The 126,143-nt window shown below is 31.3% G+C and overlaps 5 protein-coding genes across 7 annotated transcripts; 2 read left to right on the top strand and 3 right to left on the bottom strand.

Moving 5' to 3' along the window:
* Positions 1-26,016: 26,016 nt before the first annotated feature.
* Positions 26,017-36,235, bottom strand: LOC136990461 (vesicle-associated membrane protein 3-like). Its single transcript, XM_067288846.1, has 8 exons — positions 36,144-36,235; positions 35,813-35,949; positions 35,027-35,093; positions 34,065-34,143; positions 31,433-31,512; positions 30,417-30,468; positions 26,466-26,503; positions 26,017-26,392 (listed from the first exon to the last, which is right to left on the bottom strand). Exons 2-7 carry the CDS (start codon positions 35,815-35,817, stop codon positions 26,478-26,480), a joined length of 309 nt encoding a protein of 102 aa, XP_067144947.1. The 5' UTR covers positions 35,818-35,949; positions 36,144-36,235; the 3' UTR covers positions 26,017-26,392; positions 26,466-26,477.
* An 8,723-nt stretch (positions 36,236-44,958) lies between these two features.
* LOC136990452 (vesicle-associated membrane protein 3-like) lies at positions 44,959-65,954 on the bottom strand. 2 transcript variants are annotated; one of them, XM_067288838.1, is made up of 7 exons: positions 65,801-65,954; positions 61,340-61,412; positions 55,869-55,947; positions 52,569-52,648; positions 50,279-50,330; positions 45,642-45,671; positions 44,959-45,564 (listed from the first exon to the last, which is right to left on the bottom strand). In XM_067288838.1, the coding sequence occupies exons 1-6, from the start codon at positions 65,803-65,805 to the stop codon at positions 45,646-45,648; spliced, it is 315 nt and encodes a 104-aa protein (XP_067144939.1). In that variant the 5' UTR covers positions 65,806-65,954; the 3' UTR covers positions 44,959-45,564; positions 45,642-45,645. The 2 variants fall into 2 exon arrangements, with proteins under 2 accessions (XP_067144939.1, XP_067144937.1); XM_067288836.1 differs by lacking the exon at positions 50,279-50,330.
* A 5,349-nt stretch (positions 65,955-71,303) lies between these two features.
* On the bottom strand, positions 71,304-72,086 carry LOC136990430 (uncharacterized). Its single transcript, XM_067288818.1, has one exon. The coding sequence runs from the start codon at positions 72,084-72,086 to the stop codon at positions 71,304-71,306; it is 783 nt and encodes a 260-aa protein (XP_067144919.1).
* Positions 72,087-72,441: 355 nt separating this feature from the next.
* On the top strand, positions 72,442-73,224 carry LOC136990429 (uncharacterized). The gene has a single exon (XM_067288816.1). It carries the CDS (start codon positions 72,442-72,444, stop codon positions 73,222-73,224), a length of 783 nt encoding a protein of 260 aa, XP_067144917.1.
* Positions 73,225-75,740: 2,516 nt separating this feature from the next.
* LOC136990456 (nuclear envelope pore membrane protein POM 121-like) lies at positions 75,741-123,940 on the top strand. 2 transcript variants are annotated; one of them, XM_067288842.1, is made up of 10 exons: positions 75,741-76,330; positions 86,397-86,618; positions 101,215-101,307; positions 108,811-109,087; positions 111,889-111,980; positions 113,526-113,616; positions 115,190-115,297; positions 115,372-115,492; positions 119,914-121,545; positions 121,862-123,940. In XM_067288842.1, the coding sequence occupies exons 1-10, from the start codon at positions 75,963-75,965 to the stop codon at positions 121,993-121,995; spliced, it is 3,138 nt and encodes a 1,045-aa protein (XP_067144943.1). In that variant the 5' UTR covers positions 75,741-75,962; the 3' UTR covers positions 121,996-123,940. The 2 variants fall into 2 exon arrangements, with proteins under 2 accessions (XP_067144943.1, XP_067144942.1); XM_067288841.1 differs by having other exon boundaries at positions 75,742-76,330; positions 113,523-113,616.
* The last annotated feature ends 2,203 nt before the right edge of the window (positions 123,941-126,143 follow it).

Here is a 126,143-nt window from a genome sequence, read left to right as displayed (position 1 = left end):
ACAGGTAAAGCCAGCTTCCGGGCAGTTTCGCGGAAAGAAGACGAAGAAAATTATTTAAGCAACTGTCGTTCTGTTCAGAGGTGAGTGGGCATTCAATCATATACAGATGTAAATGTTTAAAAAGATTTTCGTCTAAATATATATGTTTCCGGACAGGTAAAGCCAGCTTCTGGGCAGTTTCGCGAAAAGAAGACGAAGAAAATTATTTAAGCAACTGTCGTTCTGTTCAGAGGTGAGTGGGCATTCAATCATATACAGATGTAAATGTTTAAAAAAGATTTTCGTCTAAATATATATGTTTCCGGACAGGTAAAGCCAGCTTCTGGGCAGTTTCGCGAAAAGAAGACGAAGAAAATTATTTAAGCAACTGTCGTTCTGTTCAGAGGTGAGTGGGCATTCAATCATATACAGATGTAAATGTTTAAAAAAGATTTTCGTCTAAATATATATGTTTCCGGACAGGTAAAGCCAGCTTCTGGGCAGTTTCGCGAAAAGAAGACGAAGAAAATTATTTAAGCAACTGTCGTTCTGTTCAGAGGTGAGTGGGCATTCAATCATATACAGATGTAAATGTTTAAAAAAGATTTTCGTCTAAATATATATGTTTCCGGACAGGTAAAGCCAGCTTCTGGGCAGTTTCGCGAAAAGAAGACGAAGAAAATTATTTAAGCAACTGTCGTTCTGTTCAGAGGTGAGTGGGCATTCAATCATATACAGATGTAAATGTTTAAAAAAGATTTTCGTCTAAATATATATGTTTCCGGACAGGTAAAGCCAGCTTCTGGGCAGTTTCGCGAAAAGAAGACGAAGAAAATTATTTAAGCAACTGTCGTTCTGTTCAGAGGTGAGTGGGCATTCAATCATATACAGATGTAAATGTTTAAAAAAGATTTTCGTCTAAATATATATGTTTCCGGACAGGTAAAGCCAGCTTCTGGGCAGTTTCGCGAAAAGAAGACGAAGAAAATTATTTAAGCAACTGTCGTTCTGTTCAGAGGTGAGTGGGCATTCAATCATATACAGATGTAAATGTTTAAAAAAGATTTTCGTCTAAATATATATGTTTCCGGACAGGTAAAGCCAGCTTCTGGGCAGTTTCGCGAAAAGAAGACGAAGAAAATTATTTAAGCAACTGTCGTTCTGTTCAGAGGTGAGTGGGCATTCAATCATATACAGATGTAAATGTTTAAAAAAGATTTTCGTCTAAATATATATGTTTCCGGACAGGTAAAGCCAGCTTCTGGGCAGTTTCGCGAAAAGAAGACGAAGAAAATTATTTAAGCAACTGTCGTTCTGTTCAGAGGTGAGTGGGCATTCAATCATATACAGATGTAAATGTTTAAAAAAGATTTTCGTCTAAATATATATGTTTCCGGACAGGTAAAGCCAGCTTCTGGGCAGTTTCGCGAAAAGAAGACGAAGAAAATTATTTAAGCAACTGTCGTTCTGTTCAGAGGTGAGTGGGCATTCAATCATATACAGATGTAAATGTTTAAAAAAGATTTTCGTCTAAATATATATGTTTCCGGACAGGTAAAGCCAGCTTCTGGGCAGTTTCGCGAAAAGAAGACGAAGAAAATTATTTAAGCAACTGTCGTTCTGTTCAGAGGTGAGTGGGCATTCAATCATATACAGATGTAAATGTTTAAAAAAGATTTTCGTCTAAATATATATGTTTCCGGACAGGTAAAGCCAGCTTCTGGGCAGTTTCGCGAAAAGAAGACGAAGAAAATTATTTAAGCAACTGTCGTTCTGTTCAGAGGTGAGTGGGCATTCAATCATATACAGATGTAAATGTTTAAAAAAGATTTTCGTCTAAATATATATGTTTCCGGACAGGTAAAGCCAGCTTCTGGGCAGTTTCGCGAAAAGAAGACGAAGAAAATTATTTAAGCAACTGTCGTTCTGTTCAGAGGTGAGTGGGCATTCAATCATATACAGATGTAAATGTTTAAAAAAGATTTTCGTCTAAATATATATGTTTCCGGACAGGTAAAGCCAGCTTCTGGGCAGTTTCGCGAAAAGAAGACGAAGAAAATTATTTAAGCAACTGTCGTTCTGTTCAGAGGTGAGTGGGCATTCAATCATATACAGATGTAAATGTTTAAAAAAGATTTTCGTCTAAATATATATGTTTCCGGACAGGTAAAGCCAGCTTCTGGGCAGTTTCGCGAAAAGAAGACGAAGAAAATTATTTAAGCAACTGTCGTTCTGTTCAGAGGTGAGTGGGCATTCAATCATATACAGATGTAAATGTTTAAAAAAGATTTTCGTCTAAATATATATGTTTCCGGACAGGTAAAGCCAGCTTCTGGGCAGTTTCGCGAAAAGAAGACGAAGAAAATTATTTAAGCAACTGTCGTTCTGTTCAGAGGTGAGTGGGCATTCAATCATATACAGATGTAAATGTTTAAAAAAGATTTTCGTCTAAATATATATGTTTCCGGACAGGTAAAGCCAGCTTCTGGGCAGTTTCGCGAAAAGAAGACGAAGAAAATTATTTAAGCAACTGTCGTTCTGTTCAGAGGTGAGTGGGCATTCAATCATATACAGATGTAAATGTTTAAAAAAGATTTTCGTCTAAATATATATGTTTCCGGACAGGTAAAGCCAGCTTCTGGGCAGTTTCGCGAAAAGAAGACGAAGAAAATTATTTAAGCAACTGTCGTTCTGTTCAGAGGTGAGTGGGCATTCAATCATATACAGATGTAAATGTTTAAAAAAGATTTTCGTTCAAATATATATGTTTCCGGACAGGTAAAGCCAGCTTCTGGGCAGTTTCGCGAAAAGAAGACGAAGAAAATTATTTAAGCAACTGTCGTTCTGTTCAGAGGTGAGTGGGCATTCAATCATATACAGATGTAAATGTTTAAAAAAGATTTTCGTCTAAATATATATGTTTCCGGACAGGTAAAGCCAGCTTCTGGGCAGTTTCGCGAAAAGAAGACGAAGAAAATTATTTAAGCAACTGTCGTTCTGTTCAGAGGTGAGTGGGCATTCAATCATATACAGATGTAAATGTTTAAAAAAGATTTTCGTCTAAATATATATGTTTCCGGACAGGTAAAGCCAGCTTCTGGGCAGTTTCGCGAAAAGAAGACGAAGAAAATTATTTAAGCAACTGTCGTTCTGTTCAGAGGTGAGTGGGCATTCAATCATATACAGATGTAAATGTTTAAAAAAGATTTTCGTCTAAATATATATGTTTCCGGACAGGTAAAGCCAGCTTCTGGGCAGTTTCGCGAAAAGAAGACGAAGAAAATTATTTAAGCAACTGTCGTTCTGTTCAGAGGTGAGTGGGCATTCAATCATATACAGATGTAAATGTTTAAAAAAGATTTTCGTCTCAAATATATATGTTTCCGGACAGGTAAAGCCAGCTTCTGGGCAGTTTCGCGAAAAGAAGACGAAGAAAATTATTTAAGCAACTGTCGTTCTGTTCAGAGGTGAGTGGGCATTCAATCATATACAGATGTAAATGTTTAAAAAAGATTTTCGTCTAAATATATATGTTTCCGGACAGGTAAAGCCAGCTTCTGGGCAGTTTCGCGAAAAGAAGACGAAGAAAATTATTTAAGCAACTGTCGTTCTGTTCAGAGGTGAGTGGGCATTCAATCATATACAGATGTAAATGTTTAAAAAAGATTTTCGTTCAAATATATATGTTTCCGGACAGGTAAAGCCAGCTTCTGGGCAGTTTCGCGAAAAGAAGACGAAGAAAATTATTTAAGCAACTGTCGTTCTGTTCAGAGGTGAGTGGGCATTCAATCATATACAGATGTAAATGTTTAAAAAAGATTTTCGTTCAAATATATATGTTTCCGGACAGGTAAAGCCAGCTTCTGGGCAGTTTCGCGAAAAGAAGACGAAGAAAATTATTTAAGCAACTGTCGTTCTGTTCAGAGGTGAGTGGGCATTCAATCATATACAGATGTAAATGTTTAAAAAAGATTTTCGTTCAAATATATATGTTTCCGGACAGGTAAAGCCAGCTTCTGGGCAGTTTCGCGAAAAGAAGACGAAGAAAATTATTTAAGCAACTGTCGTTCTGTTCAGAGGTGAGTGGGCATTCAATCATATACAGATGTAAATGTTTAAAAAAGATTTTCGTCTAAATATATATGTTTCCGGACAGGTAAAGCCAGCTTCTGGGCAGTTTCGCGAAAAGAAGACGAAGAAAATTATTTAAGCAACTGTCGTTCTGTTCAGAGGTGAGTGGGCATTCAATCATATACAGATGTAAATGTTTAAAAAAGATTTTCGTTCAAATATATATGTTTCCGGACAGGTAAAGCCAGCTTCTGGGCAGTTTCGCGAAAAGAAGACGAAGAAAATTATTTAAGCAACTGTCGTTCTGTTCAGAGGTGAGTGGGCATTCAATCATATACAGATGTAAATGTTTAAAAAAGATTTTCGTCTAAATATATATGTTTCCGGACAGGTAAAGCCAGCTTCTGGGCAGTTTCGCGAAAAGAAGACGAAGAAAATTATTTAAGCAACTGTCGTTCTGTTCAGAGGTGAGTGGGCATTCAATCATATACAGATGTAAATGTTTAAAAAAGATTTTCGTCTAAATATATATGTTTCCGGACAGGTAAAGCCAGCTTCTGGGCAGTTTCGCGAAAAGAAGACGAAGAAAATTATTTAAGCAACTGTCGTTCTGTTCAGAGGTGAGTGGGCATTCAATCATATACAGATGTAAATGTTTAAAAAAGATTTTCGTCTAAATATATATGTTTCCGGACAGGTAAAGCCAGCTTCTGGGCAGTTTCGCGAAAAGAAGACGAAGAAAATTATTTAAGCAACTGTCGTTCTGTTCAGAGGTGAGTGGGCATTCAATCATATACAGATGTAAATGTTTAAAAAAGATTTTCGTCTAAATATATATGTTTCCGGACAGGTAAAGCCAGCTTCTGGGCAGTTTCGCGAAAAGAAGACGAAGAAAATTATTTAAGCAACTGTCGTTCTGTTCAGAGGTGAGTGGGCATTCAATCATATACAGATGTAAATGTTTAAAAAAGATTTTCGTCTAAATATATATGTTTCCGGACAGGTAAAGCCAGCTTCTGGGCAGTTTCGCGAAAAGAAGACGAAGAAAATTATTTAAGCAACTGTCGTTCTGTTCAGAGGTGAGTGGGCATTCAATCATATACAGATGTAAATGTTTAAAAAAGATTTTCGTCTAAATATATATGTTTCCGGACAGGTAAAGCCAGCTTCTGGGCAGTTTCGCGAAAAGAAGACGAAGAAAATTATTTAAGCAACTGTCGTTCTGTTCAGAGGTGAGTGGGCATTCAATCATATACAGATGTAAATGTTTAAAAAAGATTTTCGTCTAAATATATATGTTTCCGGACAGGTAAAGCCAGCTTCTGGGCAGTTTCGCGAAAAGAAGACGAAGAAAATTATTTAAGCAACTGTCGTTCTGTTCAGAGGTGAGTGGGCATTCAATCATATACAGATGTAAATGTTTAAAAAAGATTTTCGTTCAAATATATATGTTTCCGGACAGGTAAAGCCAGCTTCTGGGCAGTTTCGCGAAAAGAAGACGAAGAAAATTATTTAAGCAACTGTCGTTCTGTTCAGAGGTGAGTGGGCATTCAATCATATACAGATGTAAATGTTTAAAAAAGATTTTCGTCTAAATATATATGTTTCCGGACAGGTAAAGCCAGCTTCTGGGCAGTTTCGCGAAAAGAAGACGAAGAAAATTATTTAAGCAACTGTCGTTCTGTTCAGAGGTGAGTGGGCATTCAATCATATACAGATGTAAATGTTTAAAAAAGATTTTCGTCTAAATATATATGTTTCCGGACAGGTAAAGCCAGCTTCTGGGCAGTTTCGCGAAAAGAAGACGAAGAAAATTATTTAAGCAACTGTCGTTCTGTTCAGAGGTGAGTGGGCATTCAATCATATACAGATGTAAATGTTTAAAAAAGATTTTCGTCTAAATATATATGTTTCCGGACAGGTAAAGCCAGCTTCTGGGCAGTTTCGCGAAAAGAAGACGAAGAAAATTATTTAAGCAACTGTCGTTCTGTTCAGAGGTGAGTGGGCATTCAATCATATACAGATGTAAATGTTTAAAAAAGATTTTCGTCTAAATATATATGTTTCCGGACAGGTAAAGCCAGCTTCTGGGCAGTTTCGCGAAAAGAAGACGAAGAAAATTATTTAAGCAACTGTCGTTCTGTTCAGAGGTGAGTGGGCATTCAATCATATACAGATGTAAATGTTTAAAAAAGATTTTCGTCTAAATATATATGTTTCCGGACAGGTAAAGCCAGCTTCTGGGCAGTTTCGCGAAAAGAAGACGAAGAAAATTATTTAAGCAACTGTCGTTCTGTTCAGAGGTGAGTGGGCATTCAATCATATACAGATGTAAATGTTTAAAAAAGATTTTCGTCTAAATATATATGTTTCCGGACAGGTAAAGCCAGCTTCTGGGCAGTTTCGCGAAAAGAAGACGAAGAAAATTATTTAAGCAACTGTCGTTCTGTTCAGAGGTGAGTGGGCATTCAATCATATACAGATGTAAATGTTTAAAAAAGATTTTCGTCTAAATATATATGTTTCCGGACAGGTAAAGCCAGCTTCTGGGCAGTTTCGCGAAAAGAAGACGAAGAAAATTATTTAAGCAACTGTCGTTCTGTTCAGAGGTGAGTGGGCATTCAATCATATACAGATGTAAATGTTTAAAAAAGATTTTCGTCTAAATATATATGTTTCCGGACAGGTAAAGCCAGCTTCTGGGCAGTTTCGCGAAAAGAAGACGAAGAAAATTATTTAAGCAACTGTCGTTCTGTTCAGAGGTGAGTGGGCATTCAATCATATACAGATGTAAATGTTTAAAAAAGATTTTCGTCTAAATATATATGTTTCCGGACAGGTAAAGCCAGCTTCTGGGCAGTTTCGCGAAAAGAAGACGAAGAAAATTATTTAAGCAACTGTCGTTCTGTTCAGAGGTGAGTGGGCATTCAATCATATACAGATGTAAATGTTTAAAAAAGATTTTCGTCTAAATATATATGTTTCCGGACAGGTAAAGCCAGCTTCTGGGCAGTTTCGCGAAAAGAAGACGAAGAAAATTATTTAAGCAACTGTCGTTCTGTTCAGAGGTGAGTGGGCATTCAATCATATACAGATGTAAATGTTTAAAAAAGATTTTCGTCTAAATATATATGTTTCCGGACAGGTAAAGCCAGCTTCTGGGCAGTTTCGCGAAAAGAAGACGAAGAAAATTATTTAAGCAACTGTCGTTCTGTTCAGAGGTGAGTGGGCATTCAATCATATACAGATGTAAATGTTTAAAAAAGATTTTCGTCTAAATATATATGTTTCCGGACAGGTAAAGCCAGCTTCTGGGCAGTTTCGCGAAAAGAAGACGAAGAAAATTATTTAAGCAACTGTCGTTCTGTTCAGAGGTGAGTGGGCATTCAATCATATACAGATGTAAATGTTTAAAAAAGATTTTCGTCTAAATATATATGTTTCCGGACAGGTAAAGCCAGCTTCTGGGCAGTTTCGCGAAAAGAAGACGAAGAAAATTATTTAAGCAACTGTCGTTCTGTTCAGAGGTGAGTGGGCATTCAATCATATACAGATGTAAATGTTTAAAAAAGATTTTCGTCTAAATATATATGTTTCCGGACAGGTAAAGCCAGCTTCTGGGCAGTTTCGCGAAAAGAAGACGAAGAAAATTATTTAAGCAACTGTCGTTCTGTTCAGAGGTGAGTGGGCATTCAATCATATACAGATGTAAATGTTTAAAAAAGATTTTCGTCTAAATATATATGTTTCCGGACAGGTAAAGCCAGCTTCTGGGCAGTTTCGCGAAAAGAAGACGAAGAAAATTATTTAAGCAACTGTCGTTCTGTTCAGAGGTGAGTGGGCATTCAATCATATACAGATGTAAATGTTTAAAAAAGATTTTCGTCTAAATATATATGTTTCCGGACAGGTAAAGCCAGCTTCTGGGCAGTTTCGCGAAAAGAAGACGAAGAAAATTATTTAAGCAACTGTCGTTCTGTTCAGAGGTGAGTGGGCATTCAATCATATACAGATGTAAATGTTTAAAAAAGATTTTCGTCTAAATATATATGTTTCCGGACAGGTAAAGCCAGCTTCTGGGCAGTTTCGCGAAAAGAAGACGAAGAAAATTATTTAAGCAACTGTCGTTCTGTTCAGAGGTGAGTGGGCATTCAATCATATACAGATGTAAATGTTTAAAAAAGATTTTCGTCTAAATATATATGTTTCCGGACAGGTAAAGCCAGCTTCTGGGCAGTTTCGCGAAAAGAAGACGAAGAAAATTATTTAAGCAACTGTCGTTCTGTTCAGAGGTGAGTGGGCATTCAATCATATACAGATGTAAATGTTTAAAAAAGATTTTCGTCTAAATATATATGTTTCCGGACAGGTAAAGCCAGCTTCTGGGCAGTTTCGCGAAAAGAAGACGAAGAAAATTATTTAAGCAACTGTCGTTCTGTTCAGAGGTGAGTGGGCATTCAATCATATACAGATGTAAATGTTTAAAAAAGATTTTCGTCTAAATATATATGTTTCCGGACAGGTAAAGCCAGCTTCTGGGCAGTTTCGCGAAAAGAAGACGAAGAAAATTATTTAAGCAACTGTCGTTCTGTTCAGAGGTGAGTGGGCATTCAATCATATACAGATGTAAATGTTTAAAAAAGATTTTCGTCTAAATATATATGTTTCCGGACAGGTAAAGCCAGCTTCTGGGCAGTTTCGCGAAAAGAAGACGAAGAAAATTATTTAAGCAACTGTCGTTCTGTTCAGAGGTGAGTGGGCATTCAATCATATACAGATGTAAATGTTTAAAAAAGATTTTCGTCTAAATATATATGTTTCCGGACAGGTAAAGCCAGCTTCTGGGCAGTTTCGCGAAAAGAAGACGAAGAAAATTATTTAAGCAACTGTCGTTCTGTTCAGAGGTGAGTGGGCATTCAATCATATACAGATGTAAATGTTTAAAAAAGATTTTCGTCTAAATATATATGTTTCCGGACAGGTAAAGCCAGCTTCTGGGCAGTTTCGCGAAAAGAAGACGAAGAAAATTATTTAAGCAACTGTCGTTCTGTTCAGAGGTGAGTGGGCATTCAATCATATACAGATGTAAATGTTTAAAAAAGATTTTCGTCTAAATATATATGTTTCCGGACAGGTAAAGCCAGCTTCTGGGCAGTTTCGCGAAAAAGAAGACCGAAGAAAATTATTTAATTAAGCAACTGTCGTTCTGTTCAGAGGTGAGTGGGCATTCAATCATATACAGATGTAAATATTTAAAAAAGATTTTCGTCTAAATATATATGTCTGCCGGACAGGTAAAGCCAGCTTCTGGGCAGTTTCGCGGAAAGAAGACGAAGAAAATTATTTAAGCAACTGTCGTTTTGTTCAGAGGTGAGTGGGCATTCAATCATATACAGATGGTAAATGTTTAAAACCGATGTTTTTCGTCTAAAGTATATAATGTCTCCGGACAGGTAAAGCCAGCTTCTGGGCAGGTTCGCGAAAAGAAGACGAAGAAAATTATTTAATTAAGACAACTGTCGTTCTGTTCAGAGGTGAATGGGCATTCAATCATATACAGATGTAATGTATTTAAAAAGATTTTCGTCTAAATATATATGTCTCCGGACAGGTAAAGCCAGCTTCTCTGGGCAGTTTCGCGAAAAGAAGACGAAGAAAATTATTTAAGCAACTGTCGTTCTGTTCAGAGGTGAGTGGGCATTCAATCATATACAGATGTAAATATTTAATAAGATTTTCGTCTAAATATATATGTTTCCGGACAGGTACAGCCAGCTTCTGGGCAGTTTCGCGAAAAGAAGACGAAGAAAATTATTTAAGCAACTGTCGTTTTGTTCAGAGGTGAATGGGCATTCAATCATATACAGATGTAAATATTTAAAAAGATTTTCGTCTAAATATATATGTCTCCGGACAGGTAAAGCCAGCTTCTGGGCAGTTTCGCGAAAAGAAGACGAAGAAAATTATTTAAGCAACTGTCGTTTTGTTCAGAGGTGAGTTGGGCATTCAATCATATACAGATGTAAATATTTAAAAAGATTTTCGTCTAAATATATATGTTCTCCTATCGCCGACAGGTAAGACAGGCTCACGGCTTCTGGGCAGTTTCGGCGAAAAGAAGTCGACAGAAAAATTATTTAACACGCACACTACGCATCGTTTGTTCTAGTTCTAGCACGTGAACTGGAAAGTGATTATGTGAGCTAAGGTTATCAATCAGTATACAGTATGTGAGATATTTTAAAAAAAAGATTTTCCGTACTAAAATATTGACATATGTCTCGCGGAACAGGTAAATGCCAGCTTCTGCGTGTCAGTGTTCGCGAAAAGAAGACGACGAAAATTAAGTTCTCACCAGCAACTGTCGTATCTTTGTTTCAGAGGTGAGATGGGCCATAGAGTTACAATCATATACGCAGAATGCTTAATTGAGTGTAAAAAGATTTTCGTCTAAATATCTATGTTGCCGGACAGGTAAAGCCAGCTTCTGGGCAGTTTCGCGAAAAGAAGACGAAGAAAATTATTTAAGCAACTGTCGTTCTGTTCAGAGGTGAGTGGGCATTCAATCATATACAGATGTAAATATTTAAAAAGATTTTCGTCTAAATATATATGTTTCCGGACAGGTAAAGCCAGCTTCTGGGCAGTTTCGCGAAAAGAAGACGAAGAAAATTATTTAAGCAACTGTCGTTCTGTTCAGAGGTGAATGGGCATTCAATCATATACAGATGTAAATATTTAAAAAGATTTTCGTCTAAATATATATGTCTCCGGACAGGTAAAGCCAGCTTCTGGGCAGTTTCGCGAAAAGAAGACGAAGAAAATTATTTAAGCAACTGTCGTTCTGTTCAGAGGTGAATGGGCATTCAATCATATACAGATGTAAATATTTAAAAAGATTTTCGTCTAAATATATATGTCTCCGGACAGGTAAAGCCAGCTTCTGGGCAGTTTCGCGAAAAGAAGACGAAGAAAATTATTTAAGCAACTGTCGTTCTGTTCAGAGGTGAGTGGGCATTCAATCATATACAGATGTAAATATTTAAAAAGATTTTCGTCTAAATATATATGTCTCCGGACAGGTAAAGCCAGCTTCTGGGCAGTTTCGCGAAAAGAAGACGAAGAAAATTATTTAAGCAACTGTCGTTTTGTTCAGAGGTGAATGGGCATTCAATCATATACAGATGTAAATATTTAAAAAGATTTTCGTCTAAATATATATGTCTCCGGACAGGTAAAGCCAGCTTCTGGGCAGTTTCGCGAAAAGAAGACGAAGAAAATTATTTAAGCAACTGTCGTTCTGTTCAGAGGTGAGTGGGCATTCAATCATATACAGATGTAAATATTTAAAAAGATTTTCGTCTAAATATATATGTTTCCGGACAGGTAAAGCCAGCTTCTGGGCAGTTTCGCGAAAAGAAGACGAAGAAAATTATTTAAGCAACTGTCGTTTTGTTCAGAGGTGAGTGGGCATTCAATCATATACAGATGTAAATATTTAAAAAGATTTTCGTCTAAATATATATGTCTCCGGACAGGTAAAGCCAGCTTCTGGGCAGTTTCGCGAAAAGAAGACGAAGAAAATTATTTAAGCAACTGTCGTTCTGTTCAGAGGTGAGTGGGCATTCAATCATATACAGATGTAAATATTTAAAAAGATTTTCGTCTAAATATATATGTTTCCGGACAGGTAAAGCCAGCTTCTGGGCAGTTTCGCGAAAAGAAGACGAAGAAAATTATTTAAGCAACTGTCGTTCTGTTCAGAGGTGAGTGGGCATTCAATCATATACAGATGTAAATATTTAAAAAGATTTTCGTCTAAATATATATGTTTCCGGACAGGTAAAGCCAGCTTCTGGGCAGTTTCGCGAAAAGAAGACGAAGAAAATTATTTAAGCAACTGTCGTTCTGTTCAGAGGTGAGTGGGCATTCAATCATATACAGATGTAAATATTTAAAAAGATTTTCGTCTAAATATATATGTTTCCGGACAGGTAAAGCCAGCTTCTGGGCAGTTTCGCGAAAAGAAGACGAAGAAAATTATTTAAGCAACTGTCGTTCTGTTCAGAGGTGAGTGGGCATTCAATCATATACAGATGTAAATATTTAAAAAGATTTTCGTCTAAATATATATGTTTCCGGACAGGTAAAGCCAGCTTCTGGGCAGTTTCGCGAAAAGAAGACGAAGAAAATTATTTAAGCAACTGTCGTTCTGTTCAGAGGTGAGTGGGCATTCAATCATATACAGATGTAAATATTTAAAAAGATTTTCGTCTAAATATATATGTTTCCGGACAGGTAAAGCCAGCTTCTGGGCAGTTTCGCGAAAAGAAGACGAAGAAAATTATTTAAGCAACTGTCGTTCTGTTCAGAGGTGAGTGGGCATTCAATCATATACAGATGTAAATATTTAAAAAGATTTTCGTCTAAATATATATGTTTCCGGACAGGTAAAGCCAGCTTCTGGGCAGTTTCGCGAAAAGAAGACGAAGAAAATTATTTAAGCAACTGTCGTTCTGTTCAGAGGTGAGTGGGCATTCAATCATATACAGATGTAAATATTTAAAAAGATTTTCGTCTAAATATATATGTTTCCGGACAGGTAAAGCCAGCTTCTGGGCAGTTTCGCGAAAAGAAGACGAAGAAAATTATTTAAGCAACTGTCGTTCTGTTCAGAGGTGAGTGGGCATTCAATCATATACAGATGTAAATATTTAAAAAGATTTTCGTCTAAATATATATGTTTCCGGACAGGTAAAGCCAGCTTCTGGGCAGTTTCGCGAAAAGAAGACGAAGAAAATTATTTAAGCAACTGTCGTTCTGTTCAGAGGTGAGTGGGCATTCAATCATATACAGATGTAAATATTTAAAAAGATTTTCGTCTAAATATATATGTTTCCGGACAGGTAAAGCCAGCTTCTGGGCAGTTTCGCGAAAAGAAGACGAAGAAAATTATTTAAGCAACTGTCGTTCTGTTCAGAGGTGAGTGGGCATTCAATCATATACAGATGTAAATATTTAAAAAGATTTTCGTCTAAATATATATGTTTCCGGACAGGTAAAGCCAGCTTCTGGGCAGTTTCGCGAAAAGAAGACGAAGAAAATTATTTAAGCAACTGTCGTTCTGTTCAGAGGTGAGTGGGCATTCAATCATATACAGATGTAAATATTTAAAAAGATTTTCGTCTAAATATATATGTTTCCGGACAGGTAAAGCCAGCTTCTGGGCAGTTTCGCGAAAAGAAGACGAAGAAAATTATTTAAGCAACTGTCGTTCTGTTCAGAGGTGAGTGGGCATTCAATCATATACAGATGTAAATATTTAAAAAGATTTTCGTCTAAATATATATGTTTCCGGACAGGTAAAGCCAGCTTCTGGGCAGTTTCGCGAAAAGAAGACGAAGAAAATTATTTAAGCAACTGTCGTTCTGTTCAGAGGTGAGTGGGCATTCAATCATATACAGATGTAAATATTTAAAAAGATTTTCGTCTAAATATATATGTTTCCGGACAGGTAAAGCCAGCTTCTGGGCAGTTTCGCGAAAAGAAGACGAAGAAAATTATTTAAGCAACTGTCGTTCTGTTCAGAGGTGAGTGGGCATTCAATCATATACAGATGTAAATATTTAAAAAGATTTTCGTCTAAATATATATGTTTCCGGACAGGTAAAGCCAGCTTCTGGGCAGTTTCGCGAAAAGAAGACGAAGAAAATTATTTAAGCAACTGTCGTTCTGTTCAGAGGTGAGTGGGCATTCAATCATATACAGATGTAAATATTTAAAAAGATTTTCGTCTAAATATATATGTTTCCGGACAGGTAAAGCCAGCTTCTGGGCAGTTTCGCGAAAAGAAGACGAAGAAAATTATTTAAGCAACTGTCGTTCTGTTCAGAGGTGAGTGGGCATTCAATCATATACAGATGTAAATATTTAAAAAGATTTTCGTCTAAATATATATGTTTCCGGACAGGTAAAGCCAGCTTCTGGGCAGTTTCGCGAAAAGAAGACGAAGAAAATTATTTAAGCAACTGTCGTTCTGTTCAGAGGTGAGTGGGCATTCAATCATATACAGATGTAAATATTTAAAAAGATTTTCGTCTAAATATATATGTTTCCGGACAGGTAAAGCCAGCTTCTGGGCAGTTTCGCGAAAAGAAGACGAAGAAAATTATTTAAGCAACTGTCGTTCTGTTCAGAGGTGAGTGGGCATTCAATCATATACAGATGTAAATATTTAAAAAGATTTTCGTCTAAATATATATGTTTCCGGACAGGTAAAGCCAGCTTCTGGGCAGTTTCGCGAAAAGAAGACGAAGAAAATTATTTAAGCAACTGTCGTTCTGTTCAGAGGTGAGTGGGCATTCAATCATATACAGATGTAAATATTTAAAAAGATTTTCGTCTAAATATATATGTTTCCGGACAGGTAAAGCCAGCTTCTGGGCAGTTTCGCGAAAAGAAGACGAAGAAAATTATTTAAGCAACTGTCGTTCTGTTCAGAGGTGAGTGGGCATTCAATCATATACAGATGTAAATATTTAAAAAGATTTTCGTCTAAATATATATGTTTCCGGACAGGTAAAGCCAGCTTCTGGGCAGTTTCGCGAAAAGAAGACGAAGAAAATTATTTAAGCAACTGTCGTTCTGTTCAGAGGTGAGTGGGCATTCAATCATATACAGATGTAAATATTTAAAAAGATTTTCGTCTAAATATATATGTTTCCGGACAGGTAAAGCCAGCTTCTGGGCAGTTTCGCGAAAAGAAGACGAAGAAAATTATTTAAGCAACTGTCGTTCTGTTCAGAGGTGAATGGGCATTCAATCATATACAGATGTAAATATTTAAAAAGATTTTCGTCTAAATATATATGTCTCCGGACAGGTAAAGCCAGCTTCTGGGCAGTTTCGCGAAAAGAAGACGAAGAAAATTATTTAAGCAACTGTCGTTCTGTTCAGAGGTGAATGGGCATTCAATCATATACAGATGTAAATATTTAAAAAGATTTTCGTCTAAATATATATGTCTCCGGACAGGTAAAGCCAGCTTCTGGGCAGTTTCGCGAAAAGAAGACGAAGAAAATTATTTAAGCAACTGTCGTTCTGTTCAGAGGTGAGTGGGCATTCAATCATATACAGATGTAAATATTTAAAAAGATTTTCGTCTAAATATATATGTCTCCGGACAGGTAAAGCCAGCTTCTGGGCAGTTTCGCGAAAAGAAGACGAAGAAAATTATTTAAGCAACTGTCGTTCTGTTCAGAGGTGAGTGGGCATTCAATCATATACAGATGTAAATATTTAAAAAGATTTTCGTCTAAATATATATGTTTCCGGACAGGTAAAGCCAGCTTCTGGGCAGTTTCGCGAAAAGAAGACGAAGAAAATTATTTAAGCAACTGTCGTTCTGTTCAGAGGTGAGTGGGCATTCAATCATATACAGATGTAAATATTTAAAAAGATTTTCGTCTAAATATATATGTTTCCGGACAGGTAAAGCCAGCTTCTGGGCAGTTTCGCGAAAAGAAGACGAAGAAAATTATTTAAGCAACTGTCGTTCTGTTCAGAGGTGAATGGGCATTCAATCATATACAGATGTAAATATTTAAAAAGATTTTCGTCTAAATATATATGTCTCCGGACAGGTAAAGCCAGCTTCTGGGCAGTTTCGCGAAAAGAAGACGAAGAAAATTATTTAAGCAACTGTCGTTCTGTTCAGAGGTGAGTGGGCATTCAATCATATACAGATGTAAATATTTAAAAAGATTTTCGTCTAAATATATATGTTTCCGGACAGGTAAAGCCAGCTTCTGGGCAGTTTCGCGAAAAGAAGACGAAGAAAATTATTTAAGCAACTGTCGTTCTGTTCAGAGGTGAATGGGCATTCAATCATATACAGATGTAAATATTTAAAAAGATTTTCGTCTAAATATATATGTTTCCGGACAGGTAAAGCCAGCTTCTGGGCAGTTTCGCGAAAAGAAGACGAAGAAAATTATTTAAGCAACTGTCGTTCTGTTCAGAGGTGAATGGGCATTCAATCATATACAGATGTAAATATTTAAAAAGATTTTCGTCTAAATATATATGTTTCCGGACAGGTAAAGCCAGCTTCTGGGCAGTTTCGCGAAAAGAAGACGAAGAAAATTATTTAAGCAACTGTCGTTCTGTTCAGAGGTGAGTGGGCATTCAATCATATACAGATGTAAATATTTAAAAAGATTTTCGTCTAAATATATATGTCTCCGGACAGGTAAAGCCAGCTTCTGGGCAGTTTCGCGAAAAGAAGACGAAGAAAATTATTTAAGCAACTGTCGTTCTGTTCAGAGGTGAGTGGGCATTCAATCATATACAGATGTAAATATTTAAAAAGATTTTCGTCTAAATATATATGTTTCCGGACAGGTAAAGCCAGCTTCTGGGCAGTTTCGCGAAAAGAAGACGAAGAAAATTATTTAAGCAACTGTCGTTCTGTTCAGAGGTGAGTGGGCATTCAATCATATACAGATGTAAATATTTAAAAAGATTTTCGTCTAAATATATATGTTTCCGGACAGGTAAAGCCAGCTTCTGGGCAGTTTCGCGAAAAGAAGACGAAGAAAATTATTTAAGCAACTGTCGTTCTGTTCAGAGGTGAGTGGGCATTCAATCATATACAGATGTAAATATTTAAAAAGATTTTCGTCTAAATATATATGTTTCCGGACAGGTAAAGCCAGCTTCTGGGCAGTTTCGCGAAAAGAAGACGAAGAAAATTATTTAAGCAACTGTCGTTCTGTTCAGAGGTGAGTGGGCATTCAATCATATACAGATGTAAATATTTAAAAAGATTTTCGTCTAAATATATATGTTTCCGGACAGGTAAAGCCAGCTTCTGGGCAGTTTCGCGAAAAGAAGACGAAGAAAATTATTTAAGCAACTGTCGTTCTGTTCAGAGGTGAGTGGGCATTCAATCATATACAGATGTAAATATTTAAAAAGATTTTCGTCTAAATATATATGTTTCCGGACAGGTAAAGCCAGCTTCTGGGCAGTTTCGCGAAAAGAAGACGAAGAAAATTATTTAAGCAACTGTCGTTCTGTTCAGAGGTGAGTGGGCATTCAATCATATACAGATGTAAATATTTAAAAAGATTTTCGTCTAAATATATATGTTTCCGGACAGGTAAAGCCAGCTTCTGGGCAGTTTCGCGAAAAGAAGACGAAGAAAATTATTTAAGCAACTGTCGTTCTGTTCAGAGGTGAGTGGGCATTCAATCATATACAGATGTAAATATTTAAAAAGATTTTCGTCTAAATATATATGTTTCCGGACAGGTAAAGCCAGCTTCTGGGCAGTTTCGCGAAAAGAAGACGAAGAAAATTATTTAAGCAACTGTCGTTCTGTTCAGAGGTGAGTGGGCATTCAATCATATACAGATGTAAATATTTAAAAAGATTTTCGTCTAAATATATATGTTTCCGGACAGGTAAAGCCAGCTTCTGGGCAGTTTCGCGAAAAGAAGACGAAGAAAATTATTTAAGCAACTGTCGTTCTGTTCAGAGGTGAGTGGGCATTCAATCATATACAGATGTAAATATTTAAAAAGATTTTCGTCTAAATATATATGTTTCCGGACAGGTAAAGCCAGCTTCTGGGCAGTTTCGCGAAAAGAAGACGAAGAAAATTATTTAAGCAACTGTCGTTCTGTTCAGAGGTGAGTGGGCATTCAATCATATACAGATGTAAATATTTAAAAAGATTTTCGTCTAAATATATATGTTTCCGGACAGGTAAAGCCAGCTTCTGGGCAGTTTCACGAAAAATTCATAAATGTTTTATGTATAACGTTTATTCAAAAAAAAATTGTACCATATACAGTGTTTTGGAGCGTGAATCATGATCATTTTTTATAGCGCGGAATGAACTATCTTGGGATAATAATTCGATTTGCAGTAACAAAAAAAGAAAAATCACAGGTAATATATTTGATTTACATATCGTTTAAAGTATTTAATTCTTGGGTTATGTAAAGGCTATAATTAAATATCAGAAATTATTTTATTTGAGTAGAGGTAGGCGGTTATGCTTGTATCTCGTATTAAATTTTATAATTATAAATAGTTAATTTTTAATTCAGACATTCTTAAAATTTAATTTTGAATCTGTCATTAAATTTAATGACTCAAGAATTTAAGCTATCGTTTGGCGTGTTCATTATATAACGGGCTATGGTTGTTGATGAGTAATATGTGTGAACATAAGTTTGGTAAAATATGTGATAACAGAAGGCGTTCTAAACACAGACTGATGGAGCATGCCTCATGCGCACAATTGGGGACTTCCTTTCTTCTCATCATTCGTTATGCGAAAAATCGCTCGTTAAGCGAGGCAAGTTTCAGAACTTTTCTGAAGTGACAGAACATTAATTGCTGAAGACGTATGACATCGAGGTTGTGTCAACAGGATTTTGGAGCTGTACTTTCCAATCAGTATCCGTAGTTGTTACATTCCAGAGATGTTGCATCATATATTACAAAATCCATTCCAGAAATTTTATTTATTAGCTCTTAAGTTTCGTGTTGCAATAACAACAAAGTTCAATGTCTTATTCCATTCCGAGCCATCGACGATTCAAAATTTATACACTGACATAACAGCAGTATACCGAAGTCTTTTCGGAACTTAAAGATTTCATACCCAGACACACAAAAATATGTCTTATCGATGTAGAATCAACGGTGAAATTTTTCCATTGTCTTTTATGCACTCGAGACCTCGAGTAGCACTTTTTATTTCAAGCAGAGAAGAAACAAATGAGAATAAAGTTAAAGTACCTGTTGTAAAAGAAGTGTTTTATCATTTTCTTCTGTACAGTTGAGAAACTATCTTGTTCGCAACTAAACGTTGCTTTTAGTGGAGAAATATTATTCTTGGTTGACACGGTGCAACAATTTCCCAGCTACCTTTTATTATAAAATAATAATTTAAGTAATTTTATATATAATGTAATATTTTAAATAATTTACTTTTTAAAAACTATTATATATTCTAGATTTAAATTAAAAATAGAATTTTTTTAATGAAGTTCGATGTAGAATGTCGATTTCAAACGTATTCGCCATTTTCAATGGAAGAATAACGTTGGAGGAGTTCATTGATGATCGAATATTTTCGGTAACAGAAATTGCAAATATTTAACACTAAATCAATACGAAGAATATAATTTTTGATAAAAAGATTTAAAAACAATTTAAAAATAGGACAAGACATGGAACATTTAAAATAATATTTTCAGAACATTTTATTAGAAATTTAAAATCTGTATTAATTTATTTTTAAAATTTTTGATGTTTACGTATATTAAATTATATTCTAAACGATACGATTAAACTACTCTTTGCCAAGAAAGAATGGCTCTGAAAAGAGCCGTTGGGTTGCCGATTTGCAAGAAATCGGCAATTGGGGCCTTTCTCGTGGCAACGAATTCCTATTCAACTACCGGATTTAGCAAATCTTCCTTTTTTTCCTCCCGGATTTCCTCCTTTTCGACACCCGTTTCCTCTTAGGCTTGCGACTGCGGGAGCGTTTCGGCTTCATTCGACCTTTTTTGCTTCGGCGACTTCTTTTTTTCTGGCCCTTCTTCATTGGTGTTATACAAATGCAGGCTCCCTTTTCACTTCTACCCGACTTCATTTGCTTAATTTTGGGAGGATCAACGAGCTGCTCTTCACAAAAATCTCTCTTTTCCTTTTCTTCGGATCTTTCACTCATGATCAACGCTTCTATTGTATTCGTTGCTAATAACCGAATGAAGATATTCTCTAATTCGAATTGTCTCACGCGCTTTGGCTTCTAATCCTTTAAATTACGTAATCGAAGATTCATCGCAAAGGATTAGAAGCCAAAGCGCGTGAGACAGTTCGAATGACGTAAAATATTTAAGGGTTCGTTTATGAGATGCTGTTTTAAAGATACCAAATAAAAAATGTAAAATAACCCCATTTTAATTTCTTAAAATTTTAATTTCTTAATAAAAGGTTCCTCGTGACGAAAAGTTGCTGTTTTTTACAACTTTTAAGAAATTTGTAAATAATTATTATGTAAATTAATTGGGACATTTCGACGAAGATCGAATACGTGGAGAAGAAGAAGCTCAGGCTCCAACAGTACCCTACAGACAAGGGTCCGTTGTGAGAAGTGACTTCGTCAAAGTCAAAATTTTTGTCACCGTGTGAACATATTTTTGTTGTTTCTTTTTTTTTATTTTCTTAAAAAAATTTAGTGTTTAGCGGGGCTGTGGAAAGGCAAGGGCAGAATTGCTGTCCAGAAGAATGATCCCATTTATCCGGTGTGCCTCTGACACCTTGACTGCTCGTCCATGCTTTCTCGTCGTATCTAGTAACTTTTTCAATTCTGAGACTCCACGGAGGCTGGAAGCTGTTCGAAGTAACCTCCAAATCGGGGCCCTCAATGAGTTACTTATTGTGGGCCTGGATTTGGCAAGGTCCAAAATGATGAGCCGGGTGATGAGAAATGGAGTCTGGCATATCTGGAATAGGCCATCAAAATAATTCGATGGGTTTTTGAACTGTCCGGATTTGATCTTGGATCCCCAGAGTGGAAGACTGCTATCTTAAGCACAATTTTGTCAAAAAAATCCATTTTGAATTAATTGTTTTCATTTTACCAATATTTTATTTACGGTGATCGGTAGCTTATCCAATATGAAAGAGTTTTCTGAAGCATTCAGTTGTGAATCGGAATCGAAAATGAATCCCAAAGAGAAATGTATCAAATGGTGAGAGTATGACATCCGTTTATAAGCATCTTCATTGATAATGTCGTCGAAAATTAAGAATTAATTGACATCTGTATGTAATTATTTACACCTAGCGAATTCTAATTTAATTCCGAATTTTTTCTTATACCATGTCGCTATCATTTTCCGAGTGTTATTTTGTATACAGATGTGAGGGATATTTGAAAACACTTAATTTTCAGTATATTACATACACTCTTTAAACTGATTACAATGTTTTTATTCCTTTCAAATGACAGAAAAAATGCTAACACGCGAAATGAAAAGACACGCAGACATTGTTGCCTTATGTGCGGAACAAAGCGATTTAAAAATTGACAACAAAACATACGCATTTGCGTGTTTTTTGTGGTGCAGTTTTATTCTTCTTCCAATTGCTCCAGTAAGATATTTGGTAAAACTTGGCTTTCCCGAAAAGCCATAGGAGAGTGCATGGACACAGCCCCCATGAAGGCCAATTCTCCTTAATTCGCTTGGCTTTCACCGAAGCTGGACATTCCAGCTGTTGCCTACCACGGCGTAATTTACAAGAATGATTCGTCCACACACCATAAAACGCATTTCAATTGATCTCCAGGTCTATTTATGATGTCTGTCCGATTCTCTCCATTTCCTCTGTGCTTTTCAAATTGTTTAGTACTTAATTGGAAACGACGCAATCGAAAGCCTGAATAGGATAAAATTATGGCTACGTTCGTCAATGTTTACCAATACTTAAATTTGTGTTTATATACTCTCGTCCTGTAAAAAGCAATAATCAAAATTTTTAGAAAATTTATAAATAAATAGAAATCGATTATACATTATTCATTTTTCATACGTATTATACGTTTTCATACGTTTTCATACGTACGATTATTCATACGTAATCGATGTATACTTACCGCACAGGTATATAAAACGGTATATAAAAAAGCGTCAAACATATACAGACTGCTAAGGAATGATAAAGACGAAGTAAGAATGCAAGATAAAGCCGGGGTCTATAAAATTTTGAGAATCAGCAGTTGGGAGTGACAAAAGATTATATTGGGGTCACTAGAAGAAACTTGGCAATACGTATAAGAGAACGCAAATATGACGTGAATAAAGGACATAATAACACCGTTTTGGCAGTCATGGCACAAACAGAAGGAGCGAACGTGAAGTGGGATGAAGCGAGAATAATTAAGACAGTCCATTCTCCGACGATTGCGTTACGTATGAAGAAAATAGAAATATATAATTGTAAAGTGAACGATAATTACTTAAATGCAAAAGACACTAATGCTCTCCCAACGGCCTGCAAATACGTAATAGAAAAAGAAATGGGAGTTAAAAACCCGTAAAAGGATATGGCAGTTATGCTTTAACTTGTTTAAAGGCAAGGTCCTAGATCCACCACACTCAATCTGCGGCCCGCTGAACTTTTGTGAGTGGCCCGGACGTTTCCCGTAAATAATACAGTCAAAATATAAATTTTGAAACTTCTGCGGCAAAAAATAGATTCGGTCACTTCGCCTACACCGCTAAGTCCCTTTTGTCCTTTCTGTAAAAAAAAGTGCTCAAATTTTACGTTGTTCGCATCAACGTATCTACGTGAAACGTCATACTCAAAAATGAAATATGCAAAGAACATATATAGAAACCGGCTTACTGACACACCTGGATGCTGTTTTACGAGTAGCATGCAGCAGTTACAAGCCTGATTTAAATGAAATTGTGAAAAAAATGTTCGCAATATCAACAGTCACATAATTTCTCACTCACCCTAGAAAATTAGTGTAAGTTTTTTATTATAATCGTTATGTTGTGGCCTGCGTGTAATAGCTAACATGTGTATGTGGCCCAAGATAAAAAAATGGTTGAGTATTGTGGTCCCAGATTATAAGGTTGCCTCATAGAGAAGAAACGCTTCTCATTGGTTGCTTATTTGACGTCACTCGTAGTCGAAAACGAAACATGGCCGCGTTTCTTTATGCAGCGAGAGTGTAGCGAAATGACGTCACAAGCAGTTTTGGCCAATTAGAAACCAGTTCCAGTGTGTTCGCTGTAAAGCGCTTCTCGAGCGTTGCATAAAGAAACGCGGCCAATCTTACTATGTCCTTAAGGTAAAAACATTACCGATCAGAGGCTCGTAGCTTTAATTACACGCTAATATTTCATTAAGTGTGATTGTTACTTAATTAAATATAAATAACGGATTATACATAAGAAAATTCCGGAATATTGAGCAAATCCTCATAATTTTTACGTGTAAAGTTGAAATTAAAATGCGCTTTTCTACTTTGTAAATGAAATCGATTTTATCTATTTTATGATATTATAACAACAATAGTTTATTAAAAGATTAATTTTGGTAAATTCTACGTAGGTGATTTATATATAAGTGAATTAATTTAATTTATATCGTCAAACGACTTTTTTTTTTAAACCAAAAATTTTAATTTTTAATACTCATGTACCGAAAACGATATTATTTACTCATACATATACAAAAAAAGCTTTGTCAAACGAACAATTTTTAATATCAATATATACAAATTAAGTGTTACGTAGAAACAATTAAAAGAGATCAAGTACAAACTTTTTAAAATAGAATTTTAATTTTAATTTAAAATTAAGATCTAAAGTTTTACAAACATTACATTTAAGAGATTCTTCTGCTTTATCCCGTTTATTTACATCTAAAAGTTTTCGTTACGCGCTTTCTAATCTCCAAAGAAACGGTAACAATTGCCGTTACTATGGAAACGCGTATTGTTGCAACACAGTTTAACGTCACTTTGCACGTTTTTCGCTTGCCGAACGGACGTGTGTGCTTTTTGTTCTGGTTTTTGCTGTGCTTTTTGTTTTTTTTTTTTTTTCAGTGTTCTTTGCTGCCCGAACGTGGTTTTAAGAAGACTTTTGGACGCCGACATTACACCAAGTAAGATTTTAATTAGAATTTATCTAGCTGTAAGATTTTATTTTCGTTTCGTTTAGTTTAACTTTTGGAAACACCTTTTATTGTTGACAGTTACTCGGGATAGTTTGATTTTAAAAAATTAACTTATTTGACTTCTCAGGCAGTAATCACTTATTTGAAAGATTCTTTTGCAACATAGGGTATACTGGATGTACTGGAATCGAATAATGTTCCACAATATTCGTTAGAGGCATTACAAAAAATTGGAAAATTCAACATATCACGTGAAGCTCGCATTATCCAAAATTGAATGGACTAGCTGAACGCTAACGTGCTAATAGCAAGCTAATGTTGAGACGTTGTGGTATGGAACAGACCGAATACAACTGGCACTTTTGAACTGGAGGAATACTCCTTGAGGAACCTTCCCTCTCCTGCCCAATGTCTTTTCGGACGACCTACTCGTCGTTTAATACCATTGCATCCATTGTCACAGTTGCCTAGAACTCATCGTCCACATCTCTTCAAGTAATCAGAGAAAAGCAACATTTGGCGGCCACTACTTCTCCAAGAAATGAATCTGCAAATATGATACAAGGCCAATCAGTTACTGAGGACTGCACCTAGAAATTGGGTTCCAGCTACAATGTATAGGGATGTCCCCAGGTTCTTCTTATATAATTAGAACTGGTGACGAGGGAACCCTTCGTCACAATAGTGAAGTGCTAAGACCAACCACAGCAAGGATATCACTCAAACACCAGGTGGTAATTACCCTTCTAACTCTTCATCACAGTCAGGAAGTGAAGGAAGCTTGGAACACCAAGACATAGTTTAGTTTCTGGACCTGACAGCATCAAGTGATGTCATTGACCAAAGGGTACCTCAATCGTATTCTAATGGAGTGACTGCTTGCGCCAGGAGAATAAGTCGATCTCTGGAACGATTGATTTACAAATGAATATTCTCTTTGTCTTTATTTTCTTTTCTGTTTATTAGTTATTTATTTGTTGTTGTTGTGGTATGGAAGATGTCGAGTGTAAATCAAGTTATGTTTATTAGTTTTTGTACCGAGAAGTCACTCGACTGTAGCAGACGCCTAAGAAATAAATGCTAATTCAGAAGTGTTAAAAACTCTTGCTCTGTGTGTTGTTTAGTGTGTTTTCCAGTCATTAACAGAGTGGCCTGTTAATACAGTGATCAACGATTTTATCCACTCCAGCATTGGTGGTTGCCATCGTCTGGTCTGTACTCTCTCATGTCATGAGCCCTCAAGCATTGCTTAACCGTGGCTAATAGCAATAATGCCACTTCTGGCATCACTGATGCCAACTACTGACTGACAAATTGTAATCAGATACCGTTAATATTTTAGAATGTAATCAAAAAGTTTTAATTAATCTAACTTTTAGACAACAGGAAAAATCATACTTGTAAACTTTATTATTTTTTATATTAATTAATATAATTTTACAAAGAAATGACATATCATTTTCAATAGAAATGAACAGATGTTTAGCAAAGGTTAAAATGTTATTTTGTTATACTCTGAACAATGTTTTCTTTAACGTTTAATTAACAATTAGTTTTGTTAGATCCGATTAATTTTATATTTTAGTCTCAGTTTAACTGGCATATCAGTAACCCCGGGTTTCTGGGATGCTGGTCTCCCTCATTTTTATATGGTATACCGATCATTCTCCGAAAATGTGGTATTAGTTTAATAGAACTACACTTTGAATATAAATATAATTGAAAATGAAACATTTTTTCATTGCCAAATTTTTGTACAGATTAATTTATATAAAGTATGTCTCACGATAAGCGAGCACATTAAAAACAACATTGATATTCTCAAAATTCTAGTTTTATTAATGTTTTGTTTCCATATTTTTTCCTTTATTTAAATGATAAAAAAAAATATAAAAACATCAACCTTAAATATTTGTTAAAGTTTATGAATAATATTTAACATCTCACTTTTCAAATATACTGTCTGTGTGTGTGTGTGTGTGTGTGTGTGTGTGTGTGTGTACATGTACACACACACACACATACATATTTTTACACACACATACATACAATTTATATATATATATATATATATATATATATATATATATAAATTGTTATCAATATATATATATATATATATATATATTGATATATAAAAATTATTGCACATATATCACAATATTTTTCATATAAAAATTGTTATCTGTACTTTCCTGTCATTAATTTATACATATATTATTTAATTAAAAATAACCCACGTTTAAATTAGGAAATTTTGTTTTAATTGTTTTCTTTAAAACCTAAAGAAAATACAGTATACTGTAAACAAATATTTTGAGTAGTTATGGAATAAAACACTATCAAACATTTTTACATACAATATAACGAGTATTTTTTAAACAAGTAAAACGTTTAAACATTTTGTGAGAATAAAAATATTAATTTTACAAAAACCTATTTTTATTATACAATATTTAATTTTTAAATTAAAAAGTTCAATTTTATTATGAATGAATATGTAGAAAAATATTGCATTTTCATGAAACTATATTTAAACATTACACAAAATTCAAAGTTATAACACAAAGCATATTTTTGGCAAAATCTTAAATGATCTTAATGTAATACTTCTTTATATGATCTGAAATTTAAATTGTTTACTTAATTTTTTTTATATGATTAAATTAACATTATAATTATGATTATATGCTTACATAAGAAATTGCTTAGGAATTTGCTTGAACTGCATAAACTGAAATATAATAATTATTTGTATTAAATTCTCAATTGTCCTTAACTAAGAATTTGTAATTTTTTGCAAACTTACATGTAAACTTACAATAAACTTAAATGTATTTATACATTAAGAAATGTAAGTAAAAGTTAAAGATTAATTAATATGATAAAAGAAAAATTTAAAAAGTTCATGTGACAGACAATAAAATCAATAGACTAAAAATGGAATAACAGAAAATATTGTATCTGCTTCTTTAACTTACATTCAAATAATTTGATGCAGTAATACTTTAACTAAAGTATTGAAAAGTTTTTAAATATTATAAAATCAATAATGTTTCCATAATACATTTATCAGAAAATGAGAGTGTGACAGTTTTAAAAGCATAATTTAGCAAAATACATACAGGTTGTTAAAAAACAACCTGTGTCGCGTCAGGCCCATCCTAGTCTCGTGTAATGATTAATTAATTTTCGTAACTCTCACCTGACCGTCTTGTTCGTACGCCAGGTTCCCTGTCGTATGTCCAATCAAGCAAAAAGTCCACTAAATCTATCTTTAGATTTTATTCACACAAAACAAAAATCAACTATTTACATTAATTCGGTTATAAGAGCATTCCACTATGTTTCCGCGCCTTTTTGGAACTTAACAACTTTTTTCTTGGTGTTGCCAACTCTCGACAAAAAACCAAAATTCCCGCCATCTAGTGGGATGAATGGGTCAACCTGTATAATTTCCCCAACTCAGAAGGCTCTGTAGTGCACATTTGGACAACAGGTATTTCAGATGATGCACTTGCCATTTATTAAATAAAAAGTTTTCATACAGAAAGTCACCAATTGGTGGCACTGATTGGTGACTTTCTGTTTGGGTTCTTCCAGGACCTCACAGCTATGCAACTGTGAGGTCCTGAAAGGAAATCAGAATTTAGTGTTAAATGTTAATGGATATCTAACAGGACAGTTGAACTCTCACCTTTTGAAAATAAAACCAGATGCAAAACTTACAGTCTCACAAAGACAATAAAGAGTTTTCTTTCTGTCAAAAAGGAAAACAAGACTTGAATTACGAGGGAGAATTTCGAAGTTTGAAGGAATTTTATCCAATCAGGATTGGGTTGAGTGTTGATATCAACCTCTCCTGTACCCCCAAAAAGGTTTTAAATTGTCACTGAAAGACAAGGGAAGATCAATCAGAATACGAAATAGAAGAGAGAAACCCTTTAAAAACTCATATTTCAAGGACACTATGTTCGCTTATCCAAGATCTGTCACATTTTGGCTGGTCCAGGATCTACCAGGATATGTTAACTCCAAGATCCCTTGTCATGTGATCGAATGTCCAGCTGTGACCAAACACAGCATTTGACATCATGTATCTGTTCGGATCTGAACTTATCCACAAGCCCTGGGGCTGTTAATCCTCTATAACAGTGATTCTCAAAGTGGGGGTCGCGAAAAATATTTGGGGGGATCGCTGAAAAAAATGTCAGATCAATTTTTTCCAAATATTTTATAAATTGACTATGGATTTATGTTTAGAAATAATAGAAATCAAAAATATATAAAATAATTTTTACTTAAATAAATTGCACATATAAATAATAAAAACAGTATAAATATTTAAATACGAGCCTAAATATAATATTCATAAATTTGTGTGCTATTGGGGAATCCCCGAGTGCCACTCTCCACTTAAACTATGATAGAACAATGTTGTCATTTGGAACAGTGTTCGCTAGCAGTGTTGCATCTGTAGGCAAGTCTAGTTTAAAATATTAGTCGATTATCAGTAGAGCGTCGATTATCCGAAACCCAATCAACTGAAAGCGTTTCAGTCGGCAAATTCAAATTTCCGCTAGTGCTGTGGTGCTGCAATATTGGCTGTCTTGGGATACTCCGATATTATTTTAGTTGATATGTGTTTTTAGCTGGCAGCACTGAGAGGGTAACATGAAAGGGTCCTTAAGGACGTGCCAGTATTTGAATGAAACTTTTTTCCTGTAGTTAATGGTAAGTTTTGCTTGTTTTTCTGAGGTATGTGTTGTGCTTAATTGGAACATTTTGAGACTAGATTATTTTCTAAAATATAATTTTTTTTTGTTTTTATATTTTTCAAAATATTTATTTTGATTGTGAAAAATAAAGAAATAATTTTTTTTTTAAATTTCGTTAATCTTATTTGACAAAAATTCAATGCAAAGCGACACGAAATGGAGAGAAATTTCAACATGGGATAGATTAATTAAACAAAAGAAATTAACTCCTCCTGAATTTAAATTGACCAATTACCTCCAGAATGTTTTTCTACACATACTCATTGTAAGGTATGGAATCGCCAAGACGCGCGATTCCCACCTGTTTGTTATAACGGACTTTCATAACGGAAAAGTCGTTAGGATCGGCCGGTAGAAACGACCGTTAGGAACTTCCGTGGGAAGAACCGTTAAGTTTCAAATCGTCGACCATCGGACGATTGGCCGGCGGGAAGTGACCGTTGGCGGCCGTTGCGGGAACATTCAAATTTGATTGGAGCAGGGTTCGAACGCCGTCAACTATTTAAGCTCGGATCGAAGTTCGTATCGAGATCGGCTGGCATCGTATCGGAGGTGATCGGATCGGATCGGATCAAGGGAGATCGTCGTTATCGAGGTGCTAACTAACCCTCTCGTTGGAAGTTACGTGTTTGTGTATGAACTTGTTCCTGACTCGGAGGTTTTGTTAATTACAAGTCTGTTTGTTCGTAAGGAGTTCTTTCGACGAATTTGTACGGGAATAATCGGTTGTTGTTCAGACTAGGGTCTGTGCATATTTAATTGTAACTCTAATTTGGATTATTTTGTACATTTACTGTAAATATAAAATTTGTGTTTTTCGTCAAACCGACTGAGTGGTTATTTTGAACATTACTCTCATTCTTCAGGGGTCCTTTGAAATTTTTAATTGCAAAAGGGAGGTCGCGGACCAAAAAGTTTGAGAAACACTGCTCTAGAAGACACTCTTCAAGGGATGAAGTGAATACATTCACTGCCACATCTGGAATTTTTGGACTCTCTTCTCAAACAGATGTATCAAAGGAGAATAGTAAAGATGACAGCAAAATTTTGTAAGAATATTTTTATTTTATTAAATGGGATCAAAGTGTAAATGGTAAGCCTGTCTTAGTGTCTAAATAATTCCCATGCACAATTATCGCAATCCCTCAACATTCTGAAAATTGCACCCATTCAGTAACCTTACACAACTGGAATCCAAATCCATTCCATCACTGGAGAACAGTATTTTAACATGTTGGCAACTTTTGTTATATCAGAACTTCAACATTGGTGCCTTCACAATACAATATTCATGCAAGATGGTGCACCAACCCGCATTGCTCACTCTGTTCAATATATGTGAAAGTAACTTTCACAGGTAAATGGGTGATACACTATTAATTTCCAACAGCTTGGTCTCCTTGCTCGCCTGATCACCCCATGGGATGTGACTTCTTGAAGGACCAAGTCTATCATGAAAGATGTGCATCTATGTCAGATCTAAGGACAGCATTCATCAGCACAATCTTGCAATTAAAGAACCCATTGTATTTAGTGGTGGAAAACATTACTGAAAACAATGGAAGACATATTAAACATTTATAACTGTAATTTGCATTGCTTCTGTATCACCTATTAGTTACTCTTTTGACAAAAAATTTTTATTTAATAAATGGTGTCCATCTTCTGAAGTATCCATTGTCCAAATTTTGTTTCATTTCAAGCAGTAGAACATGCTCCGGAGCTTTCTGAGTTGAAAAGTTATTTTTTAACAACCCTGTATATTAGAAGCTATTCATTTTATAATATAAATCATAAAATTAAAATGTAGATATATTTATTTTTTAATGCTAATAGTAATGAAAGAATATTAAAAAAAACTAAACATACCAATGATTGCAATAATAAAAACAATAATAATTCCAATAATGACGATCCATATCTGAAAATATTTGTGAAATGAAAAAATAAGTTAAAGTTTTTAAGTTAATATTTCAAAAAACAGTATGAATTATTAATTATTATTTAATCCTTGAACACTATATTCAAGCAAAAGAATATCAGATAATGTTCAAGGTCTTACAATGGTATCAGAAATCCTTTATTTAACTTTGTGTTCAGCCAAATCATGTTAAGAAATGCATTAAATGTTCTGTTTTAAACACGTGACTGATGCAAGTGGATTGCATCAGTCACGTGTTTAAAACACCTTACAGTATTGTAAGGCATTTTGAACATGTAATTGATGCAAATGGATTGCACATTAAACAAATGTTGTGAATAAAAACCTTTTGTGTGTTTCCATTTTGTGTTTCTTGTTCTTCATTCGTCATTTTTTCACCTAGTGGTAAAAATTCAAACTAAATTTTTTTTGCATTTTCCTTTTCCATAACATATATACCAAGTTTCATCAAAATAAGTCCACAAGAACGGGCTCTAGACACACTGAGTAGGGCAACTTTAATTATAACCACCCTGTATTTGTAGGATTAGTTATATTTTTGTATATTTTGGTATTTTAATGAACTGTTTTTAAATTTGAATTTGTTATCACATGTTCGTTCAAATATAGAACGATTGTAAACACTCCAGAGAATTGATAACCTGACGATGGCCTGTTGATCAGGTTAAAAATGTTCGTTTAAAGCAGTAAAGTAGATTCTCAGCAATATAAGGTGTATGTGTTATAATAATTATTTTTATATTTATTGCTTTTTTATTATTTAGTATTTTTGTAATTTTTTTTTAAATACAGACTTAATGTAAATTTTATTAATGAAATTTCAAAATAACCAAATACATTTAAAATTTGTCAAATTTAAATATAAAAAAAAAAGAATTTTAATTAAAAGAATTTGAAAAGATTTTATAATTTAATCTACAGAATTTTAAGACAAATCAATTACCTTGAAATTTTTCCACCAATATTTTCTTTTCAATTTTGTTGTTTGTTGTTCAAAATCATTTGCTTGGTTTTGTAATCTTTCTAAAATTAAAAAAATTTCATTAATATGAATAATGACAGCTCTCTCAACTAAGTTATTATATAAGAATTTGGTTAATAATGATTGCTAATACAGTTGAACCTGTCTATCTCAAATCGCATGGGAAGAAGAAAAAAATTCAAGATAGGTTTTGAGATACAGAGGTTCCTACACAGTAAACAGTAATAGGTTTGATTGAAGGTATAGTATTTTATGAATACAATAGCAAGTACAGTACACATTTGTATTAGGTGTAAATAAATTATTTTTGATATATTTTAAAACAGAAATAGTTTGTCAATAATTTCTGAGCCTGACTTTAAGATTCAAGCCAAACTAGTAGCCAATCAGAAAAGCATTAATTGCAACAACTATGTACTGTATTGCAAGAGATAATTATTGACTGCAATTTATGCTATCAATATGTAGTTGCTGAGCTTTGAATTTGTAATTGAAACTTCAATTCATAATTTCAGAGAAAATCATTTGAGATAAGTATGGAAAATATATTGAGTTTAGGCTGAAAATGCAGGGGAAAGAAATAAATTTCAAGATAAAGGGGTTTTTGAGATTTACATGTTTCAAATAGACAGGTTAAACTGTATAGGAAGCATTTTTTAAGTTATAAAACATACTAAAATGAGTTCAATGCAAATCAAAAATTTTTTTTTTAAATATAAAATTTGCGAAGCAGAGGGCTAAGGCAAATAATTTGAGAAATGGTTCAACAATCTCAGCACACATTTTAGTGAGTTTCCAGATAATGTCAACAATACATAAACTTATGAAATTAAAGTTTTCGAATTGTTCATCACTAGGAAATATATTTTCAGTGATTTACTATATATGTCTGAATTATATGACATGATGAAATTTATATAAAGTTTAACTATTTATATAAATGTCAGTCAATTAGTTTTATTTCATTGAAAAAATTTATCAGTCATCAAAATAAATATACATATTTATTGTACCAAGTTTCATAAGTTAATTATTTCAATCCACTTAACTTAAGGGAACTAACTTCTTTATTTTCTTTAATAAAAACATTTTTAATTAGTACTATCGAGCCATTTTCAGTTTCAACTATTGTTCCTTTTTCTTTGAGAGGTTCTAAAATGCAAAAGTTATAACTGAAAACGTCTTGATAACAGCTGAAAACATTTTTATTAAAAAAAAAATATAGTAGTAGTTGATTCTCTTAAATTAAGTACATTGAAGTAATTATTGTACATATTTTTTCAAATACTTGGTATATATTTAATTTATGATTATTAAAAATATATAAATTATCATTGTGATAATTTAAAATTTAGTAATTAACTTCAGAAATGTAAGTAATCTTTGTAGAAAAGATTACTTACATTAGAATAAAGCAATAATGATACCATTATCCTTATTGCTTTATTCTAATAAAAGTTTAAACTGCATTTTCCAAACATGGAAAAAATTATTAATATACTATTGCCATAAATTATTTCGTAAAAAATGTCTAAAATTGGAAATTATAGGCTATAATGCAAATATACCAGATATTGTAAATTTCTTCTATATTTAGACAACATTTTTCTTTTTGCCCTGATGTTATTAAGAATAAAACAACAAACACTTTCAAACTTAAAGGAAACATCTTTTCATAATAATCACAGGAAATTACATTAAATAACAAGTGTAAGATCGTCAACATTTAACGTGTCTAGATAATAAATCATTTATTATTTTATTAAAAAGAAAAATTTACATATTTAAAATTACCATATAAAAAACTGCTTAAATATATTTATGAATTCTGCTTGTTAAGTCTACCAAATATTTAATTATATTTAAAATGTTTTCAACCAACATCAAACAGTAACAGGAAGAAACAAAACAGGGGAATAATAAAATATTTATTTTTGTCATATCTTGATATGTTGTATCTATTTATTAATGAAATATCTATATAAAAACAAAATATAATAGAAATATATACATAAAAAAATGTAATCATTGCAGGTTGGCCATTCAGCATAAAAACCTCAATTTATCTTCTTGATTTTGATACTCCTGTACAACTATTGCCACTTGATTACTAAGGGTCATGTACAGTACAGTACCTCTTTTTTCTGACATCTGGGTGACCTATACGGGCATTGGCTAATAATAATTGCTGGCAGGCTTAGAGAAAAAATAAATGTTTTATCTCCTCTGTTTTGATTTGTCATTGTTCTGTTTCTTCATGTTCCATTTCTTCCAGTCACCATATAAATATGAGGTGAAAAAAATGTGAGGTGAAAAAAATGATAAAATCAATAACAAAAATCTGCTTTAAGAAACTCGAATTACAGTCGTTAAATATATAAACAGATTTAGATGACAGCTACCAAGCTGATTCACTTGTGTATTATCTCCTGATAACGACCTTACTTGTCTGGAAGTGCTAGATAAACTGTTATTTAATTTAAGTGGGTGCCAATAAAGCAAATCTTTATTATTATTTACTGAAAATTTAGAGTTTTTCATTATTTATTCATCATAAAGACATATATTTAAACTAAATAAAAATTAAATTTACCTGCACGGCTATCTAATTCTGTTAATTTTCCTTCTCTTTCATACAATTTTTCCATATTTCCATGCATTAAATCAACAATCTATATAAAATAATTTTATAAATTAGGAAATGAAATATTTCAATAAAAATAAATTTTTATAATTCTTTCATGATTATGCAATACTATAAATCCATATAAATATAAAATGTGAACATTAACAGAGACCGTCAAAGCTTGCAATTATACTTTTTCAATGTAATATTTTGTTCTATTAGAACCTATATCTGATATATACTGAATCATGACTCGTCAAGGGGACAAACAGCTTGCCATTGACCATCATTCAAATCTATTCCACTCCATTTTCTGTATACTTGCAATGACAAACACTTAAATAGTATATGCATGATTGGTTGTTGAATCCTATTTAATGATGATGACTTCAAATAGTTTGTAAAAATAAAAACTTTCCTGTAAGAATGCCTACTGCGGTTCTGTAGCTTTTTATCAGCTATTGCTATACACCTTGAATGACAAGTAACGTTTTTCCTTCGATGCACCCATTCGTAGATAAACTTGTTCCAGTCTCCTACCATTGTTCTTGTTTCTAGGAGATGATTTCACAATTTGCTTATTAAGCTTTGAGACATTCCAACAGATTGTCTTCTCGGAAGATTTTATCAGATTTTACAATTTGGAAAGTAATTGAAGACAGATACAATATAAATCAACCTTCAAAGTTGATTTGCACTTTAGCTGTAAATAGAATTGTATATTTCAAATTTTATTCTTTTTAAGTGTTCCCAATGAAACATGTCAAAAGTATTTGTTGAATTAAATATACTTTGCTGGAGTTTCATGTTGTATTTTCTTACAGGATGTACTTCCAGTTGGGATTTGTTTAAACTGTTCTTTTGAACTGATTACGAAAATATGAATTGATTTGTTTAATAAGTATAAAAAATATTTAAAGTTACTTTACCTCATCTACTTGGGCTTGAGTTTCTTCTATTTTATTATGCACTGGCTTTTTGTTATCTTCATTTGCACTAAAATTAAAGATAAATATATTCCAATATTTTGATAAAAAGAAAAAAAAGCAAAGCATAAGATAATATTGAATAAATCTATATTTAATCTACGTAAGAAAATAATTTATTAATTATAATTAAATATGGTTACATAAATATCTAGTTTATGAAATTAGTACTACATAAACTGAATTTGAAGATACACAATATAAATTTTTATTTTTATTTGCAATGAATTAGTAGAATTAAATGCAATGAATAGTTTTAAATTCTGAAGTAGATTACCCTCTCCTCAATGTAAAACTGTAGCAGTCTTTTTTGTTTTATTATTAGAAATTAAAAATTTGAAGTGCAAATTCTATTCGTAAAAAAAAAATAATAATAATAATAAAAAGAATTATTATATGTTGAATTTCGAACAAAAACACGTGTATTTTGCATGTAATCAAAATGACCATATTACATAATTACAATTTCACGGACCTTTCTTGTATTTGTGTAAATAAAGACTATAAATAGGACCAATATTTATCACTCAACTTCAAGTTCGAAGAATTTTGAATTTATTTGCAGACAACTTCTTTCCAATTTAATCAAAAAAGACGTTAAAACAACCAGAAAAAACAAATATTGTCATTTAAAAGTGCATTTTACTTACTCTAGCTTAAAGTTAACTTTAGCGTGTGTAGAATAAAAATTTAATTTTAATTAATTAATGCAAATACGAAAATACTTACGCCATATTATCCACAAATATTTTCAATTACGTATAAAAAAAATATTTAAAACAGGACATCGACTTCACTTGTTTTTATTCTATATTTCTATTTCCAACGCATGTGTTTATAAACGGAAATATTTCCTTCCTGGTTATCTATAAACGAAACATTCAATTAACACACTTCATTCTTCATAAATCACAGGAATTTTCAGTTCCTTCTATCATAGAACAAATTAAAACACTGTATAGTTAAACACACAGCATATTCTATTATCCACAAACAAATCATCAATTCGCTAGTTTTGCAAGTTAGTGAAAACAGGAATTCTAATTTTATACGTACAAACCTGTACAAATCTTGGCAATAGTTTAAACGTGAAATTCTTCTGTGGCTTACTCAGCGCTAAGTTCGAAGAGTCCATTTTTCTTTTTATCGCTAACATAAATTAAGGCTATTCTATTATTATCATTAAAAAAAAACTACAAAATGAATGCTAAATAGTAAACACTGTTTGCATGTACTGTACACTTGATACAGTCTAATTTAGATATGAGGAATTTCACTTTTCGTCTTTTAATTAAGAGGTGCATTTAGGGGTGGGTGGGGATTTTTCTGCAAGTCTGGAGATAAATTATGCAACCGTAGTGGTTCTATCCCTATAATTAATGTTATTTTTAACAACTAAGAATAAAATCTTTAAAACTGCCTTTAAGCATTTAAAGGACGTATTTAATTGATAAAAAAAAAAATGGCAAAAAGGGCCTTCTGTACCCGTGGGCTCCATACGAATCTGCATCCGTACATTTGTTTTGCCCGAATAATACACTCTATTAGGCTACGCCGATTTGATGTTTACAAAAATATGCAAAATATTCTTTTGTATACAAGGTTGGCTGTTATTATCTGATATAAACGTAGGAACAACTTTCTTTTTTTCTTTTTTAATATAAAATTCGAAAGACAGAAAAAGCTTTAAAGAAAAAACTTTAGTAAAAAGAAAAACAAAAGTAAAAATGAAGATTTTGAAAACATACATTACAATTAAAAATACATACATTGTACACAATTAAAACTTACACATTAAAAAAAACACGTAAATACAATTTATGGATTATATAATTATTTCTATAAAAAATTATATTTATTTATGTGAGTGTCGTAAAAGCACGTCGAAATTACGAATAATTATAAAGTTCCGAAGTCGGGAAATTTCGGAGGTTGAACCGGAACAAGAAATTGTATCGGTGATATAGACCAGACAAAAAGGAAATGACACGTGTTTTGAGACAAACGCGACGGGTGACAAACGACAGAGGGGGATGTCAACCGAAAGAGAAGAAGCTTTGTCAAGGTGATCGCGAACAAGTGTCGAAATCGAGAAACAAAAGGGAGGTAAATAGCCGCGATCTGGAACATCTGGCAGATCGTTTGAGGTCAAAAACGTCAGAGAAAAGGGCCATGACGGCGTAAAATACGAGCGCCGACTTCAAAAAGCTCCAAATCGGTCTCGGTTTTCGCATAGAAACAAAAGAATGACCAATCGAGGTGCGGGACAGGGGAACTAGGACCAATCAAAAGGGTGAGATTCGAGAGAAAATCTTATAAAACCCCGAATCTCAAGGTCAGAAGGCGGTTCTCCTCCGAACAAGTGTCGCCGTAGGATCTCAGGACCTCCACTAGTCCGTCTCTTGCGTCCAGGCCTCTTCCCGGAAGATTGCGGATCCTCTGCCTTGTGAAAAGTGAGTGCCAGAACGTCGACCCGACGCCCGAGTCCCAGAATCCTACATCAACTCTACGGACATCCACCTCCGAGAAGCCCCGGGGCCACCACTAGTCCTACGTCTCGCCCGTCAGCCGACGATGCTTGTTCTCTAGTGTTATGTAAGTTAACTAGTTGCTAAAATAAACGGTTTTGTTTAAGACACTTGTCATCTTTGTCTCCTGCCGCCGCCATCCACGTACGATTCGCCCCCAGGGTTTTCCCGACGCGCAATTAACTTATTTCCCCTAAAAGTCGGCAACCCTAAATTTATATTTATTTTATCTCATTATTTTTATATTCTTTCTTCACTATTGTTTCACTATTGTATTATTCTCTGTATAATTTTTCTAATTTTTAAATATATATTTTTCTCTTTTTGATTAACTTTTAACTTTATATTCACTATTTTCTTTTCTTGTTTTTTTTCGAATTTCCGATAATACAGATGTTATAAATACTGTAACAGTCATGTTCCATTGGTTGGACACTTACGCGTCAATTTGGCATTTGCTCCTCAATTTTACAATGAGATATGCTAAGGAATAACATTAAATTTACATAAAAGTGTGCATCTCGATCAAACGAAGATAGCTAGCGCAAATCATCACAGGCTTATCGCTCTACACAATGATGATGTTGACAATGATGACAAACAGTGGAGACTGAGCCACTATCACATTAATTACTAGTTCCGTTTCCGCTAAAAACGATAGTCTTATAATAAGTGCTAATACAGTATTTTTGTGAAGTACCCTATTTTAGAGAATTGTATAAACTATTTGCAAAAGTTTTCTAGAAAGGATTGTTCTATATGAAGTTTTTACTTTTAATAATAAGATTTTTTTTTCATTGTTAGAAGAATATAATAAATTAAAACTATATACAGTCACAGATCTCATTGTGAGGCATTTTCCGAGGAAAAATAATTCTAAAATAAGTAGTGAAGTAAACATACTTCACTACTTATTTTAGAATTAGGAAGAAGACTATGTCGGTGTATATTAAAAATTTACCGTATTTTACGGCATGTAAGACGCATTCCCATTTCAGCACAGAATATTCGGGAAACAGGTATTTACTGTATTTACCTGTGGGCAGTTTGAAGAATTTGTAGCCTATGGGAGATCGGAACTTCAAATACGATGTAGGTCGAATTTTTGAGTTCCTTTTATGACAAAAATTGCGTCATATATACCGTAAAATACAGTAGGCTACTTTAAAATAATTTTGAATAAACTTTTAAAAAAACATTAAATAATTCTTTCATTTGTTAATTTTTAAGTTTTTTGTATTAAGTTTTAAAAAATAATGTAAATTTAGCATTATTACAGCCGTGACTAAAGCCATTGAACACTGAAAACTGGTTGCTGGCTGTTTTCATGTTCCACGTGGAATTTTCCGGGTTTTTTCAGGTGCCTAACACCTAAATAGAAGCCAGTTTCCTTTAGATGATCCACCCGAAAGACATCTCTTAGCAGATTCCATGTGTCGCGTCGTCCTATCCTACCAAAGCGAACCGAGTTTTTTTAAAGTAGCTAGCTATTGTTCATTTTAATTTTATTGATTCACTAAGGTGCTTGCTTTGCCAACTAGTTCACAATATTATAGACTATTTGTAACAGAAACTTCGTGATTCTTCAACATCATGATGGACCAACCCTAGCAACACCGGACATACCGCAACTAGTTATTATAAAAAGGCAAAGGATTTAATTTGAGCGGAGAGCTGTTTTAACATATTGTAATTGCCAATAACCAGTAAAATATTTATTAAGTCCGCTTCCACTCGAGATATAACACACGTTCCCTTCTATGTTTTCACATTTTTTAACCATTAACCACGAAAATTTAATAGTATCAATGTACCATAGGCCGTCAGGGTGGCAGCCTACCGCTCTGGGAGATCCGGGATCGAATCTAGGATCGAAAAATCCCCAGGAAGTTTTCGGAGGGATGGTCCGTCCGGATATGTCGGGCCCCATCCCTCGCCCCATTGTGGGCCTGGCCGAACCCATAATGGGCTTGCTAAAAGAGACCCTCTTAGTACCCGCAGAGCGGAAAGAGTTTTAAAAAAGAGTATGATTACACTAAAAATTTAACGTCACTCATTAAAATAATTAGTGGATAAATTAAAAACATAAAAAGAATTTGTCAAATGACCATTTATTAATAGTAAAAGTATTAAAAATACTCTTTAAACCTTTATTTTACGAAAAATGAAAGTAAAACATTTTTATTGTTACGTTAATAAAACAGTATTCAGAATTATTAACATTTTATTGTCGATAGTAATATTGAAGCGCTTACAAAACGTTATTTTCTGCAATTATTGCCGGAGTCACGGAAATGCTTGTAATTTCTATATTTATTTTGATATTCCTTGATGTGTCAGCCGATGCCAGAGGAATTTCATCGAGAGAATACTACAAAATTCACGCAGCGAACGAATGGGAGCTTCCCATTCGATCCAAGAAACAAAATGAAATCAAGGATTTCATCATGAAGTACCGAATTATGTCCAAAATGGCAGACAATACTCCAAAAGGCTCTTTCTTTGAAGTCCCTACAAATGATAAGTTTCCATCGAAGATAAGTTGGAAAGTAGAAACAAAGAAGAAAAACACAGTTCCATCCAAATTCTTCTCTATTTTCGATGTTATACCAAACAATAAAGGAGATTCGATAAAAATCCGTACCAAGTATCGGAAGAACATTCTTCAAAGACTGGACAAAAATGGAAACTATACAGGAAGTATCCCGCTGAGTCGCGTAACAACAAAACGGACGCTTTATACAAGAAGAATTTGAGTAAAACGATTCAAAATTCTCCATATGAGGACTATTCAATATACGACAACCAAAAACGGCATAAAAAGAAAGTTAGAGACAAAACAAATTTGTTTGGAGAAATTCGTACCAACAACAACGCTCTCCTAAATTACAGTGAGTCGAAATCTAGACATCCTGAAGAACATCTCGACTCAAAATATTCCTGGATCATCAAACACGAAATGTTCATCTACATCTTTAGCTTTTTCGCAACATTTCTAACGTCTTGCGTCCTTATAATTATTGTAATAAAATTATTTTTATCGTGCAAACGTCGAGTTGAGACATGGATGTCGAGGGTTGCATTATCGCATATAAATACAAACTATCCCGAGTTATTTCGTGACAAAAATGAACTAATGAAACCATTTCTCAATACTTATGAAAAACCTGCTATATACGAATATAATGATTCTCGTCCAAAGATATACAAATTCGATAAAGAAACACAGGTCGAGGAACGTTTCACCAACGCACGATATCAACAAATTGATGTTTCTAGAACATAACAAGTATTCTACAACCGGATTTGACACAAAGAAGCCGAGTTCGAAGTGAAAACACCTTCAATTTTGAAAAATTCATTGCAATCAAAATTGAAAAAGACAAACAAACGTTTTTTTTTTTTCTTTCGGGGAAAAAAGTAAGAATTGAAGTAAACAAAATAAAAGTGTTCGCTTGCTATTTCTACGAAAGAGATCATCGTCACGTCTAAAATGGAATCTCCAAAAGGTCATCTTGGATCAGAGCGTGCAAAGAATTTTAAATATGCATCACGTGGAAACAATTCGAAAGATTTATGGGTAAAAGTGCATTCTAAACATGAAGTCTCTCATATTGAAGACATCCTATTGCACATTAACGAAAAGCTGTCTACATAAGACAATCAATTGCGTGGCACTGATTGTGCCAATGAACTTAAAAGACAATATAATCCATGAAATATCGCGTGGGTAAGTTGTTTTTAAGAGATATTGTGTTAATTATTATTTCGACGTTAAAAAATTTCAATACAAAATTTGTAAAATGATTAAATAAAAGTTAGACTTCCTTGATAATTATCATCTCAAAATTTGTTTCAATTAATCATTAAGTTTATAATATATTATTCTAATGCAACGTTGGGTTATCTTTTTATAAGGGGAAGGCCAAATTTCCTTTTAAAAGGATTTATATAATCTGAAATATAATTTTTGTACTGAATAAATGTATACATTCACGTATTGTATGTGCACGGATATTACATTTGAATACTATCCTTATTGCAATGAAGTACGTTAAACATAGTTTCACAACAGATCAGGTTTCAATACAAGCCACGAGAGATCACGAGCTCCTCATCTTTGGTTTAATATACGAATTTTAATACAAATGAATTGAACGAAAGTATAATAGATAATGAAATTAATTTGTAAAAGCTTGACAAATTTTAAAAAGTGGTAATTTTGATACCAGTTTGACATGATTATAGATTATGTAAATATAGTACTGTATATGTCTGTGGTGGACTAATTGTTGTTTCTATATTAAGTGTTATATAAGTAATATATATAAACCATTCACTGCCCTCTGTTTAAATAACTTCGTTCGTAAGAGCGCTACGAATTTTACAATACCAGGATTTTTCTGCAATTTCTCGAAGTTGGTGGTTTTCATTACGATATATTTCAACACAGTACGTGTACGTCTGTGAAAGAATGCTTGTTCTTTGCATATTCGGCTATACGTAGCGAATTTTGAAACCTCTTTCATAAATTATTCAAAAAATTGTTTTTAAAAACACGAGGAAAAAACACTCGATCTGTTCCAAATTTAGAAGTGAGAGATGATAGTTTCATTATAGAACTACTAGCGGATAAGCCCGGCGTCGCTCGGGCAAAAAGTAACAATAGCAAAGATTAAGATTATTACATTATAGCTAATCTTACCCGTTTTCACAAAATGCAAGAATCAGGTTCCCCTGTTTTCAGTCTGATTAGAGAATTTTTAGATGGGTCTAAAAATATGTTCGATTTCCCGCAAAAACCGCATCTGGGCCTATAAATCTTGCACGTCACTTTCTCTTAACACTTTCATCCCCACGTGGTACCCTACTAAAACGCAGTTAAAAACAAAAAATTGCATCTAAAATAGTACAGAAGCTGAGTTCTTTAGGATAAGCCTTAATCCTTTTCTTCTTCCCGCGGGGGGAATTTCGAAACACCCCTTCTTAGTATATATTCTCGTGACGTACCCTATTAAAACACAAAAAAACACATCTAAAATAATATAATAAAAACAGAGTTCTTCACGGTAAGACTTAAACCTGTCCCTCTCCCCCGCGAGGGATTTCGAAAAATCCCTTCTTCGTGTACGCTTTCATAACGTAACCTGCAGTGGCGTAGCGAGGGGGGTGCATCATGCACCGAGCGCCACTCGCAGAGAGGCGCCCAAATGATCTCCAAGACAAACTATATGTTTCTGGAGAGGGAGGGGGCGCCAATTACGTTCGCTACGTCACTGGTAACCTGTGTACCAAATTTCAACTCCTAACCGTTTGGGCTCTGCGCTTACCATCATCATCATCAACCCATCTCGATTATAAGTTACATGAGAATAATTCCTTTCTTGTTATAGTTGTTTGAATAAAGTCGGAACAAATTAATCTCCAGAACAGTTAGTTGAAAGACGAGACCAGTATGGAAACCTTAGGGGCAGGAGGCCCCGATTAACTATATATGAACTTCGGTTTGAACCGAAGTCACGTCATTTCAACTCAAAAATTTTCCCGAAAGATATTAGATAGATGACTGGCATGACACTTGTTAACGGAAAAGTATGATGTACAGGGGCAAGTCACTACTAATTTGAGGTGGAGAGCAAATATATTTCAAATTAAATAAAAATTGCAGCCTGGCATTGTGACATCGTCACAATAAATAACTGTTTGTTAGCTAGTCTTTTTGTGTAAATTGTTTTAATGACCGAAATTTTATAAAATTATCGTTTTTGCAAACTATCTGCTTGGAGTTAGACAAAGTTCATTTATAGTCATCTATATGGTTAGACAATGTAAATGTGGTCCTAAGCCTAACCATATATCCACTTGAGTGATTTATGATTAACTATGCCGATGCCAGTGCATTATACGCTATATACTGAATCACAGTTTCGTTATTTTTTCATCTTTTGTTAGTGACCCCAGTGGGATATATCAGACCAAACCTAATTTTTAAACAACTCTGGCCAGATTATGAAAAATGGTGACTGCCATAACCAGGACAGATCACCCTCACCGAATTTAGATATAAGACAAGGCGATGCAACACATGACCGAGCTGCCAAGTGAGAGGGTGCCTCCCAAAAGGCCTCTTATGGGAAATTGGTCGCTATTTAGGTGATAGACGCGTGAAGAAAAGCTGTAAATTTCCAAGCAATCGGCCTGTTGGTAAGGCGTGAACCTAAGACTAGTATTCAGTGGTTTATCAACTTGGTCACTGATCACCTTCCAATAAACTTCTGGATAGTTGCCCCAGAGTGGTAAGCAGTTGCCTTTGTCTTGGCCATTTGGACGACAAGGATTTAAAATGTACTTTTTCATCTTATTTTCAGAACATATATGATTCTCATTTAACCTTTTTTTTAAAAAACAAATATGAACCATAATACTTTCTAAACAGAACTAAGTACACTTCTTATGCGAGACACCACACAGTTCTCAAATTCAAAAGATCAGAAAATACAGAAGTTTCATTACAGATGGCTAATGATGTCTAATTTAAATTATACTGTAAATCTATATATTAATTTGGTAAGCCTCAAATACTGTGCAGCTTCATTTGAGAGAACAGTTGAGGATACAAACAAGGTTCATGTATCAAAATAAATTCGTGCCCTGTAGACGAGTCCATTGCAATTAGAAATGAAAAATTTACAATCGTTTGCATCTTTTTATCACTCTGCCATGCCCAATGTTAAATCTACGTGACAAACGTGTTGGGTGTTTGAGCGCCATGTAGTGATTTTAACCATTAAAACAACCCATTGCTCATATTCTATTTTGAATTCCTGCTTTTTTTGCTAATTACACATTAAGAGACTCGCATTATTTTTAGCACGATTGAAGTAGTATCTTATTTTTTAGAATCTAACGAATTTGTCCCAGATGTTCAACTCCGATGATTATAGACTTGGCATTCATATATAGAATATCACAAATTTAGATGCAGACACCATGCAGGCTTATGAAATGAGCTGAAAACATTTGTCAGCTTAATAAATCTCTGCTGGAAAAGTGTGGATGTTTTTCATTTATCATCTTCATCTCAGTTCCAGCATTGTTTGTGTGTTTTTATGTAATAGTGTCTCTTAATCTTATATATTAATAATTAACAGTTTACTTTTAAGTGCATAATAAAAATAATGAAACATAATTCATAAAGGTTTACTTCAATCACTGCATTAAGTTAAATAAAATTTTAAAAAAATAGAAATACTTAAAAATATCTTTAAAATAATTTTCCCACGAATAGAAGTTGACTTACAAATGGACGATGATGTTTTTTATTATTAGGAAGTACAAAACACTACATTTCAAAGTACAAAATTTTATTGATGTTTCTGGGAATCTCTCTTTACAAATATGAAAACAGAAAAATGTTAACCTTAGTTTTATCAAACTTTCAATAATAATGTTATAAAAATGCCATGGTTAATAATAATACTGTATATCACATAATAATCTTCACATAGTAATTGTTCTGACTAATTTATAAGTAGGTTACTTTAAATAAACTATGTTTAAAAGAAATCTCTCAAAACTAAAAATTTTATTCACAATAAATTTACAATTAAGTTTTAAACTTGTTTTAAATAACTAATGGAATGAAACAATATTTTTAATAATAGCTGAATAATCTTTAAATAACAATAACCTTTATCATTTTGCTGAGAATATTACAAAATAGATATTTTTAAATATACATACACAAAATCCATTCCCTCACAGTTTCATATATTTGATTTCTATACACACACAATAATAAATTTTATTATAAAATGAATAAGGCAGTATTGGAAGTATTATATCCACATTTCATGAAGCTACATTTAAACCATATACAAAGATTCAAGCTATAATACAAAGGATATTTTGGTGAAATCTCAGTGATGTTAACCTAATACTTCCACATGTAAACTGAAATATAAAAAAGTATTCAGTATTTAAATTGTTTAAATTGACTTAAAATTATGACATAGTAAATAAATGCTTACAACATTAGGAATTTGCTTGAACTGCATAAACTGAAATAGTAAAATTATAATTAAAGAACTTTTATAACAACAAGCCAAAGTAAACAATTAAATAACTAATAAATTCTACTTTAGAAACAGACTATTGTATGAACAACAAATGCTACATTATTGATAAATATGTAAATATTGTAATTAGTAATTAGTATGTAATTATGTAATTAGTAATTTATGTATCAATAAATTACTAATTACATATATTAATGTAATTAGAGTATTAATCATTTGAAATTTGAAGTGTAATTTAGTGTTATGATTAGCTTAATTTCCATATGATCTGATTCAATCTACTTGTCTTTCTTTACGTTGCTTCGAGTTTTCTTTTTTTGTTATTAGCAGTTAATTCTATAAAATAAAATCAAAGATTCAAAAGATTTCATAAACAGAGTGCACTGTAACATCCAATGGTTTTTAAAATTTAATTTAAGTCACCAGCTGAGTGTTGCTGTAATATTTTATTTCTAGTATGGCTTTCTTCTGTTGAGAGATTACAACTTATGGTCCTAAACTCTTCTCAGATTTCTTTCAGTCCATTGTGTGATATTGGCTAGTCATCCAATTCCAATTTCTCTTGATAAGCATGCCTTATTAAATGGCATCATGAGATGTTGAGAAGACTGCATTTGTTGAGCAGAAGTTTTGTATTCCTTAAAACTTCCTTCATTACTTGCTCTGTCCAATTGATCCTCTTTCTTAGGTACTGCATTTCATAAGATTACAATAGGAAACAATAAATAGATTAATATCCATTGTACATATACAAAACTGCTAAAATGTCATGGGATTCAAATAATTTATTTTTGAATTTTCCTAGGATCTGATGATGTGTAGTCCTGAAAAACCTTTCAATCTGCAAAAAATCTTTGGACTCCTTAATTCTAGTGTTATGCTTTCCTCCTTATAATTAATTTATCATAAAATAAGTTATTACAGCAAGCTTCTTATGCACTTCCATGATTATTGAATGCACTGCATTCACTATTCCTTAAAGTATATTACAAAAGTATTTGCTCTGTTTCATATAAACTCTGCTCATGACACTGTCTGGGTCAATTCCCAATTTTTTCTAGGATGTCACAGTATTCAATGATTTAATCTGCAGAAATCTGTCTAATAATCAATAAAGCACAGAAAGACATCTGTCGTTTGCCATCACCATAAGTATGGACATGATTATAGCTTCTCTACTTTTACGAAACCAAACTATGTATCACTTAACCATAGAATTGAACTAATGATTAAAAACTATTATGTTCGTCGGGATTTTAGACATGTGATACTAGACTTATTGTTCTCTGTTTATTGCAATCTAATGTCCCCAAAGATTATAGGAATATGAATAAATAAAATCAGTAATATCACTTGGGATATTGTCACTATTTAGTATTTTATTGAAAATCTTTGTTATGAAGTTATTCCATTTTCTCCTGTTTAAAAATTTCTGTGTGTAGACTAACAATACCAGCAACTTTCCCAGTATTAAGCTTATTTAAATCACACATGTAACTTTCAAAAAGTGTAAATAATCTGTTCTTTAGTTTCTCTTATCTTCATTCTAGACATTTAATGCCTTATGTAAAAATGTTAAGAAAGAAATGGAAAAACTGTGCATCTTTTTGAATCAATATTTTTCTATTTCTATCTTTGATAGCTCCACTTTCCAATCTATCCTTTCTACCTGTTATTACATTGAAGTTCTCTGAGTTTCTTCATATTATTTTCATTGTTCTTTCTAATTTGCTGTATATTTATCTTTCACATCTTGATCATTTTTGACTTTCAATTTCCTTCTTTCATTTTTTTTCTAGAATTTGAGTCATTATTAGTTACATTTCTTCTCAGAATATTGAGATTTTGTTATTACAAGACTAGTAATATTGTCAGTATTAATGCATTATTTAGTTGTTGGGCTGCAATTTGAAAAATTGTAGCATAAATTTTCACTGTCGTCTGTCAACAGTCTGCATTTCCTTAATTTTGAGAACAGTTACAGATGAAAGATGAGACCAAATATGGAAACCTTAGGGGCAGGAGGTCCCAATTAACTATATATAAACTTCTCGATTGAACCTGAAGTCATGTTATTTCAATTCAAAAATTTTTCCCTGAAAGATGTTAGATAGATGACCAGTACAACTATTGTTAAAGGAAAAGTGTGATGTACAGGGACAAGCCACTACTAATCTGAGGTGAAGAGCATATATTTTAAATTAAATAAAAATTGCATTGTGATGATGTCACAATAAATAATTGCTCATTTTGAAAGTTTCCTATTTGATTATAAATTTTCTAAAAGTTTAAACTTCAAAAGCATTTCCCTTTTTTTATTTTTATTAATTTCAGGAAGTTTTAAAACATTTATATCATGAGATTATGGCACTTGTACAATCCAAAAATTGTTTTTTTGATTGAATTTATGTATTAGTTTATTTCCTGTCTTCTCTTGTCCAAGTACTTTCCAAGTAAAAAGTTGTGATGTTTAAATCAGGTATTGATGATTAATGAATTATATTTATAACAAATTCCGCTGTTTTATTCCTTCTTTCATAGAAGGAAGCCCCAAAGATTAGTTAGTTTTCCTCCTCCAATTTTGGATTCATATTCCCCACTGCTAAAATTACAAAAAATAAACTGCCAACTGAATTCAAAAAATAAATAAAAAACAACCTTTCTATAGTTCTGGCACTAAACTTTTACTAAACTAACATTTGGTGTAAGTTTATATCTGTCAGATGTAAACTTAAACATTAAAAACCTAACAAAGGAACAACAGTGTTCAAATAGATATAAATTGTACTTTTCCCAAAATTTATATTTTTAATCCTACAATTAGACTAAAAATGAAATTGAAATACAATAAATCAAAATTGAACTGAAACAGCTATAAATATTTTCAAAACAATTTTTTAAATTTAAGAATTTGAATTTTGGATGTAAAATCAAAAAAACTTAGTTCATTTCAGTCATACACAACATATTATCCTGTCTTTAACAGCATGCTGCACAAGTGAGCATGCCATTATATCAGAATAGAGAAATACTGTTACATTCAAGCTAAAAGTAGATGGGAAACCTGTCTACATTTATATACTATAAACCATACTAAAGCCAAATGATTGCAGGATTATATTAGGCTATATTACTGCTACTATTAATAATAAAATGCTAAGTAATTTGGCTTAGAAGTAGGTGTTAAGCACCATCTCTTAATAATTATAATTGAATTAATATTTATCAATTAATTTAGAAGGTTCTAGAAGAAAAGAATTGACCCAGATAGGGACTAATTCAGCAATCATTTGGCTTTAATATAATAGACTTACAGATGTTTATATTTGTATAGAAACAATGCAATTTTTTTTTTTTTTTTTGAAGTTAAACTACAGTTACACATACTACATTTAAATTTCACCACTGTTCTGAGAATTCTCTGAAACAATAGAAATTTGTCTTATTCCACTGCTTGAATTAATTTTACTCGTATCTTCTGAATCACTGTCACTTTCATATTCACTTTTCAGTAGATCCTCCAAAGTGTACAAGTTCTGGTACACATCCCTTTTCTACACATGCTTGAAGACTAGAATGCAAAAAGGGACTGTTTGAGGTAGGCATAACCCATTTTGCTCAAATGATTACTTCACAATCTCATTATCTATGTTTCTCTATGAATCAAAAACTCATTTTACAACTTTCTCATAGGAAGCAGACTTTGTTTATGAACCTTGTAAATTAACAATCCAGCTTCTCATTTTTTTTCTCACCCTGTCTTTAAGTAGTTTATTCATGTGAGTATCTTGGGTTACATAAAAGGGTTCATACTGCCTGGACTGTAGTAAATATCAGTATTATTATTCCATTGTGATCTGTTATGTCTTCTTCCTACTGCAACTGAGCAACTGAGCAACTGAGCTGAGTCTATAACAAGCAAGCATTTTGATTAATGAACTGGGTCAGTTATTATGGCATGCTGTTAAAGGTAAGGTAATATGTTATAAATGGAAATTTAAAAAAAATCGTACACTTTTTCAGTAAAGTTTTGCATGATAAACTGGAAAACAAAGCATTTTATATATTCAAGACTCAGGCCTGTAACTTATTTTTGACTTAATATTGTGTTAAAAATAAAAGGGTGTTTTGCACTTAATATTATTTCAAATGAATTTTTACTAAAAATATACTTAGTTTTCATAAAAAATTGTTTGCTAGAGAATCACACATTAAAAATAAAGCTTCCCATAAAAAATTAAAATATTAACCAATTTAAAATTATAGAAATAGCAAAAAACTGAATTGGGAAAAATTCAAAGTAAATATGGTTAAATCTTTTACCTATAAATAGTTTGATAAATCATTGACAAACTTTCACAAAATACAAAAATATTCTTCAAAAATTTCCTATCAAAACTAATGATTCCTAATTACAAATTAAATGGAGTTAAATTTAAATATTTTAATTTGATATATCAAAATATTAACTCCTGTTTTTAATTTCTAAGGTGAAAAAAATTAAAATAAATTTCATATAAACAAAGCAAACAAAAGATATTAAAATATAATTTCATGCAACAAAAAGCAATTAAAAAATAAAAACTTACCAATAATTGCAATAATGATAATAAGAACAATTCCAATTATGATTGCCCACATCTATAAAAATTTATCATGCAATAATAAAAAATTTAATCATTTTAACATTTAAACTGAATTTTAAATTATGTGAACTTAATTGCAAACAGACTTGTTCAAAACTAAAATACAAAATGACGTTAACACACTAAAAAAAAACAAATCAGGATGAATTTTTCAATTCAACTGCTTACAAAAGGTAAAGTAGTATATATTGATCTTCATATTATAGTTAAACTTTTCTAACTCATACATCTAACTTTAATATTTCTTTAACACTAAAAAAAACAAAGCACTTGGTAGGTCTCTATGAAATAGCATAGGGATTTAATGCCTCCAACTTGAATTTTCTCCAAGTCGAAGTTTTTCATGGTTCCCTGACACTGATTTTGTTACTTTCAACTTCAATTTTAATATTTATTCTCAGATTTCCTAATTATTAGATTTCCACAAAATTTTCAGACAGTTGTGTTTGCTCTCCAACACCAGTTTTCAGACAACATTCCAGTCCAAAGTTAAGATCTCTCATTTTATCTCAACATCATGTACCTGCAAAACTTCAATTCCACTAGTTACATGAACACTTTGCTGAAGGCATTACATGAGCTGTTTAAAAATAAACTATAAAAGATTCTTTATATACTGCAAGAGAGGTAAAAGTACAAATCTATTCAGAATTCTTTTTACTCTATTGTTCTCTAATGCAAATTGTCTGTAACCCAAAGTTTTTTCCTGCCCCTTGGAGCTTTGAGTTAGAGAAGTTTTACTGTATTTCTGATTTAAATTAAAATCTCACTGTATTTGAACAATACTTCCCAAAAATTCCCTATTTTATAATTGAAGCAATTTGTTTGAACTAGCAATTTCTGCCAATATCTAATATGTATTATTCAACATTGGTTTTATACATATTTTTATTATTAATAATTTTCTATTTTTAGTTTTATGATCGTTACTAAAAATGATCATGTAACTATAGATAAAAACACTGAATAAAATTTAGAGGGAACTGTCTTTATATAAATTTTGTTGCTATCAAACGAATGTTATATCATACAGATTAATATTTATAGATAAGAGAAAATGACTCAGAAAATCTTCCAAATTCAAAGGTGACTAAATATAAAAATTCAATACTAAATCAAACCACAAGAAACCTATTTAGCTTTAAGAATGAGATGATAACCATTACATCCTGATTTGTTCTCATTTAACTATATCCAGTCTCAAACAAGACTATTTAATAAAAATAAAACATTTAAATAAAATAAAAACACATGCAAATATTTAAAATATATTTTAATAATGAAATACTTTAACTTATGCTTCAAAGTAAAATTAAAGAAAATTTAAAATAAATATTTTACTATAAAATCATTCTTAGATTGAAAAAAAAAAATTTCTTCTATGCTTGAATCTTAAATTATTATAAAATCATATTTATTAATATGATTTTATTCTGATTATTATGACACACAGATTTTATTCTAATTAAATATTTATAGGAAAACATTCCATTAATTTATTTTTAGTGACTATGTAAGGGGAAAGGAAGAATTAGCCTGCAACAAACTAATTTTACTATGAAGAAATTAATCTTTTTTATTCTAATTCTCAATTATTAAAAACTGTGTTTAGGTCTCAAACATTTTTTATGCAATTTTTTTAAAATTTATAAAATTACTAAGAGAGACACTTAACAAAAATCTGTCATTATGTATTCTGATTTGAAAGTATTGTCATATTTATTTGGAATAAAAATTTTATTTTTGAAAATACATTATTAAATCTGACATCCACTTACTGAATATTGTTAGTGTTAGCCTACATAAACAGATTATTCATTATGTTTAGATTCAAAACCACTACCAAAATTAAAAATTTGAACAGAATGTAGTCTTAGAAATATTCCAATTATGTTACAAAATTTTTCATAACAGTTCAAAAAAGTATTAAGAATGCATCTAAAATATTGCCAAATAAAAATCTATTTGTTCAATATTTAATATGTTTAAACAAAACAAATATTATTTATTTTGTTTTCCAATATTTTAAGTAATCTATTACTACATAAATTTTATTTATTTATATTCAGCAAATAATTATACTCTATTAGTAATATAAAGCTTTGCCCAAATATTTAAAATGACATTTAAAATCTCAAAACACTTTCATATTTAGCTAAAAAATAAATAATTCTATAATTTATCAAATTATAATAATCATCATCTACAGAAATTCGGTATATTATTTTCTCACCTTGCAATTTTTCCACCAATATTTCCTTTTCAGTTTCACGGCTTGCTGTTCAAAGTTAAATGCACCTTGTTGTAACATTTCTAAAATGATAAAAGTTTTTAAGACATGCTTTAAAAACACTAAAATCATATTTAAAATCAATGTTACATTTCATTATAAACTGATATTTTATGATGATTATTATTACACACATCTTTAATACAGTATATTTCAAATAAGAAAATCATTTCATTTTAAATAAATTTTACTCTTATATCAAGGCCTTCAGCTCAAAATTTTAGTTCATGCCCACACTTTTCAGTGCTTTTTTTGCTATGTTTGGTTATATATATGAGAACCATTTCAATAAAACTGATTACACATGGTATTGTCCACTGTTTGCCATTGGTAACAAAATAAATCATGCCTTATGTAACAGCAGCATTTTTGCCTCTAAAGAAAAAATGTCATTCCATATATTAACACTTAGTGACAGCTCAGCACCGATTGTTGCCATTGTCAATAATGCACTCTAAAACAATGTTTTTGCAAACAAATTTCTTTCATCAAAATTCAAGTAGCACGTGGAAGGAATGCTGTAAAGTGTCAAACGACATTTTAAAGTTTATGATAATTAACACTTCCATATCCAACAGTGGGTTCAGCATTTCATAAAGGCACTTCAATACCAAGTGTCAGAGCAGGATTCGACTGATCATCCTTTACAGAGTGTTGAACACCATCAAACCACTGTTGGATTGCCAAACTACTAGATATGAATTAAATGAAAATTTATAAAATTACTAAGAAAGCATTCTAAAATTTATTGTTATTTATGTAGGTTAAAAATACCTATCTAGGGAATCAAATACAAATCTTAAGGTCTCTTTTTAACTAAAGTAATTTTGTAAAAAAAATAAATAATGAAATATATTGTAAATCAAACAGCAACCAATTTTTGCAATCATGTAGATAAAACTCCACATAATGTATTTTTGTAAAAGTTAGAACAGTGGAATTGTGAAATTTGCACTGTAAGATAAATGAAAGTGTATTTTCTAGTGAAAAAAAATAGACAACTTGCATGTGACACATTGGAGTCCTGGATGTATCAGTACATGTGCATTTTGCCAAGTGCAATATTTGTGACATTTCCATTCTGTTTTAACCTCACCTGATACAGGGATGAGTAACCAAACTTTAAATGGGGGAAGCATAAACTGAGTGGTTCACCTAATGATGAGATAAGATGTAAAATTTTAAAAACAAATTTGACAAGTAAAAAAAAAAAAACTATTACCTAGAAGTGATGCCATGCAATGGTCAATAAAATTATCATAAAAAACATACATTTTTAGTCAGTACAACGATATGACAACCAAGTTGTTTCATTTGTTTTAATGTACTTAAATTTCTCTTGCTAGGAAAGGTATGTTCTTAAGAACTCTTTGCCAAAATCTTTGGATCAACCCAGCCATTTGCTACAAAAAACAAGCTTTAAGTGATTTGTATGCTTTTGTGTAATTGAGTTAAAAATTGGATTATTAAAACAAGGTGTTGCCATATTCTATCTTCAGCCACAAACTATGATTTTCTAAGAATGAATTTGAGTCATCTTCATACAGATCAACTCCACTATACATTAAATTTTACTTCTGTACCATTGGCATCTTGACTAGTAAGAGTTGTTAAATAACCTAGTAAAAAATCCAGGAACATAATTAAAAATATAAAAAGTTATGCAATATTATAAAATGGCAAAAAGCTTAATTTTGAGGGTAGAGATGAATTTTATAAAATATTGTAAATGTTAATAACAAGTAAAATCTTCATTAAGTCCAACAGTACTCAAGATAGAAGTTGAGGGGATGGTAAATCCTAACTACCAAAATTTAAGAGCAATCAATCCAATCAATCCCCCTAATGTACAAACCTTCCTGTAAAATTGCAGAAATTTTCAACAGAAGTCATGGGAATTATTAAGCTTCAAAGTGGATGAACAAAATCATATCTATTCTACACATCCATATATACAAGATAAAACCTCAAAAAATTTTTTTGCGCATTTCTTGTCATTTCAAGGTCCCGAATCCAAAAATGTAAAAATGTTTCCATAGTTTTCCCTCTGATAAATATAATAGTCAGGAAAGTAAAATGCATGTTTTTCCAATTTCTAAGGCAGGTTGCATTTATTGTGACGACATCGAGATGGGGAGGGTGTCAGAAGAGTGTTATTGAATGCTGACACAGGTAGGTCATCCAAGCCAATGTGCATACAAAATAATTCATTTATTTTGGAAAATTCTGTTGTTAATTGACTTTGTACATATGACTGCACAAACGGAGGGGTAAGGCAATGGTGATGATAAATTGTATACAGGCGGAGGGGTGAAAGTAAAAAATGAAGCAAAATCTGTCATCACAATATATGCATGCTACCTAAATATGAAACAGTCAGACATAAGCCAAACTGGCTAATACCTCCACAAACAGCACAGTACAAATATGGCATAGGTGATGGAGTGATGACGATTTGGTCACAAGATGACATTCATGAAAGTTCTCTATTTGAAGATAATCTCTATTATAAAAAATAAATGCTTGCAACAAACACAAAGGTAGTAAAAACTCAGATTTGTAAGAGTCAACAGAAAACAGTTAACTAGTTCAACAAATCTAAAAAAAAATTTGTTAATCATCAAAATAACAGACGAGACAATGCATTCATCTGTGTGAGATGTTTCCATGAACATTACTCATTATTCAATGCAAATGGCCAAAGAGAAGATTGCAATGTTGTGATACAAAATTAAAAGTGCTGGCAAAATTTAAAATTTACTGGCAAAATTTTTTGAATTTCCAGAGGAATCACTGTATATTAGACTTGTGACTCTACTGTGGGGACATTGCTTAAAATGATTGGCTATACAGGAATGACCATTCCAACAGCAAAGTTTATTGTATAGTCTATTATATGACAATAGAATCATCACTGGCATACAAAACCCTAACTGCATTAAGCCAATCCTAATTGTAACAAAAATATTGTTGCATGTTGTAGACTTCTGTAAATCTGGCAACTGTTGAAAACAGTTTTTCTAGATTCACTGGTATATACATCTGCATTCAAACTTAATACATGTATTGTAAACAACAAAATTACAATGTTTGAAATAATTAGTACTACATTCATAAAAACTGCAAATAATTTATATATTTACTAAAATATAAAAATTTCCAAAATTTATAATAATAAATTTATATATTATTAAATTCAAATTTATAGTACTTTTCATAAAGAGAAAAATTTAAATAATTTACCTGCACGGCCATCTAATTCTGTTAATCTTTCATCTCTCTCCAATACTTTTTCAATATTTACACGCATTATACCAACAACCTAACAGAATAAACTGATATGTATTATAAAAAAACTAAACTGTTAATAAACTATTCTTTTAAAAACTAAAATTTGATGTAAATAATGTAACAAATTCAAAAGAAAACTAAGTACACTTTAAAACTAGATTTACTATTACAAAAAACACAATATTCACATAAATAATAATCAAATTAGGATGTTTTAATTTTGTACAATGTATTAAGTGCATATTTACACACACACAAAATATTTTTATTGAAGATTCTTATATGGGAATAAAAGCAATTGCAAAATATTTTTCTTCTTATTCTGACACTTGTACAATTAGACAAATTAATTGAGGAGCACCAATTTTTTAAACAAATTTTTGCTATGCCAATTTAAAATAAGGTTTTTACTTTCTCAGTTGTTATAAAATATAACTGAAAAAGTACAATGATTGATCAAATTTTAATTCCCCTGGCTGTTTCGGATTTTCAAATGTTTCAAAACTCAAGGAGTAAAAAAGAAAAATTCAAAAATCCTTACAATTTATTTTTATATGTGCATTTATCTATTTTGCCAATATATCTCATTTGGTTCATCCAGTCCTGAGATGGAACTGGATAAACCAAACATTTTGAAGCTTGCCAGGATTATGTGGGATATTGATGCTATTAAATTTTGTACAAACTTCTAGACCAATTACTGGTATATGCATACACCACTGCTAAACTTACTTCCGGTAAGATATAATACATAAAAACGAACAAATGTTTTTGATCTTATCCAAGATCTGCCTCAGGTTCCTGGATCAATTGAGTTTCAATTATGAAATGCTATCCATTATTGAATTTCAAAATGTTCGAACCTTAGCATTCCGTAATTGCAACTCGATACAGGAACCTGAGGCGGATCTTGGATAAGATCAAAAACATTCGTTCATTTTATGTATTATATCTTACCAGAAGTAAAGGTTTAGCAGTGGTGTATTAAATTTTGATAATTAAAGATCAAAGAAGGATCAGGCTTAATGAAAATTTCACAATTGGCATTTACAACTTATTAAAACTCATCTATCCTCAAAATTAAGCCTTTTGCCTTCTTTATAATAATTCATAATATAAAAATCATTAACAAAATTGTGTGCTGTGCCATTTATTATGAAATTTTAACTGTGCTAGTGTGTATTTTAAACTTAATTTTTTTTTCAAATTGAGAAATCTCTCAAATTCAACAAAATTACTCTTCAAGCTTTCATTATTTAAATTTTATACTTTAGTATAATTGTAAATCCGATTTCCTAATCGTCTCATTAACCTCCTGTTTGTGTGCCAGGAGAGTCGAGCAAGAACCTTTTCCAGCTTTTTATAATTTGTAAAGTTTTTAACTCAATTGTTTTTAGAGCAATTCTCAGTTTTATAAATGCATTTTTATACAATTAAAAATATCATCATTTGTGGAAAGGATTGTTATTTTGCAACTTCATTCATTTTCTAAAATAGCTCAAAAGAAATTTTAATGAATCCTGACTCTTTATTAGTGATAAAACTTTTGTAAGTGCAAAATTAAGTTTTAAACTTTTTAACATTTGAAAATAAAATCACTACCTCAAACTGAAGCCTAAACCAATTACTAAAATAAACTAGTTATTTCAGGTTGTTTAAACCATATTGTTGAAATCTGGAAAGGTTTTGTTGTCAATATTTATAGAAAAGTAACAATTAAAAATTTTGAATTTTAATTAAAACAAAGAAAAGATCCAAACACTTGATCCCAATACAAGAATTTTCAGATAGGCATGTTATCTAATAGTTATGCTATCCATATTTCTTGTCATGTATGAAAGTTTTATTATGTATGAAAACAAAGATCAATTTGAATTTACCGATAATCAGTATGGTGAAAATTTTAAAATTTTTACTATATGTATAAAATGACAATATAATTATTAGGCCAAATTTCAGTAGTAAATAATTAAAATTAGCTAAATATAACCTAAAAATCTAAAAAAAATCCCCTAAATGGAAGCTGTATGTTTTTCTAAAGAAAAATCTACATGAAATCAAATATGCAAAGAAACAATTTGTTGAAACTTTCTCCATAATAAATTAATTAATTATTTGAAATAGATTAAACAAATTTTGAAAATGATATATTAGAAATACAAACCTTATACATACAAACATCTCTTACACGAGATTTTAATTGAAATGTTAAATAATTGATATTTTATAAAGTAAAAGTAAGTTAAAAGCAGAAAAAAAAAAATTGCATAATTTTGTAATCTAATCTTGGAATAACTTCAGATTCTTACAAAACTAAGTTTTAAAACTACACAAAAAATGTTTGATAAAAATTATGAGAATGAATTTTAACATAAGTATAATCATATGATAAATTGGATAATTGCTCTCTCAAGAAGTTAAGAAAATATATTCAGCAATTGCTGTTAGCATAGTTTATTGGAATAGCAGACTAATCAGATTCACTGCTATGCTACAAACTTTTCATTATTTAAAGTAATAAATGTAATAAAGTTTGACAATTTATATAAATTCATATATACACTGACTTACATTAGCTGAAATTTTTCCTTGTAATTGCATAAAATAGAAAAAAATTATTTACAGAAATTAGATTAAATTACAATTGAAAAGTTCATGGTCACTGTTTTATAAACTGTAAATGAGATTAATTATACAAAAATTTAATTTCCTTTATCAAATTTTAAAACTTTCAAAAGTAACTTAAAATGTGATGGAGTAAACATTAATTAATTTCACAGAAAAACAATTATAAAATTTAAATTTTGAGATATTTTAAAATAATGGAGAATAAAAATGAACAAAGGATAATTTATAGTTCATAATAAAAAGGAATATCTTTTAACAATTATATATATATATATATATCAGAATTGTACAGTGATAAAGTTATAACAATTTTGAAACACTTTAATTTTCACAACTGCAACTGTAAATATTTATATTATGTACAGTAGTTACTGGCAATGATTATCATGAATACAATTATCAAATTTTTATATCTGTTACTCAATCTGTTTACACACAATTTAAAAACTTAAATTTTGGCTAATTTGAAATTATAAATGCAAATATCTAGACACAAACAAAATTCATGCTTTGCTATTAACAAAATTATAAATTATCCTTTGTTAATGCTCAATAAAAATGCAATAATTTTAAAGTTACATGACAAAGTAAATTTGATAATATAAGAATTCAGCTACATGATATAGGAGGGATTTATAAAAAATATTAGACAGTCTCGGAATACATAAAAAATATTAATTGAAATTATTAAATTAAATATTTAAAAATTAACTGATACACTAACAAACTTAGAAAAATTGTCCAAACAATACATTCATAATCACATAAAATTACAGGAAGGAAACATTATTAGTTGCTGACAAATAATGTTAAGAACACAAATGTTTATTAAAAATAATAGTTACAAATCATCATTTAATAACATTACAACAAATGAACTTCAAATTTCAATGTTCATTAGCATTGGGCCATTAAATTAATTTTGTTAAATTTCAATAATTTCTGATATTGGTAATATTGAACAATAATAATATTAGCCAGTATTCATTTTTCCAACTTTAATATTGGAAACTTTCACATCAATAGTCAATTATTCAATATCGAACACCACTAGTTCAAACAGTGCTACCACCTGCATAATAATTGTAAATTATGGAAATTTTCCACATAAGCTGCACTTTTGTAGAAGCCACAATCTCTCTTTTCCAATGTAAAAACCAACATATAAGCTGTACTCCAAAAATTACATTAATTGAAAAACCATTACTTAACTTGGTCAATTATTGTATAATGCATTTTCATTTCTAACAAACTTTTATACAGCTTAACCATATTTTTAAATTGTAGAATAAGATAAACACAAGGAATTAGCTCTGTATTTTGTTGTTATCTGTTTTAAAAAAGCATAATTGCAGTTGAGATTATGGATTGTCTTTTAAATATATGAAAGCATTATTGTACTGTACACTATCACCAACCGTAGGGTTTTATATCAGCACATCAGTGAATTCTTCATTTGATAATGTTTTGCTAGCTACCATTTGCCTTACAAAGCTAATTTAGCTTATGGCATAACTTATAAAAATTTTGAATTATAGTTTTATTTGCATTAGATCAATTTTTACAAATTCAAAAAGTTTTTTTTTTTATAAAATTGCCCATAAATTTAGCCGCATCAAGTTTTAAATATTATATTTTAGATAGTAAATCTAATAATCAATTTATATTCTTAATTTTCAGTTAAAATTTTACACTTTTACATATTTATGTATGTTTGTTTTAGTTATGGCAATGCAACACTTGGGTGACCTGCCTTCTGGGAGGTCTTTTAAGGGAAATTGGCCCCTATTTAGGCATTACAAACATAGAGAAAACCCAGAAAACTCCATGTAGCCAGCCTGTCCGAACCCACGACTGAACTCCCAGTGTTCAGGGTACAAAGACCACTTGGCCACTGGTGGGCTTTTTACATATTTAACTTTTAACAATATATAAATATATGAACATTTTTACAAAGAATTTTCTGACAATCTCTAAAGGTATAGCTTGAAATTATAATAAATTTTATTTTTGAAGAAATCAACTGAATTGTGACATTATCATCATTCAATAAATTGTAGTGATTACATTGAAATAGTTCTTGAATTCAGCTATCATTTTTTCACAATTTCTTTTCTATGATTCTCCTAAGCATTCATACTTCAAAACAAATGTGCATGTGCTTTTGGTACCCACAATTTAAAATATGCCTCTTAGCTATAAACAAAAGCATGCTTTGAAAGCATACCAGTCATAATTTTATGACTGGTATGCTTTAAAAAATGCTTTATGAAATGCTTTAAAAAAAGAAGAATATATAGATAATTTGGGAGAAGTATATATTATTATTAAAGATTAAGGCTGGTGATCCCAAAGTGCATATTCAATACTTTAGTAAAGATTAAATATATACAAAAAGATACATTAATTAAATTCTAACAGATAAAATATTTAAATGATGAATTACAATTTAAAGAATATTTTACTCTAATTCAAATCATTTCAATTTTATCAATTTGTTCAAGGATGCGAAGAATTGTGGACTCTTAACAGAAAAGTAAAACTGTCAACTTCTCTTCCTAACCAAAGAGGACAGAGGTGTATCACCAGTAATGCATGAAGTGTTGTGCTCAAAACTATTAGTTTCATTTTCTCTTTTCTGTTCTCATGAAGTATGAATCAGCCTTTACTTTAAATTTATTAAATTTTACATTTAATTTTAGTACATTTGTTAAAATCTGTTAACATTTTGTTTGTGTAAAAGATTTTAAAAATTATTAAATTTATTTGAAACAAACATCTAACAGAAATATTACCTCATCCACTTGAGCTTGAGTTTGCTGTAAATTCTTATTATCCGCAGGATTTCTCTGATTTCCATCATTCAAACTAAAAATATAGGCAGTAAATAGTTTTAGTATTAAAATAAGAAAAAAAATATACATTAAAATTCAAAACCAGCAAATAATATTGCAATAAATTTTAATAACAAAACCGTAAATTTTTTAAATTTCAAAATTCAGACATACAGTCTTCAATACAAAAAATATTTTCAAGAGAAAATTTCAGATATCATAAACACCACTTCAAAAACATCTGCAAACAAACAAAAGGATATCAGAATGAATATTTTTTCCTAATGTTAACCATAAGAAATTGTACCATTCACACCCAAATATCAAATGGTAATTTGCCAACTAATCAAATTTTGCAAAAAAGGACCAAATATTTAAACTTGGCACCCTCAAAAACCACTTGAACATTTTGTGCTCACCATTAACCTCATATTATGTAATTATTCGAATGCCACCATACCACTGGTCCAATAAGAAGAAACCGTTGAAAATGGAGGTTGAAGTTAATTTGACCAAAAGGACTACTAATTAACACAGGTCTACTGTTAATATTTAAAAAGTGATCCATGTTAGACAGGTTGTGATGGCCCCCATATGATCAAAGTTGCTAATCTTAATGTCCAAAAGATTTCATATAAGCCTTGTTTAAATAAAAAAATCTTGTAAAAGGAATTATTCTAATAATTCCTTTTACAAGATAACAAGGTGTTTTTTTAATATTTAAATTATAGTTTATACAATCTGCTGCAAAAATATTTGGGAAGTGTGTTCTTGTAAATCTTGCATTTATAGAAAAATTATTAGAATTAGTTTGGTTTATTTGGTCGGCAATACGACACAAGTGATCTGCCAAGGAGGATGCATCCCAGGAAGACTTATGTGAAGCTGGTCCCTATTTAGGTGTTACTAACATGAAGAAAATCCAAAAAAACTCCCATGTGGCCAGCCAGGGCCATGCCTGAACCCACAACTGACTACCAGTGTTTGACAGTTCTATGCACTCTGCTACTGGAGAGTACTTACTAGAATTATGAAAATACCATTCAGAAATGAAAACCCCAAGTTATTAGATGTGAAAAATTAAATACTTGTAGACTTTTCACAAGATAGTAATTGACTATGTGGAATCAAAAGTGTTGTGCACTACCTGTCGCAGTAACGTTATAGCACATCTATTTTGTGCTGTCATATTCACATAATTACTGTGACAATGACATTTTTAAAAATTATATCCATTTTAAGAATTATATTTAATTTATTATTTTCTAAAATTTTTTTGCCAATAAATGGCTGTGTGTGTAAACTCAACAAATCAAATGCAGAAATGAATTAATATATAGAAATTTAAATCAATACTTTGGGGTGATTGTAAATGCTGAGTTTTATAGCAATTGGTCAAATGGCCTAAGTATGCATAGCAAACAAACATTCATATCCTCATTTATATATATATATATACACACACACACACACACACACACACACACAGGGTATTATAGAAAAAAGAATACTATTAATAATTTTTCTTATTTGAAATTATTGGATTCTACATGGTTCTAAGACTCAACACTTGGATAAATATCAGATACAAAGTGACTTAAGCAAAGCTTTCATAATTGGTTTTAACAGCTGTGGCCAATATTTGATAGTCTCCACAAATTCATGATATTTGTCTGGGTGAAATACAATCTGCATTTGCATTTTATTTGCTTGCAAGTAAACTGGATTTAATCAATATCACTATCCAAAAACCTTAAAAGTAACTGCTAGGTCCAAAATAAAATGAACATTTTCAGCTGCTTTGTCAGCCACTTTCAGGTTCAACTAGTGATCATCAATTAAATGTAATGTTCCATTTAGTTGATATCCTGTACAACCTGAAGGCCAGACAACAACCACATTCATTTCAATATGCTGCTGTATCAAAAATGTTTTTGGACATTATTATTTGTTATTTGGATTTATTTTGTATAGCATTGTATTCAAACATCCTTATTACGCCCGATACAATTTAAACCTATACATCAACCAAAGCCAAATATTATCGGGCTAGAAAATACTAATAATTTAATAGACAATTTGGCATTAGAGGTAGGTGTTAGGCACCATCTCTTGATAAATTTAATGATTATAAATTAATTAAATAATTTAAATAATAATTTTAGAATTACTGGAAGAAAATCGGCCCAAAGTGGGACTCGAACCCACAAATCCTGCTTACTGTGGTTATATTGTTAGCTTGGCATAACGTCGATGGTTATATCATTAGCTTGTATATGCTGGAAGAAGAGATCGGACCGAAGGTACGGGTAGCATAATTGGCAACACATCTGCATGGTAAGCAGGAGTTGAGGGTTTGAGTCCCACTTCGGGCTGATTCTTTTCTTCCAATAATTCTATTATTATTATTTAAATTATTTAATTAATTTATAATTATTAAATTTATCAAGAGATGGGGCCTAACACCTACCTCTAATGCCAAATTGTCTATTAAATTATTAGTATTTTCTAGCCTGATAATATTCGGCTTTGGCTGATGTATAGCATTGTATTCAACGTGTGTGTTTAGATGTTTAAGTAAACAAGGAAGCTACTTTAGATTTATTTTTAATTTATGCAATTCCTAATGCCTATCCAAATTTTGATCTTAATTAAACAGTTAAAGTTTATAGTTGTATTATAAATTAGTTTTACATTTGTAAATTACAACTACGAAAAATGATCCATTTCAGTAACTTCAATAGACAGCTACAGATTACAGCTAATTTCCCAATTTTTATAGTAATACAATGGAATTTACTAACAACTTAATATTTTATATATATTTTCATAAATCTAGTTAGTATTGTAATTTCATTAAAAATGAACTTGCTGTATATTCTTATCAAACTTTTAATCAAGTGTACTTTTTACTTTAATATGTAAATGTAATCAACAGCCATTGCATAAAAATATTACAAGCTGGAAGCCAGTATTAGATAGTTCAGATTTAAAAGCTAGTTAATAGACTTGAGAAGGATATTGAACAACGTAGGAGACAACAAATTGCCAAAAAATTTTTGACTAATTTTAATTTTTTAATTTATGCAATTTTAATACAAGTGTTTAAAATATCAAAAGATACAAAAAATTTGTTAAGGGGCTGTCCATAAATGATATCCACACTGGAAGGAAAGTAGGGGTTATGACAAGTTAGACAAAGTGAGACAAAGGAAGGGGTTGAGCTTCAGCAGACATCCATTTATTTCATTAAATTTTATACAGTTTATGCATTTTATTATATTTATTTCAAGATTTGCTTTTTTCATTTCTCCTTATGTATCTATCATCATTCATAAAGTGATAAAGGTTTTAAGGGGGGTTGAGTTTTGTCGAATGTCTGAAGAGGGGAGGGGGTTATGGAAAATTGAACAAACAGACGAGAGAGAGGACGAGTAAAAATTTCAAGAAAAATGCAGACAATTTATGGACCCTAAAAGATTTTAATTTTAAAAATGTTTGTCAAATTTAAATCATTAGTTCTAATTTTTTAAAAAGAACAAATTCACATTGAATTTAGGTTGTTATTTTACTTTTTTGTTCTGTATGTTGTTCTTAGCCTACATAATAGTTTGAACTGAAGATAACTCAAATGGAGAAAACATTACAAAAATAAAGAAAATTAAATATTCGATAGCCTTAACAAGCAGAATTCATATATTTAAAGTACTGTACATTGTCAACTTTACTAATTATAACAATAGAAAAAAAAATTACAATTACTATGTATTTTTATAACATAATAATCACATTAATTGAAATTAAAGAAGCCTTGTAACGTTATCAAATTTTCAAAACTAGAACTAATTGTCTTAATTTCACATGACTTACTTTTCTCATTATAAAAATTATTCTGTACCTTTTTAACATTTTCTATTCAGTATTTTAAATCTAATATATTAATTAAAGTATAATAAACAACACAAATATACATTAAAAATTATTAAATCATGGAGGTTACTTTTAGATAATTCAAACATGTATCAACATACAGCTATTGACCTAAATGTAACTTCTACCCAAATGAATTTTATATACTATATATATATATATATCATTTGAATTATTTGTCATTTACAAATGATAAGTGTATCTATTGTTTTATCACCATTTTCTAAGAAACACATATTTATGAACAATTTCCTTTCAACTTAAAAATTACTTTGATAAAAACAAGAAACAAACTGGAAAGAGAATATGAAAATATAGAAAACCTACAAATAAATGGGTTTTTATTTTAAATATAATTAATTGTTAAGTCACAGAATTCATGTCACTTAGAACACTTCTATTTTTCTCGAATTTGACGTAAATATAACGTTAATTCTCGATCTACTTTAAGTAATTAGTATATTAAAATTCAAGTTTTGTATAAATACTTACGCCATGTTTGCTAGAAAAAAAATTCCAATTAAATATAAAGGCAAAATAATATTTAAAATGGCGTCTACTGCTTCTCCTTCTCCCTTTTTTGATTAAACAGCGCCCTCTTTAAATGAATCATCGGAAAACTTTTTATTTTATATCATTTCATTGTGACGTCGATAAACTTGCAAAATATTCCTTACGTCATGATGACCTGTAATGAAATCGTTAATGTTCGTGAAATTGTTATTTGTGTTTTAAATAAAATGTTAATATGTTGTAATTATGGAAAATTAATACTTTATTTTGAAATCAAGTTAGAATGCAAAAATTAGAAATTTTATTTCAACCGCTGAATTTAAAATTAATTTTTTTTTTTCTGTATAAAGCTAGTGGAAGGAACCAAGGTCCTTTATTTTCAATTTAGTACCTTTCAAAACATTCATTTTTATTCTATATTTCTATACTTTTTTTTTTTACTTTGGCAGTAAATGGATGTTTTTCCCCTACAGCCTTTTCAACCTTAAAATTCCCGGTACATAAGACGACAGTTAACACATAAACTAACGTTTTCGATCCTCCACCGAGGTCTTCGTCAGGTTCGTTGATCATGGAATGCGAAAAGAATCGAACGCTTTCGAAATTCAAAAAGATCGAATATCCCCGCGTGCATTCTTTTCGCATTCCATGATCAACGAACCTGACGAAGACCTCGGTGGAAGATCGAAAACGTTAGTTTATGTGTTAACTGTCGTCTTATGTACCGGGAATTTTAAGGTTGAAAAGGCTGTATTGGAATTTATATGTACCGGTAATCACGGGTGAAGATTGTCTTTCTATAGATGTTTTTATTGCTTCCTCATTCAAGTGCAGCAGTTGAACGTATTTTTTTGTAATTAAATTTAATAAAAACTAAACTACAAAATCGAGTTCTTACCGATTCCTGTGAAGCACTTTTTTTTAAACTCTTTCCGCCCTGTGGGCACTAAGAGGGCCTCTTTTAGTAGGCCCATTATGGGTTCGGCCAGGCCCACAATGGGGCGACTGGGTGGTGAGGGACGGGGCCCGACACATCCGAACGGACCAGCCCCCTAAAAATTCCTGGGGATTTCTCGACCCGTTCGGATTCGATCCCAGGTCCCCCAGAGCAGTAAGCTGCCATCTTGACCGCTCGGCCATCCGGCCGCTTCCTGTGAAGCACTGTTATTCGCTTGTGCCAGTAAATATAGGTGGCGTATGAGTCGACCAAAATGGCTGCCACAAAGGGTATAGCGTGCTTGACAATGTACGAGAGTTACCTGTGTGTTGTCTTTTTAATAACTTTTCTCTCTGTAGTCAAAACGTTTTATTCGCATTTGTATCCGACATTAATCCTAGTTGATTTCGTAGTTGTTTAAGTCACTATGATTACACTTTGTGACATTTTAGAATACGTGGCTGATCGAAAAAGATGTCTTACAGAAGGAGAGGAAATACCAAAACTGATAACTTCATATCTATTCAGCTCTTTCTCAGGAAACAATTCACTTCAGTTTCCCACAGCTAATTTTGCTGAGCTTAAAATTCTTTTATACAAATGTTTTCACTCTAATATAGGCCATCGTCAGGTTTTTTTTTTTTAACTCTTTCCGCCCTGTGGGCACTAAGAGGGCCTCTTTTAGTAGGCCCATTATGGGTTCGGCCAGGCCCACAATGGGGCGACCGGGTGGTGAGGGACGGGGCCCGACATATCCGAACGGACCACCCCCGAAAAATTCCTGGGGATTATTCGACCCGTTCGGATTCGATCCCGGGTCCCCCAGAGCGGTAGGCTGCCACCTTTACCGCTCGGCCATCCGGCCGTCCATCGTCAGGTTTAATATTATAATGTTCCAAAATGGAACGTACCGTTTTCGAATATTTTACATATTTAAAATTCAATAAAATAATTTAACTTTAAAATAAATTGAAAGAAGTGTGTATATTAAATGAATAAATAAACAAATAAAACATAGAAAACAAAGCTAAGTAAAAAAAAATATATATTTAAGGGTTTTTAAGTGTCATTCTTTTTTCTATTATATATTTCCACGCTGTTGGAAGCGCATTATCATCCATAGCATTTAGGCAACGGTTTTTCATTTTAATTTTATAAATTTCCACCTTTTCCTTCTCCAAGGCAATGGATAGAGAGTGCACCGTTTAAATGACTTTAGCCTCTTCCCATTTTACAATCGCTTCTTCAGTCTGTGCTATAATTGATAATATTGTGCTGTTGTGTCGTTTGTCAACGTTGTATCAAGTGCTCTTTTTCTTATAAAAATCGAGAATGATCTATAAAAGAGCACCTAATATCTGTAGCTTGCTACGGAACGATAAAGACAGCGTAAAAAAGAAAGGTAAAGCTGGGGTATATAAAATTCCATTTGAAAATCAACAGTTAGGAATCGAAAAAGATTATGTGGGTATGACTAGAAGAAACCTGGCGGTACGTCTGCGATAACATACATACAGTTTTGACAAAGGACACAACACAATATTAGCAAGAGTGAACACTTTCTATTCTAACAAACTACTTTATACCCATAGCAGCCGCCATTATGTAGTTCGTGCTAATACCACTAGGTGTCAGATCTATCGTTGGCACAAGCGAATTAGCAAAAAGCTACTTAAAAACATCAACGATAAAATGTTACACTTGGAAACCATCATCTGCTTCAACCATACAAAAACATTCTAGTGAGGAAGATTCCGATGATGGTGATCTTACCAGTGATTTTTCAATGTGATAATTTTAAAGTTTTGTACTTCGTGTTCACTACTTTTGTTTTAACATTTTGTTCATTTGATTGTTGTTGAGGAATAATAGCATTCTTGCAATATATGAATTTATCCTGTATGAATTTTGTATGTTACATGTAACACTATATATATTTTAATAAATAGAAATTTGATAAATTATAAATTTATATATTATTTATAAGTATATACAGTAGACCCCTCATAACACGGTAGATACGTTCCGTGTTATATGAATCCGTGTTGTACGAGTCACTTAAATACATGAGCCAATCACAAGCCCGGCACTTGTGCAGTTTAGGGGCTACAGCTGTTTAAAAGGTTTCCTTCCATAAAATTAATCGATTCTAGACTAATTTGACTCAACATTTCCAAATCACGTATATTTTTTTCGGAATAATCCACATAAACTATGCTTTAAACAAAAAATTGTAGGATTACTTACCGAGTGTACAACGTTCGACGGCGCCATTGCTTAAGCTTGTTTTCGTCGCGGAGCGGCTTATCGAACGACGGGCGCGTGTTTCCTGATAAGTTATTTTTCTGCGAAAAATTCGCTGAACGTTGGAGACATCATTAATAAAAATATAATTTTTATGGCCGTTGAATAATAAACGTTTTGTAGTAGGTCCAGTGCCCGTTTAAACTCAACGATTTGTACAATATCTGCTATTGGTCCAGATTCGACCAATCCTGTCGCGACACGAGTCGGCGATGACGTTTTACCGTGTTATACGAGTCTCTTTTAGCTTGTTAAACGAACACGATCGCAATTTTTTCGCCGTGTTATACAAATCCGTGTTATAGGGGTCTACTGTATTTAAAAATAATATATAATATACCGGTATACATATATTCAGTAGTTTATGGTCAAAGTAATGCCTGCATTAGTCAATACAATCACTTTTTGACTTACGACGGGGTTCGGTTTCGCAACTTGGGACGTAAGTCGAGAAGTCACTGTACTTACAAACAAAACAGTTAGCCATCTTATACAAGCACACGCAAAGGGTAACTAACTGACGGCCGAATGGCCGAGCGGTCAAGGTGGCAGCCTACCGCTCTGGGGGACCCGGGATCGAATCCGAACGGGTCGAATAATCCCAGGAATTTTTCGGGGGTGGTCCGTTCGGATATGTCGGGCCCCGTCCCTCACCACCCGGTCGCCCCATTGTGGGCCTGGCCGAACCCATAATGGGCCTACTAAAAGAGGCCCTCTTAGTGCCCACAGGGCGGAAAGAGTTAAAAAAAAAAAAAAAGTCCTTCGGTGGAGCGGCTCGCTAGTGAGGGATGGACCCAACGTATTCGGGACAGATCGCTCATGGAAAATTTCTGGAGTTGTTCGTCAGGACTCGATCCAAGTATTCTAGTAAGCTAACGACTTTATTGTCTTGATGATTCAGCCGTCAATTATCATAAAGTTCTATTTATTTCTTCAGTCGTTCGTAAACATAACAGAGTACTTGTTTATATATTTTCTCAGACGTTTATTTTCCATTCATTTTAATAAATACAATTGTCTCTCTTTATATCGCGCTTGTCGGGAGACAAAGACAAAGCGCGATATAACCGAGTACTAAAAATTCTGGGCTTATACTAAATCGATATTATGGAATCTCTATCCTCTATTTCATCAGCAAGTGTTTCTGATATAAAATAAGCTTAGTTTTGAATAAAGTACCTAGATATTAGAGTAGCGACATACGAGTCATCGCCGCCATGTTCTGTCAACTGTCATCACGTGGTCTATGGGTTTACATTAAGAAATGACAATTTCCTTAGTTTAATCAAGCATTTTTACGGATAAAATGCTTCATTAAACTAAAAAAATCGTCATTTCTTAATGAAAACCCATAGACCACGTGATGACAGTTGACAGAACATGGCGGCGATGACTCGTATGTCGCTACTCTGATATCTAGGTACTCTAGTTTTGAAATACTGTACTAAATTTTATTCGTGGTTATATCGTATTAAATGACGTTATGTAAACATAGACACCAGTGAACACCCATTTAGTATTATTGTTTCTTTAACAATGACATTTAATAAAGACAATACTGTCGATATAAAAACAAAATATCAGTTGCGATTTTATTATACAGTATTATATTTCACAATGAATCGCTTATTAAAAATTCGTATAATTTATATTTTATTAATAAAAATTATAAATACAGTAATTTAAAATTTAAAAAATAAAAATTAAACATATAATAGAACATGAAAACTTATAAAATTACAAAGAGTAAAAATTCTCAAAAAAGCAGAATAAAGTTACTACTGTATAGAGCTAGTGGAACTGACAATGAGTTGAGCGCCAACTGTACTGTACAGTACAGTACATGCAGAATCAATACATTAATACAAAAACTAAACAAGCACCTGATCACTCGCTGAGAGATATTTATTCTTAACACAAACGTTTTCAATCCAATCAATGGATCATCATCAGGTAAAATTAGAACATTACAAAAATAGAACAACAAGTTCAAAATACAAAAAATATAACGGCTAACCAATATGTAACTAACAGCACAATAACGTTTCTAAATATCAACAAATTAATAAAAATGCTGCTAAAATTAACAATAAAATATTAATATATAACAAACAAATAGTGTATACAAAATATTAATACCTCCGCCTTAATAAACAAATTAATAACACTAAATATTAACACTGCTTAATAAGCTGTACAGAGTTTTTCATTTAACTATACATATTAATAAAGCTACCGTTCTTATTTGAAGTTTATAACTGCAAACTTCCATGCGGAAGGAAGCCCCTCGGCATCTCTTGCGTTGATGCAATTCCCTTTAAGCTTGCTTTTATAGATTTCTAATTTTTCGGCCGTTCTTGCCAAGGTCGGGGAGTGTATTTGCTTCAGTATATCTGCTTCATCCCATCTTACTATTGAGCCTTCTGCTTGTGCCATTTGTGACAATACTGTGGCATTAGAACCTTTTCTAACATCATATCTGTGCTCTTTTATCCTTACCCCTAGATTTCTAGTAGTAACCCCAACATAATCTTTACTTATTCCTAACATCTGATTCTCGTATGGAATCCTATAAACGCCGGACCTATCTTCTTTCTTAATTAACCCTTTATCATTTCTGAGAATTCTGTACAGATTCGGAGCTCTTTTTAAGATTATCTTTGTATCCTTTATATGTGCGATTTCTTTCATAATGCTTCCTAAGCGCTTGTTGTACGTAAATTTCGTGTATGTAGATGGACCACGCCCACGACCAGGTACTGCATCGGTACTAACTTCTAATTTATTGATAATCCCCTTTAAAACATTCCTCTTGTAGCCCAATGCTTCTGCTACCTGCGTGATTCTTTCTATTTCTGCATCCCTGTCTATAACACTTTCGCAGTATAAAAAAGCCCTCATAACTAACGCTCTAAACGCTGCTAATTTATATTTATAGGAATCGTTAGAGCCAGCCGGAATATAAAGTGGGCTATGAGTTGGTTTAATAAATACCCCGGTAGATATACGTCCCTCTCTAAACATTAGGAATTCACATCATAGGAATGAGTTGGTAGAGAAGGTTAATCTTGTTTGCTGCGAGTCATTCTTTGCGTTTGAAGGACAAACGTATAAGCAATGCCGAGGGGTCCCTATGGGAAGCCCAATTTCTGGGCTATTGTGTGAGCTTGTTGTTAGTAGGCTTGAGGTTAAAGTTTTGCGTAGTTTCAAGAACAGTATCGTATACTACAAAAGGTATGTCGATGATATATTCATAATTTGGAAAAGCAATCGTTTAATTGCTAGATTTATTGACAAGATCAATGATAATGAAGATGGCCTAAGCTTAAAACTAGAGCAAAAAAGCTCGGTTATGATACATTTTTTGGACATTAAGGTTATGTTTAGAGAGGGACGTATATCTACCGGGGTATTTATTAAACCAACTCATAGCCCACTTTATATTCCGGCTGGCTCTAACGATCCCTATAAATATAAATTAGCAGCGTTTAGAGCGTTAGTTAGGAGGGCTTTTTTATACTGCGAAAGTGTTATAGACAGGGATGCAGAAATAGAAAGAATCACGCAGGTAGCAGAAGCATTGGGCTACAAGAGGAATGTTTTAAAGGGGATTATCAATAAATTAGAAGTTAGTACCGATGCAGTACCTGGTCGTGGGCGTGGTCCATCTACATACACGAAATTTACGTACAACAAGCGCTTAGGAAGCATTATGAAAGAAATCGCACATATAAAGGATACAAAGATAATCTTAAAAAGAGCTCCGAATCTGTACAGAATTCTCAGAAATGATAAAGGGTTAATTAAGAAAGAAGATAGGTCCGGCGTTTATAGGATTCCATACGAGAATCAGATGTTAGGAATAAGTAAAGATTATGTTGGGGTTACTACTAGAAATCTAGGGGTAAGGATAAAAGAGCACAGATATGATGTTAGAAAAGGTTCTAATGCCACAGTATTGTCACAAATGGCACAAGCAGAAGGCTCAATAGTAAGATGGGATGAAGCAGATATACTGAAGCAAATACACTCCCCGACCTTGGCAAGAACGGCCGAAAAATTAGAAATCTATAAAAGCAAGCTTAAAGGGAATTGCATCAACGCAAGAGATGCCGAGGGGCTTCCTTCCGCATGGAAGTTTGCAGTTATAAACTTCAAATAAGAACGGTAGCTTTATTAATATGTATAGTTAAATGAAAACTCTGTACAGCTTATTAAGCAGTGTTAATATTTAGTGTTATTAATTTGTTTATTAAGGCGGAGGTATTAATATTTTGTATACACTATTTGTTTGTTATATATTAATATTTTATTGTTAATTTTAGCAGCATTTTTATTAATTTGTTGATATTTAGAAACGTTATTGTGCTGTTAGTTACATATTGGTTAGCCGTTATATTTTTTGTATTTTGAACTTGTTGTTCTATTTTTGTAATGTTCTATTTTTACCTGATGATGATCCATTGATTGGATTGAAAACGTTTGTGTTAAGAATAAATATCTCTCAGCGAGTGATCAGGTGCTTGTTTAGTTTTTGTATTAATGTATTGATTCTGCATGTACTGTACTGTACAGTACAGTTGGCGCTCAACTCATTGTCAGTTCCACTAGCTCTATACAGTAGTAACTTTATTCTGCTTTTTTGAGAATTTTTACTCTTTGTAATTTTATAAGTTTTCATGTTCTATTATATGTTTAATTTTTATTTTTTAAATTTTAAATTACTGTATTTATAATTTTTATTAATAAAATATAAATTATACGAATTTTTAATAAGCGATTCATTGTGAAATATAATACTGTATAATAAAATCGCAACTGATATTTTGTTTTTATATCGACAGTATTGTCTTTATTAAATGTCATTGTTAAAGAAACAATAATACTAAATGGGTGTTCACTGGTGTCTATGTTTACATAACGTCATTTAATACGATATAACCACGAATAAAATTTAGTACAGTATTTCAAAACTAGAGTACCTAGATATCAGAGTAGCGACATACGAGTCATCGCCGCCATGTTCTGTCAACTGTCATCACGTGGTCTATGGGTTTTCATTAAGAAATGACGATTTTTTTAGTTTAATGAAGCATTTTATCCGTAAAAATGCTTGATTAAACTAAGGAAATTGTCATTTCTTAATGTAAACCCATAGACCACGTGATGACAGTTGACAGAACATGGCGGCGATGACTCGTATGTCGCTACTCTAATATCTAGGTACTTTATTCAAAACTAAGCTTATTTTATATCAGAAACACTTGCTGATGAAATAGAGGATAGAGATTCCATAATATCGATTTAGTATAAGCCCAGAATTTTTAGTACTCGGTTATATCGCGCTTTGTCTTTGTCTCCCGACAAGCGCGATATAAAGAGAGACAATTGTATTTATTAAAATGAATGGAAAATAAACGTCTGAGAAAATATATAAACAAGTACTCTGTTATGTTTACGAACGACTGAAGAAATAAATAGAACTTTATGATAATTGACGGCTGAATCATCAAGACAATAAAGTCGTTAGCTTACTAGAATACTTGGATCGAGTCCTGACGAACAACTCCAGAAATTTTCCATGAGCGATCTGTCCCGAATACGTTGGGTCCATCCCTCACTAGCGAGCCGCTCCACCGAAGGACTTTTTTTTTTTTTTTAACTCTTTCCGCCCTGTGGGCACTAAGAGGGCCTCTTTTAGTAGGCCCATTATGGGTTCGGCCAGGCCCACAATGGGGCGACCGGGTGGTGAGGGACGGGCCCGACATATCCGAACGGACCACCCCCGAAAAATTCCTGGGGATTATTCGACCCGTTCGGATTCGATCCCGGGTCCCCCAGAGCGGTAGGCTGCCACCTTGACCGCTCGGCCAGCCGGCCGTCTCCACCGAAGGACTAGCTGAACTCACGATAGGCTTTTTTTTTATAAGCCTTCCTGCCCTGTGGTCACTAAGAGGGCTTTTTTTTAGCAAGCCCATTATGGCCAGTGCTTCAATGGAGCGGTCGGTTGGTGAGAAACATATCTGACCATTCCTGAAAAATTCGCTTGGTTTTTCGATTCGTTCGGATACGATTCCGTGTTCTCCATAATGTTGGGCAGTCGCGATTGCCGATCGACCGTCTGGCCATCAAGAAGTCTACAATGGGCTTGATTAAAAAAACCCACAGGAAGGAAAGCCTAAAAGATGAATGTCAAGAGTAGTCTATATTTTCCTGTCATAAATTTTAAAATGATAACAAAAACCAGTTTAATAATACAAATTAAAATTTATCTCCTTTATCTATTTTAGATAGAATGAATTATAAAGAAGCAATCTGCCGTAAAGACTATCCATTAATTTAACACATTATTACAAATGTTAGAAAAAATTATTAAATTACTTATTAAATTATATAACAGTTTAAGTGAATTATAAATTAATATTTTGTTGAATTCAATTTTTAATATTTGTATTATTATAAATTATCGATCACATTTTAAAATTTTCCAATATAATAACCCCCTACAAAAATTTTATAAGAGCAAATAGACTTTTACGTATTTTTCGATTCTAAACATTAACAGCACAAAAATATAAAAATACAGACGAATTATTTAAGCTGAATTTTCAACTACGTATATCGAAATGGCGGACTTTTAATCAAATTAAAATTAACAAATAATGTTATCCATTTATCGACTAATGCGGTCCGTTATTCGAACTGACCTACGAGTATCCAACGTGCAATTTGTAAAACGCGATTCCATAGGTTATTTTAACGCGCCTTAAAGTAAAATAACCAATAGTGTCGCGCTTTACTACAAAGACCTTAGAGTAGAGTTCACTCCGCGGGAGTACTTCACTATGGTCACGATGTCTTGAAATGATCATTTGGTTAGTGTGATGGTTGACAACAACGATGTTACTTTATGTTTACCGCCGATTAATCGTTATCGGTGGCCTATTGTTTTTATCTCTATGGTATTTATCGACTTTCATGTACAGTCTGATTGCGATTGGTGTGTATATTTCGGGTATAACGATATATGTTCGACGAAGGAGTCGAAAGGAGTCCACACGCCAATTAGGCTTAGCTCGATATCAGAAAAGGTCGAAACAGAAGTTTGTTCAGAATCAAAAAGTCGATCTAAATCACTCGAATTCCAATGATTATTATAATCATAAGGAAATAGACGATAAAGTAAAGCACAGAAATGTACAGCATTCGTTAAGTAATTCAGAAGAAGTAGGTTCAACGAAAACAAAATATCCATTTAATAATTTTAGGTAAGGATTAAAACTTCATTATAATTAACATTATGTTTCTTAATTATAATTCAGTTGTATATTTAATTGTGTTATTCATTAAGGTAACTTGAATGAAGAGTCTATGTAACTTACTTTCCAATTAAACTTATCAAATTTTACTACTTATTATATAAACATTATATTTTAAAATTTATTTTTAAGTTATTTTAACTTTCCTCTATTCATGATTTGTGTTCTTAATTGTTTTTATTATACTTTTATGTTAAAATGTGTAAAATAGCTTGTTCAATTGATATATTTATTATTAATGTGATATAAGTACATTTTGAACATGTAAACTTTTTAATTACAGAATAAATGTTAAATATCTGTTAAGAAATACTAAGTTTTTCTGTACAGTTTAATGATTATTATATAAAACAGTACAATAAAAAAAAATTACAAGATTTAACCATCAATATAAGAATTATATAGCATAATATTTATATTTTATAGCAAGAAATGATATTTTGTTGTATAAATTTAAATTAAATTTAATATATTGACATTCAAAATTGAAAATCCAACTTTTTTCGCTTGTTTGTAACACTATGCCATGTGATAGTTCATTTTCGTGATTAATTCTGTAATAAGATTGTATTAAAACAATAATTCTAATTATCAAAAAAGAAATAATAAAAATGGCATTCAAATTACAATAGGACCTTGATTTAATGGACTAATAACTAATTGGAGGAAAGGGTATCTGCTATTGCTGAAAGTCCATTAAAAAAATTTCTAAATTTTTCTTTTAAGATAGAAATGCTTTCTCTGTTAAAATCAAAATCTGTTAAATTGGGGTTCATTAGAACAAGGGCCTATTGTATTTGTAAATTGTTGAAATTCATTTTATATAATTTTTTTCCATGTTATATCGAATTATTACCAAATGAGATATGCCAGATTATTTGGTAATACTACATTGATATACACTGTGCATTATTTTATATCAAATATTGAAAATCTACAAGAAAAAATCATAAACACGTGAATTGTATTAAATAGTATGATCAAAAGTTAAAAGAAAAACTACCAAAATAGATTTATATTGATTAGAGAATTACCTTATAATGAAATAATAATTTTAGTTTAAATTCTAAAAACTTCAAGGGAAAAAACTGACATTTTTTTCAAGCTTTTGGTTTGAATTGATGATGAAGCGCTAACATCTCAAACATTGTATATATAACTAGCAGATGCGCTCTGCATTGCTCGGGCAAAAAATAACAACAGCAAAGATTAAGATTTAGATTATTTTGTACTTCTAACCCTTCTACTATATTATATTATAGTATTTGATTTATATTTACAAAGGTTATCTTAGGTAAAGGTTTATCACACCAAGTGCCCAATCTAACACATTTTAAAAATTCTTTAAATTGTGTACAGTAGAGGAATAAAGAATTTTTAAAATGTGTTAGATTGGTTATTCGGTGTGATAAACCCTTATGTAAGATAACCTTTATAGTTATATAGCCAATCTTACCCATTTTCACCAAGAATTAGGTCCCCCCCTCTTCTGAGGCTTATTAGACAATTTTTAGATGGGTCTAAAAATATGTTCTATTTTCTTCAAAAAACTGCATCTAAAATAGTACAGTAGAAGCAGAGTTCTTCAGGGTAATCCGTAACCCTCTCCCTCTCCTTGCGGAGGAGGGGGGACTTTCCAAAAAATCTTATCTTAGTGTGCATTCTCATGGCATACCCAAACTGTGTACCAAATTTCAACTTTCAACTCCTAATCATTTGGGCTCTGTGCTTATTATTATTATTATCAACCTATCTCGATTATATTATAAGATTAAATTTGGTTTCTTAGTTAAAATTGTCTTTGTTATTCTCTATTACCAGTAATGTGAAGTTTTCATTTTAAAAATTATGTAAAAGCTAAGTAAAAAACATTTAAATTAAAATGTATAATTTTAAATAATTTATCTTATCAGTAACTGAAGTACTAAAATAAACTTAAAAGTATAAACTGTTAAATTAAGATAATCAAAAACCTTTGCAATAAACAAAATAATTAAAAGTTTAAATGCTATTAATCATCTTATTATTAATGTAAAAAAAGCTTATGTTGAAAAATTTCTTTATATGTTTATATTTTATCTGTAAAAAGTTTGAATAATTTATTTAATTACAATCATAGTAAAGATAGAATTTTATTTGCTGAATTTTTATATGTTGGCTTAAATGTTGGTTTAAACCAGCGTTTCTCAAAGTGGGCGATAATGCCCCCTTGTGGACGGTGAATAAATCTAGGGGGCGCTGGAGGCAGGGTACTGAATGGTGATCAAAGGTAAAAGTTCCCTTTCCTCTGTCAAACGAATAAGAGGAAGCATTGCATTTAATGGTTTCCAGATGTCGAGAACAATGTACGGTAAGGGCACAAAGTGTGAGATTCATAGAAAAGTTTTCCTAAGAATATTTCCAATCCTTTCTCACACGGGGGGGCGTTGGGTATAACTTTATGGAACAAAGGGGGCGGTGGATCAAAAAAGTTTGAGAATCACTGGTTTAAACTAAAATTATATAGAAACTAATAAATTTAATAAATATATAGCGGAAGTTATAATTAGTATTATAAATTTTGCATTAATAATTTACAACATAATTATTCTAATATTTCATAAAGATTAAATTTTATATTGAATTATATTATTAATTGTTCAAAAAATTTTTACTATGGAAATGTTACTTATATAATAAATTAACATTTAAAATTGTTTTATGCTTGTGAATAATAATAATACTTTTATTCAAAATGTATGCAGTAAAAATTTGCATTTAAAAAGAAATAAACAATGTGTTACTTCATATAATATGTATTAAAACAAAAAAATAAAATGTACATAAATTTCTAACAGATTTTAAACACATCTGTTAAATAATTTAATCACATGAAGGTATTTTTGAAATGAGCAGAATTTTTTATTACAGGTTGAGGCTATTAAGCAATGACTATAATTGAAATTCTTCCATTATATAAATTTAGTTGTTAATAATTAGTAGTAAAACAAATATCCAAAATACTGGTGGTAAAATAATGTGTAATCAAAATATATTTAAATTTTAACATGTATGTATTTGGAATAAATATATACGAGTAAAAATATTTGCAGGCATAACCTATGAACAAATTGCATTGTTTCAGGTTCTACTTGTCAAATATTTTAAATAATTGTAATATTAATTTAGTTTGTTAAAAAATTTAAAAAATGATTTAATCCTTATTTGTTACTAATGTTATATTTTTTTGTGTCAAAATTATGTATGTACATAGATATGTGTACATGTATGTTTTTTAACCTTATTTGGCTCTTATTTTAATATGAGTATTTTGTTATTTTGTTTTATTTTGATTAATAACCGTTATTTTTATTAAAAAAAAACAAATTTTTAATCTAATCTCCATAGTAAGAAACTGATTAAAATTTTCCTTTAGATACTTTGTAGTAAATAGTCACAATCGTAGCAATCTGTTTTAGATATTTTTTTGTTGAAATCATATAACAATAATGTTATAATTTTTATTCATTTTGTTTGTGCAGTTTTCTTGCATTATCTGCTTTGTTTTCAGTATGTTTATTTCATTATTGTAAGTGTAATGTAAACTTGTTAAAAAATAATTTAAAGGATCAGATATAAAACTTGTCAGCTTTGATTAAATTTAGAATTACAATGGTGATTTTCTTGTTATACATAATGAACAGTACTACATATATTATTTGTTTATAAATAAATATTTATGATTAAAACAAAATACTTCGAATATCAATACTGAACAGTTTTTCATTTAATAATACAGTGGGTGATTGGATAACAAACACTTTCGTGTAAGATTTTTATGATTGGACAACGAACACGTCTGGATAACAAACACTTCACAGAACAAACATAAGAAGCAGCAATGTAAAATAATGAATACCGATTGATCCTCCCTTGTCTTCGGGCAAAAATTCAAAACTTTTCGGAGCGTGGGAGGTATCGACATCGACGCTCAACCTGATATATACTGATCGGATAATATTCCTCTGAATTTTGAAACTGTCCCTTGTGATTCTAGCCTTTTATTTTTCTGACAGAAACAATTCTTTTATAGTATTCATGAGACTGTTGGATGGGCACTTGTTAAGTTTTGCGTCTGTTTTTTATTTTCGAAAGGTGAGAGTATAATAGCAAAGGTAGAGAGTGGGCAGAAGATGTTTGATGTTCCTGGGCAGTATGGTTCGAATAGGTCTACAGTAGGCTGCAGTTCAATCTTATTTAAGAAAGATACAGTATAATCAAGAAGACTCAAGCAGCTAAACAAGTAACAAAAATCACATCTAAGAAATAAAGAACATTGAAGAGCTCATAATGGACCTGAAACAGATCTGACGACAGAAGAACGCCAAGAACTCTTGAATGAAGAACACCAAAAGACTCGGCGAGATATGTTTTCTTCTGAAAAAAAGGATTAATGCCGATATCTGCTCTTAAACATCTTTTGAAGAAGTGGGAGGATGTCAGAACGACAGTCTTAGAATGGCATCCAAACCAGGTTGAGGTTAATAGGCTTGAGGGATCTCTACAATTACAATGCTATTAATTACTTCTGAAAAATCCTGAAGAAGGAAGAAAAGCAATCGACATTAGACAGATTCTTTAACCCCTACAAACGGAAAAAACATGATTAATAAAAACGCAAGACTGTGTATATATGTATTTTTAAATTTTACATATAAATAAACGTAGTAAGAAAGTATATATTTTTTTTTATTTCTCAGGTCTCTGGAACGAATTAATCAAATTCTCATAAAAACCTATGGTAAATCGATAATCGGTTAACGAACAATTCGGATAGCGAACAAAATCTTGGAACGGATTATGTGCGTTAACCGATCACCTACTGTATATTTTACACACTTTTTCAGTTGACATTCATTTTGACAAATATACAGAAAAAATTTATCTTTAATTACTGCTGATTTTTAAAATTTAAATAGTATTTGAAACAAAATAATTGTATTTCTATTTCAAAAAATCAACGAAGTTGATAACCTTTAAGTTAAAAAATATATTTTAGTTTATTTGATATTTCAATTTTTAATTGTAAATTTAAGATTGGAACAGAGAATTCAAATGGCAAAACACACCTTGGTATTCCATAGAATTAAGTTTCATAATTTAAATTATGAATCGGTACTACTGAGAAAACATTATCTTAAAAATGATATATGTTTAAATGTTTTGAAATGTATTATTTTATATCTTTGATATGTGATCTGAGAATGTCTATTAAATAAGCTCTGTTATGCAAAAAGCTACTAATCCTCAAATGTATGAAAATGGGTTGTGTATGAATTCAGTATTGTTCAATGTTTATTTTACAGAAATAATTTTCAAACCACACAACTACTATTAATATATTCAAAAAGCTCGGTGAACACAGTTCTTGATACTGAACTCTTTTTAGGCCCCATAATATTATCAGTTTTTTAAAATAAAAACTTCAAAAAAGCCATGTGGAAAGATTCAGAGAACAGAAATCAACTATTTCAAAAAGTCTATGTATATAACTGTGAAAGTCTCGTTTCATAAACCATTCATAGCCAGTAAAATATAGTTTTACAAATCTTAAATGCAGCGTCTCTTCTTGTGTTTGTTCTGTGAGGTGTTTGTTATCCGAACACGCGTTTGTTGTCCAAACATAAAAATCTTTTGTGAAAGTGTTCGTTGTCTGAACTGTTTGTTAGCCGACCACCCACTGTATTTCATTTTATACTGTAAAAAAGTTAACTCAAACTACTTTTGGAATTATATTATTCATTGCAAACTTTATAAATATTACATACTAAAAATTTTTTTGTTTTCAATCTTACATTTTTGTCAGCTCATGTTTATATTTTTTTTAATATTCAATAAGATTCTTTTATCTGGTAACCTTAAATTACCATTTTATTATTATTTCCAGTTTTTTTTATGAATAGAATATGACATTGACAAAGTATCTTATATAAATTGTTGAATATTGACAAGAATTTCAATACAGAGTTTAAATGGATAAATCTGCTATTGGATAATACTACTGTTATAGAAGAAATTATTATATAACATTTCAGAATGTTAATTTTTGTTAGTCTTGATATGAAAATTAATTTTAATAATAATAAATAAATAGTAAAACATCTGACAATATGTATTCAAAATTAGAAAATAAAGACTTTATATTTCTTTCAGGAATAATAGTAATTTATTCCTTAAATAGTAATAGTAGTAATAATTTTTAAGATTGTATTTGATGAAAAATCCATTATTCAAACCATTATATATGTGTAAGGCAGCGATTCTTGACCTTCTTAGCTCCGTGACCCCTCAAATAGTAAATATAAATAAAATTATTATTTCGATCCGCCTTCCAAAGGAATAATAACCAATTAAGAAAACAATTTGCTTTTGTGTGTTCCTAATGTAGATCCACGTATGGAGAAAATTCTAAATGAACGAATGCAACCATCACATTAATTTCTTTTCTTTACATGTGTACTTATTATAAGTAAAATGTTTATAAGTTTATAATAAATGATTTTTTCTCATAAAATGATTTCATTATTGTTTCGCGACTCCCCTTTAATATCACCGCGACCCCCAGGTTGAGAAATGCTGGTGTAAGGTATTCATAAATTTTATGTAAATGTACATTATGTTACGTTATAAACATATTTTAATTTATGAACACCTTAACACATTTGAGGTGTTCATAAATTAAGGTGTTTATTAAAATTAAGCATTTGAGGTGTTCATAAAACTTTTTTATGACAAACCTGAATATAAATTAGCCAAAATTTTTTATGATGATTAATTATTTTTACTTAGTGCTTCTGAAATACTTTTTATTTGTAATTATTTCTGATTAAAATGAAATTTTTTGTATCAGAAAGATATATGATCTAAAACATTTTGATTCAATGAATATATTTTTTTTCTGTTCATAACTTTTACAATTGATGATTTTTGTAATTGTAGCATTTTGAATTATAAAGTATTTAATTACTTTGTAGAATAATGTTATTTCTATTATTAGTTTATAAATCTGCGATTTGTTAGATCTATTTTTTAAAGAAGTTTGAAAAATTTTAAAATAATGAATATGTTAAATAAAGAAAATATTTCTATTTTTAGAAATTTTGAAATATATTTTTATTTCAAATTAGTCAATTGATAGCTAAAATTATAATAATTTTTTATTTTAATATGCTTAAATTTTATATAAGAATACTATTTGGTGAATGACCTGTAAACTTCAGACAAAGGACATTGAACTTAATATATTGATGTCTGACAGCAAGACTTTTTGCTTTTGATTTTGTAATTTTGAAAAAGGATTTAATTTTAAGTTGTATTAGAGACAAAATATTTGAGTTAATTTATATTTTTCATGTTTTTAATAATTTTTTAAAATTAATATTTATTTATTATTTTTTAAAATAATAACCTTTTCTTATCATTTTTCACAATTGAATAACTTATATCTGATTTTGGTGTAGTAATTCATTAATGTTTTTGGTTTGTTGATATAAATGAAAATTGTGAAAGTCTACTTCATACCTTTTTCAAATTGATGTTTTAGTTTATCTGTAAAGATAAATTGGAAAATCAATTTCAAATATTAAAAATATATTACTTGCTAGTACTGTATTTTACTGTACTGTTTTGTAATTATATTTGCTATAAGTCATTTATAAATGAAGATTAAGAAAGGTTCGTTGATAGTTAAATATTTTTATAAATTTATTTATTTGGATTTTTCTGTGAATATGTAAGATTATTTTACATTTTATATAAGTGTAGTTAAGTATGGTTTGACTAAATAAATGGAAATAAAAACAATTTAATTCCAAAAAAAAGTAATTATAGATAGATAATATATTGTAAATTAAATTAAAGATTTTTTTTGGATAATTTTATTATTATTATTTTTATTCTTTTATCATGTTTTAGTTTTTGTTTTTTCGCTGCATCTGGAAGCAGGGTTTAGGCTGGGAAAAAATTTTCTGTTGCATTTTAGCTAATTTTACTAAAAAAGTTGTAGTAAAGTTTTAGAAACCATAGCTAACATTTTTTATCTGTAAGGCTGCCCATAACAATACACAATACATTATTGTTTATTCTCATAGATACTGTACATTATTAGTGTACTGCACTACTAATATAACCATAAATCTATTGTTACAAGCCACAAGTGTCATAAATTATTGAACAATCCTTCTTGGTTTTGATTCATACCAGGAAACAAATGCGGAATGAAAATCAAATTCTCATCTTGAGGAGTTATTTATGGAGATGTTTAACAAGTTACTGATATTTGTTACATCAAGACAGTTTCTAATTGGAGTTTTTGTTAATATCAAATCACTGAAACCTGTCACACTTAACAGTGTGTACTGGATGTGAAAGAACAAATTCAATAACTGTTGATATATGAGGGTAATCTGAGAGATGATCATTTTATAAACTTTTGCTGATGACACATCCTTACATCTGACAGCCACAAAACTTTTAACAAATCCCATTCCATCAGAAATTGTTTTTTTAAAATTACAATATTAACAATTAAGTATTCGTTTATTGGAAACTTTTGGGTCTATAAAGCAGAGAATATGTGACATCCCATACACAAGATGACATTTGTCAAGGTAGACTTTTCTTTCGTGTAGTCAGAGAGATGAGAGATTGCACTCGGTCGGTAATAACTGTTTCATTTTAGAAGAGATAGGATGACGTTAGGTTGCCACTCACTCGGTATCGAGTTGATTTGGCTGGCAATTTTAAATCAAGACTGACAGTTGACGAAAATACTTAAGTTTCGACAAAACAATTTAAAATATAAACAAAATTATATTTTAATTGAAAAAATATCAAAAACAAAGTAAAAATTATAGTATTATTAATTAACATATATGAAAATGTGTTGTTTTAAATACAGTAGAGCATCGATTATCCGAACACTGATCAACTGAAACATGGGTTAACCGAAAGCATTTCAGTCAGACTGTGTTGTGCTGAATTGAATGGTTTTGATACTAGATTAACTTCTAAAGTATAATTTTTTTTTGTTTTTATATTTTTCAATATATTTATATTGTTTGTACAAAATAAAGAAATAATTTTTAATGATACAATAGCCATGATGATTATTATAAAAATTTCCATTTGGCTTAACATGGACGAAAATTCAACGCGAAGCGACATGCAATGGAGAAAAATTTCAACATAGGATATATTAATATACTATTATTGGGATATACTAATTACATGAGATATACTAATATACCATATTAATAATGTATTTTTTTTTTGTAAATAATCAGTTATCCGAAAAATTGATTTTCCGAACAACCCCAGTCCCCAGTTGATTCAGATAATCAATGCTCTGCTGTGTTGTTAGGTAGCATTTTAGCATTTCTTAATTGATTTTGATGCTGATTTATCACTTGAAAGAGGTGATTTTATTGTTTTTTTACCCTGTTTATGGTGTACACTTGTAGTTTTCTAAAAATAAATCAATTTTTCTCTCTGACAATATAATAGATTTAAAAATACCAAAAATAAACTAAATCTTATAGTTTTAGAAAAAAAAAAATTCTTCCTACTGATAAGATTTGAAACACATAAACCATCTGATTATGAACCCTTCATGCACCACTGAGTCACTGGCCAAAGTGAAAGCAGTGGAAATTCTAAAGGTTTTAAATAATTATGCAATTTTCAACCTTAATTTTCTCATTTAATTTTGAGTGTTGCATCCTACTGCTTGGCACATGTTAGTTTTTGGGGATGCACTATATCCTCAACAACTTTGATCAAAATGGGTAACCCCCATCATGCTATCCTCTCGTCAGTAACAGACAAGCAACATTTTCATTGTAAAAATCATACATATTTTAAAATATATTAAAACTTGTTTGATATTAAAAGTTTTTATATCTTTAAAATAAATTAAGTATTAATAAATAATTTGAAATGTAATAAAAATATTAATTTAAACAATGTTTTTTGTTAGATATAAAGCGCCAGCATTAGAAAATGCATTGAGGATGACATTAACTGCAAGAAGAAGATATCCAACTCATCAAGAGCGTTATTCATTGATCGGACAGTTTCCAATTGTTCAACTTAGTAAAGAATCACTTCCAGTTTTAAAAAATTACAACACTTCCATGATGTCCAATCAGATCACAGTTAAAATAGCACCTCCAGATAATTTTAAACCATCTTTTTCAAGGTAAATAATATTAGTAGAATATGTTTCATTTAATATTTTAAATTAGAATGTTTCTTCAGAAGAATTTAAAAGTATCACAGCTGGGAGTGAGTTTATAAACCAAATAATTATATCTTTCAGTACTTTTCCAGCAGAATTATTATTGCTGACAAATGTTTTTGACTCTATGTATAGGCCTTCCTCAGGTCTGTCACTAATTCTCCAGTATTTGGCACTTGTCAGCATTCTATTTTAGAGCATGCTACTAACGTACCTGAGGAAGGCTTATAAAGAACATTTTTGACATTTTATAAATGTCAAAAATATTTGTTTTATTTCAATAAAGTGAGTTTTGCTGGATTTTAGTTTCTGTGTTGTTAGTTTGTATTATATCCAATTCAAAGTTAATTGTAAATTGGATTACTTTTACATATAATTTTTGTTGAATTTATATTAATAAAAAAAATACAAAATTTGATAGCTAAAATTTACAACAAGAGGTACTGACATACAAAAGCAGTCTGTTCGGTTTTCTTAACTTCATCTTGAAACAGTAAAAAGGAGGTAGGGAATGCAGAGAATCTTGTTCTAGTCCATTTTGTCAAATGGAATAATAAGAATCCTCGGAGAATGATAGGAGAAGAAACAGGAAAAATGGTGGAAACTATTTTCAATATCCTTAGGAATGAGGAGGACAGGATTTATGAAAGGGATTGAATGAACCTCTCTATCAGGGTATCTTACCTTTGATAGAAAGAGGGGCAACACGAGAGGACTCATAAAACTATAGGAATAATAACAATTATAACTGTACCTGGATATTAAATAGAAATGAAATTTGGAAACAAATGATTAATAGTATAAATGAAATGGATAGAAAAGTGGTAGTTGAGTCTAAAGAAAAAGTATATAATTTGGTTATAATCAGTCATAATCAGCCATTTAACCATTACAGTAATCCCTTGCTACTTCGCGTTTCATTTATTGCGGCTTCAGTATATCAGGGATTGTTCAAAAATATTCATCAAAAACTCAAAATTGAGAAATTATGGCGCAAAAGTTGCTCGCACGCTAGCAGAAGGCAGAGAGTGTCCACACAATTCAAAATCCACGTCTCTGATTGGCTGGCTAGCAACCCGCCATTTGATATACCTCCCGACTCAGGAATCTCGCAAGCTGATTGGCCTAGATGTTTCATCCACCTTCGCTCTCATACCCAGCTAAGATGATCGCGCTCATTTAAATCAATGTTTGAGTGATGCTTAGTCTCGTGTGCTAATTTTTGTTGTTCTCTTGTGTCTTTTTGTTCAAAATAGTGCTTGTGACGCCCTTGAAAATGGCTCCTAAACGTCCTCCATCCTTTAAATCCTCTAGTGAACCCAAGAAGAAGAGAAAAATGATGACATTGAATGAGAAAGTTAATTTATTGGACATGTTTAAGGCAGGCCATAGCTATGTGTCTGTTGCACGCCATTACGGATTGAACGAATTGACGGTTTGCTACATAAAAAAGGATGAAGTGAATGTCCATAAAACTGCCTCGATATCGTTCTCCAAGGACACTAAGCGAGTTTTGACTTCTTGTAATAAGCGAATTGTGAACATGGAGAATGCCTTATCAGTGTGGATATCGGACTGTCGGGAAAAGAAGGTTAGTCTCGATACCAATATGATTCGGACTAAAGCCAAAGCCCTGTATGATAGACTCGTTCCTGAAGGAGAGTTGAACGAAGGTGACGAGACGACGACAAAATGAACCTCAGCCTAGAACCAGTGCCTCGAGTGATCCTACCCCACAAGAAAAACGTGATTTTGTTGCCAGCAAGGGCTGGTTCGAGAAATTCAAGAGGAGATTTGGCCTTTGCAGCATTCCTTTGTATAGGGAGGTTTCCTTGGCAGACCAAGAGGCAGCTCTTCATTACATTGAGGAAAAGTTTCCTAAGATAATTGACGAGGGTGGTTATCTCCCGGAGCAGGTCTTTAACATGGATGAGACTGGCCTCTTCTGGAAGAGGATGCCATCCCGGACGTTCCTTTACAAGGACGAATTGAAGAAGCACAGGGTTCAAGGCCCACAAAGATCAAGTGACTCTCCTCATGTGTGGGAATGCTGTGGGCTTTAGGCTGAAGCCCGGCTTAATTTACAAGTCCTTGAATCCTTGGACTTTGAAAAACAAAAACAAAGCCTTGCTGCTCGTCTACTGGATGCACAACAAAAAGGCATGGATAACAAAAGCCCTCACACTCGACTGGTTCGTAAACTGCTTTATCCTGCAGGTGAAGCTGTATCTCGCTGAAAAGGGGCTTCCCTTTAAGGTCGTCCTCTTCATGGACTGTGCAGGAGGACATGCAACCAGTCTCCATTATGACAGGGTCCGAGTGGAGTTCCTGCCCCCCAACATCACTTCCCTTATACAACCCATAGATCAGGGGGTCATTCGGGCCTTCAAGGCCCTCTACACGAGGTCCACGATGGAGGGCCTCATCTCCTCCATCGACGAAGACAACATGGTCTTCAGCCTGAAGAACTATTGGCAGGGATACAACATTGCAATGTGCCTTGTCAACATTCAGAATGCTCTTAATGAGATGAAAGAGCAGACACTGATTGCAAGTTGGAGGAAATTGTGGCCAAAAAACGTCACCCATGACTACGAGGGATTTACGCCTGACGAAGTTCACCACTTTGCTGTAGATAAGGCTGTGAAGCTGGCTCGGTTGGTAGCCAATGAAGGGTTCTTCGACATGACGATGGAAGAAGTGAACACACTGATCGAGTGCCACTCGAACCCCTTAACCGACGAGGAACTCGTCGAAATGACAAGATCGGCGAGTGAGGAAGAAGAGGAGGTATCTGACGACGGTGACGACAACTAAGCTGAAGAACATGGCCTTACCTTGGAAAACCTGCAAGAGCTCTGCAACAAAGGGCCCAAGAAATCGACGACAACATGGTCAGAGACGTAGAATTCAGTAACCGTATTGATGGTGTAATGGCATTGTACAAGGGCATCTTTGCTCAGAAGAAAAAACAACAGTCACAGCTCCTCATCATGATGTTCCTTGTGTGCCGAAAACGTTCTGCAGAAACTTCTTCTTTCTGCTGCCTCTACACCATCTTCTGCAGCCACCCCAGCTCTATCCAAAGCTGCTCGCGATGATTCGGCTCTATCCAAAGCTGCCCGCAACGATTGCGTTAAAAATGAGAGGGTGACACTACTTTGCAGTTTTTCACTTGTCGCGGCCGGTTCTGGTTCCTATTAACCGCGATAACTAAGGGATGACTGTATACTCTTTGTATAGAGTACAATAGTTAATGATGAAAATAGATAGTTAAGAAAGATTCAATGAAAATATTAATTAAAGTTTGAGATAGTTGGAAAATTTTATGAAAAAGTGAATAGAAGGTAGAAAACGTTTATCCTAAGGCTTGCTAAAAAGTAAGAAGAAAAGAGAATGAAAGTAGAATACATAAAATACAAAAATATAGATGTGACAAGAATGAGATTTTACTATGCAAGATAGAAATATAGACTCAAAAAAAAATTATTTTTTGGTCCCTGAATGAAGGATGTTATGGAGTAATGTATCTGAAGAAATACAGAGAAGTGTTTTGTACTTATTGAAGAAGGAAATGGAAATAAAAATCAGTGTAACTGTAAAAAAAAAATGCAAATTTGAGGTAAAAGAAAAATGGCATGATATACAAACAAGAACATTCATACTGTATGAAAAATGGGGAAAGTTCTTTTGTACAATTATCTAGATAATTAGACTGATTAATGAAAGGTATGCCAGAGATTTGGATAAGGATAAAAATGTGCTTTTATATTATTATTCTGCATAAAAGTAAAAGATCTATATAGCTACACAGACTGTAGATATATTAATTAAATTAATTAACCAGATTGAGAAAATATATTAAATGAAATATTAATTAATGTCCCATCATCTCTAATGTGTTGAAGCACAATGGTATAGCATACAAGCATGAATATCAGTCAAAGTTCATTAGAGTTTTGCACTGCAATTGTTTTGTGATATTTTAAGTATTTTTCATATAAAAATGTAGTGGGAATTGTATAAATTTATAGTGGTTTTAGTATTGTTTATATCCTAAATTAAAAAACCTTGGAGTGTTGGCTGAGAGATGAGTTTTGAAGCAAGTACTTAATGTTTCTAGTTACAAGGAGACTGAAAGGGTGAATATAAACAAAGATACAAATTCAGGCATAGCGTTGTTTAAAATATTGAAAGAAAAGAAGTTTAACCCCTTATATTAATGACCAATTTGAATTAAGTAATAATAGTAGCTTTCCATTATTAATCTTTTGTTGTTTTGCTGCAACTTGAAAAAATTGAAGATCTATAAATTCCCACTGTCATCCGTCTGCTTTCCTTAATCTCGAGAACAGAGTTTGATGAAATCCGAGAATAGATATGGAAACCATAGGGACAGGAGGCCCAAATAACTATATACGAACTTCCAATGCAAACTGGAAGTCATGTTGTTTCAATTCAAAAATATTTCCTTCAAAGATGTCAGATAGATGACTGACCCAACTCTATTGTTAAAGGATAAATATGATGTACAGTACAGGGATAAGCCACTACTAATTTGAGCTGGAGAGCATATATTTAAATTAAATAAATTAAAAATATGATTAAAAATTGCAGCCTGGCATTGTGACAATGTCACACTAAAAATACTTGCTTGTTTCTTCTTGTTTTTTTTTTATTTTGCATTTTCAATAAATTGTTTTTGGTGTTTCTATTTGCTGTTTTATCTATAATCATTAAAAATTGCCAGGGTTCCAAATTTTTTAGTATGGTGAAAAGGGTTCTGCGATAAAAATAAGTTGGAAGCTGCTATTCTATACAGCATATTATAAATAGTATATAGTGAACCAGCACTAAATGAAGTCACATTTAAGTGAGAATATTCTTTTTATATGGATTTTAAGGATGAAGATAACTGAAGCTGTATAATAGATTTTGCATTGTGTATTAAAGGTTCGATTATTATCCAATGCTACTATTCAGTTTCTTATTTTATTTGAATGTTAATTAATCAATTACTATATATTTTTCATAAGGATATAATGAATTCTGTCTTTATTATTTATGCTGAATGTTACATTGCCGAGTAATAATCATGATTAATATATTTCTCATGAAAATTGTTTTGGAATTCTGTTTTAACATGATTTTATACCTAAAGGCTATAGAAGAAAAATTTTTTAAAAATATAAAAAATTTCTTCCGAGTTAAAACATTCAATCTTTATTAACTTTGAGAACAAAACACTATGACTTTTAAATATTCACAATAAATAAATTTATTTAAATTTTTAAGACATTCTCCAAGTGCATTTTGCCTTTAGTTGAAGTTTCATCAGTAGAATTTGTTTTTATATTTTTAAAAAATTTTTCTTCTGTACCCTTTTTTTGTACAAAATAACCAACTCAATTGAGAATTTGTATGATATTACTTATTTTATACCTTTAGATGAAATCACTCTTCTTAAAGTTATAAAAAAAAAACAACTTTATCAATCATGCATATAGCCCATAGAATCTGTGATTGAATGACAGAAAATTATTAGTCATGATTGAAATCATAGTTTAAATTTAACACATTCATTGCCACCCATTATAAGGCAAAATATAAATATGCTGATTTATAGCTAAATATGCTGATTTATTTTTCTCATAAAAAATATATCACTGTTTTACACAAACTAAGAATTAAAAGTTTTTTTCCATTTCAAGCAGTCTTCACAGAATTGTATATGATGAAGCAAAATTCAGTTATTGGCACCTTCCCAAGGACAAATAATGGAACAAGCAGTTATTTATTGTGATGATGTTACAATGCCAGGCTTCAACTTTTAATAATATTTTAAATAATTTTTTAATTTAAAATATATGCTTTCACCTTAAATTAGTAGTGTCTTGCTCCTGTACATCATACTTTTCCATTAGCAAGAGTCATGCTGGTCATCTAACACCTTTCCGGGGAAATTTTTGAATTGAAATAACATGACTTCTGGTGCAAACCAGAAGTTCATATATAGTTAATTGGAGTCTCCTGCCCCTAATCCTTCCATATCTGATCTTGGCTTTCATATATCTAACTCCATTCTCATGATTAAGGAAAGACGGACAGATGGCAACAGTGGGAATTTGTAAGTTTACAATTTTTTCAAATTGCAGCCAAAAAACTATTATAATTAAATATTTCACTGGAAACTAAGCAATAGAATTAATGTTGAAAATGTTTCTCATACTTCTAGGTAGTAATACATAACATCCAAAAAATAACACGTACAATTTAAAAAAAATTCCAGTGTTTAGATGACACAAAATCACATCATTGGTACATTGTAACAAATATCATATGACACAAACTTGCATCACTTGGCAACAAGTTTGTTAAATCACTTAACAAAAAAAGTATGATTAAAGAATGAAATACAGTATTGTTTTACATGATATCATTAATTACTTTATCCAGATAATTAATTAGCAATTAAGTAATAAAATAAAAAAAGAAAAAAAAAGTTTAGAATTTAACAGCTATTAACTATACTCACCCAATACTGTGAGTCAGGGGTGCCCTACCCACCCATCTGTTGTCTAGATTGATCAAATCATGTGAATTAATGATCTTCAGATACTTTTCTGAAATGTTGAATAAAACACTGTTCTACACATACTATTCTGATAGTATTTACATTGGACCAGGTTTTGAGTATTACAGATTTGTCTCAATGTATGGTGACAGTCTTCTATAAGACCCATTGAGGCAACACCATTCGGTTACTAGGATATTTACAAAGTGGATCATGGTGTTCCTTGATGCAGAGGATTACAGATCTATAAGTGGGTTCCACATAAAAGAATTTGTTTTTCTCCTTACTTTAAAATTCCCAGATTTGGATTATGTTATCAATCAAGTAAGGAGGGCAATGACTTCTATCCCTCAGAATGGAGTGCAGCTGTGCCCTGCACATCTCCCTAAATCCACCCTGTATATAAAACTTTCATGAATGTCATCTCACATGACCAAATTGTCATTGCTCCACCTCCTGTTCCATATCTGTGTCATGCTGTTTGTGGAGGTGTATGTAGTTTGGCTTGCATCTAAATGTTTATTGTGTGTAAATGGCAAAAGAAGCATTTTACTATCTCGATTGTTATATATAAGAGATGGAAAGTATGTGAACAGTTTTACATTTTTGGACTCGGGACACCTTGAAACATAAAGAAATGTAAAAAATTTTGGAGGGTTTTACTGTATGTATGGATGTTTTGGGGGACACGATTTTGTTCAACCTATTTGAAGCTTAATAATCTCCTGACTTGTATCAAAAATTTCTGAAATTTTGCATGGAGGTTTGTATGTTAGAGGATCAATGCTATTAAATTTTGGTGGTAAATGTTGAGTGTGGTTATGGGTCATATCTTTGGTAGGTTTGGACCTAATAATGATTTTACTCATTATTAACATTTACAATTTTTTATAAAACTCTCCCTACCCTCAAAATTAAGCTTTTTGCTATTTTATAATAATTAAAAATATAAAAAGCTTTTTTAAATAAAATATCATAACATATGGTACCACATGCAGTTTTAATGTTGCTGGGAAAGTTAAATATGTTGCTTGAGTTTTTTACTACATTATTTAACAACTCTTACTGACTGGTACAAAAGTAAAATTGTAATGTATAGTGGAGTTGATCTGTATGAAGATGACTTAGAGGATCATAGTTTGTAGTCAAAGATGAATGTGGTGACACCTTGTCTTAACCCAATTTTTAACTCTTAAACACACAAAAGCATACAGATTACTTGAAGCTCAATTTTGTAGCCAGTGGGTGAGTTGACCCAAAGATTTTGGTAGAGAGTTCTTCATAACAAACTTTTCCTAGCGAGCAAAGTTTAAGTACATTAAAACAAACTATAACATTTAGTCATTGTATCATTGTACTAACTAAAAATGTGCATTCTATGATAGTTTTATTGACTGACTATTGCACAACATCACTTCTAAGTGGTGTGGTAATTTTTGTCGTCATAATAATTACAAACAGAAAAAAATAAATTTGACAATTATTGTTGAATTTGATTTATTCTGTTTTAAATTTTACTTACACTGTATTTCTTTATTAGGTGAACCATTCAAAATTTATGATTTCTCCTGTTTAAAGTTTGGCCACTCTGTCATGTATCAGGTGATGTTGTAACGGAACCAAAATGTCACAAATATAGCACCAGGCCAAACACATTGGCAACATACATTTGAGACTTTAATATGTCACTTGTAAGTTGTCTGTAGTAGGGAATTAATCCGATCCCCTTCAGGTGCCTGTCCCCAGTATTTTGCAACACTGTCCTTAGTATTGCATTTTATAATTAACGTAAATAATTTAATATTAATACTCACTCTAAAAAGCATTTAAAATAGTGATATTTCTTTATTCTAACATTTTTGATTGTGTCTTAAATGATTGAAAACATTAGAATAAAGAAATATTATTGCATTAAATGGTGTTTAGAGTGGGTATTTGTACAATTGCAGTTTGTAAAAGAGTAATAATTTAATATTGGTTTTAAAAGTTTTACTTAGAATATATTTTAAAATAAAAATGTAAAAGTTGCAGATAATTTGTGTTAATCGTAATTTACACTGGGTAATGGTTGATGTGAGTTTTATTTTATATTCAGCCTGGTGTGCTGTGCAGTTATGTAGTGTGATTACAATTTATACATTCAAATTTTAAAATACAGTAAGACCCCGCTTAATGCGGGGATGCATTCCTAGATGACAAAGCGCTAAGCGAAACAGCGTTAAATGAGACCATTTTAACATAGAGTAAATAGGGATAGGGGAACATGCGATCAAAAAATAAGCAATTTTACTATAATTTTAAGTTATTTTTATATAAATATTTGCATAATAATATACGTTAAATAACAAAAAATTTTTGTGACGAAGGTCCTGGCTCTTCTGAAATTGTTGTCTTTTGTGATAAAGTTGTGTAGTTTCATTGGTCGCTTTCTTTTTCTTTCCTTAAGCAAATGTTGGTAGCAGAAGATTGCATCCAAAATTCCTTGTTTTGCTTTGGCATCCTATCAAAATCTGGATCATTCGCTACAATTGATTAATGATTTCTGTTACCATTACCAAACTTTTACTAAGGAAAACTGTAGAGAAATTTTTTGGATTTGTCTTCAGAATCTCTATTTTCCAGTTCTACATGAATTCCTTGTTCTGCCAATTCTTGAAGTTGTCATTGGTAAGGCTCTCACCAGAAACCTGCAGTAACTCCCCAATATCTTGTTTATCTACATCTCCTGTATCAAGTAAGTTGACAATTTTGTCAACCTAACAATACAGTGATAGGCTCTTCTCAATGAGAATTCTTGGATACCTCCAGCCATAACTTCTTCCACACTCCGTTCATGCATTTATCAGTTAATTCTTGCAAAGCAAAGTCGATATTTCCTATGGCATCCATGATGATATATTTTTTCCAAAATTGCACAAAACAAACATAGATTTAAGGGAAGTTCAGTGCTACGACAAATTGCCACCTTTTGCTGATTGGTTCGTGTTTGGGAATAATCGTATTATATATGAATCAATGAAATACTGCATTAATTTGAATCAGTGTAAATTTTGAGCATTTTTTAGGCATCAAGCAGATCGCGTTATATTGAATCAGTGTTAAGCAAGGCAATATTAAGCGGGGTCTTACTGTAATTTAAAATAACTTATTTATTGTTTTTTCACATTATAAGAATATATTATTATATGTATAAAAGTTAATGTTCACTAGATATATTCATGTTAATTTTAAAAAGTTGCATACAGAGTTAGTCTCTAACTATAGCAACAAAGAGTCAGCGAATGGCACTTGTATATTATTTACATTTTTCCTATATAAGTAACTTTCAGTCAATTTTTTAAATAAATGGTTTTAATGTATAGAGTGATTTAAAGGCTTTACAACTTTGAAAAGCATATAGAATTTTAATCAGAAGACTTAAAGAATCAGTTGAAGTATTAATTAATAGCAAAGCACAGTTTTACCTTAAGTAGTCATTTTGATATGATGTGCCATTGGTGATATGGCAGATACCCAATTTGAATTAGATGTTTTGCTAAACTGAAACCTTATCTGTTGTCACTTCAGTAACTGTGACAGTAATCTGACTTCTGCACTCTGTGATATTTGCAGGCAAGGATATAAAAAATACTAGATTTTTAATTAAACCCCAGAAGAAAAATCAAAAGATATCAAATCTGGGAAATGAGGTGACTGTGTTATTGGCCTTACTCAGCCTATCCATTAATATGAGAAATGTTTATTGAGGAAATTCTGGACATACGGTAATGGAATGGTGTATTGTCTTGCTGAAAGAGCATGTATTCTTCTGCAAATGAGAAAATTATCCAGCATATCCAGATAGAGTGGATTGTTAGAAAAATTGTGTTTTAGTAAAATGATTTTATGGTCATTCATTATCCTGGTGTTTCTTAAACTTCACTTTCTGACAGATCCTTTTAATAAAAGAAAACTTCACAGATTCCCTGGAGTAGATTAAATTATTATTTTTATGTATGTTTTAAAAATGTCTTTACTTTAAAAATTTTAATATAAATTATTTTATATTTTTTAATTTGAACTGCTTTTTAATAGGTATTTTTATAAAGGTGAATATTTTCTACTCCACAATATAATTTGCTTTTTTTCCCGAGAACTCATGGATTCACACCAGCACATTCCCGGTTGTCTGCATACCATAGGTTGAGAAACACTGTACTATCCAAATTATCTTGAACACTCAATACAAAAATTTCCACTGTTCAGTATTAATTGTCGATGCTGATTTTCTAATGTAAATAAAAAATAAAAGTAAAAAATTAAATAATAAAATTACAAATGTAATACATATCAACTACATGTAAAATTTATTCATTTACAAAAATAATTTTGTTCATAAATATTTTATTTTTAAAAGTGTATGACTATTACAGACAAACTATTAATGTTCTTTGACTTGCACTTATGTCATATTAGTTTCTCTGAGTGCATAGGGCATGAAGTAATGTTATAAATTTACAGGCATATGATTTTTTTCTTCCTATGCTAATGGAAATGTATATTGATTTATTTAGAAACTGCCTTTTTGGCAATCAGCCAAAGATATTAATCCTAAAAAATAATCTCTGTTTAAATAATGAAATTTTTTACATGTATCTCTGTAATGTTAGATTTTATTATTATAGTGTTTAATCTAATTTTTTTTTTCTAAATATTCTATAATTGCTGTTATTGGAGTTTATCTTCATATCATTATATATATTTTTATTGTACTTTGATAGAATAATTATGAATTCTAAAAATTTATTTTTATTTTATGATTTTATATTGATAAATATGTAAAATACTAACTTTATATAAGTTATATAAGTAGTATTTTACATATTTATTTGTCCATATAATCAAATAAATCAAAAATTACTAATGGAAAAATTTCAAAAATGTTTTTTGGCCATTTAAAATGTGAATATCCTGTAGATTTACCTAAATTTCACTATAATTATGAATAAATAAATTAGTTCAGTAAAGAAGTAAATTTTGATAATGATACTTTTTTTTCTAATTCAAATTATAATTTATCTGGTAAATTAATATATTTATTAGAAAAATTTTATGATGTAGTAATTTAACCACTCAGCAGTGAGGGATGTATATATACGTTGAGGGCGATCGTGTGGCAGGGTGAGGGACGTATATATTCGCTAAATTCTTTTGGGGGTATCGCCAAAACTAGCCAAAACTATCGTGAAAAAAATTCACATAAAAAATGAATTATGTAACAATAAAAAAGACTTTTCTTTACTAGACATAACTGTTTACAAAATCTTTTTTCGAAACAGTAATGAGAAAAATCGCATGAAAAAATACTTTAAAAATTTCCCAGGTATATTCTCCACTACTAAGGGATAGCACCATACCTGACTATCCCACAGCTGAAAGGTTAAATTATCTGATTTATGTTCTTTCTTTTCCACTTGATGTTGAATTTTGGTCAGGTTATGTATGGTACTTGTTTGGGGCTCTGGAAGTTTTTAGGAGCCTTTTTTGGTAATACACAGTTTTTTTAATTTTTTTAACTCTCTCTGTCCTGTGGGCACTAAGAGGGCCTCTTTTAACAGGCCCATTATGGATTCAGCCAGGCCCACAATGGGGCAACCAGGTGGTGAGGGACGGGGCCCGACATATCAGAATGGACCCCCGAAAAATTCCTGGGGATTTCTCGGCTCGTCTGAATTCGATCCCAGGTCACCAGAGCAGTGGGCTGCCACCTTAACTGCTCGGCCATCCGCCCCCTGGTAATACACAGTGACCTTGTCAAAGATTTGTCAAACAATCTTATCCCTTCACTAAATAAATAGACTGGTGTTAATATTAATACCAGTAAATAGAGTAAATAGACTGGTTGTGCTACTACACAATTTTACAATCTTGCAAAGATCTCAAAATTTGTGAAATGAGCTGTAACTTAACAGATTGAAACTAATAGTTTAAGATTTCAGTCAGCAAAATGAGATAAGACTACTGTATATGCTTTCAACCATATGTAACAGTCATTCTCAGGTAATCTTACATAGGTGTTAAAAAATGCAGAAAGGAGAATAAAATTCAAAACATAGAATGTAACATATGTTAGAACAGAGAAGTGTATTTTTAAAAGTGTATTTCAAAATTCAAATAAAAAATAATTCAAAATAAAAATGCTGATTCAAAAATTTTGTAACTTTAGATAAAGTGACTATAAAATCAGTCTTTTCAATGTATTTTCAAATTTTAAATTTTGTTACTAGTTCCAGACAGATTGAAATATTATCATTAGCTTATAATATTAAATTAGATTGATGCCATTCGAGTTTTTAGAAGAAAAAAAAGGAAGAAATCTGTTAAAACTTTCCAGTTATGAGACAACATGATTTAAGTGATTCATATAAAAGAACATATGAGAGAATTTTTCCATTTAATGGAAAAGCAACTATAACTAGTACTCATTAGTAAATATATAGTATAAGAGTATGATTTGCTGTATTGTTACTGTGATATTATGTTGCTGATGTATTGCTTTTTTGAATGTTATTGTCATACTTTGTAATGAGTATGAAATGTCATAAATGTGAGTTTTTTTTTTATCAAAAGATACAGCTAGATTCTTATCAGGCTGTAATATAGTTAGTTATTAATTAATTAATATATTAAATAAATTGGCTAGAGATTGGTATTTGATTAATAACATTTATTGTGTTAATTGTAAATATGTTTTTTTATTGAAGGAAAAAAATGTATGATTTTCTTTCTTTCTCTTCTCTTCTGTGCTTTTTTTTATGATTGACGACCTAGATCATATTGTCTTTTACCAAAAGAGTATTTTTAATCAAGTAACTAACATCTTATTCGTTGCCGAGGGAGTTTATTAAGAAAATGAACATTTTCGATCTACTCCATAGATCATCTTCAGGGTATCTTTAACCGGTTTTAATATTTTATAATAAATTATTGTTAGGAAACTGCAGTGGAATCTCATAATGACTTGAGAGCCCCAAAAAATGTAATGAAAATGTATATGCATTATTATCAAGTAAGTTAAATATCTAAATTGAGGTCCACATACAAAACAAAAAAATGTTATATATGTTACTTATATCTCATTTTACTCATTGAAGTCTTTATTGGATATTGTTATTTACTAATTGGAAGGCAATAGAGTAGAAGGAAAGAAGTAATGAAATTGTTATAGTAGAGTGAAAATTGCAGAAATTTTATTACCTTGGAATGGACAGTAAAGAACATTAAACTGGACAATAGATAATAAATATGAAAATTTGTTATAAATACGTTTTGTAGAACTGAAAAATTTTGTTACGGGTTCCTGTGGAGGTTGGGTTGGGGAAACTCTAAAAGTTTATTACATGGTTGTTATATTGAGATTCCACTGTATTACTTTGAATTAGCAAACAGTAAAGAAGATTCTGTAGTTTGGATTCTTATATTTTTATCATGCCTGAATATTGACAACAGTATCAGAAATATTTTACTTAACTTTTTATATGTTATAAAAAGTTAAATAAAATATTTCTGATACTGATACTGTTAAGATGAAGTAAAAGTTAAGTAAAATATTTCTGTTAGGATGAACAGATTAATGTATGTCTGTTCATCTAAGGAGGGCTTAAATTTGTCTAAAAAACGAGGCTGAAACACGTTAGGAAGATTAACTAAAGAATTTCTGATGCTATGTGAATCTTTAGGCATGGTAAGCATATAAAATTCAATTTGCAGGACCATCTTTATCATTTATTAATTAGAACTTATCATCCAAATTTCTAAAAAAAACTTTATCAATTTCATTTAGAATATTCAAAGACTTATGGTAGTTTAAATAATTAATAATAAAAGTTAAATTTTATTGGTATCAATGCAAATTAAGAGTAAAATAAGTAAAATGTTTGATATATTGTTATTACTATTTTGATTAAATAATTTATAATTTATAAAACTGTTTATTATTTCTAGATGGAAATTTATATACTCATTGCCAGATAAAGAGAAAACAAAAAATGATCCTTGTGATGCCAGAACTGTAATAGCTGCTTTAAAAGAAACAAGGTATTGCTATATAAATTCTGTTTGTTTTATTTTAATTATTTATACCGATACTTATAACCAATAGGGAGATTAATTTTTTTTTATTTTTTGGTAATAATGAAGTTTTACAAAACTTTTATTTCGTTTTAACTTATAGATAATACAAGTGTTATAGATAATGATGTAATTATACAAGAAATCCTTGTTAATTTGAACTCAGATAGTTCAAAATCCTGTTAGTTTGTAACTGTACTATTGTCCTGGCTAGGGATATAGAGGTTACATGTTCAGGAATTTCGTTAATTTGAAATACAGCTACTTTGAAATTTGAAGTGAAAATTCTATCTGAACTGATATGCACAAGTTAACTCATTTGTTTAGATTGTAGTGTCTCCATACTGTAAGAGAACAATAGACAAAGCACAACTCTAATCTGGTCAACATGGCTTTGCTTTTACAGTAACAACATTTTTGGATGTCACCTTACCCATGGAATACTTTTTTTTTTTCCTGTTATCTCCTAAAATATGGCTAGATTTTAGGATTGCAAGATTGAGCTATGAGTAGCAGATTGAGATATTTATGGGGTTATAGGCTACTAGATTTAGACAACCTACTACCTTTTGGGCCACTTTAAAAATAATTTGGCTACATTTTGAGGCATTCTGCTTTACTTTTTATAAAACCTATCTGACAACCTGTGAGGTTCTCACCGGATACATGCTGCTTACCTGCAATTTATTTATATTATTATTACTAGGAAATCGTGCAACTTTGTTGTATCATAATAGAATTGAGGCAGAGCCAGAAAGAAAGAAGCAAACCCTTTACCTGTTGGGCGTAGAAGAGGTGATCCTTGTACCTGCCGGTCATGGGAGAAGCATTCCTTGTATCTTCTGGCCACAAGAGTTACAAACCTTGCTGGCCAGTTACAGAGAGATGATCCTTGCACTTATTGACATGGAGATGCAATCCAAGAACAAAGCAATCATCATCAATTGCTTTATTCTTGTGTTTTGTTCATTTTTTGTGCCTATTTTTTGTTAGGTGCACACAATGCTGATTTTATTTTTGACTCCTAGGTCTAAATTCCATTAGGTGTGCTGTCACATTGGACGGAGAGCATAGACGTTGTCACTTTAATACCTCTGTACATTGATAACAAAGCCACGGACTTGTATTTTTTACATTTAAATGGACCCTCATTACATTTTTAGATTCCTCATCACAATTAATAGAAAATGGCAAAGTTTTCTATTAAAATCAGCACATTAAATTTTGAGAACGAACTCAATTCTATATGCCCATAGGTGTGCTAGTGACAAAGTTATTTGTGTGATATTTCTTTGTTACATGTGCTCATGCTATGATCTTATATCATGGACTCTTATTTTTTATTGCATTTTTGGATTCCTTGTCACAATTAATGGAAAACTTTAATGAAAATTGATTGAACAGGTTTTGAGAATGAGAACACAATTCTGTAAGCAACATAGAAGAGGCTTTGCTAAGGCTCTGCCTCAATTATTAACAAAAATAGTGTTCTGTATGCATAGTCACATTCCATTTTCTTAATTAATTACATCAGTTATGTGGTATTTGACATATTATGCAGAATTATGTAAATCTAAGGTAATTCAAAACTTGATAATTTGAAGTCTTGATTATTTCGTCCCTTGAATTTCAACCTAACAAGGATTTCCTGTATTTATTATTTTTTAGATGTTTTAATTTCAAAAGTAATATGTACTTATAGAGGAATATTTATATTATTTTTAATATGTAATATTGGATTGTTTTGCTGGATTATCTATTATTTTTACTAGACAACTTTTAGTTAATCTGATGAAAAGTTGTTTATCTAAATGATGTAGGATGTTAAGATTTATTTTTGGTTCAACAATTATTTCTTATTGAGAACTTATAAAAGTAAAATAGGTGATTATACTTTCTTTGATTTTATTCCTTTATGTGGTATCCAACAAGGATCTATTCTTAGTGGCCTTTTCAATATATTTAAACAAACTTTTTTACTGTCTTAAATCTCATATTATAGCTTATGCAGATGACATAGATGGATCAGAACAGATTAGTTTTATCTTACAGTCTGATATCAATTTATTAATAAATATGTTTAAATCTGCAAACCTGAAAATTAATACAAAAAAAAAACAGTGATTATGTGTTATGCTTTGATTCGTAATCCTTCATTACCTGTTTTTTACATCGGTTCTTATCCAATTAATTACATAAGTTCTATTAGCGATTTTGACATCAAACTTACCTTTAAAAATCATATTGCTAAACTAGTTAAACCAGTGGCTATCAGACATGAAATTTTATGGCAATTTTGTAAGCTCATCTTTAATAAAAGAGCATTGTGAACCATTTTTTTATGTTAATTTTCAGCCTTGCATTGATTGTGGATTGTCCATCGGGTCAATGGCTGTGCCTTCCCTTTTACACAAAATTACTTCTACTATTAATAAGGTATATCTTACATTTAACAAAATGTGTAATTTGTCTTTCACTGATGACTCTAATATAGCTAGAATTTGTCTGGGGATCTTTCTTTGAGAGAATAAAATGTTTTGATCGGTTGATATATTACAAATATTTTAATAGTCTCATTTATCAAGATTGGCTTTCACTCCAAATTCCATTGAGAAAACTTTGCTCATTTACTTATGTTTTTACTCCTTTTTATCACTTAAATATATCCCAATGATCTTTCTTTTACTGTATATTGCAAAATTTTAATAATTTTGATGAATTTTTACATCTTGAGCTCATTGATTTTAAATTGAAATGTAAAAAAGTGCTGTATATGTTTTAAAGATTTGTTTTAAAGAACTGTTTTATTCAGATTTCCATTACCGTAAACCAATGAAGATTTAAGAAATTGTGGCAATATTTCAAAGTAAATTTTGAGGATTTAATGTCAATTGAAAAAGTAAGAACAAAGCTAACTTTAGGATAAACGAGTAAAATGGCAAAGCCATATTTGGGATAAGACAATGTCTCAGAGACTCGCTACTAAGTGGGATCACTTTGACGCTGAAGGTGGGTCTCGTTTACCATCCACAACCATGAGGTTGTCCACGATGCATTTTCGGTGAAATTAACCTATTGAATTTTGAAATTTCTGTCTGTTGTGTGTTGCCCTGGGTTGAATTTTTGTCGATACCTAATGAAAATTTCCTGTTTTTGAAAAAATAATCCTGGCCATTGTATCGTCCGAAATTATTTTTTTTATTTTGCATAAACAAAATATATATATTAATAAATGTAAAAAGAAAACAAATTATATTTCGGAAGTTAGTTTTAATATAAAATTATAACGACTAGTGCCATCTACTTTCTAAAACGTTTTGATGTTGAAACGAGATATCTCGGGTCAACCGGTCAAGGTCAGCACGTGGCGACCAGAGATATGTTGGGAATAACATGGGACAGGTTTTGTTTGTCAAAGATTTGTTTGTCAAAATTTGATTTGCAATGTTTGCATTTCTAACTTCCCAACGAGCAATGCATGCGCAAATCTCGCACTACTGCCTGTTTGTAGAGAGTGTCGCTATTTTGTATTTTATTTTGACTCAGTTCTTGGTCCCCCAAGTACTTACAAGTCTGGTTTTTTTTATGTGCGCATGATTTGGGCACTTAAAACTCTTTGCCAAATTGCAATTCCTGACATGTACTCCTTCATACCTCTAAGCTGGTTACCCAGCCGGCAGTACAATTTTATAAACAAGACATAGTCTTGTCGATAAACATGGCATTCCTTGGTAAGAGGAGGAAAGTTGATCTCACTAGTCTAGTTATGGGATTGGGTGAGAAGGTTCTGCCAGACAGCGTGATTGTCTGAAAACAACAACTGAAAAATGTCGTTTTACAAAGTAAGAATTATGAAGAGCATTTTGTAAAGGCTATTTTAGATGGGATAATAAGTGAACATTTAGAAAAGGAAAATGTTGAGAAAATTGAAAGAGAGTGTGCTTATTAGCTGAAAAGATTAAGAATAGAGTTAGTTAATAGAAGCAATGATGATATTAATATAAGTAATGATCAGCATAAAAATTTGCAAAATTGATGGCCATAGTGTGGACCTTGGATAGATTACAACAGTTGTTAATAGGGATTAAATTTACTGTTGTTACTGACTGTCATGCTTTAGTATACATGAATGTCAAGAAAACGTTGAACCCACAAATAAGTAGATGGTATAACTACATTCAAGAATATGATTTCAAAATATGACACTGAAAGGGACAGAAGATGGCACACATTGATGCCTTAAGCACAGCATCTGTGTCCGATTTGAAGGATATGCTGTGCAAAATTACAGAGAGGAATCTTGAAGTCTGTTTAATTCTAACTGAAGAGGAGCAGATATTGATGATACAACATTTAGATAATGAGTTGCGAAAATTAATGAACATTTTTCAGAAGGAAATGTACAAGAGAACTGCAACCGAAAAACAAATGATTGAGAATTATGTGTTTAAGAAGAATTATTACAAGGTGAAGGAAGGAAGGAAGCGAAGAAAAGTTGTATGTGATCCCAGGTGTATGAGAAAAAGTACAGTAAAGTTTCAGGATTTAATGGTTACCCTTTTCAGTTGATAAAACAGTGAATAAAATTAAAAAACTCTATTGGTTCCTTTCTATGAAAAGGTATGCACACATGTTCATGTGCTTTGAGAGTTTACTTCACAGAGTTCCTGGCAGTAAACATCAAGGACTCTTGCATCCCATCAAGGAGGGTAAAAGACCATTTTCCATTCTTCATATTGATCATTTGGGTCCTTTCATTAAAAGCTCTAGAGGAAATCAAGAACTGTTAGTTATAATAGATAACCTAACTAGATTTGTTTGCCTTGAACCAGTGAAGAATACATCAGCTCAGAATATTCTGAAGATTTTGAAGAATTTTGTAAATGAATTTGGTACCTGATGGGATCATAAGCGACAGGGGATCATGTTTCATATCAAAGCAGTTTGAGGAGTATTGCAGAGAAAATGGTATTCACCATATGTTAAACTCTACAAAGCATCTACAGGGCAATGAAATGGTTGAATGTGTAAATAGAACAAACCTGCCTATGATAGCAACCAGTATAAAAATATGTCAAACATTTTTTTTTTTATTGTAATTGTCATGATTACAATAATTTTAGTGTATTATTATTCAGTATTTTTAGATAATTATATTGCTTGTTAAATTAATATACAATTAGAAAGTCATGTAGTAGATCATTGGCCACTGAATGTGTAAGGCGAATGAATGATTAATTATCTTGGAAGATAGAGGTTGACATTTTTGAAAACTGGCTATTAGGAAAAGTTGAAATGTGTAAATGATTGACTATAAAATAGTTTCTATGTTAGTGTTTTAGCAAGTTTCTTTATTATACAGTACTATGCAAATTAATGTAAACAAGGCAAAAGAAAAAATAATACAGTGTTTATTTATTTTCCACAAATTTATTTATCAAAAACATACACTTAGTATGTAGTATGGAAACCTTTTATTGATTTATTATGTTTAGCATAGAATGAATAAGAGTTTTACAAATTTCTTTGATGTTACCACTACAGAACCATATTTTGATTATACAACTTATTTTACTTTCCTTGCTGTTATGTATATCACATGGTAAAGTGCTGGAATCATGTTTTATTTGACCCTCTGGGTTTTTTGCAGATGTCAATGTTATGAAATCCCTGATCTCAAAAAAGTAAAAAAAGGGAATTCAGTGTGTACGTGTATTTTGTTTAATATCTCAGGATAGGGTGCATATTAGGAAAATAAATTTGGCGTAGTAACTTGTATATGAGGGAGGGACATTGATGCTATTAAATTTTGGTGGTTTGTATGGGAGATAGATGGGATCATGTGTCATATCTCAAGTCAAGTCAGAGTTAAAATTTTACTCATGGTTGGCATTTACAATTTCTTAAAAACTCATTTACCTTCAAAATTAAGACTTCTTCCTTTTTTTAATAAAACTTCATAACAGATGGTACAACATACAATTTTATTTTAAATAATTACTAGCTGGAATAAATTTAAAAAACTAAAAAAAAAAGCATCTGATAGATTTAGGTTTTGTCCTAGAAAATTTTTCTGCAAATCAGGTGAAGCTTTCAGAAACATAACTTTTGGCAAATGGAGTCTGACAGAGCATGTTGCAAACTTTTCTGGTGAAGCTGGGAAAGTTATGCAACTTGTTTCTGGATTTCTTTCCTTGGTCATGCAGTCCTCTTTAGTCAACAGTAGAACCAATGCTAGAGTTTATGCTGCCCTGGTTAAGATATGTATTTGACACACCTTATCCCTCTACAGAAAATGAAAAAAATTTTATTTTGAAATGCCATACCTTGCTCCATCAATCAATATTCAACTTGCACCATGTAATATAAATAAAAGAAAAAATAATATGCCTGAAAATTTTGTATAAATTTATGAAAATTTGCCACCCTGGGCAAATTCCCAGTTGTCCATATGGTAGCACCAGCCCTGTTCATCGGTATCTTCATGATTTCCCAGAGACTTTCAATGAGGTTGAAGAAGAACAAATTTTCTGGTCAATTCAGAATTACAATTCCATTTTTCTTGAACAAATTTTTTTACCATTTTAGGAATGTTGGCCTGAAAAATGGCTTCCAAAAATTATCTTATGCCACAGTCCAATTTTTGTACTTTTTTGTGTAATCAAGTCATCATTCATTCAAGAGCTGGTTCTTTTGGAAATTATGAGCTTGTCATCAATGATTCAGAAGCCTGCAGTGAACTATTGAGTCATGAACTCCAGCTGTGGATAATTCTTTATTCAAATTGGGAATGGTTTCCTGAAGGTCTAGCCTAGATTTTACCAGAAGCATTGCATCATCTCTTGGGAATGTTTTCTCTCGCATTTCCCTTTTGCCTAGATCAAATTGAATTTGTTTCTTGCTTTAATTTCAGAATGGAGTTTACAGCTTTAACTTACTTCACTAATTTGTTTTGAGTCATGGATGAATATTTTGTTTGTCACTGTTTTGGTTTTTTTTTTGGGTAAGATCCATTTCCATAACTCATTAGGCCTGTGCTTTAAAAAGAAAAACATCAAATGCTTATGTAATTAACACTTTTGTAACAACATTTACCCACAAAATGACAGTAAACTGCAATGAAACTAATATTGGAATTATGTTTTCAATAATGGTATAACAGTTTGGTATTAAAAAAAATGGCTGATCCGTGTTTTGCAAATTTGCTGCCATCCTATTTTATAATTAAAACACACAAAATCCCAAACTTGACTTGGTTTTCTTCAATCTGCACAGTACTATAAATGCTTATTTTCAGAAGAACTTTCAAAGATGAATAAGATGAAACAAGAATATGAAAAATATTTTACTTTATTTTATTTGTTAGCTATGAATTATTTTGAAATATAAGTATTTATTTTTCACTTTATTTTATAACTTTTTTATTTAATCTTATTTTCATTTATTTAATGTGTGCCTTAATTTTAATAGGAAAAGATCTTCAAGAGAAAAAGACGGTAGTGAACCAAAAAATTCAAAACGACAACGTCGTGATAGTAATTCTAGTTCTGGTTCTGCATTTACACCAACAAATCAACCCTCTGCTGGCTTAACATCAATTCCAAATTCTGAATTATCTTCGAATATTCAAAAACGTCCTTCTACTCCCGAGTCATCAAATCTTTCTATAAATATAAGAAGCAAAAGAACAAAAAATAACGAAATTTCCAGTTCATACAGTTCTAGTAGACGAATAATGGAAAAAATGGTAAATACTTTAAGTTGTGCCAAGTTTTCAATTACTGACAAATTAGTTTGTTTTAGAAGATTTTTTTAAAACATTAAAATAACCTTTAAATATTAAACAGATATATTTTTGCATAGTGAAACCATATGCTTACATTTATAATGTTGTAAAAAGTATATTTATATAATATTTTTACTTAATATATAATTTTTTGATTTTTATTCTCATTTGGATTGTTTAAAAACAATTCAAATGAGAACAAAAATCAAAAAATGAAAATTGAGCTACCACAGCGTGCAATTGTGTGGAGACAGAAAAAAAATAAAAATAACCACAACCATAAAAAAGTCAAAAGGACTATTCCCGAGGTTTTTACTGGACTTACACAGTAATGTATTGGTACTGATTTAGATATAATTTATAACCCTAATAATAATTTGTAATTATTTATAATTATTGTACTCCTAAGGTATATTGTAATGCTAGTGATAGTCACCATAGACACTGTTTTTTGTATGTTATCCAATTGAAAAGGTCCAGTAAAGCCAAAATGCATTTTGGAGAGGTTAATTAAATATGCTGAGAGTACAAAGTCAATAATATAAAATATTTGCAACAGTGTAAAAAAAAAAGTTTTAACGCAGATAACACAACTAAATTCTCAGTGTATAAAGAGAAGAAAACGAATTCTTTTAATAGAAGTATCTATAATATTTGACATTTGCTTATCCTTAGCCTAGAGATTAAACCAGCAGTTCTCAAATTTTTTTGGCTTGAAGCACACTGTAAAATGTAAAAAACTTTTCTAGTGCATTTTGAATACAAAATTAAAAATACAGGATATCCAAGAAATATCTACATTATTATGAAATTCCATTTAAAAAACAAAGTAGTCTATTGAAATGTGGTTTGCGATAAAGAAAAATTAACTCAAAGTTTTATGGTGACTATGTAATTTGCTTGATAAAGTGTTTCCCAGATGATGGATTGACCATGGGGGACCAACACCCTGTCCCCCTTATTGCCCAACATAACCCCACCAGATTTCTTTTCATAGGGTTATGGAAAGACATTGTGTCCCAAACACCTGTTTCTAACTTTACTGTTTGAAAAGAAAGGATAACCTTTGTAATCTCCTGAGTTACATGGGAAATACCAAACCTAGCAGGAAATCAGTTATTGATTGGACATTCTTCATGCAACTAAAGATGCACATGTTGAGGTTCGCTGAATGTATTCAAAACAACTTCAGATTTTGTATTAATTTTTGTAATAAGATGACTTTTTGAATTAATCTTTCTTTTATCACAAACCATATTTCAACAGCTCCTTTGTTTTTTAATGAAATTTTATTATAATGTAGATATTTCTTGGACCTCTGTATATCAATATTAATGTATTTTAAATTATAAATATCTATGTACTAGAATAACTGCCATGCTATAGGCCAAACCTAGCTATTAGTTGTTCATAGATCTGATAAATCTTTGTACAAATTTGTTTCTTATGTTTAAAATATACTTTCATAATACTGTATTTATGATATATTTAGTCATCTTTTGAGGCACACCATTTCAGAACTACTGAATTGAACTGTGATTAAGATACTAAGATTTTATAAATATTAAAAAAAATTTATAAATTTAATTTTTGTTTAATATTAATGAATGTTAAAGTTATGTTTTATTGTTTATAAAACACATTTTTATTTGAAATTAAAAATTAATACATTATTACAGTCGATTCCACTTAATTGGGATAAGTTGGGACTATACAATCTCTCTATACACCAGTAAAATAAGTATATAAACTCTTCAAACGTTTTAACCTTTAAGTTGGGACTAATCCATTTTGGCCCAATTAAATTAACTAATAATAAATTCTAAAATAAAACATGTACTATGTAGGTAAATAAATAAGTAAATAAAAAAATAATAATTAGGTACTTATTTTAATGCTTTGTTAAACCAAAATACATAAAATATTGTACTATAAATTTGCCAGACTCGCGACGATAGATAACTGATTCGCATCATGCAGTGTTGCCAAATATTAGTAGTGATGTACACAAGGGTTGACTGTTCGATTCATTCCTGATCAAATGATCTTTCCTTCCTCCCTTTGTAGTTAAAACATGTCCAGGTTTTGTCCAAAAGTCACTTTAAGGTCTTTCTTTGAGCACAGTTTCTTCTACTTGGAGATGGGCCACTTTGGCAGGAGTGTCCATAGAATCCACCATCTCTGGATGCTGTTTCCAATGATCAGATAGCTGCTGTCTGAGTCTAGACATAATCATACAACATTTTCCAAGGGAATCTAAATGTCTTCTAACTTGGTGAAGAGACTGAAAAGTTGTCATGGGGGTCTTTGTCCCTTCGCTTCTAAGAGTCCAATCCGGAGCAGGGTCAGTAGCTTGCATTCAGATCTATCTCAGACAAGATCCCGGCGTGTTATGACCCGCTATGCTGACCCCTCTGGAAAAACCAAACCATCCATGCAAAAGACAAAATTGCTTTGTCTCTGCCAAACCATTAGTCCTACATGACATTAGTGTATGTAGTGTTGACATATTTTTGGAAGATCCCTAAAATGTATCAAAAATTGCTAAATTCCTTTTTTGTTACTGTTCCAATTAAGCATTTAAGTTATGTATTAATTTATTAGTTTGGTTTCTGTTCTTTGAGATTTGGCCTAATAAAGTTGCTGCCCCAATTAACCAGTGGCCCAATTAAATGGAATCGACTGTATTATTTAATTCCTAATTGATATAATGAATTAAATATCACCATTAATAAAATTAACATGTTTATTTGTATTTACAGCAATTGAACAGTTCTATTAATCAGTCTGCTAAACGAAGAGGTTCTTCTCTAGATCCTGTTACACCAAATAAGATAATTAAAGTGACTGACAAGTGAGCATTTTTTTCCCTATTTATTTTAAAAAATATTTAATACTTTTTCTAGATTTTTTGGATATCATTATTATTTTTATTTTTTATAGTAAGAAGAAAATAATTGATTGCTTACTATTATCTGTCATGATTTGATACAATTATAATTAAAGAATATAACAATAAATTAAACTCAGTATTAACTCAGTACTAATACAGTTCAATGCAAGACACACATTTAAAGCTATTAATACATGTCATCCCAGTATTCACATATTCACATATTTATTTGGAGAGATAACTCTAAAAAAATTGGAACAGCTTCAGAAAACATGAACATTAACAAAACAAAACAAACATCAACATAAGTCATTCATAGAAAAGCTAATTCTTTGTCAAAAAGGAGGAGGACAAGGCCTCACTAATATTTTAAACTTGCACTACAAACACACAATGTGAGAGTTTTTCTACAGAAAACAAGAATCATCAGAAATACACAGAGCTGTAACTTTTGCAGATAAAAATAATACACCATTAAACGTACACAACACTGACTTGGATATAAAACAATACACAAAAGACAGATACTATCAAGCAGTCTTGTACTCAGAATAAATTCCACAAAAGACTTCTTAATGATATCAGCCAGAATCATGTAGACAGAATTGCATCAAACTTCTGATTGTGGATGTTTCTATGGAGAGGTGGAAGGATTATGATTGCCATACAACACCAGGTTGTAAATAAAAAGAAAATTATGGAAAGCATGTTTTAAAAGATATATTTACAAACAATACTTATAGGAAATGTTACTTGCTTTGAGTTTTGCAAGCTTTTAGCACATACAAAATATTTACATCAATATAATCAAATAGTAAACATAACATAACATCAAAAGCTTGTACACATACACAAACTATTACAAATCCAGGAACCATATACAAATACACACCTCAGATGGTATAGAAAACACACACACAAAATATACTATGATTGAGCCATAAGATAAGATGATTGAGCCATAGTCAAATAAAAATCCATTTCAACAGATCAGACATCATATTTATTGAAAAACAAAATTATATATATTATAAACATAGCTGTTCCAATTACACACAATATACAAAATGCATATACTGAAAAAGTTAGAAAATATGTTCATCCATGCTTAGAAAAACTCATCCGTGAAATGAAAAGTCTTTGAAGAATGGATAGGATACATTTTGTGTCTATAGTTTCATGCACAGGTGTCATACCATATAAATTACAGAAAAGTCTGGAAACATTACAGATTTACAACAGCATATATATATGTATATACATAATATTATAGAAAGCAGCTATAATTAGCACATACCACATAGGAAACTATGTGATATGTATTAAGTAATACAGTTACATACATACACAAACAGCACAGAAAAAAAAAGTGGTTTTCTTACAGCTAATGTCTTGACCATGGTCTGGCATATCACTAGTCTAAGCTGAGCTGGATACATTCCACCAACAGAATAACAATAATTTTTTGGACAGAAATTGAATTACTAACATTTTTCTTTTTAGTAGTAATCAAAATTCATCTGGAGAAGTTATTCAGAAGATTGAAGAAGGAAATAAATCCCAAATTTCAGAAGAAAAGGCTAATGAGAATGTGGAGGTAAATACAATATGAAATCATACATTTTCTAAAAATGACTTTGTATTTTAATTCTGAAATATTGAACTTAAAATTATATTGAGTGAATTTAACAATTAATAAATTTTGTAATGAAGAGCTATAAGTAATTAGTCCTTTTAAAATTATTAAATTAGAATATTAGTAAAGGACTTCTTATCAGTTAATATTATGCATGTTTGTCTTCCCTTTTTGACAAAGCAACTTATAAAAAAAAAAGTAGATGTTAATGGAGTGGGATGGAATTTCTAATAAAATTGGGAATAATATGCTTTAGTTTTGGAAAAACATGATTTAAATGTTGTAGATACTAATGACAATCTTTAAAATGTTCAGTAAGAAAAAAAGAGAAAGATTCAAATAAATAAATGAAAGCAATGAATTCTGTTGTGGATAGGCTTTGAGATGTTAAAAATTATTTTATATTATGACAACTTTATATATATATAATTTGGTGTGGAAGAAAGTTTGATTGATCAATTGATTAAATAAACAGTTAAATATATAATAATTTGTTAATGCATTGTGCATTGAATTACCAGGTGTTGTGGAAAGTTTGCAGCTTTATCAAATCTCTCTCTCTCTCTTTTTTTTTTTTTTAAAGAAAATGGACTATATTTTATTCAGTATAATTGTTCTATAAATGAAGCATTCTATAAATGAATTTCAACAAATAGGCTTGGTTCTTTCGTATAAATTTATTGCATCAGCATTCAATCCAATGGTCTAATATGTATGGCATGCATTGAAGTTGATCTAATATGCACAGAATCTTCAGCATCAGTATGGCACTATGTCAAAATGGCTTCAGAAGCAATCATGTGTTCTCTTATCTGCATTGAGAAGTTTCGGAATCCATTTCACAGAGAGCTTTCAAGAATGCACGTTGAGAATGTCATACATAAAGTGGGAAACTTTTTGTGAGAAATTGCAAGATTTCAGCAATCATCTTGACTGAAATACTATGGTCCTTGAGGATCTGATCATGGATTTCATTCACATTTTCATCTGTCATTTCTGAAAAGGATCATCCACACTGTGATTCATCTGTTACTCCTAAATGGCCAGTTTAGAAATGGGACACCTATTTAATAAAGTACAGAGGACACCTATTTCTTCACTATCGTGAAGGTAGGGCAGTCCTGCTTTAGAGTTACTAGTACCTCAGAGTAAATCTCTTAGATTCCTTTTTTCCTACAAGAACAAAAGCTTTATGCCCATACACTTCTCAATGTTGCAGAATTCTGGTCTTAGTGCAGCCGTTATAAATTCAAATTGTTAAAGTAAGCAAACTAACAGTTATAATGGACTCTTACTGTACTTGAGATATAGCAATGATTTTTCTGTATTATTCTTGTAGTGTGGCTTTTGCTCTCTTGAGTCTGGATAAAGTTGTTAATTTTTCAGCACTCCTAGTATAAAATAAACAAACAATTTTCTATGTTAAACAGAAACGTTATCATATAGTGTATGAAATTTAGGTTTGAAAAATAAAATGTTCAACATTTCATTACAATTCAAATTTTTTACTATATTGTATTTCATCATGATTTAGAAAATATCTGAAAGCAATTCTTCAATGACCATTCCAACAACATTAAAAAAGGGCATATCTTATCGAAGAAATCTTCCTATATATACCTCTCTTGGAACTCATATACAAGTAAGTATTGATTAGGCTGTAAAAATATATATTTATATTGTATTTTTCACGATATGGATAATGTTGATTTGTAGACTGCACCTATACCTGCTCATCTTCCTACATTAGAAGAACATAATAAAGATAAAAAGATTGAAGAAAAGCGGTTGGAATGGTTGTTATCTGGAGTAAAAGAAGCCTGCAAGAATAAAGATTGTAAATTTTCTATGTTTATTATTTATTTAAATTATTTATAAAAAAAATATTAAATTTTTACAAAATATTTAATTTAATTTTTTAATCTTTCCTTTGGATTCTAAACAGTTTTGTATAATTTAATTTCACTTGAAAAGTATAAGAAATTGCTTTCAGCATTTCTCTGACTAAATTTATGAATTTTTCATGAAAAAGTTAAATAAATAAACATTCATGAAAGATGATGCTGATGAAGTTATTCTATTAGCTAATGATGATCTAAATTGAGGTTGAAAATTAAATGGTTTATTTTATTAAATGTTATTAAATTGAAAATTATCAGTTTTTAATTAAATGCTTTTTGGTAACTTGAGCTTTAGCAGTTTGTTTTTGTTATTGTTAGAATAATTATTCCTATTATTATTATTTAGTAAAGCTACAGTCAAACTGCCAGATTTTACTATTTTTGTTTTATACTTTTATAGAAATCAGTCATTAAATCTGTCAGTAAGAATAGGTAGAATCGCCTCTTAGTTTTACTGTTATTTGTAGGTAATTTAGAAGCATTAGATAAAAGGATTGACTTGAATTTCTACAAGCTGAATGGGCAATGTTACATCATTTAAGCATTTTGTACTAAACTTACTTCTAAACATATTAAATTAATGAACAATATATAAATAACTTGTTGGGAATTCACTAAAACCAATACCTAATTATACAGTGTATTTAAAAAGTCTTTCCTTAGTAGGTATTGTAGGTTATACTGAACTGCACATGCAGACAATTTATTAAACTGCTTATACATGACTGTGGAATAATGGAGCAGACACAATGTCACCTGATGTACAACTTTTACTTGAAATCAAGTAACAAGATGAAAGGTGCAACTACAATCTATAATATATGCTGAAGAGAGACTTTAAACATCTTTGAAATGTTCTTTTTATAATTTTAGCTTGACAGAAATGTGGTGCTTTATTTTATAAAAGTCACATAACAGCTATTTAGAATCTCTTATTATCAATTTAGCAAACAGATTAATATGTGTAATATATTATATATATATAAAGGTATGATCAAAAAGTATCTGACATGAAGTCAGAAAAAAACTCCTGTGTTTCTGTTTGGTTCACATGATAGTTGCCTTCAAAATAGGTCCTTCTGAGTTCATACACTTATTCCAGTGATGTTTTCACTGTTGGAAGCATTTTTCAAAGTCATTTATTGGGATCTCTGTCAGGTGCTTTATTGTGTTAGTCTTGATTGCCTCTGTATCCTGAAATCTTTCCTTTTAGTGGCATCTTGAGTTTGGGAAAAGAGCCATAAGTTGGCCAGAGCCATGTCTGAGGAGTAAAGAGGCTGCTGAACCTGTGCATTACCCTATTTTGTAAGGAATGTCCAGATGAGATATGATCTGTCAGCCAGAGCATTGTTGAGATGAATGAACTAATTGTCAGACTGCCATAGCTGTGGTCTCTTGCACCTAACAGTGAAGTAAACAGTCAGGTAGTATTCCTTTGTTACAGTTTTTTATGAGGGGCATATCAATGATAAACTGTGCCATAGTGATTAAAAAAACAGTCAACATGACCTTCACTCTGCTGTGCGATTGCTGTATTTTCTTTGACTGTGGAGGCCATGGCATTTTCCACTGGAATGATTGTGCCTTTGTCTCAGAGACATACCTGTAGACTTAGATCCTGATTTCATAAAAATTATAACCAGAGATGAGACCTGTCATGTTCTACCAAATCACTAATGCAATGATAACAGTGTATACAGGGTGGCCAACAAAAACAAAATGGCTGAGTTTTTGGATAGTTGGATTTGTATTTAAGCAAATCACTTGGACAGGTCGATTTTATTCTCGAGGGGGACATCTCGGAAATCATGCAAGGAAAAAAAAAATTGATCATAAAATTAAGGCTGATAATATGTTCTCTGTTAACTCTGTCGTTTCGTTTTCGTTGGCCCACCCTGTATATGCAACTGTCATGGTTGCCTAACAGTGACTGCAGGGTGAGACAGGCTCACCAAAATTCACATACATGCAGTAGGGTCCACAACATAGTTTCCTCCCCAAATTGCAAATACTTACAATGAAAAAATAAGGTTGGATACTTTCTGATCAGACCTTGTATTTATTGATTTACTATAATATTACATTGCCAACTCAATAAAAAATTTATTTTTTTTATTATTAATTTTCTGGAAATGTCTCAGCTCTGATAATTTATGCATTAATAATACTTGCAGAATATAATTATTAATGTTTTTAAAGCAATATCAAAATATATACTGTATATTAAACAGTAGCATCTGCTTATTGTAATCACTGATGTTATCAGCCGTTTATTATTACCAGAACTCACAAGCCTAAAATATATATGTTAATGCACTTCACATCAAACTTTGTTTATTATAAGCAAAGCTTGATTATAGTGATCATTATTTTCAGGAAATAGGCATTTTTTTAAGCTGTATTTTCATGCTATCAGACTATACTAACAACATGCAATAGTTGTTAGTCTTAACTAGTACTTTAAACATTAAATGTTTATAATTTTAATCATATTTTCCTGTAGAGTAGTAATTTAAATTGCTGGCATTTCTTACGTCAGTCATATGTCAGTTGACTACTATTAATTAATAATAATAATAATAATAATAATAATAAACTCTCGAGTTATATGTTTTAACATATCTTTTAGTATCAGTCAACAAAATCAAAATTTCCATTATCTGTAGTCTTATTTAATTATTCTATTAAATACTATTAGTAAGTTATCATCATTAGTATATTCCTCAATGAATTCCAAAATGATTACAATAAGCAGATTCCATTGTATGCTTGGTGTGTGTATGTGTGTGGGTATATAAAATACATACAAACATATATAAAGTATGGTCTTGTTTTATACAGGGGTTGCATGTTGGCAGATGCCATATAATATAAAATTTTGTGTAATTCTGTATATTATCTAGGCAATCATCTGAGGCTATTAGGGTAGAGCAAATGTCCATCCCAATTGTCAAAGATGATTATAGAATTATTTACAATTAATAGAAAATTGTTAAAATGTATTTAAAACATTTAAAAATTTTATACTATAATGAATAACATTTCAGTCTGATATTATTGAATATATAAAGTAAAATTTTTACCTTATCAAGTATACTACTTGATAAAAATACATGTAAATCCTAGGATATTCACCACTGTGAGTAGCATTTAGTAGTTCTGTGTTCAAAATGTTAGAAGCTGGAGAAACAGTTTGCTGACTTAGGGTACATTTGTAAAGTCGAACAATTTAAATGTATTACTAATGAGTCAGTCATAAAGTACAAATTCCATTCACTGCACATGCTCGACGTTGAAAATATTTCAAATGAAACTCTAACAAAATACACAAAGGAAGGAGTTAGTTTACTTCATGAATAAAATAGCATCCAGTGATATCAATATTTTAAAACTACTTGAGTGTTTAAACTGTAGATTAAAAGTGAAATGATACAAATAATTGTCCACCTGAAGCAATCTAAGAAAAGTATTTCGTATAAGATTGTACTAGCAACATTCATAATTTTGATTGTAGAAACAGCTATTTTGTTGTATACAAATCAGTCAAAATGACTAATGAAAGTAAGAAGAACGATTGTCATTCTCATTTAACTTGTTCAACTTTACGAACGTACCCTTAGATTCATTAACTTTGGATTCTTATCTTATCTCACAAAATATTTTTTCAAGAATATCAATTTGATGAATTACTGAAGATGATGATTAAATTAAAAGCAATAATAATTGATTGCATATTTAATCATATCTAACTGAATGCTATTTATTCAACAAAACTGATGAATTCAGTGATTTCAGTAATTGCACCTTATGTAAAGGTTCATAATCATTTAGCAATCTTTTACTATTAATAAAAATTATTAATGTGAGAGATGGCTCAATATCTTTTTCAATGCCTGGAAAAGTCACTCAGTAAGTTTAAAATTGTCATATTCAGTAATTTACAGTTGATTTTTTTTTTGTATGGAGAGAAGTTAATTAACTGCATAAAAAACATATTCTGTTAAGAATGCATTTCCTAAGTAATCTAAAATTTCTGTTTGTCTACTTATACAATGTAAGAACATTACATTTTGGATTAGATGAGTAATTTCATTACTTGTTAGTAACTGATTATAAATAAGAAACAAACAAGATTGGAGGAGCCACTCCCAGCACTCCTCTGTTTCCCACTTGCTTCTCAATACGCATTTAGATAATTCTGCTACTCACTTTGGGAAACATTGAACTAACCATTTAACATCAGTGAAAACAAATTTGTTTATTATCAGGCTTACATCAAACAAGACCTTACTGTATTAAAAAAATATGTCAGTTATTTTATTTTATATAAATAATAATATATCATTGCTATTGACAGGTACAAAGAAGGATGAACCAACAGAAATTGCAACTAATACTGCTATCACTACAACTTCATTTTCTATTGCAAACACTATGTTCAGTTCTGTGATTTCTGTTACTAGCAGTTCCAGTGTACCTACAGTTACATCATCTACAATGGTAACAGAAACAACAATGGCAAATATCATGCCTATTTCCACTGTGCCATCATTAACATTTGGAAAATCTACTGCTTCTATTGTTACCAGTCCTGAAGTTACTCAATTACCAGTGTCAGTAGTACAGTCAGATACTACATCTTCAGCTGGTTCATCCTTATTTTCATTTCCTACTCCTATTGTTAAAAAATCCGAAAAAGAACTATCTGCTAAAACAGACACAGTTACAAGTTCGTCAGAATCACCTCAGCAAGTTTCATTATCATCATCTACTATTACAACAGATAGCATTAGTGTTCCTATATCTTCCCCAGGTATCAAGCCAAATTTTGGTACCAGTAATCCAGTATCTTTTTCATCAACTAATAATACATCTGTTAAAAATACAAATACTGTACCTAACCAAACTTCAACTGCCACAATATTCTCTGGCTTGAATACTTCTATTTCTCTAACAACTTCCAGTACATCAGCAACAACAATGACACCAAGTACTTCGGGTGGCTTAAACTTCAGTTTGCAACCTATAAATTTTCAGTTTTCAAGTGAAAGTCGAACACCATCAACTGCAACAACTAATACTACTATGGCTTCTACAGCAGGTTTTCAGTTCTCACTAACTACATCGTCAACATCTGGAATTTCTTCTTTTGTTTCATCGTCGTCGCCTGGACTGTCTTCTTTTGTTACGACATCGTCTACAGTTTTACCTTCAAGTAATCAAGATTATTCATCTTTTTGTATTACTACTAATTTTATAACTCAACCAAACAGTCTGGTAACAACAACAATTCCATTAATGAATGCAGTAACTCAATCATCTTTTACTTCGGGAAATGCGATAAAACCTTTCAGTTTTGGAGCTACAAATAATGAAAATTCATTTCTTACAAGTAACGTAAATCAATTACCTGCTCCAGTTTCAACTACAGGTAACACAAATGTTTTTGGAACAGCATTTGGTTCTCCTACACCATTAGTTCCTTCTAATGCAAGTATTCAAAACATGGCAGCAACATCGAATCAATCAATGAACAATAATTTAACAATGGCACAAACTGCAATCGATACACCAAATAAAACAATTAATCTCTTTTCAACTGGTAATACATTTAGTTCAAATGTAAACCCTTTTGGAATGAATACTCAAACTCCAGTTTTTGGTCAAAGCCAGACTGCTTTTGGAAATCCAAATACAACTGCAATTGTGACTCCACCTTCTCAGTCACAGATCCCAAAATTTGCTTCAAACCAAAGTACTTTTGGCTCTGGTAATACATCACAGAGTGCCTTCATGTTATCTGGACAAATGCAACCTTTATTTGGAGCTACTAATAATACTTTCAGTGCCTCAGGTGGTACATTTGGTAGTCCCGTGTCAACTTTTACTTCAGGGAATTCCAACACGAGTGGCTCAACTCCTTTTCAATTTGGTAGCAACACAAGTGGATTTAACTTTAATTTCACACCAACAACAAAATATAATTTTGGTAAAAATTATTATTATTATTATTTTTTATTTTGAAATTAGCTTATATAAATAATTTCAGTTAACAGTAGAAATAAGAAAATTATTAATTATAATAAAATTTTTATATTACAAGAAAAATTTAAAAATTTATATAATTATACGAATGATGGTAACATGTAGATTTATTATATACAGTAGGTAGTTAAGTTACTACTTTCCTGAATAAATGCTCTGTATTCTCTCTATTAAACTGAAATTAAAATAGTAACAATTTTATCATTAATGAGAATATAAAAGTAAATTTTAATTGATTCATAAGAATGTTTTCTTTAAAGGAACCTTGCCGGCTTTTGGAACTCAACCAACACCGTCACCAACTCCAGGACAAGGAGGCACACTTTTTTCAATCGGTTCTGGTAAAATGGAACGGAAAAGTAATTCATTTCGCAGGAGAACCACAAAAAAGTAAATGTTAATGGAGAAATATTTAAAAAAATCTCTACGGAAAATCTTGAAAATTCATCTGTTTACTCTTTTATAATCCATTTTCATTTTTGTTTTCTGTGATCAAATTATTAAATTACATTGATGAACAGGCACTTTTAAAAATGATCATTATTCATTTGTCTGAAATACAACTTAGCAGAAATTGCCACTTTACATGTATTTGTCTTTGTGGTTTTATATGAATTAGTAAGTGAAAACACAATTTCATTGTTGTCAGTGTGTTTGTCAGTATACAGATTGAAATGTTATATTATTATTTTGTTTTTCAAGCATAGTCATTTATGGAAGGGTATTTTCTTAATGTTGTTAGTAAAAAAACAGAAATAATTTTGTTGGATACTGACATTATATTTTCAAATAATTTGAAGTTTATTGTAGGCAAAATTAGCATAATTTTTTTATTATTAGATAATTTTCCTCATTTGTTTCTGATAAGTTACACGAATTCATTGTTGTCATTCCATTTTCAAAATGAGGGAAATTAAATCTCTCAAACAGTGGATCAAAATTCAGTTATTTGGAAGTATGACATGCTTTGAGCTAGTCATTTCAAATATCGTTCATTGAACGTGATTTAAATGTAAATTTTGGCATAATAATTTGATCCACTGTTTGTTTTTGCTTTATATATGTATGTATGGAAGTATACATATATGTACTTGTATACAGGATGATTATAAAGTCTGAAACAACTTAAAATTTAGATTATACACAACATAAGTAGACTGTTTATCACTAAAATTGTTAAATCGACATCCGCAAGTAATTCAGAAGTTAACATCACTACACACAATTTGTAAAATGGATGCTTTTGTTCCATAAAAGAATTTTATATTGTCGTTAAGAATTTGGCAATAACTAATTCATACAAACTGTCAGGATCTTGGTTTTCGATCTCTCAAAATTAATTTTTAAATCAACAAATATTGTAACGGATAAGCAAGTTCAACGTTCTGTTCCAGACTGGAAGCATCCTGTATCATAATTTATATATAATTGTATGTGTATAAATCTACATATACACATATATATAAATATACTAGATAAATGATTAAAAGCTTTGCAGTATTATCATCAAGGCCCAATCGAGTATGTTTTGGATTGGCCCATGTCAAAATATTTTATCAAAATGAAGAAAAGAAATAAGGAAAGTTAAAGAGAAAAAATAAAATAAAATAAATTTTGGTATCTTAATGCAAAGCTTTTATGCCTTAAGGATAAGTAGTAATTGTAGAAACGGGAAGCATTCATTAAGACTCGTGCACGCGATATTGTAATTTTATTTCAGGTCATATCTTTCATATGTAAAAATGAAAAACATTTATTCATTGTGATTTTTGAACGAGGTGTGAATGGGAAACTAAAGATCGTGGATCACAGTATAAAGACTTAATGCATGCTTCTCCGATATCAGACCATAATGTCAAAATTGTAATTTAAAAAAAAATGTATGAGTATATCATAATTTTAGGTGAGACATTCGGCTTATCAAGTTTAAAGTTAAGCGGAATGATTAAACAAAATATAAATTTTAATTAGGTAAATGGTTCTATAAAGGAAGTTAACATTCCAAATTGAAAATTCTGTAAAGAAAACTTGTATATTGATCATGCGGTATTATGAACCATGAGAAAATTCCAGCGTAACTTCAAACTTGATATGTTGCAAAGTGATTTCTTGCTGGACATAGCAAATTTCGGGAAATCGTGTCGCGTACGTTCGTATGGATGACATTCTAAATTAATGTAAAATATCGAAGATTATGATAAATAAGTTATAAATATGGTTTATTTCTAAAAGGAAACATTTCCAATACCATTTCGCATGGTTGGTTGTGTAAGCCTCGAGATTGGCAAATGTCCTCTAGCAAGGAAATGTAAATAAAGATTGCTTTGACATCCATCTAATTTACTGTGTGCTGTTTGTTTCAAAACACTAAGATGAACACTTGGATTTGTAAGAAGTTTGTTTAAATATGAATACTTTCGTTCTTTAAACAAAATTACTGAAAATTTTCTAGGAACAGTCGGGAATTTGAAAATAGAAGTCAGCAGAATAAAAAAGTCTATATAAATGATTCCTTGGCGCAAAAAGCTCCGAAATGCCTTCATTTATGACACTTTTAAACTATTCATCATCAGCTAATATTGGGCCTATTCATAAAGTATGTGGGTACTGCAGTGCTCTGAAGTGGAAGAATAAATAGGGGATGTTGGCAAAGTTAAACTGGATCCTCTTCTATCACTATTAAACAGGACTCATCCTGACACTAAACATTTCTTAAAGAAAATTAGGGCTTATAATAGTGCTTTCCAAATGACAAGTTTTGGTGCCACTGAAATACTTGAAAGAAATTTCATGCCAACATTGAAAATTCAAGGACGGATATATCATTTAGCATATCATTAATCCCGACAAACTACCCATTCGAATTTAAACGCTTACAATTTCCAGTCGGTCTATGTTTTGCAATGATAATTAACAAGTCACAAAGTCAAAGCCTGAGAGTTGCCGGACTTGACCTCGGATGCACATGGCCAACTCTGTTGCATGCTCACGTGTTAGTAGCTGCAAATCTGTTCATTTGTGCACTTGATAAATCATGAAATGTATATCGGAAGGTTATTCAATAAGTTAGAAAATATTCTGCATCTTTAATAAGAATCTGCAACAAAAAATTCTCTGCAGATATACTCTACATAAGTAAATATAATAGAGGTTTCAAGTCGACATCATGAGTGACGTCACGAGCATGCAGAATTGTCTAGCGCCATCTTTCTGGTTTGTTTACATTTTATTTGTGTTTACGCACGCTTTAGCTGGAGTTCTGTGTTGTTTATTCATCGCGAATATCACTATGGTGAATTGTTGTGTAATGCTAGTTTACTCAATATCAAAGGAATGTCATTTTTTAAAATTCCCAGCATTATTTTTCATCGAGGAGCTTCCACGACGAAAGCAATTAGCATGGCTCTGAAGAATTAACGAGAAATTTCAATACGGATAAAGTGAATATCAATACGAGAGTTTGTCAGAAACATTTCATTTCAGGTAAGTAATAACATTTGATTACTATTTATTAATAAATGATTATATGATACTCATGCAAAAGTTTGTCTAATGTTTACAACCGGTTGCATAAATCCCTTTGTTAGTACCAACAAAAAAAATAATTTTAACAACTGCAAATTTTATTGTAGTTTGAATAGATAATGGTTGTGTTCTAACTTTATTTTTCACCTTTCGGTTTGTTTTCTTAGCCTCTGCTTATAATACAAGGTAAATATACAGTAGAGTTAATATTAAAGTGTTAAGCAAAGATAACACTTAGCAGATGATTAATTAGAAATGAATTCTGAACCAATTGTCCTTCCAGTCTAATTTACATAAATAAAAAACACATGTATTTTTTAAGATATAAACCAATAATTTCCATTGTTCATTTACAAATAGCTAAGTTAGATTATTTTAATGAGCAACATTAACATATTCTTAAGATGCTCCCTTTTACAATGATTTTTTGGTTAATGTTACCTTAGGTAGCCAAGATGGCGGCTTGTCTCTAATTCCAGCAAGGAAACGGTGGGACGCACATTCTAACCTAACCTAACCTAACCTAACATATTCTAATAAATTACCATAATTATTAGCAACCAAATTATTAGAATAGGTTACTATGTTGTAATGTTGGCACCCAGTCGGCACCAGACTGGGTGCCAACATCACACATGGGGTATGAGTGGCCACAACCCAACTGCATATCAGGATCGTTATGAGAGTACATAATCAGGAAAAACACAGCCACTTGTAAGATATAGGCCTCTAAAGATTTATAGGCTAATGTTCATTTGAGAAAAAGTAATTTGTCTTTAAAACCAAATAATTTATGATGTCACAAAATTCTACTTTAGACCACAACTCTTGATTTACAAAGATGCTGGCTTTGTATGGATCGACACCCTCACTTAATGCAACTTTCTCTTCATATAAAGCAGTATCTCGTCCTGTCAGACTGAGAATAACCCGCCAGAAAGCTTTTTTTTTTTTTTAATATTGTCCATGATATAAAAATACTGCAATTGTATTAAGTTTAGATTGAAAAAAGTGCTG

The sequence above is a fragment of the Centruroides vittatus genome, unplaced genomic scaffold (genome assembly GCF_030686945.1).
Source record: "Centruroides vittatus isolate TY-2023 unplaced genomic scaffold, ASM3068694v2 scaffold_932, whole genome shotgun sequence".
Classification (NCBI taxonomy): domain Eukaryota; kingdom Metazoa; phylum Arthropoda; class Arachnida; order Scorpiones; family Buthidae; genus Centruroides; species Centruroides vittatus.
This window is presented reverse-complemented; position numbering and strand designations above follow the sequence as displayed.

What these genes read in the sequence shown, in the direction of transcription:
- LOC136990461 (XM_067288846.1), bottom strand. An exon ending in AGAATTAGATAGCCGTGCAG is followed by an intron (nt 31,513 to 34,064) that starts GTAAATTTAATT and finishes TTTTAATTTTAG; the next exon opens with AAAGATTACAAAACCAAGCA. An exon ending in ATTGGTGGAAAAATTTCAAG is followed by an intron (nt 30,469 to 31,432) that starts GTAATTGATTTG and finishes AAATATTTTCAG; the next exon opens with ATATGGATCGTCATTATTGG.
- LOC136990452 (XM_067288836.1), bottom strand. An exon ending in CTCAAGCTCAAGTGGATGAG is followed by an intron (nt 55,948 to 61,339) that starts GTAATATTTCTG and finishes TTATTCTGTTAG; the next exon opens with GTTGTTGGTATAATGCGTGT. An exon ending in ATTGGTGGAAAAATTGCAAG is followed by an intron (nt 45,672 to 52,568) that starts GTGAGAAAATAA and finishes TTACTATTTCAG; the next exon opens with TTTATGCAGTTCAAGCAAAT.
- LOC136990430 (XM_067288818.1), bottom strand. Translation starts at nt 72,086, where the DNA reads ATGTTTAGAGAGGGACGTATATCTACCGGGGTATTTATTAAACCAACT.
- LOC136990429 (XM_067288816.1), top strand. Translation starts at nt 72,442, where the DNA reads ATGTTTAGAGAGGGACGTATATCTACCGGGGTATTTATTAAACCAACT.
- LOC136990456 (XM_067288841.1), top strand. Translation starts at nt 75,963, where the DNA reads ATGTTACTTTATGTTTACCGCCGATTAATCGTTATCGGTGGCCTATTG. An exon ending in CTCTTGGAACTCATATACAA is followed by an intron (nt 115,298 to 115,371) that starts GTAAGTATTGAT and finishes GTTGATTTGTAG; the next exon opens with ACTGCACCTATACCTGCTCA. An exon ending in AGCCTGCAAGAATAAAGATT is followed by an intron (nt 115,493 to 119,913) that starts GTAAATTTTCTA and finishes TGCTATTGACAG; the next exon opens with GTACAAAGAAGGATGAACCA.